The following is a 144,179-nucleotide window of genomic DNA, read 5'->3' on the forward strand; positions in this document are numbered from 1 at the left end:
ATAATTTTAACATGACTGCAATCGCCAGTTACTTGGTGGGTGTTTTTAAATGTTAAAGTACTACTGATAGTCACACACACTAGGTGTGGTGAAATTCCCCTCTGCATTTGACCCTTCCCCTTGTTCCACCCCCTGGGAGGTGAGGAAGGCAGTGAGCAGCAGCGGTGGCCGCGCTCGGGAATCATTTGGTGATTTAACCCCCAATTCCGACCCTTGATGCTGAGTGCCAAGCAGGGAGGTAATGGGTCCCATTTTTATGGTCTTTGGTATGACTCGGCCGGGGTTTGAACTCACGACCTACCGATCTCAGGGCGAACACTCTATCCACAAGACCACTGAGCAGGTTAAGGGTGGCAAATCGGACAATCCCTTTGTTGTGACTCAGATACAGAAGGGTGTCATTTTCAATGGACATGACTGCAAGACTATGAAGTATTTTCTGCCACATTGTTTGATATTTTTTCCGACAAAGCGGCTTATTTCGACAGAACACAGAATTTCGTAAATGAGCGAGGAAATCACTACTACACAAGAAAACATGGACACCACAGATCAGCGTGTTAGTGGGCTGTTGTGCGGAGGAAGTGGTCCATCCATCCATCCATTGCCTACCGCTTGTCCCTTTTGGGGTCCGATAATGGAAAACAACTGCAGGAGAGGGAAGAAGTACTTTCAAAAAGTGATCAAGGCTGTGTATACAAATGACCTAGCTCCAACCAAAGATGACGTAAAAGTCGCATTCAGGTCACATTGCCACTTGTTTTCATATTAGCATTTAGGCTAGCGAGCTGGTGCCAGCCAGTCTGTGAGTTTATCAAAGGGCAGTTATCAAACTTGTATTTTTGATCATTTTGAACGGTAATACCAACCATTGGGATTTTACCGTGGCTATCATTATATTATTGTTAGATATCTAGCGTGTAGATAGGATTGAAATATATATTATTATAATAACTACAAAATGTAATTTCTGTGTAAACTATGTGCAAATGCTGAAGAGATGATCCTGAGCTACAGTGGTCTCAAATTTTATTAAAGGAACAAAAGCAAAACGTGTAAATATTTGTCAAAAAATTACCAGTTATAGCTGGTTATGATGTATAAATATCTCAACATCTCATAAAATAAGTGTCCCTGTATTTGATTAGCATTAATTGTTGGTATTATTTAAAAAAATAATTATGTAGCTTATTTCAAAGTCATAAGTCGATGAAAATGATTATCATGTATATGCAGTCAGGAGAGGCAGGTGAGGTAGCCTCTCATTTGTCATAACGAAAAGTTTGAAAATAATAGTAAAAATCAAGTAAATATTAATATTCGTTCATTAAACTGTTTTAATAAATATATTTTCTGTACGATTACAATCCTTTTTTTGAACATGTTTTCCAGTGAAAATAACTAAGCTTTCTGATCAGCTACAGGGCAGAAACCTGATATGAGGCTTCCGCTACAGAATTTTCTGGCTACTTTGTGGACAAGCAAGCTTAACAGTTTTAGTGCATTATGTAGCACTCGCGATCATTACATCTGTGTGCGTAGGACAAAGTGCGCGTGGAAAATATTACACTTGCACCTGCATTGAAATTATTTGCTCGTAGATATATTTTTGTGCCTCTCAGCTTTTATAGTATTTCTGACGTCATGTAACTGTCTCCTATGATGCTGGATGTTCCCATTTGTTTAATTACAAGTCTGAACTACAGTGGTAAGAAGGTAGTCCACAGAGCTGAAGAAACATGAATATGATCATTTAAAATCAAAATCACATTTCACATCCAAACTTGCAACCGCCAAATTGCACACCTATACTTATGTAGTGCTTACACTGTTTACCAGGATGAAGAAAACAAGGACTTCCTGTGCATCAGTCGAGCAATGGAGGAGATCGTAGATGACCCTTTTGACTGCTATTGGCTTATAAAATATTTTATCAGCCAGTTCCAGACCAAGTTTGGAGACTCAATTCCACATCTTGTAAGTATCAGTCACAACCATTATACACAACTCTTTTCTGTATTGCTGCCATTCTGTCTTGTTGGCGCCAATGTAGCCAAAAAGCCTGGAGCACTACTTGAGTCAAGAAGAGCCTCGCCTGCTAAGCCATTTGAAGAACAGCGGCTCTTTGGCACAACTTCCATACAACCTCTGGTTCAAGCGCTGCTTTGCTGGCTGCCTGCCTGAGTCAAGCTTGCAGAGGTGAGTCCATAGCTGTCTCTGTTTGCCTTCTTGTCTGCACTTGAGGTATTGTGTACCCGTGCTGTAAAATGTCATTATTTACTATTGCATTTAAAAAATGTACATCTTGCCAAGAACTTTAAAAATGGGCAAATGCATTCTATCTCCGTTTTTGCATGGATTCACAAATGCAATTAATAGTCAAATAACTCATATCATAGCTCAATTTACATTTTTCAAAGGGTATTTTCTGGCTAGAAATGTTACAAATAAGTGACTGAATATTGCCAGAACTTGTATTTAGTTTTCATGCTGTAGATTGTCAAAATGTCATATCCCTGATGATTTTGAAGAAACAGAATAGTTTGCACTAATCTAATGGATTTTGGTAAATTTTTGCATAATCCTAAACAGTCATAGGCAAATTACGGCCTGTACGCGGCCTGTTAAGCTTTTCAACCCGGCCCACTGGACGTCTTCAAATAATTTTTTTTAAACCTTTACTATCGAAACTGAAGCCGCCAATACGATTTGCAGTGTATTTTTCAAATTATTGTAAGCCTTGAACTATCAGGCCTTTTTCCACCACAGGAACTTTGTCAGGAACTTCCCCGGGTAAATAAAATTGCTTGAACTTCATGAATTCATCATTTCCCGAGAGGATGACTTTCTGACTTTTGGATATTTCGGACAAAAGCGTGGCTTTTTTGTGAACATTTCGGTACACATTATTTTTTAAATCATACCGTTTTGTATATGATTGCTTTGTATTTAAATCACTTACTTTTTAGTAAAAGAACTGTGACCTAATGTCTGTTTATTTTCATGGTATCAGTATAGATATACAGTATACTAAACCATTCCTTCATACATCATCAGCCTGATTTGTATAAACTACCCTGAACTGTGAATGCGGTGGAAACACAAACCACACACTTCTACAGAAACCTATAGAACCAGGAATCAAAAAGAAAAGGGCCTATAGAGAGTATTCCAGTGGTTGGAATCTGCACTTTTGAGTGAGATACAGGTTATCACGGTAATCTACGTCACAGCAGCTCCAAGCAGACGAGGTAAAAAGTGGACGGGGTTTGTTTACAGGAGCCAGCCTGAGACGTTAGCGTCAGGGAGGGACACGAAAGCAGATTTCTACAACAAAGTTCTGTTTTACAGAAAAGTGATATTATATGGATTAATATGGTATGGATCTGTGGGTGCTTTTTTGTCCTTATCGTTCATGTTTCGCTATGTTTGTTGCATATTTGTTCCATTTTGCTTCATTGTAAAAAATCGAGCTCGAGACGGTTGTCTGGTAAGTCAAGAGGAGAGACGTTCATATGTTCTTAATCAATTAATTAATCAATCGAGGGTTTACTTATATAGCCCTTAATCACAAATATCACAAAAGGCTGCACAGCCACAACTGCTTAAATAAATCTATCGATAAAAAGCAGAGCCTGGCGACGTATGTGTATGTATGTATGTATGTGTATATATGTATATATATATATATATATATATATATATATATATATATATATATATATATTAGGGCTGCAACTAACTATTAATTTGATAATCGATTAATCTGTCGATTACTACTTCGATTAATAATCGGATAAAACAGACAAACTACATTTCTATCCTTTCCAGTATTTTATTGAAAAAAAACAGCATACTGGCGCCATGTTCTTTCAACTTGCCAAATAAAACAAGGAAAATATTACAAAAATGCACACTTTTGAAACCCCTGCTATAGATAATAAAAAATTAAATCTGATAAATCTATCGATGTAAAGCAGAGCCTGGCAACGCATGCGCGTTTATCATAACTCTCTCGCGCTCGCTCTCTGTCTCTGCCCCTCCCTCACGAATGCTGCTGCGCGCACAATTTGTTTAGTTTTTAACCCCTTCTTAACCCTGAACGTACATTGTTAATACACGCAACCATAACTCAAAATGCCGGACATCTGAGGCATTTAAGAAACACCGCCCGGACAGCCTCGCAAAACAGGACATGTCCGGTGAAAAGAGGATATATGGTCAGTCTATCCTATGCTAGCAGCGATCGGTTTCACCGGACATGTCCTCTTTTGCTAGCATGCTAGCAGCTAACAGGCTACAATAGACTGACCATACGTCCTCTTTTCACCAGACATGTCCTCTTTTGCTGAGCTGTCAGGGCGGAGTTTCTTAAATGCCTCAAATGTAATGTAAATTTTGAGTATTGTTTACACAAAGTGCAGTACGCTACTTAATATGTCCGTGTTGAAACTCGTTCGGTACACCTCCGCACCGAACCGAAACCCCCGTACCGAAACGGTTCGATACAAATACACGTACCGTTACACCCCTATTATTTTGATTATTGTTTCTCAGCTGTTTGTAAATGTTGCAGTTTATAAATAAAGGTTGAAAAAAAAAAACCTAGCCTCGGCGCATGCGCATAGCATTGATCCAACGAATCGATGACTAAATTAATCGCCAACTATATTTTATAATCTATTTTAATCGAATTTAATCGATTAGTTGTTGCAGCCCTAATATATATACGCATGCATACATACATATGTGCTTTAGGTGTCCATCGTGACCGATGATGACCTCTGCTACTCTTTGTGGGTTCGTTGATCACTGTGCAGCCCCGACGCACATTGCCCGCCATAGACGTGACAACTGCAGACCTGACCCGGTGGGGCAGGTGCAGACATGGCCGCCTTTCTCCTCTCTCTTTTCGCCAAATGGTGTTTCCGTCTGTTCTCCTCTGCCGCTTCTTCTCCTTGATGGCGTAGAGGCAGCTTCCATACCCGACTGGCAGACAAAGGGTAACTGAAGGAAGCGAAAAATCTTCTGATGTTCCCAGATTCCACGGCGTGGGTTTTGCTATTAAAAACGACCTTGTCAGCCACTTCTCTGAACTCCCTGTGGGGGATCTGTGAAAAACAAATGCCAGTCCGCCTGATGCTCTCAGGGGGCCAAAAGGTGATAGTTGTTAGTGCCTATGCCCCAACTCTTGACTCACAGGACAAAGTAAAAAAGGCCTATTATGACATGCGAAAGAAGGTACCCAAGGAGGACAAGCTAATCCTCTTTGGAGACTTTAATACCTGGGTGGAACAAAACCTAGATTTTTGGAGAGGCACAATTGGTAAGGAAGGAGTTGGCAACACCAACCATTACACCCTTGGATACAAGACTTGAAAACATCAAGATTGGTTTGATTAGAATGACAACGAGATTCTTCCGCTCATTGACACCAAGCGGGAAATATTGATTTGCTGGAAAAACAACATCAACTGTAAGACAAAAAGAGCAGCCAATGCCAAAGCAAAGGCAGCTGAAGAACGAGTGATTGACAGAAAGTCTCTGGAAATAGCGGAATGTTGCACTTCTTTAGGAAGACCTTGAGCTGGTCTTTTCGCCTCTTCTTCTGGCCCCCAGCAGAGCAGTGGCCCAGGTGGAGCTGGCCATAGAGAATTTTGTGTGATAGGCGGTTGGCTGGCAATTTGATGACCTGACCAAGCCATCTCAATTGGAGAAGCATGATAATGGCCTCTAAGTTCCTGCAGCTGACTCACCGAAGGATCACAGAGTGTGGGATACGATCCTGCCAAGTCATCTTCAGATGCGTTGTAGACGTCTTATATGAAATTCCTCCAGCATTTTAAGATGGTGAACATAGATTGTCTATGTCTCACAGCCATATAGAAGGGTTGTGATGCATATTACCTTGTAGACTGAGAATTTGGTGTGGAGGTGGAGGTTATTGTTGTTGAAGACTCTCTTCCTCAGCTGCCCAGAGGATGAGGCTTCTTTAACTCGGTGTTGTATGCAGAGCTTCTTCACAGAAGCGCTGTAGAGCATGATTTTTGCCAGGACTTTACCAGCAGCAGAGAGGAGTGCTGTTTCTACAGATTGATTTGTCTCTCTTGTTTTTAAAGATGGTGACAATGTTAGCATCCTTACATTGCTGGGGAATGCTCTCTTCCCTCCACACTTGGGAGATGTACTGGTGGATCGCTCTGGTACAGAGGTACTCCCCCTGTTTCAGGATCTCAGCAGGAATGGAGTCAGGCCCAGGTGATTTATTGTGTTTCATGCCCTTATGGCATGATGGACTTCGCAGTAGGAAGGTGGAAGGTCGAGACTCTGAATGGTGGGTAGGGTTGGAAGCTCCTCTAAAACTGAGGTGTCAGTTGAGGCTTGCTGGTTTAGCAAGGCCTCAAAATGGGGGACATACATATGTGTGTGTGTGTGTGTATGTATATATATATATATATATATATATATATATATATATATATATATATATATATATATATATATATACATACATACATACATACATACATACATACATACATACAGTCGTGGTCAAACGTTTACATACACTTGTAAAGAACAATGTCATGGCAGTCTTGAGTTTCCAATAATTTCTACAACTCTTGTTTTTTTGTGATAGAGTGATTGGAGCACATATATTTGTCAAAAAAAACATTAACGAAGTTTGGTTCTTTTATGAATTTATTTTGGGTCTGCTGAAAATGTGACCAAATCTGCTGGGTCAAAAGTATACATACAGCAATGTTAATATTTGGTTACATGTCCCTTGGCAAGTTTCACTGCAATAAGGCACTTTTGGTAGTCATCCACAAGCTTCTGGCAAGCTTCTGGTTGAATTGTTGACCAGTCCTTTAGACAAAATTGGTGCAGTTCAGCTAAATTTGTTGGTTTCCTGACATGGACTTGTTTCTTCAGCATTGTCCACATGTTCTAAATGGGGTTTAAGTCAGGACTTTGGGAAGGCCATTCTAAAACATTAATTCTAACCTGATTTAGCCACTCCTTTACCACTTTTGACATGTGTTTGGGGTCATTGTCCTGTTGGAACACCCAGGCTGATGATTGTAGGTTGTCCTGAAGAATTTGGAGGTATACCTCCTTTTTCATTGTCTCATTTACTCTCTGTAAAGCACCAGTTCAATTGGCAGCAAAACAGGACCAGAGCATAATACTACCACCTCATGCTTGATGGTAGGAATGGTGTTTCTGGGATTAAAGGCCTTTCCTTTTCTCCTCCAAATATATTGCTGGGTATTGTGGTCGAAAAGCTAAATTTTTGTTTCATCTGACCACAAAGCTTTCCTCCAGAAGGTCTTATCTTAGTCCATGTGATGATGCAAAACACGCTTGACTGTGGACACTGACACCTGTGTTCCAACAGCTTCCAATTAATTGCAGACCTGCTTTTTGGTGGTTCTCGGTTGACTCTTGATCATCCTGACCTATTTTCTCTAAGCGGCAGGTGATAGCTTGCGTTTTCTTCCTGATCGTGGCAGTGACAAAACTGTGCCATGCACTTTATACTTACGAACAATTGTCTGCACAGTTTCTCTTGGGACCTTAAACTGCTTTGAAATGGCTCCAAGTGACTTTCCTGACTTGTTCAAGTCAATGATTCATTTTTTCAGATCTGTGCTGAGTTCCTTTGACTTTCCCATTGTCTCGTTTGTAACCGAGTCTAATGACTGCATCACATGAGCCCTATTTAAATGGCCTCAGAGAAGTCAACAGGTGTCATCAATCATAATCACTCACATGAAGTTAAGAGAACATGCCATGAAGCTAATTTGATTTGATTGTAACTTTACTAAATCACCAACAGCTTTTGACCCAGCAGATTTGGTCACATTTTCAGTACACCCATAATAAATTAATAAAATATTTTGGAGTGCTGTGTGTAATGTTCTATATTCTCAATAAAACATAAACGTTTTGGGCTTGCTTGCTAACCTATACTTGCCAGTGTTGTTTATTGAACAGAGGGCGTCAACCTGTAGCCCACATGTATCTCCTATGTGTGCCATCTACTGGTCACACTTAACATTACACCTTGTACCAAATACAATTGCTTGGAGGTCGGTAAGCACAACCAGAACTAATCCCTACATTATGTGTGCACCAAAGGATTTTTAAAAAGTGTGCCTTTATAGTCATACTTTTGTTTTTTTTAAGAAAAACATATCAAAGCCTGATGCTGCAATCAATGAATCTCACATTTGACATATGATGCTGACAAATTTTTTTTATGCATGACTTCTTTGAAATGCATGGGTGTTAATGTTCTCAAACAAATAGCAGACAATCTATATTTTCAGAGTGTGGGACAAGGTGATCAGTGGCTCCTGTAGGATCTTGGTGTTTGTTGCCCTGGAGATCCTGCTCAGCTATAAAATTATTTTGCTGGGAATCAGCCGACCAGAGGGCGTGGTCAACTTTCTGTGCAATGTAAGTAAACAATTGTGTCTTCAAAAATGAACATTTCACGCATGTTAGCAACATACTGCAGGTCTTTTTGTCCTCACCGTGTGTTTCCGTTGCAGATACCACAGGAGAACACAGATGCCATCGTGACTAAAGCTATTGACCTATGGCACAAATATTGTGGCACTCCATTGCATTCCATGTAGCATGCGATGAACTACGGTTGGTGCCGTCCCGTAATTCACCAGCAATTCACTTGACTCATGAGACACTCCCAATTAGACAGTGCATGACTGAATAAAAAAAAAACTGTTGTTAAAGCAAGGTAGTATATTTTACGTACTTGAACACTGAAAGTACCTACAGAAACAGACATGTCTCAAAGAAGCGAAATGTGTTAGGAAGCGTTTGGAAAAAGACAAGCTGGCAAATCTTTCTTTCTTTAAGAAACTACACACATCATTGGAGATTCACAATAAAAAAACACCCACATACATGTTTTCTTAGCAAAAACATTTGAGATCTCACTTTCTTTATTTACAAGTAGAGTTACTTTCGATTGCGCATATACTCACACACACATAACACACATACTTCCATAGACCAAAACATCCAATCAGGTCTCAATGAAGTTACAAGTGATGAATGACTGGTAGTAGACTGTAAACAGTATACACGTAACACAAATATGAAGACAGCACATACATTTGGCAAACTGGTGATGTAAGAGCTTAAAACCTTGAAAACAGTTATTTTTGTCACATTTTAACGGGGCTTTTAAAATGCTATTGGAACCCACTAGGGCACTATTGAGGTTTTTTTTATATAAATACTCCATACATCTCAAGTTGTATTTAAGGTAAATCCTCTAGATCGACATACCGTACTCTGATTCCGCAGCCTCATCCCCCTGCACACTCTGATTTGACTGATCAAGGGTTAACTGGTCCACTCTAAGCCCTACCACTGTTCAAAACTGCATACACACTCCCCGCAACTAGTTGTGTGATAATAGCTAGTAAACCGTGAATAAGTATTGGATTTTGTTCGATAAATGTTTGTAAATTTTGCGTCAAACTACATTGTTTACATTTCTATGAATGTTCTCATTCATCCAGGTCATTCACATCTTGGCATTCAATTGGTCGCAACTGGACTGTTTGTTTTGTCTTAGAAGACGCTTCGCCCGATTGTGCTCAGATACTTAGATTGGTGAGATCTAGTCCAGACTAGATCTCACCAATCTAAGCCTACTCGGATGAGAGGCGAAACGTCTTCTAAGACAAACCAAACAGTTCAGTTGCAATCGATTGAATGCGCTGAGATACATTGTTTACAAAGTGGTGAGAGAAGAGGAACAGTGACTGTGAGGTAGGTCTTTAACTTCGCTGAAAACCAAAAAATCTTCCCATTGCTGCGTTAACTTTCGGTTAAGATAAACAATTTATACATCGGAAAAAACCTTTTTCGCTCACTTTTCCAAGAAAAAGCAACAGTACTGAGCGGCGGGCGCTGATTGCCACGGGACCCTGGAGAGAAATTTGAATGATCTCATGGAAACTGGGCATAGGCCTATCTACAAAACACACCAATGTCATGATAATGGCATTTCCACATCATGTAGAACAACAGTATAATGTTTTAATCATATACATACTGTACATCTGAAATGTACGATAGGCGCTCTTTGACATTTGTAACTTTTGTTCTTTAAATATTGAAAATATGTAGGTAAACCATAACATACTACATGAAAGACATGATTATTGCACATATATACTTTGGACTGCACACAGTACAAGGTCATTATAATTATAGATTTTCTCTCAGTTATTGGTTAATGGCCATGTTTGGTGGGAACTATTTCCAACATCCAAGTTTAGTGTAATGCAAAGGCAGCAGAACCTTAACGGGTTTAATTCGGCCCGCGAGTTGAGTTTGCTAAATGTAAAAATGAGCTGCATTTTTTAAATAAAAGAAACTGCGGTTCTAAATGTGGCCATTGGATGTCGCAATAGCAATTCTGTTAGGCAAGCAAATGGTTTATGCCAGGGCGGAGGGCGAGGTACACAGTAAAGTGGGCTGTGGCTCCTCCCCCTTGACCCAAATGGAACACAAAACCTGCCGTTTTTCGTCCTCTGCTTCGAACACACTGTGCTTTGGCACCCTCATTTCCACAAAATGTCTCGGTGAAAAAAGAGAAATGTGGACGCTGAATGCAGAGTGTTCCAAGAAAAATGATCCTATTTAGTCACGGAAGTCAATAAGAAAACACACATCTTTGTGAGCAAGTTTTCTCTGAGCGTCATCGCTGATCTATGCTCACGCACTGGCACTTAAAGAACATCCTGAAATTGTCTGCCACTCAAGATGTAAATGCTAAAAGATGCCAGGTTTCAGGAGTAAAATCAACAATTGGTAACCCTACCTAAAATGCTGCATTAGACAGTGCAGCATTTTAGTTCTGTGGAAATTATCACTTTTTTGTGAACTGTTACCTAGCATAACTTATATGTGTAGATAAAATATCCACTGCCTGTAGATTAGTGCTTACGCCAGCTATGAAATTGCCCTGAGCCATCGCACATATCCACGTCAACATCAGTTTCGATACATCTCACCTTTGCCGTGAAAAAGGGCATACGGCAGGTTTTTGTTTGTACGCAAGCTTTGTATACGATACCCTCACCACTACGACCACCTCTGCCTGTCTCGTCTGCCCATTAGTGTGTGAACTGATTTTGCGAAGAGAATGCTCTTTAGGCAACAGCTTAAAGGGTCCCTATCATGCAAAACCAACATTATTTTACATATTGGTACCTGCTTTTGTGCATTTGGGATCAGCATACCGTAAGTCCCAAAAATGTGTAATCAAAGCGTGGAGGCTTTCCGGAAATACAAAACCCAAAACCAGTGAACTTGGCACGTTGTGTAAATCGTGAATAAAAACAGAATACAATGATTTGCAAATCCTTTTCAATCTATATTCAATTGAATAGACTGCAAAGAGAAGATACTTTACGTTCGCACTGAGACACTATATTTTTTGCAAATATTAGCTAATTTGGAATTTGATGCCTGCAACACGTTTAAAAAATGCTGGCACGAGTGGCAAAAAAGACTGAGAAAGTTGAGGAATGCTCATCAAACACTTATTTGGAACATCCCACAGGTGAACAGGCTACCGGTAATTGGGAACTGGTGGGTGTCATGATTGGTTATAAAAGCAGCTTCCATGAAATGCTCAGTCATTCACAAACAAGGATGGGGCGAGGGTCACCACTTTGTGAACAAGTGCGTGAGCAAATTGTCCAACAGTTTAAGAACAACATTTCTCACAGAGCTGTTGCAAGGAATTTAGGGATTTCACCATCTACGGTCCGTAATGTCATCAAAAGTTCAGAGAATCTGGAGAAATAACTGCACGTAAGCGGCAAGCTCGTGACTTTTGACCCCTCAGGCGACACTGTATCAAAAACCGGCATCAGTGTGTAAAGGATATCACCACATGGGCTCAGGAACACTTCAGAAAACCACTGTCAGTAACTACAGTTTGTCGCTACATCTATAAGTGCAAGTTAAAATTCTACTATGCAAAGCCATTTATCAACAACACCCAGAAACGCCGCAGGTTCTCCTGGGCCCGAGCTCATCTAAGATGGACTGATGCAAAGTGGAAAAGTGTTCTGTGCTCTGAGGAGTCCACATTTGTTTTTGGAAACCGTGGACGTCGTGTCCTCCGGACCAAAGACGAAAGAAAACATCCGGACCGGTAAAGGCGCAAAGTTCAAAAGCCAGCATCTGTGATGGTATGGGAGTGTATTAGTGCCCAAGGCATGGGTAACTTACACATCTGTGAAGGCACCATTACTGCTGAAAGGTACATACAGGTTTTGACGCAACATACAGTATGTTGCCATCCAAGCAACATCTTTTTCATGGACGCCCATGCTTATTTCAGCAAGACAATGCCAAGCTACATTCTGCACGTGTTACAACAGCGTGGCTTCAAAAATTGGTCTCCTCAGTTCCAAAACGTTTACTGAGTGTTGTTAAAAGGAAAGGCCATGTAACACAATGGTAAAAATGCCCCTGTGCCAAGTTTTTTGTAATGTGCCATTAAATTCTAAGTTAATGATTATTCGCAAAAAAATTAATTAGTTTCTCATTTCGAACATTAAATTCTTGTATTTGCAGTCTATTCATTTGAATATAAATTGATTAACAATAAAACAATCTTGCCTTCCTATTGACTTCCTCCTGACGGTTCGTGTGGAATGCGTACAATCGGGAACATCGTCGGCGGATTAAATCTACCTGGACTGCCTTGTGGGCAATTTTAAATGATGTGCGCACATCTGTAGTTTAGATGACAAATTGCCCAAGATTTTGCTGTTATTGGTTGTATTACCCAACTCTGGACACTATTCAAACCTCCAGTCTCATCTGAAAAAGTGCCTGGCTAACTTTTTTGTTTTGCGACAATTTAATGTGCCTTCAACTGTGAAGAATTCGCTTTGAGCGTGTGCCAAGAAGAGTCCTATCTTACCCACAAACTCACAAAAAGATGGATTTTTCGAAAACTACTTTTGATGGCGGGTTTGGTGCCTGCTAATTATGGCAATGGAGGAGACATCCATCCATCCATCCATTTTCTACCGCTTATTCCCTTCGGGGTCGCGGGGGCGCTGGAGCCTATCTCAGCTACAATCGGGCGGAAGGCGGGGTACACCCTGGACAAGTCGCCACCTCATCGCAGGGCCAACACAGATAGACAGACAACATTCACACTCACATTCACACACTAGGGCCAATTTAGTGTTGCCAATCAACTTATCCCCAGGTGCATGTCTTTGGAGGTGGGAGGAAGCCGGAGTACCCGGAGGGAACCCACGCAGTCACGGGGAGAACATGCAAACTCCACACAGAAAGATCCCGAGCCTGGGATTGAACCCCAGACTACTCAGCACCTTCGTATTGTGAGGCAGACGCACTAACCCCTCTTCCACCGTGCTGCCCATGGAGGAGACAATGAAACAGTAAGTAATAACAGTAGGTTAGAAATGTGTGAATGATTTGTTAGCAATGTTAGCTCAAGTTGTTGTGTAGCTCGTTTAGCCTTCTACTGTAAGACAATAACATCACCGTCCTATGGCAAAATAAAGAATTATTTTCCTAAAAACATTTTGCTTTGGATCAGTGCCTACTGTTTTTGGCAATGGACAAGAACGTTTGTAATCTGTTAGCGAATTAGCTCGTAGCGTAGCTGATAGCCTTCAGCCTCTGTTGTTTACAACTCGAAGCAGCTGTGCTGCAGAGTTATTTACATGGTATAGATGATACATGTCTCACATAATAGATGATGGGTAAAATAAAATAAAAAAGTCCAGTTTCCCTTAAAGTGAATGTTCCTGATTTCAGTTACCCATCACCTTAACACCGGTGTAAGTCTGCTACATGAAAGAACTGCACATTTTAAGTTGTGGCATTTTATTGTGATCGGTTTAGGGCACTTTTGTGTTCATCTTACCTCTTAATTGGTTGGGGTATTTTACAAATGGGTAAGGTGCTCCAAGAGCAGATTTTTTTTTACACATTTTTGTGTAAAAAAAGTGATGACTTGTGTTTGTACTACTGACTGTGGTCTTGTACCTCAACTAAAAGGTTAAAGGGTTGAGCTACTATTGCGCATAACTAACTTTTCTTGCCTGTTAGTACCGTTTTTTGTACAATTTGGGATCTGTATGAGTCCCGAAAATTTGAAATCAATCCATAGAGTCATGGCGGAGATATTAATAAAACAATATTGCCTTCTTCCAAACCTGCTCCAAACAAGACATTTGGAATGTGAGACTCTAGAGTTGGGTAGGTAAGTCAGCGGATATCTCCAAGTATGGTAGAGGTTTACCCGTATAGCTTTGCGCAAGTCCGCTATTGTCATTCAGTTGTAGTTCGAAATTATAGTGAAGTGAATGAATTGACTCATATTATGTTCTACATATGGTGAATGTTTATATTCAACTTGGAGAAAGCGGTTTAAGTAAATAATGGTGGAGCCTAGAGATGTCCGATAATGGCTTTTTTGCCGATATCCGATATTCCGATATTGTCCAACTCTTAATTACCGATATCAACTGATACCGATACATGTGGTTGTGGAATAACACATTATTATGCCTAATTTTGTTGTGATGCCCCACTGGATGCATTAAACAATGTAGCCCAGGTTGCTCTGATAGTGGCCTTCAACTCTTCTGCGTTTTTGGGTCTGGCATTCTGCATCTTCCTTTTCACAATACCCCACAGATTTTCTATGGGGCTAAGGTCAGGGGAGTTGGCGGGCCAATTTAGAACAGAAATACCATGGTCCGTAAACCGGGCACGGGTAGATTTTGCGCTGTGTGCAGGCGCCAAGTCCTGTTGGAACTTGAAATCTCCATCTCCATAGAGCAGGTCAGCAGCAGAAAGCATGAAGTGCTCTAAAACTTGCTGGTAGACGGCTGCGTTGACCCTGGATCTCAGGAAACAGAGTGGACCGACACCAGCAGATGACATGGCACCCCAAACCATCACTGATGGTGGAAACTTTACACTAGACTTCAGGCAACGTGGATCCTGTGCCTCTTCTGTCTTCCTCCAGACTCTGGCACCTCGATTTCCAAAGGAAATGCAAAATTTGCATGGTTGGGTGATGGTTTGGGGTGCCATGTCATCTGCTGGTGTCGGTCCACTCTGTTTCCTGAGATCCAAGGTCAACGCAGTCGTCTACCAGCAAGTTTTAGAGCACTTCATGCTTCCTGCTGCTGACCTGCTCTATGGAGATTGAGATTTCAAGTTCCAACAGGACTTGGCGCCTGCACACAGCGCAAAATCTACCCGTGCCTGGTTTACGGACCATGGTATTTCTGTTCTAAATTGGCCCGCCAACTCCCCTGACCTTAGCCCCATAGAAAATCTGTGGGGTATTGTGAAAAGGAAGATGCAGAATGCCAGACCCAAAAACGCAGAAGAGTTGAAGGCCACTAACAGAGCAACCTGGGCTCTCATAACACCTGAGCAGTGCCAGAAACTCATCGACTCCATGCCACGCCGCATTAACGCAGTAATTGAGGCAAAAGGAGCTCCAACCAAGTATTGAGTATTGTACATGCTCATATTTTTCATTTTCATACTTTTCAGTTGGCCAACATTTCTAAAAATCCCTTTTTTGTATTAGCCTTAAGTAATATTCTAATTTTGTGACACACGGAATTTTGGATTTTCATTTGTTGCCACTTCAAATCATCAAAATTAAATGAAATAAACATTTGAATGCATCAGTCTGTGTGCAATGAATAAATATAATGTACAAGTTACACCTTTTGAATGCAATTACTGAAATAAATCAAGTTTTTCAAAATATTCTAATTTACTGGCTTTTACCTGTATGTGACTGGGCCGGCATGCAAAGGCAGTGGCTTTAAGGTTTATTGGCGCTTTGTACTTCTCCCTACGTCCGTGTACACAGCGGCGTTTTAAAAAGTCATAAATTTTACTTTTTGAAGCCGATACCGATCATTTCCGATATTACATTTTAAAGCATTTATCGGCCGATATTATCGGACGTCCCTAGTTGAGACCATAACAAATTAAGAAGCCTTAGTTGGACATTTGTATGTGGACTATCTCTCACGAGAAGAGGCAATAAATTCTGACTGCGGAATGCAAAAGTGATAGCTCTATCCTGGAGGAGAGACTCCATGTCTATCTTCACGTCAACATTTAAGTTACAACATACAGAGGATGTTTTCCAGTCACTTACACATGAACATCTCCTTACATGGTCAGGTTGTACTCTCCTGAATTAACACACACCCAGATAGAGAAAGAAGGAATACAAGACTGTGGTTTGGCTCCTCCAGGTTAGGAGGGCCTCATTTGTTTGACTTTACCTCCTCCAGGAACTGCAGTCCTGTATAATGACACTCGCTTGTAATAAAGCAACTTTTTGTTCAGCAAAGCGTCTCTGACGTCTCTTTTGATACAGCCGCACCGCCGTGTCGCCCTTCTGCCCGGGAGAGGGTGACAAGACTAAAAATACACATCAGTCAATAGCTGTGTCTCAATTGGGTGGCACATTTGTGGGAGGCTGACGGCATGAAGGCTGTCCCAATTCAAAAAAGCTCCAAGTGCTTTTCTAATCTGTGTCCTTTTCTCCCATTAGCAACACGTGTGCATCCGTGTACACTTCGCAGCCTTTAATACTACAATATCCTTTGCACACTCAACATCCATTTTCTACCGCTTATTCCCTTTTGGGGTCGCGGGGGGGCGTTGGAGCCTATCTCAGCTACAATCGGGCGGAATGGAACTCTGAAAATCCTTTTCAAGATGTCGCCGCTATGCGTAGCGGAAAGAGCGACTTTAAAATGTAAGTACGGTTTTATTTATTTACTTAAAACACCTAAAAGCAGACAAGGTAGGGTGACGTATATCTGTGTTAAAATGCAAAACCTCGACCTCGACCTCCAGGCCCTTTGCTCCTCTCTTTACCCCATAGAAGAGCCATATATCCGAGCATTACAGATGGCTCCATGCCCGGAGCTTTTTTCAACGTTTGGAAATAAAACGCTTTCCATCTTTTCATTAACTTTTTTAGACTGCAAGAAGTTGACGTATTATGTCATATTAATGTGTGGCCAGAACAGTGAAGTATTGTAAATGTGTGTATCAATGTACCGATATTAGTTATTGCAGTTTTTTGTGTACATTTGGATATTATTTTAAAATGTTTACTTCTATAAATTATTAATGTGATCTTGTGTTTAACTTTTCGGTTTTTAGTTTTGTTTGTTTTTGCTGCGCAGAATATTCAAGGAGGACATGGAGTTGGACAAGGCAATTTAAAGTACAACAGACCAAAGAAAGGACACAAAAAACGAATATATCAATTTATATGGTCATTTAAAAACAAAGTATTTTTATGACCTACCGTATTTTTCGGTCTATAAGGCGCACCTAAAATCCTTTCGTTTTCTCAAAAATCGACTGCATAATTCTGGTTCTGCTTACCGACCTCGAAGCTATTTTATTTGGTACATGGTGTAATGGTAAGTGTGACCAGTAGATGGCATTCACACATAAGAGATACGTGTAGACTGCAATATGACGCCAGTAAACAACAGTAAAACTTTAAATGTTCCATTGAGAATATAGAACATTACACACAGCGCTCAAAAATCTGTCAAAAATGTTTTTAGTACGACTTCAGTAAGCTATGAAGCCACACTGCTTGATTGATTGTAGGCACATTAATCATACAATTATTATTATGGTGTGTGTATAAGGGACCCCAAAACGGCACATATTAGCAGACATTACCTGGCATTTTGTTTTGCAATATTATGCAAAACCAACTTTTCTTACCTTCTGGTACCTGCTGATCTTTATTTGGGATGTGCATGAGTACTGAAAATGCGCGCGCGTCTGCCATTGTTGATAAGCTTCTTATTTTTTACTGTCTTCTTATATGGCATTCATCTTCCGCTGTTGCCATTTCTAATATAAAGTAGTGTAAAGTTTTTACTTATATCTGTCTGTAGACTAGATATTAAAGCGCTAAAAACTGGTATTTTTATTTTTCATATTTTGTCCTAAAGAAATACAATCATGTGTGCTTACGGACTGTGTCCCTGCAGACTGTATTGATCTATATTGATTTTTAATGTAGGAACCAGAAATATTAATAACAGAAAGAAGCAACCCTTTTGTGTGAATGAGTGTAAATGGGGGAGGGAGTTTTTTTTGGGTTAGTGCACTAATTGTAAGTGTATCTTGTGTTTTTTATGTTGATTTATCAAAAAAAAAAAAAAAGTTTTATTTCTTGTGCGGCCCGGTACCAATCGATCCACGGACCGGTACCGGTGGTTGGGGACCACTGATGTAGACCATGTTTTCAATTTAGAAAAAAATCATAATATGACCCCTTTAATGCGCCTTTTGTATGAAAATAGACCTGATTAGACCCGCTCATCGGCAGTGCGCCTATTATTTCGCCCTATTGTCCGAAAAATACGGTATATAAATTAATAGTCATGTGCTAAAACTGCAGTTGTTGTTATTAATTTCCTCTGCCTTCTTTGAAAACAATTATATAATAATAATATTATGATATCCCACCCAATATTTACTATTACTGGCTCTAATGCAACCAATTTGACAAGATTAGAAAAAACTACATCAATTGTGAATCACATATTAACAAAGTAACTGCTAAATAGGATTGCTCTATGGATAGACCGCAAGGACTCTTTCTGGAACCTCCTCTGGATGGTCTGCGTGTTTTTAAAGGAACATGTCCCACGACAACAACAACCATTCACAAGCATACAAATAAATTTATCATTAACTAATAATTAGAAATAACAGCTTTAAAATGCTTGTCAACACATGACACATCTTCATGACAACCATCTCTCATGATTGGTTGGCTCTCAACTGCAGGAAAATCAGACGCCGGCTCTCAGCGGTTTCTTCTAAAATAAGATACAAGACCAAAAGAACACAAAAAAAACAATTCAACATTATTCTCTAAAGTTCGCCATTATTCAACCTTGCCTGAGCAGCAGATATGTTATGTAAATGTAAAGGCGGGGACAACTGAGATAACCAGGAATTGTCCCGAAGGCTAGACCGTCCCAATTCATATCGTTCCAGCCACTGCTTGAGGACTCTCGCCATGACCCACACTTTGTCGACCACTTGGGCTGGGTCCATGGAAGGATGCAGCCCCCGAATTGAGACACAGGTAATGAGTTCTTTATTTTTCTCTATCCTGCTTGTACATGCACATGTATGCTAAATTCCTCAGCTGTTGTCATTTCTAATAAAAATGAGTGTACTTACAGTATATCTGTCAGTAGACTCTGTCAGGGGATTGTTTTGTGTATGCGCGCATTGATCTGAGGTCATGTGTACGAATCGAGAAAGGAGTTCCAGGGGTTGAGTGTAAAAACAACTGCAGGAGAAATAAAGAGCATCAGCAAGAAGCAACTGTGCAAGTTATTCTTCGGAGATAACTAACACATGGTGTCAGAAGCAAAGCGAGTCGAACCTGGATCATGGCAAAGTTTTATCATCCTGAGAAACTGGACTTTACTCGACTGGAGCATTGGCCGGAATGGCGGCAGTGGTTTCAAAGGTACCGCATAGCGACAAGGCTAAACCTGGAGGACGGGGACGTGCAGGTTAGCACACTGCTCTGTGCACTTGGCAAAGAGGCTGAGCAAGTGTTTAACACTTATGTGTTTGCGGAGGATGAAGATACTGACAACTATGAGACTGTGTTGGAAAAATTAATCACCTACTTTATTCCTAAAGTGAACGTTATTCACGAGAGCGCTCGTTTTTATCTCAGTGCAGAAGCACGGCGAATCTACAGGTCTTCCTTTTCATCCTTGGCACTTGGTGGAGGTGGTCACATTTTTGTTCTCCTGTTTTCTCCCTACTTGGTCTCTGTCTTGTCTTGTCTATACTTTTTGGACTCTCTTTCTCTGCACTGTCCTCCAAATCTAAACACCTAACATGGAATTGATTAGCTGGATTCTCAACTCAATTGACAAAATCTTTTCGACGTGGAAAAGAGCTTCTGGGAAACCTTGCTGCCCTGATGGAACAATTGCTGTGAGGTACGTGAGAGACTTCTGGGAGAAATGGAGAATTATGTGCATCTTAGTGCTTTCCGTCAAGGACGTGGAAGACATCTACCTATTTGGAACCGTGATTGCGGGGTATCTGCTGATTGGGCTGGGCATTGCCCTGGTGCATCGTCAAATTCGGAAGACCATGGAAGCCACTCAAGGAGCCCAAAGGCTGTTCGTCGCAATGGAAGGCATGGCTGTGGAATCACAGACTGTGGCGATTTCTGATCTGAATTGTAAGTTGGACCACATCATGGAGAGGCTTATTGAAATGAAAAAATTTAATATGAGAGCCGGCATTGACGATTAGAACAGACAAGCCACGGAAATGTCTGATCGCTTGGAAGAACAACAATCCTAATCTACGATTTGACTCCCTCGAATGGCCTTGACGCTGCTCAAAACAGACGAAGGCTGTTCTGAAAACATCCCCCGAGGACACCTCAGTGATGGACGCTCTGACCTCCCTCCCTCCTCAACAACTTGCACTGCCTGCAGAGCGACTCCAGGCCTATAAACACAACAACACTACACCCTGGACAATGGGCATATGCACACAAACACCCCCACCCCAACCCCACGCCTTCACCAGCTTGATTCCCCTTAGGGGCGATGATGGTTGACTAGCGCTTATACAGCAGCAGTCGGCTTCCGTAGCTTCCACTCCCTCCCTTCTGTTGCAAGTTGTGTTGATTAACGTGTTTATGTGTGCTGCGGCTATGAGTTTTCCCCCCCTCAGTCTGGACCCTCTCCCTGGAGTCCAGCCTTTAACTGAATTTTTTTTTTCAGGTGCGGCAAGGATCACCTCACACATGCAACCTGTGCAGCCAGAAATGCTAAGCGCAGAAACTGACACAAGATTGGACACTTCGCTGTTGTGTGTCGCTCCACCAGGGTGAACAAGGTAACCACAGTGGGGCAGGAGGCTGACTACAGTGGCAGCCATTTTTTTCTAGGTGAGATCAAAACAAAGTACACCTACATTGCAGACACTAATACACCATGGGCTGTTAAACTAACCATCAGAGACACTCCTGTGATCTTCAAAATAAATACAAAGGCCAGCAATACAAGTTCATCATACATGTGGTCAAAACAAACAGCTGCAGCAAACTCTTACCGAGCTGTCGCAGCGGCCAAAAGACTGTTGAAAAGAGTCGATGAAGTCCAAAGTACGTTTGATACAGATGTGGGCGTCTTGAAGATAAAGCCTGTTAAAATATGTCTGCGATATGATGCTGTACAGCACAGCGTGAGCACTGCCAGGAGAGTATCCGCAGCCATCCTCCCCAAAGTGAAAGGGGAACATTATCACCGTTTCAGAAGGGTTAAAACCATTAAAAATCAGTTCCCAGTGGCTTATTTTATTTTTCGAAGTTTTTTTCAAAATTTTACCCATCACGCAATATCCCTAAAAAAAGCTTCAAAGTGCCTGATTTTAACCATCGTTATATACACCCGTCCATTTTCCTGTGACGTCACATAGTGATGCCAATACAAACAAACATGGCGGATGGACAGCAAGGTATAGCGACATTAGCTCGGATTCAGACTCGGATTTCAGCGGCTTAAGCGAAATTGAAGAAGAAACTGAAGCTATTGAGCCATATCGGTTTGAACCGTATGCAAGCGAAACCGACGAAAACGACACGACAGCCAGCGACACGGGAGAAAGCGAGGACGAATTCGGCGATCGCCTTCTAACCAACGATTGGTATGTGTTTGTTTTTAAGTGTTGTAATGTTTTTAAGCTAAATTATTATACAGTTTATGTATAATAATTTACGTAAAACCGCGAGTAATGAATAAAGTTTTCATCAATTAATATATTCTGTAGACGTACCCTCATCCGCTCTCTTTTCCTGAAAGCTGATCTGTCCAGTTTTGGAGTTGATGTCAGCAGGCCAGGGAAGCTAGGGTCGATATTCTTCTCTTGATCATCTTCGGTGGCTTAAGGGACGGTAGAAGCGGTGTGAGCCAAGACATCCAGGGGGTTTAGCTCGCTCGTCTGCGGGAACAAACTGCCGCCATTGCTTGCCGTGCTACCGAGGTCCTATGTCCCTGAATAGCTCACACACTCCGGCAGATTCAATGGGGGTCTGGCGGAAGATTTCTTTGACTTTATCGTTGGAAATGCATCTGCTTTGAGTGTCGCAGGATATCCACACATTCTTGCCACCTCTGTCGTAGCATAGCTTTCGTCGGTAAAGTGTGCGGAACAAACGACACACCCTTGTATTTTGAACAACATCCGTCCAATTTCTTGCCACTTTCGCATCTTTGGGCCACTGGTGCAACTTGAATCCGTCCCTGTTCGTGTTGTTACACCCTCCGACAACACACCGACGAGGCATGATGTCTCCAAGGTACGGAAAACAGTCGAAAAAACGGAAAATAACAGAGCTGATTTGATTCGGTGTTTGTAATGTGTTTGAGAAAATGGCGGATTGCTTCCCGATGTGATGTCATCGCTCCGAGAGAGAATAATAGAAAGGCGTTTAATTCACCAAAATTCACCCAGTTAGAGTTCGGAAATCGGTTAAAAACATATATGGTCTTTTTTCTGCAACACCAAGGTATATATTGACGCTTACATAGGTCTGGTGATAATGTTCCCCTTTAAAGCTGAACTAGAGAGAATGGTGAAGTGTGGCGTCATTGAGGAAGTAACAGAACCAACGGAGTGGTGCGCCCCATTGGTCCCGGTCCCTAAACAAACAGCTGATATTAAAAGAAACTGAACATGACAGTTAAAAGGGAGAGGTACGTTTTACCCACCATAGATGACATACTGCCACGGCAGGCAAAATCCAGAGTATTCTCCCTGCTTGAAGCGGCTAGTGGCTTCTGGCAAAGGAAACGGCCAAGCTGACCACATTCATCACTCCCATGGGCAGGTACTTCTTCAAGCAGCTCCCGTTTGGGATTTCCAGTGCACCGGAGATTTTTCAGAGAGAGATGTCGGTACTGTTCAGAGCCCAGGAAGGGGTTGAGGTGTACATGGACGATATTCTCGTCCACGGTAGGAATGACAAAGAGCACGAAGAGAGATTCCAGAATGTCCAGCTGCTCCTGGAGAGTGCAGGCTTGAAGCTCAATGACAGAAAGTGCTGTCTGCGCCAAAAGCAGCTGAACTACCTGGGGCACCTCATCGATGAAGTAGGCATCCGTCCCGACCCCTCAAAAGAAAGTGCCATCACAGAGCTGCAGCCGCTAGATGACATGCCAGGCCTCCGTAGGTTCCTGGTTATGGTTCATTATTTGGGTAGATACCTCAGATGTGATAAAACCGCACAACGACCTGCTGAAAACTGACACGGTATGGACCTGGGACGGCGCTTTCAACAAGGTGAAACAACTAATCTCCACAGCATACACACTTGCATTCTATGATACAAACCCCGTTTCCATATGAGTTGGGGGAAATTGTGTTAGATGTAAATATAAACGGAATACAATGATTTGCAAATCCTTTTCAACCCATATTCAATTGAATGCACTACAAAGACAAGATATTTGATGTTCAAACTCATAAACTTTTTTTTTTTTTTTGCAAATAATAATTGACTTAGAATTTCATGGCTGCAACACGTGCCAAAGTAGTTGGGAAAGGGCATGTTCACCACTGTGTTACATCACCTTTTCTTTTAACAACACTCAATAAACGATTGGGAACTGAGGAAACTAATTGTTGAAGCTTTGAAAGTGGAATTCTTTCCCATTCTTGTTTTAAGTAGAGCTTCAGTCGTTCAACAGTCCGGGGTCTCCGCTGTCGTATTTTACGCTTCATAATGCGCCACACATTTTCGATGGGAGACAGGTCTGGACTGTAGGCGGGCCAGGAAAGTACCCGCACTCTTTTTTTACGAAGCCACGTTGTTGTAACACGTGCTGAATGTGGCTTGGCATTGTCTTGCTGAAATAAGCAAGGGCGTCCATGAAAAAGACGACGCTTAGATGGCAGCATATGTTGTTCCAAAACCTGTATGTACCTTTCAGCATTAATGGTGCATTCACAGATGTGTAAGTTACCCATGTCTTGGGCACTAATGCACCCCCATACCATCACAGATGCTGGCTTTTGAACTTTGCGTCGATAACAGTCTGGATGGTTCGCTTCCCCTTTGGTCCGGATGACACGATGCCGAATATTTCCAAGAACAATTTGAAATGTGGACTCGTCAGACCACAGAACACTTTTCCACTTTGCATCAGTCCATCTTAGATGATCTCGGGCCCAGAGAAGCTGGCGGCGTTTCTGGATGTTGTTGATAAATGGCTTTCGCTTTGCATAGTAGAGCTTTAACTTGCACTTACAGATGTAGCGACCAACTGTATTTAGTGACAGTAGTTTTCTGAAGTGTTCCTGAGCCCATGTGGTGATATCCTTTAGAGAATGATGTCGGTTTTTGATACAGTGCCGTCTGAGGGATCGAAGGTCACGGTCATTCAATGTTAGTTTCCGGTCATGCCGCTTACGTGGAGTGATTTCTCCAGATTCTCTGAACCTTTTGATGATATTATGGACCGTAGATGTTGAAATCCCTAAATTTCTTGCAATTGCACTTTGAGAAACGTTGTTCTTTAACTGTTTGACTATTTGCTCACGCAGTTGTGGACAAAGAGGTGTACCTCGCCCCATCCTTTCTTGTGAAAGACTGAGCATTTTTTGGGAAGCTATTTTTATACCCAATCATGGCACCCACCTGTTCCCAATTAGCCTGCACACCTGTGGGATGTTCCAAATAAGTGTTTGATGAGCATTCCTCAACTTTATCAGTATTTATTGCCACCTTTCCCAACTTCTTTGTCACGTGTTGCTGGCATCAAATTCTAAAGTTAATGATTATTTGCAAAAAAAAAAACGTTTATCAGTTTGAACATCAAATATGTTGTCTGTGTAGCATATTCAACTGAATATGGGTTGAAAATGATTTGCAAATCATTGAATTCCGTTTATATTTACATCTAACACAATTTCCCAATTCATATGGAAACGGGGTTTGTATAAACAAACCCACAATAGTGAACGCAGACGCAAGTAGCTTAGTGTCGTATTCAGGGGACTGTTTTGTGTATGCGCGCATTGATCCAAGTTCATGTGTACAAATCGAGAAAGAAGGTCCGGGGGGTGAAAGTGAAAAGTAACTGCTGGTGTGTGAGTTGCAGGAGAAATAAAGAGCGTCGACAATAAGCAACATAGCAAGTTATTCTTCGGAGCTAACTAACACAAACTCGATACGGAAGTGCTAGAAAACTACAACATTGCTGACGGGGTGGAGGCACAGTCAAAGGTGGCTTGTCCTGGGGGAGGGCTTTGGCACGTAAATAAGATCGCCCACAAAACGGCGCATTCTGAAGAGACGGTAAGCAAATGGCTTGAAGATGGTCTGTAAAACAAAATCCATGCACCACCACACATGTTATGTAGAGTAGACCACAAGGAAGTGTTAGAGAAAAATCATAATATGACCCCTTTAAGGCAAAATCATAAGCAAACATTTAGGTTTTCCATATTGACATAATTATGTGTCTATGAAGTGTGTCAAATGAAACATGGATTAAGTGTTATAATACCTGCATGTGAATATGGCTGTATAGGCACAGCGAGCCATAACAGCAGGCATTCTAGAATGCACTCAAACTCGACTTCTGCAGCAAGTCAAGTTGCTCTGGTAATTGGATAAGAAGGTGATTTTGAATAAATAAACAGATAAAGGAGAGTCTGAGATTATTGCTCTGTTCACTGATTCATTTGAAGACATTGATTTTGGGAGAACAGGGCAAGTGGTGAAAGTTGAAATTAATTGGAAGCAGTAATAGGCCCACTAACATTGACCTAATTAATAGTGTGTGTACTTAATAAAGGTAACAATAGTTAAGTGGAGTCTTACTATATTCAACCTTTTGTGTCCAACTACCGTGGGACAATTGCCAACATAGTGCAATTGTAACACTTGTTTTTTATTTTTTTATTTTTTTTTATAAAATACTTATCTGTCTTAGTTAAAATACTTAAGCTTGACCTTACAAATAATTGATACAGTGTATCAATATTCTAAAATCAGTTTTTAAGTCCAGTCTTCCTCCTCAAACTCGTCAGAATTGGCAGATTGACTTCAAATAACATGTTCATAAAGAAAAGTGCAAAGTTCACAATCATAAAAAAAATTTAGTTTTTTTTTTTTTTTCAAATATGAAGAAATTTAAAAACTCTACTGAAAAAAGATGCTAATCCAGAAGGGTATCGTCTTTCGGCAGCCTGCCAGTTGTCTGCGACCACCAGAGAGGTGTTCCGCAAAATAAGGGCAGCATGGAGCAGTCGACGGTGTTCACTCCTGTTCACTGGTGTGGGAGGAGAAATACCACCTAGCTCCCACTTCAGTTTATGGCCGATGGAACCTGCAGAAGAAATTAGAGACATATACAGTAACACAGTTGTAAAAATTAAATGAATAAAAAGTGCAACATAGAGACATATTGTCAAAGCCATCTCCATTCACATGAAACTATAAAAACGTGTGCCAGGACAGACCTGTCCTACATTTTAAATTAAATGTTAGTACACTTAAGTAGGTAGACTTTGACACTCACTACCACTACACCCTCCGAATTAAGTAAAAAGGGGTAGAGCTTTGTAATCTTCCCTAGGAATTGGGACACCACTTACTACGTCACTTCATAGTTTACGTTCGGGCATATAAGCGACTACATAGTTACGTTTGCACATACATCCCACCTAGAGTTGTACTATATTATAATGTTTTGGTACCAAAATGTATATTGTATATGTCAATACTTTTTGATACTTTTCAAAATAAAGGGGACCACAAAAAATGTCATTATTGGCTTCATTTTAACAGAACATTTATAATACAATGTATGATTCTTGTTGCACCCAAAGAACAATTTCTAAAGTTTGTAATTAAATCAAAAGGCACATTAAACACATTGCGCTCAAACAACAGTTTACAATTATTTTGCATATTAGATAAAGCCTGCCACAATCTAGAATTAGGTTAGAATAGAATAGAAAGCTTTATTGACATTGCATTAAATGTTTCATGATGTATGGTTGTCAATATTGAGCTGTGCTTTAAGACATTCACTAATTAGTAAACACAGAAAACAAGGCTAAAAGAACACAGACAAGACAAATATCAAGTAAAACAAACATTGTTACAAATAAAACACAAATGAAAAAGTGAGAATTTGTTATGAAATTCAGTCAATTCACATGCATTATTTTAACAATATGTGGGCGGTTTGGACTGCTCTAATAATTTTCAACAAATCAACACGAAAAATCTGTGTTTCGGGTATTCACATTAGGCAGGATACCGACAGACTGTATCTCTGGCATTCCCCTGCAACTCCAATCAGTGAAAGGTCGTCGTGATTACTTATGCCACTGGAAGAAGCTGGAGCCAAGACGGTGAGAGTAAGAACTACGCACCCCTACACTCACCCAAATCTACTCCAAGCACAGGCCCATACCCCCCCCCCCCCTGCTCCCCACCCCCTTTACAAAGCCCTGTGGCGATGGGGAAAAGCGGTGGGTGCAGGTCATAGATGTGACTGGAAGCACTTAGCTCAACCCTACAAACAGGCTGCATGGGCATGATGGTCGCTAAGATATGGGACGGAACAGCATGTCTCTTCGGTAGCTCCCCATGCGACTGAGCAGCCCCGCTCTGCTCACCCCGTAGAGGGAAAGGCCTAGAAAAGGTGGCCCAAAAATAGCCTGTTCCTCCTCAACTCGGGTCATCCCTCTCTGCGGTCGAAACAAAAACAAGAAGAAGATACCCCTTACAATCGCAACGTGGAATGTCCAAGTAAAACACCCGTCCCCGCAGGAGAGCAGCAATGGTTGCCCACGAGTTGAGGAAATACAACGTGGAGATAGCAGCACTCAGCGGAACCCGCTTTCATGGAGAGGACTCTCTAACAGAAGTTGGAGAAGGTTACACCTTTTTCTGGAAAGGGCTCCCCCCAGACTCTTGCCGCCTACATGGGATAGGCTTTGCTGTGAAGATCAGTCTGCTTAAAAAGTTCCCAGGAACTCCAACAGACATCAGCAAAAGGCTGATACTTGGCGGATTCCCCTCACGAAAGGTTAACAAGCAACTCTCATCAGTACATACGCACCAACCCTAGATGCTATGAGGACATGAAAGACAGCTTCAACAGTACACTACACTGCTTCATCCAGAAGACACCACCTCGTGACAAACCTCTACTAATGGGCGACTTCAATGCTCGTGTGGGATGTGACTACAGGCTCTGGGAAGGCGTACTTGACAAACATTGCATCAGCAAGCTGAATGACAATGTTCTCAGACTACTAACACTCTGCTCAGAGCACCAACTTGTCGTTACCAATACCATCTTTCAGCAAAAAAACAAACTGAAGACCTCCTGGCAGCATTCAAGATCCAAACACTGGCATTTGATAGATTATATAATCACCAGACAAGCGGACCAGAGATAGTTCCAGATCACCAGGGCTATGAGAGGGGCAGAATGCTTGATAGACCACCGGTTGATTCTATCAAAAGTCAATCTAAAAACCTGCAGCACCGCAAACAGGCTTCCAGTAAGAAGCTTGACTGTGGTACCCTTAAATTCCTCCCAGCCATTCACCATCTTAGAAGCCGACTTGCAACCAAACTGTACAGCATCCCGGAAATCCCTACCATCGAGGACACAAACGCTACCTGGAACATACTGCGTTCTTCTATCGACCGTGCTGCTGAAGAATCAATGGGATTCACCAAGCAACGTCACCAAGACTGGTTTGACGAAAACACACCTGGCATTCACAAACTTCTAAAGGAAAAACGCAAGGCACACTCAGTTGCTCTAGCCAACCCTCAATCAGCAGCCCTCAGGAATAAATTGTCCACTATCAAAGCAGAAGCACAAAAAGCTCTACGGCAGATGCAGAACGATTGGTGGGTCAAGAAAGCGGAAGAAATTCGACCTTTTGCAGATGCCAACAACACACACAGCATCTATGACACAATCAAAAAGATCCATGGGCCCCAGAGCAGAAACATCGCACCAGTCAGGTCTGCAGATGGCACCACCCTCATAAAGGAACAATAACAAATTCTAGAACGTTGGGCAGAGCACTTCAGCACCGTACTAAACCACAGCAACCCCACAGACCCGACCATCCTGGATGAACTCCCCAGCTTCCCCTCTGTCCCTCAACTTAATGAAGTTCCTGAATTTCATGAAGTTCTGAAAGCAATCAATTGCTTTAAAAACAATAAAAGTGCAGGTTCAGACTCCATCCCAGCTGAAGTATTCAAGTGTGGAGGTTACCCCCTCACTCACTGGCTACATCAGCTCATCTCTGCCATCTGGACAACTCACAATGTCCCGCAAGACTGGAAAGACGCCACCATTATCACTATATATAAAAAGAAAAGTGATAAATCGTCTTGTGACAACAACAGAGGTGTCTCACTCCTTTCAGTTGCAGGCAAAATCCTGACAAGAATCATGTTCTCCCGCCTGGCTGTGCACATTTCGGAGAACATCTAGGTAGAAACCCAGTGTGGATTCCGTAAGGACTGTAGCACAACGGACATGATTTTTACCGCCAGGCAAATACAGGAGAAAGCCAGAGAACACAAACAAGACCTATACATGGCTTTTATCGATCTGTTGAAGGCTTTCGACACAGTAGACCGGAAGCTTCTCTGGGGCATACTAAGCCAGTTTTGAGTCCCATCCAAATTCCTCACAATTCTCCAAGAGCTTCATGATGGCGTGCAAGCCAGGGTTCTAATTGGTGTACAACTGTCCGACCCCTTCGATGTCAAGATTGGAGTTATTTTCAAAATATTAATTACCGCAGTTACCATCATTTCCCATATGCATCTGAAGAACACGGATGGAGCCGGCATTAGTTTCCGCCTGGATGGCAACCTATTTAACATCCGGGGCTTCCAGGCAACCACCAAGACTAAGACAGGTTTGTGAAATGCAGTATGCTGATGACTGCACACTGATTGCTCTCACCCTGGACTCCCTTCAGAATGCCCTCAATATGGTAGATGCCACCTACAGAGCTATCAGTCTTTAGATCAACATCAAAAAGACAAATTGTCCACCAGCAAAGCTCTGCAAATACTCAAACACCGGTCTTCTACATTGACAATACCCCTCTGGAAACGGTACCACACTTCAAAATACCTCAGCAGTATCATCTCTGACAGCTGTAATGTTGAAGCAGACATCCAAGCCCGCAATCCAATCCAATCCAATCCACTTTATTTATATAGCACATTTAAACAACAAAAATGTTTCCAAAGTGCTGCACAACAATATTAAAAACAATATTCAAATATTATCCTTAGCTCCACCAATGACTGAATAAAACAAAAAATAAATAAATATAAAAACAATATAAAAATAAAAATGACTAAAAACGATTTTAAAGGGTAAAACCAATTAAAACAGTAAATAGAAATCAAACTTTTTTTTAAAAAACACAGAGGACAATAGAGGACAGAGGACCACACAACTCACGTAGTGTTAAAAGCCAAAGAATAAAAGTGGGTCTTAAGACGAGACTTAAAACACTCCACTGTGGGAGCAGTTTGAACATGGAGGGGCAGAGTGTTCCAAAGCTTAGGGCTGACCACAGAGAAGGCCCTGTCTCCCCTGGATTTAAGTCTGGTCTTGGGCACCACGAGCTGGAGCTGGCTCTCGGACCTCAGAGCGTCAACCTTGCCTCCGCCGCATTTGGTCACCTAAGACCGTGGGTCTTTATCAATAAAAACCTGAAGACAGCAACCAAGGTAGCAGTATACCAGGCAATGTGTGTTTTTTTAAATTCATCATGCTTCGGTTGATGAATAAACGAAGAACTACACGGAGAAGAAGCCGCCATGTACGACTGTTTTCTCTTGTGAATTTTTTGAAGGTATGTAACGTTAATGTTTTCACATTTGCAAAATTTTATGTTTTAGTATTTTAGTATTATTGTTTAGTATTTTAGCCTAACGTTAGCTAGTCTGGCTAGCTGGCGAACATTACAAACTAACGTTCCAAACTAAAATGTAATGTATTATATAACTTATGCAGAAATGTTGCATTTTTCTCTGGCCCTACCTGAGCGAGTCAGCATCTAAAATGCCTCACTCTAAAGGGCTAGATTCATTCACTCAACTCCTCGTAATGCCCACTACATGCAAAGAGTCGGTGGGACACCACTACCTTCGCCGGAACGTGCAAAATGTAAGGATAGGGCTAAAAGGTAAGGTGAGGGGGTGTATTGGGATTGGTCCAAAGTATTTTCTCAATACTTTGCTGATGCACCTTTGGCAGAAATTACAGCCTCAAGTCTTTTTGAATACAATGCCACAAGCTTTGCATAGGGACAGTTTTGCCCATTCCTCTTTGCAGCATCTCCTGAAGCCATTTCTTTGATATTTTGGCTTTGTGCTTAGGGTCCTTGTCCTGCTGAAAGATAAACCGTCAACCCAGTCTGAGTTCAAGAGCGCTCCGGAGCAGGCTTTCATCAATGATGTCTCTGGATTCATCTTTGCTGCCTTTATCTTTCCCTCTATCCCAGGGCCATATTAAGAGAATATATATATATATATATATATATATATATATATATATATATATATATATATATATCTATATACATAAACTCCGTTTCCATGAGTTGGGAAATTGTGTTAGATGTAAATATAAACGGAATACAATGATTTGCAAATCATTTTCAACCCATATTCAGTTGAATATGCTACAAAGACAACATATTTGATGTTAAAACTGATAAACATTTTTTATTTTGCAAATAATCATTAACTTTAGAATTTGACGCCAGCAACACGTGACAAAGGAGTTGGGAAAGGTGGCAATAAATACTGATAAAGTTGAGGAATGCTCATCAAACACTTATTTGGAACATCCCACAAGTGTGCAGGCTAATTGGGAACAGGTTTGGGTATAAAAACAGCTTCCCAAAAAATGCTCAGTCTTTCACAAGAAAGGATGGGGCGAGGTACACCCCTTTGTTCACAACTGCGTGAGCAAATAGTCAAACAGTTTAAGAACAACGTTTCTCAAAGTGCAATTGCAAGAAATTTAGGGATTTCAACATCTACAGTCCATAATATCATCGAAAGGTTCAGAGAATCTGGAGAAATCCCTCCACGTAAGTGGCATGGCCGGAAACCAACATTGAATGACCGTGACCTTCGATCCCTCAGACGGCACTGTATCAAAAACCGACATCAATCTCTAAAGGATATCACCACATGGGCTCAGGAACACCTCATAAAACCACTGTCACTAAATACAGTTCGTCGCTACATCTGTAAGTGCAAGTTAAAGCTCGACTATGCAAAGCGAAAGCCATTTATCAACAACATCCAGAAACTCCGCCGGCTTCTCTGGGCCCGAGATCATCTAAGATGGACTCATGCAAAGTAGAAAAGTGTTCTGTGGTCTGACGAGTCCACATTTCAAATTGTTTTTCATCCGGACCAAAGGGGAAGTGAACCATCCAGACTGTTATCGACGCAACGTTCGAAAGCCAGCATCTGTGATGGTATGGGGGTGCTTTAGTGCCCAAGGCATGGGTAACTTACACATCTGTGAAGGCACCATTAATGCTGAAAGGTACATACAGGTTTTGGAACAACATATGCTGCCATCTAAGCGCCGTCTTTTTCATGGACGCCCCTGCTTATTTCAGCAAGACAATGCCAAGCCACATTCAGCACGTGTTACAACAGTGTGGCTTCGTAAAAAAAAGAATGCGGGTACTTTCCTGGCCTGCCTGCAGTCCAGACCTGTCTCCCATCGGAAATGTGTGGCGCATTATGAAGCGTAAAATACCACAGGGGAGACCCTGGACTGTTGAATGACTGAAGCTCTACATAAAACAAGAATGGGAAAGAATTCCACTTTCAGAGCTTCAACCATTAGTTTCCTCAGTTCCCAATCGTTTATTGAGTGTTGTTAAAAGGAAAGGCCATGTAATACAGTGGTGAACATGCCCTTTCCCAACTGCTTTGGCACATGTTGCAGCCATGAAATTCTAAGTTAATTATTATTTGCAAAAAAAAAATAAAGTTTATGAGTTTGAACATCAACTATCTTGTCTTTGTAGTGCATTCAATTGAATATGGGTTGAAAAGGATTTGCAAATCATTGTATTCCGTTTATATTTACATCTAACACAATTTCCCAACTCATATGGAAACGGGGTTTGTGTACATATATATATATATATATATATATATATATATATATATATATATATATATATATATATATGTACTGTATATGTATACATACATGTATATGGATATGTATTTATATATCCGGGACGGCGTGGCACGGTTGGGAGAGTGGCCATGACAGCAAACTGAGGGTTCCTGGTTCGATCCCCACCTTCTACCAACCACGTCACGTCCGTTGTGTCCTTGAGCAAGACACTTCACCCTTGCTCTTGATGGGTCGTGATTAGGGCCTTGCATGGCAGCTCCCACCATCAGTGTGTGAATGTGTGTGTGAATGGGTGAATGTGGAAATAGTGTCAAAGCGCTTTGAGGACCTTGAAGGTAGAAAAGCGCTATACAAGTATAACCCATATGGATATATGTATATGTATCTATATATATATATGTATATCTGTATGTGTATATATATATATATATATATATATATATATATATATATATATATGTGTGTGTACCGTATTTTTCGGACTATAAGTCGCAGTTTTTTTTCATAGTTTGGCCGGGGGTGCGACTTATACTCAGGAGCGACTTATGTGTGAAATTATTAACACATTACCGTAAAATATCAAATAATATTATTTAGCTCATTCATGTAAGAGACTAGACGTAAAAGATTTCATCGGATTTAGCAATTAGGAGTGACAGATTGTTTGGTAAACGTATAGCATGTTCTATATGTTATAGTTATTTGAATGACTCTTACCATAATATGTTACGTTAACATAGCAGGCACGTTCTCAGTTGGTTATTTATGCGTCATATAACGTATACTTATTCAGCCTGTTGTTCACTATTCTTTATTTATTTTAAATTGCCTTTCAAATGTCTATTCTTGGTGTTGGGTTTTATCAAATAAATTTCCCCCAAAAATGCGACTCGTATGTTTTTTTCCTTATTTATTATGCATTTTCGGCCGGTGCGACTTATACTCCGAAAAATACGGTAGGTATGTATATATATATATATATATATATATATATATATATATATAAATGTATATATATATATATATATATATATATATATAATATATATATATATATATATATATATATATATATATACAAAACCAATGAAGTTGGCACGTTGTGTAAATCGTAAATAAAAACAGAATACAATGATTTGCAAAAAGGCAGTATGGCGTAGTGGGTAGAGCGGCCGTGCCAGAAACCTGAGGGTTGCAGGTTCGCTCCCCGCCTCTTGAAATCCAAATCGCTGCCGTTGTATCCTTGGGCAGGACACTTCACTCTTGCCCCTGGTGCCGCTCACACTGGTGAATGGATGATGAATGAATGATAGGTGGTAGTCGGAGGGGCCGTAGGCGCAAACTGGCAGCCTCGCTTCCGTCAGTCTACCCCAGGGCAGCTGTGGCTACAAATGTAACTTACCACCACCAGGTGTGAATGAATGATGGGTTCCCACTTCTCTGTGAGTGCTTTGAGTATCTAATAATAGAAAAGCGCGATATAAAATCTAATCCATTATTCATTAAATCCTTTTCGACTAATATTCAATTGAATAGACTGCAAAGGCAAGATATTTAATGTTGGAACTGAGAAACTTTGCAAAACATTTGGCACAGGGGCATTTTTACCACTGTGTTACATGGCCTTTTCTTTTAACAACACTCAGTAAACGTTTGGGAACTGAGGAGACCAATTTGTTAAGCTTTTCAGGTGGAATTATTTCCCATTCTTGCTTGATGTACAGCTTAAGTTGTTCAACAGTCCGGGGTCTCCGTTGTGGTATTTTAGGCTTCATAATGCGCCACACACGTTCAATGGGAGACAGGTCTGGACTACAGGCAGGCCAGACTAGTACCCGCACTCTTTTTCTACAAAGCCATGTTGTTGTAACACGTGCAGAATGTGGCTTGGCATTGTCTTGCTGAAATAAGCAGGGGCGCCCATGAAAAATACGTTACTTGGATGGCAACATATGTTGCTCCAAAACCTGTATTTACCTTTCAGCATTAATGGTGCCTTCACAGATGTGTAAGTTACCCATGCCTTGGGCACTAATACACACCCATACCATCACAGATGCTGGCTTTTGAATTTTGTGCCTATAATAATCCGGATGGTTCTTTACCTCTTTGTTCCGGAGGACACGACGTCCACAGTTTCCAAAAACAATTTGAAATGTGAACTCGTCAGACCACAGAACACTTTTCCACTTTGCATCAGTCCATCTTAGATGAGCTCTGGCCCAGCGAAGCCGGCGGCGTTTCTGGGTGTTGTTGATAAATAGCTTTGGCTTTGCATAGTAGAGTTTTAACTTGCACTTACAGATGCAGCGACAAACTGTAGTTACTGACAGGGGTTTTCTGAAGTGTTCCTGAGCCCATGTGGTGATATCCTTTACACACTGATGTCACTTTTTGATGCTTAAGGTTTCGAAGGTCACGGGCATTCAATGTTTGTTTTCGGCCTTGCCGCTTACATGCAATGATTTCTCCAGATTCTCTGAACCTTTTGATGATATTACGGACCGTAGATGGTGAAATCCCTAAATTCCTTGCAATAGCTCGTTGAGAAATGTTGTTCTTAAGCTTCTTCGAAGTTTGCTCACGCATTTGTTCACAAAGTGGTGACCCTCGCCCCATCCTTGTTTGTGAATGACTGAGCATTTCATGGAAGCTGCTTTTCTACACAATCATGGCATCCACCTGTTACCAATTAGCCTGGGACTGTTGAACAACTTAAGCTGTACATCAAGCAAGAATGACAAATAATTCCACCTGAAAAGCTTCAAAAATTGGTTTCCTCAGTCCTCATGTAACACAGTGGTAAAAATGCCCCTGTGCCAACTTTTTTGCAATGTGTTGCTGCCATTAAATTATAAGTTAATGATTACTTGCAAAAAAAAAAAATGTTTTTCAGTTGGAACATTACATATCTTGTCTTTGCAATCTATTCAATTGAATATAAGTTGAAAAGGATTTGCAAATCATTGTATTCTGTTTTTATTTATGATTTACACAACGTGCCAACTTCACTAGATTTGGGTTTTGTAACTAAAATAGACACACTGGAAAAAAAATTACTATTTTGCATGTTTTGTGGTTTTAATGCTTCACTGATAGTGTTTAAACATCTGTTTTAATGGCTAAGCTTTTATTTATTTTTAATATGAATGGTAATGTAGCAATTTAAGGTTTATTTAAATGAAAAGTGTGTAAGAAATACAATCTATTAAAGGCCTACTGAAACCCACTACTACCGACCACGCAGTCTGATAGTTTATATATCAATGATGAAATCTTAACATTGCAACACATGCCAATACGGCCGGGTTAGCTTACTAAAGTGCAATTTTAAATTTCGCGCGACATATCCTGCTGAAAACGTCTCGGTATGATGACGTCAGCGCGTGACGTCGCGGATTGTAGAGGACATTTGGGGACAGCATGGTGGCCAGCTATTAAGTCGTCTGTTTCATCGCAAAATTCCACAGTATTCTGGACATCTGTGTTGGTGAATCTTTTGCAATTTGTTCAATGAACAATGGAGACAGCAAAGAAGAAAGCTGTAGGTGGGAAGCGGTGTATTGCGGCCGACTTCAGCAACACAAACACGGCCGGTGTTTCATTGTTTACATTGCCGAAAGATGACAGTCAATCTTTACCATTGGCCTGTGGAGAACTGGGACAACAGAGACTCTTACCAGGAGGACTTTGAGTTGGATACGCAGACACGGTACCTTGAGTACGCTTCCAAACATTTGATTGCTTGCCCGTACGTGCGTGCCGCTTTGTTCATGTCACGTACGTAACTTTGGGGAAATATATGTGCTGTATGAACTTTGGGGAGGTGAACGGTACTTTGGGCTGTGGGATTGAGTGTGTTGTGCAGGTGTTTGAGTTGTATTGGCGGGTTATATGGATGGGAGGGGGGAGTTGTTTGTTATGCGGCATTAATTTGTGGCATATTAAATATAAGCCTGGTTGTGTTGTGGCTAATAGAGTATATATATGTCTTGTGTTTATTTACTGTTTTAGTCATTTCCAGCTAAATATCAGGTCCCACCCGCCTCTCACAGCATCTTCCCTATCTGAATCGCTCCCACTGCCCTCTAGTCCTTCACTCTCACTTTCCTCATCCACAAATCTTTCATCCTCGCTCAAATTAATGGGGAAATCGTCGCTTTCTTGGTCTGAATCGCTCTCACTGCTGGTGGCCATGATTGTAAACAATGTGCAGATGTGAGGAGCTCCACAACCTGTGACGTCACGCTACTCGTCTGCTACTTCCGGAACAGGCAAGGCTTTTTTATCAGCGACCAAAAGTTGCGAACTTTATCGTCGATGTTCTCTACTAAATCCTTTCAGCAGAAATATGGCAATATCGCGAAATGATCAAGTATGACACATAGAATGGACCTGCTATCCCCGGTTAAATAAGAAAATCGCATTTCAGTAGGCCTTTAATAGTATTTATTATTTCTGAGGGGCGTTGTGTGTTCAGTGGTCCTTGAACGCAACATAAAAACATCTTTGTCTCTTTTCATGTAAGTAAAGAACGATCACTCTGAGAGACAGAGAGCACAGCTTGTAGCTTTAACTGAATATCTTAGTAGCTTTAGTAGCTCAGATAGCAATGTGTTAATATAAGTTTGGATGGATTGGGGTATGTTGTTTCTTAACAGGGAAAGACATTAATGTCTCTTTGTTTCCATGTTGGCATTTAAGCTGGCAAGCTGGCGCCAGACAATCGGTGAGTTTATCAAAGTGCAGTTATCAATCTCAGCTTTTCAATAATTTCAATTTAAAATGGTAATACTGACTGTCGGGAGTTATCATTATTACGTTTATCGTTGCATCCCTAATATGGATAAATCCCTAAATTAACCAACCGGGGTTGCAGTAGATCCGTTAAATAAAACAGAAGCTCACCATAAAGTCTTGAAAAATGTTATATTTCCAACATATTTGTTCCTCACTGTACAACGCAAGGTTCTTAAAGGCATGTCTGGTGAGTTCCATGTGGTAGAACCGTGAATGTATGTGTATTTAATTTGCAAACATCATCATTTAGTTTGACTTTTACCTGGTGAAGTGTCGACTCGACTCATGCACTTCCATCTCTGTGCTTTTAAATTCATTCAACTCTTTCCTTATGGCAGCCTTGAATGACACACACATCACACATCAATATCAATCAAGTGTCGATATCAAGGAAATAATTTTCAAGTGATGCAGAACCTTGTCCACAGCTGTTAGTCTCGTCCAGGGCTTATCGGCTCTCCTGTCATAGTCCTGAGCCTCTGCGACCTCCACGTAGTCACTAAACCGAATGAGGATCTTTGCTTCTCTCAGCTCCTCCACTGTGGGCCTTTGGCTGAGCTGGAGGTGGGAGATAGAGTGGAGAGTGAGCCATTAACATTAACGATCTTTGTGTCTTCAAATCAAGACACAGAGATTGAGATCTGGGCTCTGACTCTGTCACTATTTAGTCTTTACACTGCACGATAGAGATGGGACCAAATGTGCCGAGTAATGTGACCTCATGACGTGGTTCAGATTTGCCGAGAGATTAGACAACTCATAAACTGCCCGGGCTCCATTGAAAATATGGGCTTTTGAGACTTGTGGCCACTTCGGAATCTGGACAGAAAATAAAAATAGTTTTTAAAATGCCCCGAGAATTAAAGAAGGACAACAAACTGAATCCAAACGACAAACCTAATATCCATGTAATGACTATTAAATAACCATTTCTATCAATGATGTCATTAGAACTTTGGTAGCACATCCATCTTTTATTCCACGTGGGTTCGATTCTCGACAACGTCAGTTCTCAAATGTGTATATCACTGTAAACATTACATTTATTACGCCTTCACCACAGATTGATTCCCCGTAAGGGCGATGGACGGCAGCAGCCGGCCTCCGTAGCTCCCGCTCCTTCCCCTGTGTTGCAAGTTTTGTTGATTCTATGTAACTTGTTTATGTGTGCTATGGCTATGAGGTTGTTTCTCTTGGCCTTAGTCTGGACCACCTACCTGGAGCCCAGCCTTTGACTGAATATTTTTTTATTCTCCCCCTCCCCAACGTTTACCTGCTTCTCACCTTTTTTTGTAAGGGGCGCCGCAAGTTGGCAGACCCATCAGCAATCTTTTTTCAGTCCCCTTGTAGAATGGCAGACTTGCGCAAAGTTCTTTGGGTAATACTTTACCATATAAGGAGATATCTGCTGATGTTACTAATGGAAAAAACTTCACAAATGGGGCACATTGGAAATGGCTCGTTTGGAGTAAGTATTGAGGAAGGCAAGATTGTTTTAAAAATATCCCCGCCATGCTTTCATGGATTGATTTCAGATTTTCGGGACGTTTACTGAGTGTTGTTTAAGGGAAAGGCCATGTAACACAGTGGTAAAAAATGCCCCTGTGCCAACTTTTTTGCAATGTGTTGCTGCCATTAAATTCTAAGTCAATGATTATTCACACACAAAAAAAAGTTTCTCAGTTCGGACATTAAATATCTTGTCTTTGCAGTCCATTCAATTGAATATAAGTTGAAAAGGATTTGCAAATCATTGTATTCCTTTTTTATTTACAATTTACACACGCTTTTTGAATGGTTATTTATTTGGATTTTATGGGCGGAATAGTGGAGCTCCCATTGGCTCCGCCGTAAGCGGACTTTTATTTACATTTATTTAATATTTGAAATGCATTTAAAAAAAAATATCTGTCGTCATGACTTTCATAATGATTGCGATTAATAGGCAAAATTCCCCAAAGAAGTGCAGTTCCCCTTTAACTTTAACTTAATCTTCTTCATTAATTTTCTATACCGCTTATCTTCATTCTTCTTCTTTGTTATTTTCTTTATTTCTGTGAATATGTTTTCCTGTGTCTTTACATGGTGCCTACAATTTATATCATTGAGCTAAGTGTTCTGCTTCCTCGCCATCCAAGAAAAAGAAATGATGTCTCATATGAGCAGAATGGGTCTGCGAAATGACCCGCCTGTACACAAAACATGACATCACATGCCCTGCAGTGTGTTTACGGCTAGAATTCGCTGAGGTCTGGTGCATTTGTGTCAGATTTAAGGATTTTGTGCAAAAAAGATTCAACAAATATGGCAAGTAATTGTGACAATTGTCTCTGTTCGATGACATACAGGTTGAATGAACGCTACCCGAGCATCCAGACTGCAGTGGTATAAGATGCATATTGGATTTATGACCAAATGCAAAAAAAGCTTTGGGGTATATTGGAAAAAAATAATATAACTGTTCACACTAACATGACAAAAATCCGATACATAAATACCTTTTTGGACAAATGTCTCTTGATCTCCCTCTTCTCCTCTTGTTCATCTGTATCATTCCGTGCTAAGGGACAAGGAAAAGACTGATCTCACTTTTTTGTTATTTTTGTCTTTTGCATTCTGTTTTTAGCATACAAAGTTACGTACGTTTCAGGATGTTCCTCTGTTCCAGTTCCTCTGCAGATGGACGTTGACTCAGCCGCCTGGAAAAAAGTACATTTGTATCCGAGTTCCACGGAAGACAGGGTTTTTCATAGTTCACCTGACTCACAATAAGGTGATTTAACCACCTTAACTTCTCCATCCACCCATTTTTTTTTATACAACTTGTCTTCATTAGGGTCACTAGTGAGCTGGAACCTTTTCCAGTTGACTTTGGGTGAAAGGCAGGAATCACCCTTGGTGCATGTAGACTAACAACTGTTCACACTTACATTCTCACTCATGGACAATTTGGAGTGTACAGTTAATCTGACAGTCAATTTTACACTGGCCAAACATATTTATTATACTTGTTAAATAAAACCTCTGCCTTGTTTTTAATGAATACTTAGCCTTACTACGCTACTGTATTTTAATGTTGGTCATTATTGTGGTACTTGGAGAGCCACGTTTTTTCTGAGGTGGTACTTGCTGATAAAAGTTGGAGAACCACTGATTAACTACATTTGGATCCCAACGTCTCCGCTGACCTACTTGCTAAGATAATTACCGTATTTTCCGGACTTTAAGGCGCACTTAAAAATAAAAATAAATTCTCAAAACGCGACAGTGCTTCTTATGTACGAAATAATTCTGGTTTTGCTTACCGACCTCGAAGCTATTTTATTTGGTACATGGTGAAATGATAAGTGTCACCAGTAGATGGCAGTCACACATAAGAGATACGTGTAGACTGCAATATGACTCAAGTAAACAACACCAACATGTTATATGTTCCATTGAAAATATAGAACATTACACACGGCGCACAAAAATCTTATCAAAATGTTTTAGTACGACTTTAGGAAGCTACGAAGCCGCACCGCTTGATGGATTGTACTGTGCTTCAACATACGAGTATTATTATGGTGTGTGTATAAGGTAAGACATATCTGACGTTTTGTTTCGCAACATTATGCAAAAGCAACTTTTGTTACCTTCTGATCTGTATTTTGGATCTGCATAAGTCCTGAAAATTTGCGCGCAGCCGATTTGTTGCCGTAGTTGATAAGCTTTTCTTTTTCTCTATCTTCTTGTTATGGGACATTCATCCTCCGCTGTTGCCATTTCTTAATATAAAGTAGTGAAAAGTTCTTACTTATATCTATCAGTAAACTCGCCATGAAAGCGCTAAAACATACCGGTATAGTGAGTTTACATTATTCACCCAAGGAACTTAAGTTATTAGAGAGTTCCGGTCGGACGGTTTTTCACGGGACACATTTCCGGTGTTGTTGTTGTTTCCGGATGAGAAGATGCTGCACCGTTATTGATTTAAGTAAAGTCTGAATGTCATTAAAACGGTTAGATCCATCTTTTGACACTACACCGCTACAACAAAGATTACAGAGAAAAGACGCTGCCGAAGGTGAGCCACGTAAATAAGACCGCCCACCAAACGGCGTATCCTGAAGCGACTGTCAGAAAGCGGCTTGAAGATGATCTGTAAAACATAATCTATGCAACATTTTGACCAAAGAACCACCATTACATGTTATGTAGACCACAAGGAAGTGTTTTCCATTTAGAAAAAATTCAATAAAAGAATATGGCTCCTTTTAATGCGCATTATATATGAAAGAAGATCGAAAATAGACCACTCATCGGCAGTGCGCCTTATGGTCCGGAAAATACTGTATATTGTAGCATCTATTAATTAATTAAATAGATTTTTGGGCCAGTTATTATCAAACTGTCGAACTCTTTCTTCCAAGCAAGCACACACACACACACACACGCACACACACACACATTCATACACATACACACACACACACACGCACACACACACTTATAACCTGATGTCAAGCCCCTCTAACTTCTAGGCTTTGCAAAAATGACTATTCATAACTCTTTGTATGACAAATAACATCAGGCTGGCTATAATAACAAGTGAAACAAAGATTCATCTACAGATTATTATTCACATCAGCCAGGAAAAGGACGCTGTTATAGTTATAGAACTTTTTCATGGATTTTAATTTACATTCACAAGTCTACGCTCAATAATGTTCACATGAACTAAAGGGATTACTGTATACTTTTTTTTATCATTGTTGATAGCGTCCCCACCTGGTGAGTTTGGTCGCAGTTTGCTGTCGGAACTCAAGCCTCTCCTGATGCGACTGCAGCGGTAGAATGTTCTTCTCTTCCAGCTCTCTTTTCGATGGACGATTACTCAGTTTTATTGCAAGAGAGTCTTTTCGTAACACCTTCAGGGCCAGTGTGCCTACATTGAAAATACAATTCATGGGAAATCTACATTTATGGATCACAGAGATGAGTTTCTATGCCAGAGGTCGTCAACGACAGTTGCCCATGCTGGGACACTGTGTCGGCCAGATGCAATCTTTAAGAATTATACAAACCACGTTTCCGTATGAGTTGGGAAATTGTGTTAGATGTAAATATAAACGGAATACAATGATTTGCAAATCATTTTCAACCCATATTCAGTTGAATATGCTACAAAGACAACATATTTGATGTTCAAACTGATGAACAATTTTTTTTTTGCAAATAATCATTAACTTTAGAATTTGATGCCAGCAACACGTGACACAGAATCTGGAGAAATCACTCCACGTAAGCGGCATGGCCGGAAACCAACATTGAATGACCGTGACCTTCGATCCCTCAGACCGCACAGTATCAAAAACCGACATCAATCTCTAAAGGATATCTCCACATGGGCTCAGGAACACTTCAGAAAACCACTGTCACTAAATACAGTTCGTCGCTACATCTGGAAGTGCAAGTTAAAGCTCGACTATGCAAAGCGAAAGCCATTTATCAACAACATCCAGAAACGCCGCCGGCTTCTCTGGGCCCGAGATCATCTAAGATGGACTCATGCAAAGTGGAAAAGTGTTCTGTGGTCTGACGAGTCCACATTTCAAATTGTTTTTGGAAATATTTGACATTGTGTCATCCGGACCAAAAGGGAAGCGAACCATCCAGACTGTTATCGACGCAAAGTTCAAAAGCCAGCATCTGTGATGGTATGGGGGTGCATTAGTGCCCAAGGCATGGGTAACTTACACATCTGTGAAGGCACCATTAATGCTGAAAGGTACATACAGGTTTTGGAACAACATATGCTGCCATCTAAGCGCCGTCTTTTTCATGAACGCCCCTGCTTATTTCAGCAAGACAATGCCAAGCCACATTCAGCACGTGCTACAACAGCGTGGCTTCGTAAAAAAAAGAGTGCGGGTACTTTTCTGGCCCGCCTGCAGTCCAGACCTGTCTCCCATCGAGAATGTGTGGCGCATTATGAAGCGTAAAATACGACAGCGGAGACCCCGGACTTCTTGAACGACTGAAGCTCTACATAAAACAAGAATGGGAAAGAATTCCACTTTCAAAGCTTCAACAATTCCTCAGTTCCCAATCGTTTATTGAGTGTTGTTAAAAGAAAAGGTGATGTAACACAGTGGTGAACATGCCCTTTCCCAACTACTTTGGCACGTGTTAAAGCCATGAAATTCTAAGTTAATTATTATTTGCAAAAAAAGTTTATGAGTTTGAACATCAAATATCTTGTCTTTGTAGTGCATTCAATTGAATATGGGTTGAAAATGATTTGCAAATCATCCGTTTATATTTACATCACACACACAATTTCCCAACTCATATGGAAACGGGGTTTGTATATATGTAATATATTATTATTTTAAATATACAGTACAAATGTGTTGTCTTTATTTTCATGACTATTTACATTGTAGATTGTCACTGAAGGCATCATCACAACTATGAATGAACACATGTGGAGTTATGTACTTAACAAAAAAAGGTGAAATAACTGAAAACATGTTTTATATTCTAGTTTCTTCAAAATAGCAACCCTTTGCTCCGTCTACGGCTTTGCAAACTCTTAGCATTCTTTCGATGAGGTGTGCTTGAAGCTCATCGACAGAATGCCAAGAGTGTGCAAAGCAGTAATCAAGCAGGTTAGTGTTGCCTGTATTGTAGTCACTAAAGTCTTTTACAAATCCAGAACCAACGCACCAGTCAATAATTAAGGGTTTCATTTGTAAAGGTTTAAAATAAGCCTAAAAGTAGCATCTATAACTTGTTACACCAATGTTATAATTCATAAAATCCCATTTTGTGAGCGAATATGCATAACTGCATGCACTTTTGAGCTGTTGTATGCACATTGTGTGCAATAGATGTAGTGCCAGGACTCAATCTGGATTCTTAACTATGCTGGGCAAGAGCATACATGTCTTTACAATGCACCAATGTATACAAAACCCAAAACCAGTGAAGTTGGCACGTTGTGTAAATTGTAAATAAAAACAGAATAGCATTGTTATCATGGACGGCCCTAGCTTATTTCGGCAAGACAATGCCAAGCCACGTGTTGCATCAACGTGGCTTCATAGTAAAAGAGTGCGGGTACTAGACTGGCCTGCCTGTAGTCCAGACCTGTCTCCCATTGAAAAAGTGTGGCGCAATTTGAAGCCTAAAATACGACAACAGAGACTGTTGAACAACTTAAGCTGTACATCAAGCAAGAATGGGAAATCATTTCACCTGAAAAGCTTCAAAAATTGGTCGACTCAGTTCCCAAACGTTTACTGAGTGTTGTTAAAAGGAAAGGCCATGTAACACAGTGGTAAAAATTCCCCTGTGCAAACTTTCTTGCAATGTGTTGCTGCCATTAAATTTTAAGTTAATGATTATTTGCAAAAAAAAAAAAAAAAAATCTCAGTTCAAACATTAAGTATCTTGTCTTTGCAGTCTATTCAATTGAATATAAGTTGAAAAGGATTTGCAAATTATTGTATTCTGTTTTTATTTACGAATGTGCCAACTTCACTGATTTTGGGTTCTGTAGGTAAAACATTTTTGTCTTGTTTAACTAAGAGTGTGTGTGTGTTTAGCAGGGAGCAGGTATAGACACCTTACAAACATAAGAGAAACACTTACTTATAAATAAAGTTTCATCATCATCATCATCGTCGTCTTCGTCCTCATCCTTCTCGTCGTCCACCTCTTCGTTCTCCTCTTCAAAGTCTTCTTCGTCGTCCTCGTACATAACAGGTAGATCCTCGCAATCTGCTTCATTCGGAAGATTCTCTTTGTTGTCGCAATCGATCATCAGTGTGGGAACAGCACGCAATACAGAACTGCAGTTGGGGGGGAAGAGCAGATTAAAAGAGTTGAACTGTAAGAAACGGTACATTGTTGTTTGTCTGGTGCAGGGGTCAGATACGGCCCGCCAGCGTCCAAAATCCAGCTCGAGGGTAGTCCCGAAAAAAATTATTATTATTTTATTTTTTCTAAATTATAATTTTTTTAAATCTATCCCAGAGGTCCCCAAACTACGACCCGCAGAACAGATGCGGCCTGTCAATGTCCAAAATCCGGCCTGCGGGTAGTCCCGATTAAAAAAAAAAAAAAAAAAAAAAAAAAAAAAAAGGTTTCACAATTTTTTTTCTAAATTAGAATTTCTTTAATCTATCCAAGTGGTCTCCAAACTACGGCCCATGGGTAGTCTCAAGTAAAAAATATAAAGTTTTTTAAATTTTTATTATTATTTTTTTTTTTATCCATCCCAGGCATCTCCAGACCACTGCCCACGAGCTAGATACGGCCCGGCAACATCCAAAATCCGGCCGCGGGTAGTGCCGAGTAAAAAAAAAAAAAAAAAGTTGTATTTTATTTTTTAATTATAATTTTTGTATCTATCCCAGGGGTCTCCAAACCACGGCCAGCGGTCCAGATACGGCCCGCCAACGACCAAAATCCGGCCCGCAGGTAGTGCCAAGTAAAAAAAAAGTAATAATTTTTTTAATCTAATCCATTTTCTACCGCTTGTTACTCTCGGGGTCTCCTAGCCGCTTATGCAAATCATATTGTCTAAAAATGCATTTTTCCATCGATAACGTGATATCATCACGCTTGCGCCGCAGTGTCGGCAAGTGTTTCAGTCAATTAGTGCAAAAGGACAAAAAATGGCGAAATCGTTAGGGAAACGTAAAATAGATTCTGAGTGTAGAGTTTTTTAAACAAGAGCAGCACGGTGGAAGAGGGGTTAGTGCGTCTGCCTCACAATACGAAGGTCCTGGGTTCAATCCTGCGCTCGGGATCTTTCTGTATGGAGTTTGCATGTTCTACCTGTGACTGCGTGGGTTCCCTCCGGGTACTCCGGCTTCCTCCCACCTCCAAAGACATGCACCTGGGGATAGACTGATAGGCAACACTAAATTGGCCCTAGTGTGTGAATGTGAGTGTGAATGTTGTCTGTCTATCTGTGTTGGCCCTGCGATGAGGTGGCGACTTGTCCAGGGTGTATCCCGCCTTCTGCCCGATGGTAGCTGAGATAAGCGCGACCCCGAAAGGGATAAGCAGTACAAAATGGATGGATGGAAGAAGTTTTTAAACATCAGTGGACTTATGACTTTTTTCAGTGTAAGGAAAAGACAGTTTGTCTACTCTGCAATGAGACATATATATATATATATATATATATATATATATATATATATATATATATATATATATATATATATATATAAAAATACACAGTATATATATATATATATATATATATATATACACACACACACACATATATATATATATATAAAAAAATACACAGTATATATATATATATATATATATATATATATATATATATATATATATATATATATATATATATATATATCTCAGTGACGTGCGGTGAGGTTGATGGCTGGTGAGGCACTGACTTCATCACAGTCAGATTTACAAACATATGAACCCTAAAGAGTATCTTATTCACCATTTGATTGGCAGCAGTTAACGGGTTATGTTTAAAAGCTCATACCAGCATTCTTCCCTGCTTGGCACTCAGCATCAAGGGTTGGAATTGGGGGTTAAATCACCAAAAATGATTCCCGGGCACGGCGCCGCTGCTGCCCACTGCTCCCCTCACCTCCCAGGGGGTGAACAAGGGGATGGGTCAAATGCAGAGGACAAATTTCACCACACCTAGTGTGTGTGTGACAATCATTGGTACTTTAACTTAACTTTAACTTTACACATACAAACTGTAGCACACAAAAAAGCACATTTAATAAAAAAACGTTATTATGGTCTTACCTTTACTTATAAATGCGGCGCTGTTGTGCTCCCTGACGGGAGTGTTATATCAACTAAAGCCCTCACTTCAACTTTCCACGTGCAAGATTGAATCTATTTTAAAAAGTGTAACCGAGGGTTTATAAATGTCGCCTATACTGTATGAAACTACAAAATAACAAACACGGAGGCTCCAGTTTACGCGAGGACCACTTTATTTACCTTCTTTCAAAAACTTCCGCTCCACTCCAACGTGTCAAAATTCCGCTCTTAGCGCCTTCAAAATAAGAGCTCAAGGCATATACTGTATAACAGCGCATAACAGGAACTTAACATCACAAAGAGGAAAGCCCATGAAAATAGGTTACAAAAGTTATTTAATAAGAAGCCAAAAAGTGCAAAAACAATAATGTTCGTGTTGGAGGAGTTGTGAATTAGATACACCTGCAGTCTGGAGGTGTACCTAATGTTGTGGCCCAGCAGTCATTCGCAACTCCTCCAACACGAACATTGTTGTTTTTGCACTTTTTGGCTTCTTATGAAATAACTTTTTTAAATAGATTCAATCTTGCACATGGAAAGTTTAAGTGTGGGCTTTAGTTGATATAACACTCCCGTTAGGGGTTGCCGTGCATTCTACGGCGGGGGTGCAGGAGGCGAGCCTCAGCCAGTGCGTCTTTTGCAGCCGTTTTATGATCGCTCAGCACAAGAAATACTTTACACACATACAGTTGTTGACAAAATACACTGTACATTATATACCTCAGCTAACTAAACTATGGAAATGTATAACATAGTTCATATAGCAATACAGTCTCACTGCACAGCAGACCAGCAGTTAGCCGAGTCCGTCTATGTTGAGGCACTGAGTGACGTGCCTCAACTGGCTGCTGTTCACCGCACCGTCTCTTCTCAGTATTTGAACGGCAAATGTGAAAATTCAGCAATTTTGAATAAAAATAATCTAAAACTGGTGAAGTTAAATGGAAAATAACTTTATAGTATAATCACTGGATACATTTAACAATTTAATATATATATTTTTCTTTTTAAATTTTTTTTCTTTCCATGATGGGGCCTCACCTGCCTCTAGTGACTGCACGTCACTGATATATATATATATATATATATACACACACACACACACACACACACACACACACACACACACACACACACATACATACATACATACATACATACATACATACATACATACATACATATGTCTTAATAAGGTTATCCAAAAAATAGTGCTCGATACAGTAGTAGAGCGCAATATATGTATGTGTGGGAAAAAAATCACAAGACTACTTCATCTCTACAGGCCTGTTTCATGAGGGGTTCCCTCAATCATCAGGAGATAAAATCTCCTGATGATTGAGGGAACCATCACATATTACATTACATATTTACACAACGTGCCATCATCACTGGTTTTGTGTTTTGTATTTCTGCATCCAAGTATACGTGATGTTGAAGTTAGTAGCAGAAAGTTACTAGCAGAAATGTAACTTAGGCGTATCGAAGACAATGTATTTGAAGATAAATGGTAAACTTGGGTTTCTTGCTTTGTTGATAAAGGTATTCCTCCTCAGTATGTGAAATCCATCCTCAATAAAGTTCCTTGAATCTTGGAATAAAACGATAATAGGTTATGAAGCAAACCTCTTGTTAGAGAGGGTCTTTTAAATTTTACATTTCATAGATTGCTTGTTTCACAGGTCTTTCAAACCAGCGATCTTTCATATCTGAGATTTGGACATCAATGCTTTCAAAGGAATGTGCCTTCTTTTTAGGAGAACTAATCAAACAACCCTAAAACAAAACCAAGGCACAAGATAGGGGAGCAGTTCCTTTGGGCGTCAATTCAGCCGTTAATTTGCATCTAAAATAAAAAGTAAGAATTATTGGACAGGAAGAAGCAGTGGTTTGAAAGAGACATAAAATAAGCCATTTATATATAAAAATAAATAAATAGGGATTCTACGGAGAACTGAGGCGCTTGCCGCCATTACAAAAATTGTTTACACTTTTGTTATTTATGTGAAGCTATTTTTATACTTGTTTAACCCTTAGCGTATATTGGGGATTTTTGGTCCTTTCAGGCTGATTGTTGTGTTACTCCATATGAAATATATTTTTTCCTAAGAGGGTTAATTGTTCATGTTCAATTTATTGTATTTTTATTTCTAATTTTTTAATATATCAATGTATACAGTTTTAGTCCAGTTTAATACAACCAGGATGAAAAGGTCCTCCGGGAGTTAAGTATTCATCGATCCATCTTCTTCCGCTTATCCGAGGTCGGGTCAAGGGGAAACACCCTAAGCAGAGAAGCCTAGACTTCCCTCTCCACAGCCGATTGGGCCAGCTTCTCCTGGGGGATCTTGAGGCGTTCCCAGGCCAGCTGGGAGACATAGTTCCCCCAACGAGTCCTGGGTCTTCCCTGTGGCTTCCTACTGGTCAGACGTGCCTTAAACACCTCCTCAGGGAGGAGTTCGGGGCACAGCCTGACCAGATGCCCGAACCACTTCATCTGGCTCCTCTCGATGTGGAGGACCAGTGGCTTTACTCTGAGCTCCTCTGAAATGATAGAGCTACTCACCCTATCTCTAAGGGAGAGTCCCGTCATCCGATGGAGGAAACTCATTTCGGCCGCTTTTACCCGTGAGCTTGTCCTTTCTATCACAACCCAAAGCTCATGACCATAGGTTAGGATAGGAACATAGATCGACCGGTAAATTGAGAGCTTTGCCCTCCGGCTCAGCTCCTTTTTCACCACAACGGATTGATACAGGGTCTGCATCACTGCAGACACCGCACAGATCCGCCTGTGGATCTCACGATCCACTCTTCACTCACTCGTGGGCAAGACTCCGAGGTATTTGAAGTCCTCCACTTGTGGTAAGATCTCCTCCCTAAACCGTAGAAGACACTCTACCCTTTTACGAGGGAGAACCATGGACTTGGACTTGAAAGTGCTGATTCTTATCCCAGTCGCTTCACACCCGGCTGAAAACTGATCCAGCGAGAGCTGAAGATCCTGGCCAGATGAAGCCATCTACATCATCTACAAAAATCAGAGACCTAATCCTGCAGCCACCAAACACTGACTGCGCCTAGAAATTCAGGTTCTGTTATAAACAGAACCTGTGACAAAGGGCAGCCCTGGCATAGTCCAACTCTCACTGGAAACAGATCCAAATTTGACATACCACTAGATGAAGCCCGCGTTTCAAGTTTGAGAATCACTGGCCTAATTGATTTGCTGTTGCTATGTTATTTTTTTACAAGTGCCAGACCAACATACGCTCTCACTTTCTGGGTGAATCCTCACCTCTCAAACCTCTGCATGGTCAGGGCAAGGGTCTTGTTGAGTTCTTCGATAATTCTGCTGGGCGGGTGGATAGGAAGTGTCCCATAGTGAAGGGAGTGCCCACCCACAGGAACATGGCTGGAAGGGGCAGAGCACTTCTGGAAGGCGAGTACAGAGGGTTCCATGCTCCCTGCAGGTACGGAGATCATGAGCTTCTTTGGAGGTAGAGGAGGAGATAACTTCACCGACATGCACGGCAACTTTACCGGGGTGCCATCTGTAAATTATAGGATATAAGCATCTTATAAACAGAACCAAAAACAGTGAAGTAATCCATTAAGAGTTTGCACGGACAACTATACCTGTGTTGTGATTAGTTATCCTGGTGAAAGGTTTGGGTGGTAGTGCAGGTGGTTGCTTGTGTAACATAGGAGATCTTTGGAGTGATGATTCAACATCATCCCCTGGATATAAAGAAGGCTTCTTTGTTGGAAAAGCCTGGTTTAAATTCTGGGTGTGGTCCTGCTGAGTTGTACCCTCACTGGTAATCTCAAAATCTTGAGAGCCTGTGAAGAAATCCCAGGAATTACACAAACACCTCAGTGGTGTTTGTGATTCGCACATTCGCCGTTCAGCAGGAAATATTACGGTTTGAATGTCGACATGTTCACTTTGGGTAGCGGCAATACTATCTACCCGATGCCAAGTAGACACAGGTCCAGTATTGCCAAATCCGATACTTTTTCACAAGATCATTGAATGATTGTTGATGTATGTTCTGGCAATTGAAGATTTTAGGTGGGTGCAATTTTAGTTGACTTTGTGACCAGTGTGTGTCCCTTGTGTGCCATTCTTGTGACTAACTGGTGAGAAGTCCAGAGTGTGTCCTGCATTTCAGCCTAAATCAGCTGGGATAGCATTGAGCTTCCCTGTGAACTCGATCAGGTTATGCAGAATAGGAAATGAAAGGATGGACAGTGAGCCTGACCTAACAGGCAAAGCCGCAGATTTTAGTTGCCTACCTCCTGTTGCTATTGCGCCTTCCATCGGCTCAGCGCCTTCTGACTCTGACGAGCTGCATCCAATCGCCGCAGATTGACCATTCTGCAGCTTCTCCTCCTCCCGTGTAGAAAAGGATGAGCTGTCTGCAAAAGCACAGCAAGACAGCACAAGACAAGGTTTAACACGGAAAGATGAGAATGAGTACCAAACATAAATAAAACAGGCAGTGAAAAAGGAATGATGTCAGTCACAAGTTGTAATTAATAAATGCTAGGTTGTCCCGATACAACTTTTTCCGTACTGATACAATACAGATATTGGAGCCTTGTGTTGGCCGATACCAATATTGATCTGATACGATATTAGCACTAATCATACATGCCTTTATTACTGTATTTTGTAGTGTGGAATTTTAGAAACGGCTTGATCATATGAAATGACTCTGAACAATATGTACAGTATGAGAAATTAACCTATTTATTATCAACCGTTTGTAATGGGCTTGCACAGTCTTTAAGTTGAAGTGGAGTGGGTTTAAAAAAAAGATATATATAATTTGTTAAATTAAGCGCATGATGCAGGAAGTTGAATGTTTCAGACATGTTTGTTGGTGGATACGTTCTAATAAGCTTATCCCATGGAGACCAATATCTGTAAATAATATGCAACTGTAATTATTTGACACGTGTTTATATTGACAGACATTGTGTATTAGACTGCAATATTATTCAATTAAGGACACTCGGTCTAGCCTGCGTGCTATTGTGTGCTTAGCTGTTATGTAGCTGTAGCTGTATAGGCTCCAGTTTACCCAGGACTCAAATAAGCACAAGCGAGATAGAAAATGGATGTATAGAATGTATTTTCAACCAGATAAGAGCAATTAACATCACATGCATTATTTTGAATATGTATGTCCAGTTTTCGTCGTAAGTGTCCCAATACTTTTGTCCAGTTTTAGTCCTAAGTATCCCAATACTTTTGTCCAGTGGTAATCCGAAGTGTCCCAATACGTATGTCAAGTTGTAGTCCTCAGTGTCCCAATACTTTTGTCAAGTTTTAGCCACAAGTGTCCCAATACTTTTGTCCAGTTTTAGTCCTAAGTGTCCCCATGCTTTTGTCAAGTTTTAGTCCAAAGTGTCCCAATACTTTTGTCAAGTGTAGGCGTAAGTGTCCCAATACTTTTATCCAGTATAAGTGTCCCAATACTTTTGTCCAGTGGTAGTCCTAAGTGTCCCAATACTTTTGTCAGGTTGTAGTCCTAAGTGTCCCAATACCTTTGTTCAGTGGTAGTCCTAAGTGTCCCAATACTTTTGTCCAGTGTAAGTGTCCCAATACGTTTGTTCAGTGTAGGTGTCCCAATACTTTTATCCAGTTTTTGTCCTAAGCGTCCCAATACTTTTGTCCAGTAGTAGTCCTAAGTGTCCCAAAACTTTTGTCAAGTTTTAGCCACAAGTGGCCCAATACTTTTGTCAAGTTCTGTCCTAAGTGTCCCAATACTTTTGTCCAGTTGTAGTCCTAAGTGTCCCAAAACTTTTGTCCAGTTTTAGTCCTAAGTGTCCCAATACTTTTGTCAAGTTGTAGTCCTAAGTGTCCCAATACTTTTGTCCAGACTACCAATACTTTTGTCAAGTTTTAGTCCCAAGTGGCCCAATACTTTTGTCAAGTTTTAGTCCTAAGTTTCCCAATACTTGTGTCCAGTGTAGGTGTCCCAATACTTTTGTCCAGTGGCAGTCCTAAGTGTCCCAATACTTTTGTCCAATTTTAGTCCCAAGTGTCCCAATACCTTTGTCTAGTGTTAGTCCGAAGTGTCCCAAAACTTTTGTGCAGTTTTAGTACTAAGTGTCCCAAAACTTTTGTCCAGTTTTCGTCATAAGTGTCCCAATACTTTTGTCAAGTGTTAGTCCCAAGTGTCCCAATATTTTTGTCCAGTTTACATCCCAAGTGTCCCAATACTTTTGTCCAGTTATAGTCCTAAGTGTCCCAAAACTTTTGTCCAGTATTAGTCCTAAGTGTCCCAATACTTTTGTCAAGTTGTAGTCCTAAGTGTCCCAATACTTTTGTCCAGTGTAAGTGTCCCAATACTTTTGTCCAGTTTTCGTCCTAAGTGTCCCAATACTTTTGTCCAGTGGTATTCCTAAGTGTCCCAATACTTTTGTGCAGTGTAAGTGTCCCAATACTTTTGTCCAGTTTTGGTCATAAGTGTCCCGATACTTTTGTCCAGTGGTAGTCATAAGTGTCCCAATACTTTTGTCAAGTTGTAGTCCCAAGTGTCCCAATACTTTTGTCCAGTGGTAGTCAGAATGTGTGTGTGAATGGGTGAATGTGGTAATACTGTCAAAGCGCTTTGAGTACCTTGAAGGTAGAAAAGCGCTATACAAGTATAACCCATTTATCATTTATCATTTATTTATGTCAACAACAAGAATGAAATGATGTTTTGATTGAGATTTTCGGTTCAACACTTAAAGTTTGGGAAAAATGTAATACATTTCAACATTTGAATGCTGTAAAATTACCCTAAACTGTTTTTAAGCCCTGGAATTTGATAACTTTTCCGAAATTGACAAATACACCAAAGTTAAATAAATAACGTTTGTACAGGTGCTCCAATCTTATGGAGACTGGGGCTATTTCGGGTGAAATGTATCTTGGATTGATGGAGATGGACAGATGGACAGATGAACAGTCTACAGCGGGGTCAGCAACCCGCGGCTCTCGAACTGCATTTTTAGCACCGCCCTCGTAGCTCTCTGGATCTCTTTCAGAAAATGGAAAAAGATGAAAAAAAAAAAAAAAGTTTTGTTGTAATATTGTTTCTGTAGGAGAACAAACATGACACAAACCTTTCTATTGTTAGAAATCCCACTGTTTATGATACACCTGCTTCACTAATGAGAGTAATTGGCAAGCACCGTTTTGTCCTACTAATTTCAGCGATCCTTGAACTCATCGTAGTTTGTTTACATGTACAACTTTCTCCAATGCTGCCACAGAACTTTCCTCCTTTGTCCATGTGATGTCAGATGAAACAAAAATTGAGCTGTTTGGCCACAATATCCACCATGCCCCTTGAAATGTTGCTCATATTTAACAAATAGACATACTTACTATATTTGTAATGGTAGAGGATTTTCTTCAAAAACAAGTGTTGGGTACTGTGCGGCTCTTTAAAACATTATGGACTAATCATGTATTCATAAATATGACATAGACTACTAAGAAATTCTAAATAGATTTAGATTCTAAATGCAAACCCCGTTTCCATATGAGTTGGGAAATTGTGTTAGATGTAAATATAAACGGAATACAATGATTTGCAAATCCTTTTCAACCCATATTCAATTGAATGCACTACAACGACAAGATATTTGATGTTCAAACTCATAAACTTTATTTTTTTTTGCAAATAATAATTAACTTAGAATTTCATGGCTGCAACACGTGCCAAAGTAGTTGGGAAAGGGCATGTTCACCACTGTGTTGCATGGCCTTTCCTTTTAACAACACTCAGCAAACATTTGGGAACTGAGGAGACACATTTTTTAAGCTTCTCAGGTGGAATTCTTTCCCATTCTTGCTTGATGTACAGCTTAAGTTGTTCAACAGTCCAGGGGTCTCCGTTGTGGTATTTTAGGCTTCATAATGCGCCACACATTTTCAATGGGAGACAGGTCTGGACTACAGGCAGGCCAGTCTCGTACCCGCACTCTTTTACTATGAAGCCATGTCGATGTAACACGTGGCTTGGCATTGTCTTGCTGAAATAAGCAGGGGCGTCCATGATAACATTGCTCGGATGGCAACATATGTTGCTCTAAAATCTGTATGTACCTTTCAGCATTAATGGCGCCTTCACAGATGTGTAAGTTACCCATGTCTTGGGCACTAATACACCCCTATACCATCACACATGCTGGCTTTTCAACTTTGCGCCTATAACAATCCGGTTGGTTCTTTTCCTCTTTGGTCCAGAGGACACAACGTTCACAGTTTCCAAAAACAATTTGAAATGTGGACTCGTCAGACCACAGAACACTTTTCCACTTTGTATCAGTCCATCTTAGATGAGCTCAGGCCCAGCGAAGCCGACGGCGTTTCTGGGTGTTGTTGATCAACGGTTTCCGCCTTGCATAGGAGAGTTTTAACTTGCACTTTACAGATGTAGCGACCAACTGTAGTTACTGACAGTGGGTTTCTGAAGTGTTCCTGAGCCCATGTGGTGATATCCTTTTCACACTGATGTCGCTTGTTGATGCAGTACAGCCTGAGGGATCGAAGGTCACGGGCTTAGCTGCTTACGTGCAGTGATTTCTCCAGATTCTCTGAACCTTTTGATGATATAACGGACCGTAGATGGTGAAATCCCTAAATTCCTTGCAATAGCTGGTTGAAAAAGGTTTTTCTTAAACTGTTCAACAATTTGCTCACGCATTTGTTGACAAAGTGGTGACCCTCGCCCCATCCTTGTTTGTGAATAACTGAGCATTTCATGGAATCTACTTTTATACCCAATCATGGCACCCACCTGTTCCCAATTTGACTGTTCACCTGTGGGATGTTCCAAATAAGTGTTTGATGAGCATTCCTCAACTTTATCAGTATTTATTGTAAATTCTAAAGTTAATGATTATTTGCACAAAAAAAATGTTTATCAGTTTGAACATCAAATATGTTGTCTTTGTAGCATATTCAACTGAATATGGGTTGGAAATGATTTGCAAAGCCATCCGTTTATATTTACACCTAACAATTTCCCAACTCATATGGAAACGGGGTTTGTAGTTTACTTGCACCATTTGTTGACTCTAACAGAATTGTTGGTGCAGCCATACTGTGAAAGTGTAAAATATGAACAGTGTGTAAAGGTTATCGCAGAAATATAACTGAACCCATGACATTTAATTATGCTAGTAAATTTGATGAAGACTCACCTTTATCGTAAACTTCCTTCAGCACTCCTTTCTTGATGAGCTCTTCTCTGCTTTGCCGTGTGGACATTTTCCTCTCTAGCACTGAGCAATAAGATGTGTTAGTGTAGTTTGTGCGTTGCGAGTTAAGGAATCAGATGGTTGTTCAAAATCCTTTGTCACAAATAATAATCACAGTACGTACTGTATGCATCTAAAAGAAATACACCTCACATTTCACATCCATTTTCATTGCTGTAGATCATTTCAGTGGATAATACTATGTAATTAAACTTAGTAAACAGTGTAAATCTTGTATAGCAGAAGGGAGGAACTATTCATTGAAAATTCCCAACACAGCCAATTTTCTAGATAGCTGTCATACTACTGTGATGTTCATTAGGGGCTACAGGCTACTGTCCCTTTAAGGTTGGGCCGTCAAGTGGGGTGGTGGTCGTAAAATGCGGAAGTTGAATAAAGGGTGTTAAAGAGTCAACACGTGTTGTTATTGTGCTAAACATACATAACATTTGGCGAACGAAGATGACATATTTGCCACCGGTATTTTTGCTTACACCAGGTGAGTCCGCAGTGCCGTGGTAGCTGTGGCTAAAATCGTTTGACGACTTTTTGTTCGCGTCGAGAGGGACACCTGATTTTAACCACCCTCACACTGACAGGCGACAGATATGACTCTGTTACAGTTGCATTGCAGGCACATTTCTCTGTGGGAAAGCGCCGTTTTGAATTCAGGCAGCGTGTGCAGGGTGCAGGTGAGCCATTGGCTCATTTCTTCTCAGCACTACGTGAGCGGGCGAGACACAGTGAATTGGGACAGTTGGAGGACTGTCTAATCGTCGATCAGATCATTGAAAAAGACATCCTACAGCCAGCTCAGGGAGAGACTGTTATTGGAGCCTGACTCATTGACGTCAGCAGATGCCCTCAACATAGGAACCCGCTGGAGGTGCCTAAATTCAGCCGTATGGCACTCGATCCCGGGACGTCACTGCCATCACCGCTGGTTCAGAATGTTGCCCAGGAAACCGTGGGGATTTACGTCGAAATGGATGCCAGCTTCAATGTTCACAGGGTGGGCTGACAGGGAAGGAAGACCAAGTGCAGCACAAATTACGGCTCCTCTGACCACGCCACAGGTTATCAGATGTGTCCTACTCTGGGAAAACGTTGCCGCAACTGCAATAAAATTGACCACTTTGCACGTGTGTGTTGTTGATCTAGACACCACTGCTGTCCTTGTCAACACAGTACACAGCACACATACATTGTTCAAGTACCTCACGTGCAGGGTCAATGGGCAGCCCATTCATCTTTTAGTGGAAATCTGGCGCAAAAGTGTTCCTTTTGAATAAGCCTACCTATGACAAGTTTTTCAGTCACATACCATTAAAAAGCAACAGCTGAGCCCCTAGCAGGTTATGTTCACACCCTCATCACAGTCCTGGGGCCAGTGTGCAAATGGGGTCTGCCCCTGTTACATGTGCTTTGCTTTGCCATGACAGACACATGTGGCCAGCACATTCTTCAGGTGGGCATCTCATAGCCTTACCGATACCCGGAGCTGTTCCAGGGACTTGGGTCAATAACGGTGTTCAAACACCAGCCGACAGTGGACTCAACAATGCGCCCTGTTATCCAGCCTCTACGACGCATACCTCTGGCACTTTGCGATGCAGTAGAGGTTTAACTGCAACATCTAGAAGAAGCAGGCGTCATCGAAACAGCCAGCGCTTCCCGTGGGTGTCCAAGATGGTCATCGCAAATAAACAAGGAGTAGGTCTCTACCTGACAGACGTTAACAAAGCAATCATTTCTGATAAGTACCACCTGCCCACGGTGGAGGAATTGGCAAGCCACTTTCATGGCTCTGCCATCTTCAACAAAATGGACTTACCATTAGGTCAGGTCCCTATGGCGCCAGAGAGCATGAACCTGACTGCTTTTGTGTCGCACATTGGGATCTTCTGATACAAACACATGGCTTTTGGACTGTCGTTGGCTCTAAATTGCTTTCAGAAAATCATGTCTTTTATCCTAGTGGGCATTTAAGGGGTCTCCATCTACCTCAATGACATGGTGGTGCACGCACCCTGGATTGCGCTGCATGATGTTTGCCTGGAGCAGGTGTTCCGGCGCTTCAGACAACATGGAGTTACGCTTAATGCAGATAAATGTGTGTGTGGGGCAGAGAATTTAGAGTTCCTAGGTTTCAAGCTCTCCAGGGATGGCATTACTCTAATCATGTCACACACTGAAGCTACCTTGGCACTGCCGGACCCCCAGTCCCTGTCTTTCCTGGGGATGGCCAACTACTACCTGTGTTTCCTGCCACAGTTCTCCGCTGTGACTGCGCCGCCTGCTCAAGAAGGATACAATGTGGGAGTGGGACCCGGCCTGCAGTGAAGCTGTACACATCATTAAACAGCAGCTCACGTCCCCGCTTACTTTGTCACACTTCAGCATGTCCGCACCCACCCTAGTCACCTGTGATGCTTTCGGGTTGGCTTTGGGTGTGGTTCTCTCAAACTTCTGACAGGGTGGAGCACCCGGTCGCTTTCGCCTCGAAAGCCCTTACCCAGGCAGAACAGAAGTACTCTGTGGGCGGGAGGCAAGCCTTTGCCTGCCTATGGGCGTACGAACGCTGGCATGTGTACATGTCTGGAAGGGCTTTCACCATCAGTACAGATCATCAAGCACTGGCGTCACTGCTAGCCACCCGAGGAGCAGGGCACAAGCCTATGAGGCTGTTGAGGTGGGCTGATTGCCTAAATCAGTACAACTTCAAACTCAAATTTCTGTCGGGACGTTCCAACCTGGTGGCTGACCTCCTGTCAAGGGCTGTTGCAATCACTAAGCAGCAAACACCAGGGGTCTTACCGGAACCAGAGAAAGAGAAGGACTGGGTCCAGGTCCTGCACAAACCTCTGAGTGCTGTGGTCAACTCGGCAGAGCTGCAGCTGGCATCAGCGAATAATGACATTCTCACAAACCTTCACACTTATATCCGGGAGAGCTGGCCAGGAAAGGTAGATAACAACCTACTACCGTATCAAAGAGTGCGTGATGAGCCATTCTGTTGGAGGTCGGTGTGCCTCATACCAGAGGTTTTGAGGGCCAGGGTACTTTGCATGGCACATGAGGGACACCTAGGGTTGGTGAAAAAGAAGCAGCGCTGCCGGGGTACTATGAGGTAGCCCCGGATCGACGTTGAAGTGGAAGAACTAGTACTTAACAGCGCCTGCTGCCTTTTGAGTGGTAAAACGGGGCAACCTGCCACCGTACCCTTCACACCAACTCCATGGCCTGCATCACCATTGGAGCACATTCAGGTGGACCTCTGTGGCAAACTTCATGGCGCACCAGCACACGCCCTGTTCTTGCTGGTCGTGCATGACTTGCAATCCAAGTGGCCGGAGGTGGCCGAGTTAAGCTCCACCACAACGCCCACATTACTGACCGCCTGGATAGGCTTTTTGGTTGCTGGGGCTTACCCAGGGCCATCACAACGGACAATACACACGCATATATACACCTTTATGTATATACTGTATATGTTTATGTTCTGGGGCAGCACGTTGGCAGAGGGGTTAGTGCGTCTGCCTCACAATACGAAGGTGCTGAGTAGTCTGGGGTTCAATCCCAGGCTCGGGATCTTTCTGTGTGGAGTTTGCATGTTCTCCCCGTGACTGCGTGGGTTCCCTCCGGGTACTCCGGCTTCCTCCCACCTCCAAAGACAAGCACCTGGGGATAGGTTGATTGGCAACACTAAATTGGCCCTAGTGTGTGAATGTGAGTGTGAATGTTGTCCGTCTATCTGTGTTGACCCTGCGATGAGGTGGCGACTTGTCCAGGGTGTACCCCGCCTTCTGCCCGATTGTAGCTGAGATAGGCTCCAGCGCCCCCCCGTGACCCCGAAGGGAATAAGCGGTAGAAAATGGATGGATGGATGTATATGTTTACGAGTGTGTGTGTGTGTGTGTATGTGTGTGTGTGTGGGAAGTATAAATATACACTATATATTCCAACGGAGAGTAAGTCAAGACTGCTTTTCAGGCTGTAATCTGGCATTTTTTTAAGTATTGTCCCTTGAGAATATATAACAACATAACAGAAATATGAGGGTTGTATACTCTCTTTTAGATACTGTACACATTTTTTTTCTCTTTGCATTATGAAATCATACATGAATGTGTTTGTGTTCTACTGCCTTTTGTTTGATATTCTCCTGAGAACCAGCGTCCTGGACATTTGGTTTTATTTATTCCTTTGTCAGAGTGAGACATTTTGGAAAAAAATAGCCCTGTTACTCAAAACAGAAAAGTCCTCTGCAGAGGACACTGGGTCTCAGGAGGATATACGTGTAGTGTACTGTGCATTGTGTCCCTACATTTTGTGACATTTTTTCTTCTACTGTATATTATTTAATATATATTTCTAATATTCACTATATGGCAGAGGCAAATGGAGAAGATGTGTGTATTTTGTCCTCACCAGCAGAGGTCTGCTTGAACTTTTCACTCTTCTTTTTTCTCCATTTCCAGGGTTTAAAGAGACGCCCTAAGGTGGCAAATTTACTTCGCCGCCTAATTGGAGGTGTGTGTGTGCCAGGTACCAGTGAGTCAGAGCGCATTGCTGCCAGCCTCTCCACTTCCTCAGCTGCAACACAAAATGAAAAGAGCATTGAAACAACAATAACTTGATAAGTTAAAAATAGTTTTTATATTTGAGGTAAAAATATACTGACAACTAAGTTCAGTCAGTATGTTTTGAAAAACATTAATAAGAATGTCATATTTTCACACTTTGCAGTTTAAAAGCACATGACCACGGCGAGTTTACTGACGGATATAAGTAAGAAATTTACACTACTTTATATTAGAAATGGCAACAGCGGAGGATGAATGTCCCATAACAAGAAGATAGAGAAAAAGAAGAAGCTTATCTACTACGGTGTCGGCACGGATTACACAGGCGGACGCGCACACATTTTCAGGACTTATGCAGAGCCCAAATACAGATCAGCAGGTACCATAAGGTAAGAAAAGTGGGTTTTGCATAATATTGCAAAACAAAACGCCAGATATTGTCCTAGCTTATACACACACCATAATCATGCTCATATGTTGAAGTGGAGACTTGTCCAGGGCGTACCCCGCCTACTGCCCGAATGCAGCTGAGATAGGCTCCAGCAGCCCCCGCGACCCCGAAGGGGACAAGCGGTAGAAAATGGATGGATGGATGGATGTTGAAGCACAGTACAATCCATCAAGCGGTGCGGCTTTATTGCTAACCAAAGTCATACTAAAACATTTTGATAGATTTTTGAGCGCCGTGTGTAATGTTCTGGGCAGCACGGTGGTACAGGGGTTAGTGCGTGTGCCTCACGATACGAAGGTCCCGAGTTCAATCCCGGGCGCGGGATCTTTCTGTGTGGAGTTTGCATGTTCTCCCCGGTTTCCTCCCACCTCGAAAGACATGCACCTGGGCATAGGTTGATTGGCAACATTATCCCTAGCCCTAGTGTGTGAATGTGAGTGTGAATGTTGTCTGTCTATTTGTGTTGGCCCTGCGATGATGTGGCGACTTGTTCAGGGTGTACCCCGCCTTCTGCCCGAATGCAGCTGAGATAGGCTCCAGCACCCCCCGCGACTCCAAAAGGGAAAAGCGGTAGAAAATGGATGGATGGATGGATGGATGGATGGCGTGTAATGTTCTATATTTTCAATGGAACATTTACAATTTTACTGTTGTTTACTTGAGTCATATTGCAGTCATACACGTATCTCTTGTGTGTGACTGCCATCATATTGCAGTCTACACGTATCTCTTGTGTGTGACTGCCATCATATTGCAGCCTACATGTATCTCTTATGTGTGACTGCCATCTACTGGTCACACTTATCATTTCACCATGTACCAAATAAAATAGCTTTGAGGTCTGTAAGCACAACCAAAATGATTCCGTACATTAGGTGCACCCGGTTATAAGGCGCACTGTCAAGTTTTGAGAAAATGAAAGGATTTCAAGTGCGCCTTATAGTCCGAAAAATACGGTAATTTTTTTTTACATCAAATTATGCAAACAATTTCATTGAATGGAATGTGTGTGTTTAAAATTTCAGTTACTTAAAATGTGGTGTTTTACTTCTTTTTTTCAATTAAATTAATGAAAATTCAATGCAAAAATATTTTTTGCTTCAAAACTCAAGACCCACTTCCGGTAATTTAAGACCGAAACAATTGATCAGCCATCTTCGGGTTGGGGAGGAGACCCTGCCCTGGTGTTTAGGGCACGTCCGACCGGTAGGAGGCCACGGGGAAGACCCAGGACACGTTGGGAAGACTATCTCTCCCGGCTGGCCTGGGAACGCCTCGGGATCCCCTGGGAGGAGCTGGACGAAGTGGCTGGGGAGAGGGAAGTCTGGGCTTCCCTGCTTAGGCTGCTGCCCCCGCGACCCGACCTCGGATAAGCGGAAGAAGATGGATGGATGGATGGACAATTGATCATGTCCCAGAACCTGCCAATGAGATGTCAAGTTTGCAAACACGTGACATGAAAGGGATCTTCAGTTGCCTGTAATGATAAGACCGCTCTAGATGGCTTTGCACTCATCCGCAACAGCAGAGTTAGAAGTCTTGGTAGTATATTTGATTAGGATCTATCCTTTAAGTACCAAATATAACAAGTGACAAGAACAGCAGTTTTTTTTACTTGCAAAATACATAGAAATTAGAAATACAGAAACTAGGGATCTGCCGATTGATTGGCCATCAATCAGAATCAGACAATTTACGTGCAAAAGTACGAAAATGTAAATGCCATTTAATGCCGATCGCTAACCCCAATCCCCCTGGTTGACAAGCGACTCGCAGTTAATTATGTGTTTTTTTTTATATACACAGTGTGGAGTCGTTCCCCTAGGATATTAATAAATTACCTCCAGTGTGGTAAATAAACTATCAGTATCTAATTTTTTTTAAGTATCATTATCAAGTACAATTATCAAAGGACGACGATTCTAATCATGCAGCCAAGCCAGGAACAGGCATAACCGTTAAGATACCTTTTAACAACAGAAGAAATAAGTCCTTAATAAACTTTAAGAAGTGTAGATGTAAGTGTGTTGATAGACTGCAAAGACAAGCAATTTAATGTTCAAACTGAGAAACTTAATCTTTTTTTGCAAATAATCATTAAGTTAGAATTTAATGTCAGCAACACATTGCAAAAAAGTTGGCACAAGATGTACGCTGTACATCTTGCTTGATGTACAGCGTAAGTTGTTCAACAGTCCGGGGTCTCCGTTGTGGTATTTTAGGCTTCATAATGCGCCACACATTTTCAATGGGAGACAGGTCTGGACTACAGGCAGGCCAGTCTAGTACCCGCACTCTTTAACTACAAAGCCACGCTGTTGTAACAAATGGCTTGGCATTGTCTTGCTGAAATAAGCAGGGGCGTCCATGATAACGTTGCTTGGATGGCAACATATGTTGCTCCAAAACCTGTATGTACCTTTCAGCATTAATGGTGCCTTCACAGATGTGTAAGTTACCCATGCCTTGGGCACTAATACACGCCCATGCTATCACAGATGCTGGCTTTTGAACTTTACACCTAGAATAATTCGGATGGTTCTTTTCCTCTTTGTTCCGGAGGACACGACGTCCACACTTTCCCAAAAAATTTGAAATGTGGACTCGTCAGACCACAGAACAATTTGACAATTTGCTCACGCATTTGTTCACAAAGTCCTTGTTTGTGAATGACTGAGCATTTCATGGAACCTGCTTTTATACCCAATCATGGCACCCACCTGTTACCAATGAGCCCGTTCACCTGTAGGATGTTCCAAATAAGTTTTTGATGAGCATTCCTCAACTTTCTCAGTTTTTTTTTGCCACTTGTGCCAGTTTTTATAAAACATGTTGCAGGCATCAAATTCCAAATGAGCTAATATTTGCAAAAAATAACAAAGTTTTCCAGTTCGAACATTAAATATCTTGTCTTTGCAGTCCATTCAATTGAATACATGTTGAAAAGGATTTGCAAATAATTGTATTGTGTTTTTATTTACGATTTACACAACGTGCCAACTTCACTGGTTTTGGGTTTTGTAGAACCACAACCGTTCACTTTTGTCCCTTTTTCATATAACTTTGATAAATATTATTTTGACCTTACACAGCTCTTTCTTAGAAGTGAATGAGCTGTTTTCTTTGAATTAGTAAATAATTGTTAGCTTTTTTTCACTTTTAATTCGTCAAGAGATGCATCAGCATCAATTGGCTGTAGGTTAAGAGGCAACACGAAGTTCAGTGTTTTTTTGTTCTTTCAGCAGTTTATTTCCATCACTCTCATATCCATTCAGTTTTTTACAAGTGGTAGAAAATGGATGGATGGATGGACTTCATCATCCTCCTTCGTCTGACTGGACTCGGCATGTGTTGCAAAAATACAATGTGACACAACAGCAGCGCCTGTGGGCGCGTGTTTGTGTGTGTGTTTACATCTCTGGAAATGTGTAAACGAACGCTGACCTATTGCAAGAGTATGAGTCACCCAACTTTTTCTCCTTGCTGTCTCCATCACTTCTGTTTTGATACACCTAAACAAAAACTTTATGGGAGAAATGCATCAGAACATCAGCCTTTTTCCTGTTCTAGTTTGGTGATTGAGTGCAGGTCTCGAGCCATGGTTAATGTGTCTAACATCAAATGGGTTCAAATGTGAAATTATACAGTACATACAGTAGGATATTGAAGATTTTAGATTGGTGTAAAAGTTAAAGTTAGGACTAATCTAGAGGAACAAGCTGGAACTATTAATGCTGTTTTTCAGGTAATAAACTTATTCAAACTGAATTACTAATTCTGACTGAGTTACTATTGCACTCGCAGCTTGTTTTTATTAGCCCTTGGCATACAGTATACTATTATATATACTTCTATACAAGTCTTTATAATTACAGTATTTTTAAGACTACAAGGCGCTCTTAAAATCCTTTAATTTTCTCAAAAATCGACAGTGCGCCTTACAATCCGGTGTGCCTAATGTACGGCATATTTCTGGTTGTGCTTACCGACCTCGAAGCAATTTTATTAGGTACATTATCTGGTCAGGATGCCACCCGAGCGCCTCCCTAAGGAGGTGTTTAGGGCATGTCCGACCGGTAGGAGGCCACGAGGAAGACCCAGGACACGTTGGGAAGACTATGTCTCCCGGCTGGCCTGGGAACGCCTCGGGATCCCCCGGGAGGAGCTGGAGAGAGGGAAGTCTGGGCTTCCCTGCTTAGGCTGCTGCCCCCGCGACCCGACCTCGGATAAGCGGAAGAAGATGGATGGATGGATGGACATTGTGTAATGATGTGACCAGTAGATGGCAGTCATACATAAGAGATACGTGTAGACTGCAATATGAAGGCATTGAACAACACCAAAACTTTAAATGTTCCATTGAGAATATAGAACATTACACACGGCACTCAAAAATCTGTCAAAATGTTTTTAGTATGACTTAGGTAAGCTATGAAGCCGCACCGCTTGATGGATTGTCAGCGCATTAAACATACAAGTATTATTATGGTGCATGTATAAGGACCGCACAATGGCACCTATTAGACATATTACCTGGTGTTTTGTTTCAAAATATTATGCAAAACCAACTTTTCTTACCTTCTGGTACCTGCTGATCTGTATTTGGGATCTGCATCAGTCCTGAAAATTTGCACACGTCCGCAATTGTAGTCCGTGTTGACACCGTAGTCATAAGCTTCTTCTTTTTCTCTACCTTCTTATGTGACATTTGTCTTCCGTTGTTGCCGTTTCTAATATAAAGTAGCGTACAGTTCTTACTTATATCTGTCAGTAGACTAGCTATCAAAGCGCTAAAAACTGGAGTGGGTTTACATAATTCACCCACGGAACTTTAGTTATTAGAGGATTCCGGTCGACAGGTTTTTCACGGGACACATTTCCGGCATTAAAGTTGCATTATTGAGCCACGAATGAGAAGATGCTGTTCCGTTATTGATTTATGTAAAGTCTGAATGTCATTAAAACAGTTAGATCCATCTTTTGACACTTCTTCCACTCCCGTCCTTGCACGCTACACCGCTATAACAAAGATGACGGGGAGAAGACGCTGTCGAAGGTGAGCCACGTAGGTAAGACAGCCCACAAAATGGCGCATCCAGAAGAGACGCTCAAAAAGCTACCTGAAAATGGTCTGTAAAACATAATCTATGCAACACTTTCACCAAAGAACCACCATTACATGCTATGTAGACCACAAGACAGTGTTTTCAATTTTGAAAAAAATCCTAATATGACCCCTTTAATGCGCCTTTTAGTTCGGTGCGCCTTATGGTCCGAAAAATACAGTAGATATCCACCCATCTATCCATTTTCTACCGGGGTGTGCTGGAGCCTATCTCAGCTGCATTCGGGCGGAAGGCGGGGTCACCCTGGACAAGTCGCCACCTCATCGCATATATCTTGTCATATACTGTGACAGACTCTAGTTTACCAAACCTAATACTGTATTTTCCGGATAATAGGGCGCACAGGATTATAAAGCGCACTGCCGATGAATGGTCTATTTTTTATATTTTATCATATATTAGGCGCATTATAAAGGAGTCATATTATTATAATTTTTTTCTGAATGTAAAACACTTCCTTGTTGTCTACATAACATGTGATGGTGGTTCTTTGGTCAAAATGTTGCATAGATTATGTTTTACAGATTATCTTCAAGCCCCTTTCTGACAGTCGCTTCAGGGTGCGCCGTTTTGTGGGCGGTCTTATTTACGTGGCTCACCTTTGGCAGCGTCTTTTCTCCATCATCTTTGATGTAGCGGTGTAGCGTGCAAGGACGGGAAGAAGTGTCAAAAGATGGAGCTAACTGTTTTAATGACATTCAGACTTTACTTAAATCAATAACGGAGTAGCATCTCCTCGTCCGCAAACAACAAAATAGGAAATGTGTCCCGTGAAAAACCGTCCGACCGGAACTCCAATAAGTAAAGTTCCTTGGGTGAATAATAAAACTCACTACACCGGTATGTTTTAGCGCTTTCATGGAGAGTTTACTGACAGATATAAGTAAGAACTTTACACTACTTTATATTACAAATGGCAACAGCCGAGGATGAATGTCACATAACAAGAAGATAGAGAAAAAGAAGAAGCTTATCGACTACGGCATCTGCGTGTAGGCGCGCAATTTTTCAGGACTTATACCGATCTCAAATACAGATCAGCAGGTACCAGAAGGTAAGAAAAGTTGCTTTTGCATAATATTGCGAAACAAAACGCCAGATAATATGTCTTACCTTATACACACACCATAATAATACTTGTATGTGTAATTCGCCGACAATCCTTCAAGTGGTGCGGCTTCATAGCTTACCAAAGTCGTACTAAAACATTTTAATAGATTTTTGAGCGCCGTGTGTAATGTTCTATGTTTTCAATGGAACATTTAAAATGTTGGTGTTGTTTACTTGAGACATATTGCCATCATGTTGCAGCCTACACGTTAAGTTAAGTTAAAGTTAAAGTGTCAATGTTTGTCACACACACACCAGGTGTGACAAAATTATTCTCTGCATTTGACCCATCACCCTTGATCACCCCCTGGGAGGTGAGGGGAGCAGTGGGCAGCAGCGGTGGCCGCGCCTGGAAATCATTTTGGTGATTTAACCCCCAATTCCAACCCTTGATGCTGAGTGCCAAGCAGGGAGGTAATAGGTCCCATTTTTATAGTCTTTGGTATGACTCGGCCGGGGTTTGAACTCACAACCTTCCAATCTCAGGGCGGACACTCTAAGCCTACACGTATCTCTTATGTTTGACTGCCATCTACTGGTCATACTTATCATTACACCATGTACCAAATAAAATAGCTTCGAGGTGGGTAAGCTCAACCACACGTATTCCTTACATTAGGCTTATAAGGCGCATTGTCGAGTTTTGAGAAAGAAAGAAAAAAGATTTTAAGTACGCCTTATAGTCCGGAAAATACGGTACTTACATCCACACACACAGTGTTACAAGGGACACAATTGCACACATTTATACGCATTAGAAAATGCATGGACATTTGGGATGGATTTATTAAAAACATCAGCAAGAAAAAAAGTTCAGATAAGCAAAAAAATAATAATTATTGCTTCATTTATCGAAAAGAATACAAAGCTGCCTACTCTGTGTCAGTTATAAGTCAGGGGTGGCACGGTTTAGCCCAGTGTTTTTCAACCAAAGTGCCGCGGCACACTAGTGTGCCGTGAGATACAGTCTGGTGTGCCGTGGGAGATTATGTAGTTTTACCTATTTGGGTTAAAAATATTTTTTGCAAACCAGTAATTATAGTCTGCAAATGATGTGTTGTTGTTGAGTGTCGGTGCTGTCTAGAGCAGTGGTTCTTAACCTGGGTTCGATCCCTAGGGGTTCGGTGAGTCGGCCTCAGGGGTTCGGCGGAGGTCAAAACACACCCGACTCATCGTGTAAATACAAACTTCTCCCTATCGGCGTATTAGGGATACGGCAACAGCTGACTGGTGTGCAGGTGTGTAATTTGTTGTGAGTTTATGCACTGTGTTGGTTTTGTTGTTTGAACAAGGTGATGTTCATGCACGGTTCATTTTATGCACCATTAAAAAAACATGGTAACACTTTAGTATGGGGAACATATTCACCATTAATTAGTTGCTTATTAACATGCAAATTAGTGACATATTGGCTCTTGACTAGTCATTAAGTACTTATTAATGCCTTATTCGGCATGGCCTTATTATAACCCTAACCCTCTAACCCTGACCCTAACCCCAACCAAATAACTCTAAATTAAGTCTTTGTTACTTAGAATATGTTCACCATACTAAAGTGTTACCAAAAACATATAACTTTGTCTTGAATTTGAAAAAAAAAAATATTTTTCACTAAAGAAAGGTTCAGTGAATGCGCATATGAAACTGGTGGGGTTCGATACCTCCAACAAGGTTAAGAACCACTGGTCGAGAGCTTGGCAGTGTAACCATTTAATACTCTTCCATATCAGTAGGTGGCAGCAGGTAGCTAATTGCTTTGTAGATGTCGGATACAGCAGGAGGCAGTGTGAAGGTAAAAAGGTGTCTAATGCTTAAACCAAAAATAAACACGATGTAAATGCCCCTAAGAAAAGGCATTGAAGCTTAGGGAAGGCTATGCAGGACAAAACTAAAACTGAACTGGCTACAAAGTAAACAAAAACAGAATGCTGGACGACAGCAAAGACTTACTGTGGAGCCAAGATGGCGTCCACAATGTACATCCAAACATGACATGACAATCAACAATGTCCCTACGAAGAAGGATAAAAACAAAGTAGATGCGGGAAATATCGCTCAAAGGAAGACATGAAACTGCGACAGGAAAACACCAAAAAAAGAGAAAAAGCCACCAAAATAGGAGCGCGAGACAAGAACTAAAACACTACACACAGGAAAACAGCAAAAAAGTCAAAATAAGTCAGGATGTGATGTGACAGGTCATGACAGTACACCTACTTTGAGACAAGAGCTATACTGATGCATGCTTGGTTATGGTTTAAAGTCACATCCAACAATTGCGACAACGACTTTATACTGTCAACTGAGTTTTGTTTTTTAATTATTTCTGCTGGTGGTGTGCCTCTGCATTTTTTCAACGCAAAAAATGTGCCTTGGCTCAAAAAAGGTTGAAAAACACTGGTTTAGCCTTCCTTTTGAGAATCTCTGAGCCGGTGTGAATGCACGGAATCATAAACGTCCACAGGCAAAAGAGCTATGGGGGCTTTCAAGTGGTGACAGTTGCAGAACAGATGTGCAATAACATTCAGCTTGTATACCATTAATGTCACATTATTGATTCAGATATAGACTATGCGTCTCTATGCACACCGTGGGAAGGGTCCACGCTGCATTAGTTGGGGTTCAGCACCAATGAACAAGTGGACGCGTCATTAAAGGAGCCTTCCTCGGGCGAAAACGATTCTGATAATTGAAGTGTTGGACAAGATCAAGTCGTTTGCACAAAATAGACTTGCAGCCTTTGTTAGTGTTCCATCGTGGCCATAGCAACGCTGAATTAACACGATTTGTAATCTATACGCCTCACTTTTCTCCCACTGCAGCAATTAGTTCACATTCATACAAAACACGTCAGGCATAGAACCTGCATATGGTTCATTATCAGATGCTACATTTTAATGAAATATGTGGCGAATTGTCTCTCGCTGATTTTTACGGTGCAATGAGTCATAGTGAGCATTATGGATACCGTCAGACCCGCAACGTAAAACCCCCACAGTCACGCTCATGTCTCAGGCCTGCCGTTATCGATTACTTCCACGACACGGCGTACCCAAGAAACTGTGGGTGCACGCCGCCATATCGAGGTGTGCTAGCTAGCATGGCGTGTCGTGTCCGGCTGCCCCTACCTGTCTCCAGGTGCAAAGAGATCCTCGCTTCATTGATGTAAGGCGTGTCACTCTTGGATCGGACCCTCCGGATGGGTCGGCGGTCCTCATCTTCCGGGGCCGCTGCCGCCATGTCCAGAGCCGGCCAGGCAGGCAGCGTCCACAGACGACCCGCGTGTGTGAGAGTCAGCGCCGCCGCAGCTACTCGGCTGATGATGCGGGAGGGGGCGGGCTATTGTACGGGGAGACGGCAGGGGAGGAGAGGATGCTCGAAGGTCTGTACAATTCACACTCATTTTCAATGTAATCAGGGCTTTTTGTGGCTCGAAACAAGATTACGTTTGTGGCCCAATTCCAAAGCACAGTAGCTGGCACACCCTGTGACCAGAAAGCCCAGGAAGTCTTTGTTTCATCAATCATGTTTTTCATCAAGTGTTTGAACCAGGGGTCCCCAAACTACGGATCCGGCCCGGCAGCATCCAAAATCCGGCCCGCGGGAAGTCCTAAGTTTTGTTTTGTTTTTATTAGAGATGCGTTAATGGCTTTTTTGCCGATATCCAATATTCCGATATTGTCCAACTCTTAATTACCGATTCCGATATCAACCGATACCGATATATACAGTCGTGAAATTAACACATTCCATCCATCCATCTTCTTCCGCTTATCCGAGGTCGGGTCGCGGGGGCAGCAGCCTAAGCAGGGAAGCCCAGACTTCCCTCTCCCCAGCCACTTCGTCCAGCTCTTCCTGTGGGACCCCGAGGTCATGAGCTTTGGGTTATGACCGAAAGGACAAGATCACGGGTACTAGCGGCCGAAATGAGTTTCCTCCGCCGGAAGGCGGGGCTCTCCCTTAGAGATAGGGTGAGAAGCTCTGCCATCCGGGGGGAGCTCAAAGTAAAGCCGCTGCTCCTCCACATCGAGAAGAGCCAGATGAGGTGGTTCGGGCATCTGGTCAGGATGCCACCCGAACGCCTCCCTAGGGAGGTGTTTAGGGCACGTCCGACCGGTAGGAGGCCGCGGGGAAGATCCAGGACACGTTGGGATGACTATGTCTCCCGGCTGGCCTGGGAACGCCTCGGGGTCCCACAGGAAGAGCTGAGAGGAATTAACACATTATTATGCCTAATTTAGTTGTGATGCCCCGCTGGATGCATTAAACAACGTAACAAGGTTTTCCAAAATAAATCAACTCAAGTTATGGAAAAAAATGCCAACATGGCACTGCCATATTTATTATTGAAGTCATAAAGTGCATTCTTTTTTTTAACATGCCTCAAAACAGCAGCCTGGAATTTGGGCCATGCTCTCCCTGAGAGAGCATGAGGAGGTTGAGGTGGGCGGGGTGGGGGTGGGGGGGGGGGGTGTATGTAGCGGGAGGTGTATATTGTAGCGTCCCGGAAGAGTTAGTGCTGCAAGGGGTTCTGGGTATTTGTTGTGTTGTGTTTATGTTGTGTTACGGTGCGGATGTTCTCGCGAAATGTGTTTGTCATTCTTGTTTGGTGTGGGTTCACAGTGTGGCGCATATTTGTAACAGTGTTAAAGTTGTTTATACGGCCACCCTCAGTGTGGCCTGTATGGCTGTTGATCAAGTATGCCTTGTGTGTGTGAAAAGCCGTAGACATTATGTGACTGGGCCGGCAAGCAAAGGAAGTGCCTTTAAGGTTTATTGACGCTCTGTACTTCTCCCTACGTCCGTGTACACAGCAACGTTTTAAAAAGTCGTAAATTTTACTTATTGAAACCGATACCGATAATTTTGAAACCGATACCGATAATTTCCGATATTACATTTTAAAGCATTTATCGGCCGATAATATCGGCAGTCCGATATTATCGGACATCCCTAGTTTTTATTATTTTGTACTTTCTAATCCATTTTCTAACGCTTGTTACTCTTGGTGTCTCCTAGTCGCTCAGGCAAATCATATTGTCTGAAAATGCATTCTCCCATCGATAATGTGACATCATCACCCCATGATCAGAAAGCCCAGGAAGTCTTTGTTTCATCAATAATGTTTTTCATCAAGTGTTTGCACCAGGGGTCCCCAAACTACGGATTCGGCCCGCCAGCGTCCAACATCCGGCCAGCGGGAAGTCCTAAGTGTTGTTTTGTTTTTAATATTATTTTGTCCTTTCTAATCCATTTTCTAACGCTTGTTACTCTTGGTGTCTCCCAGCCGCTCAGGCAAATCATGTTGTCTGAAAATGCATTCTCCCATCAATAACGTGACACAATCCCACTTGGAATATGTACATATATATATATATATATATATATATATATATATATATATATATATATATATATATATACAGTGTTTCCCACACATTCATTTATTTGTGGCGGCCCGCCACGAAAGAATTACGTCCGCCACAAATGGATTTTTCGACTTTTGACTCGCTCGACCGCTCATAAAAGCAATGGGACTGTCTGTGAATGTTGCTTGTAGTTACACCTCCGGTGCAGTAGGAGGCGGTAGCCTACTATGCATTGTAACTCCGCCAATATATATATATATATATATATATATATATATATATATATATATATATATATATATATATGTATATATATATATATATATATACAGCCCGGCCCCTGGCCCAATCTTTTTAACCCAATTCGGCCCCTGAGTCAAAAAGTTTGAGGACCCCTGGTTTGAACCAATGGCATCATTAGGTCTTTTTGGGATGGCTGAAGGCTCCCTAAAATATACTTTAAACCCTACTATAATCTTTTGTCATGTTTTTTGTTTTTCTCTAAAAGTTTACAATGACAAAGAAAAAAGTCATATAAATTAGCCATATGTGACTTTTAATAATTATGCAATCTGCCATTATACATGTCAAGTTCACTTGACTGCATAGTAGAGATCAGCTGAGTCAAGTAAGATTATCATGCGGGAGGGGGCGGGCTATTGTACGGGGAGACGGCAGGGGAGGAGAGGATGCTCGAAGGTCTGTACAATTCACACTCATTTTCAATGTAATCAGGGATTTTTGTGGCCCGAAACAAGATTGTGTTTGTGGCCCAATTCCAAAGCACAGTAGCTGGCACGCCCCGTGATCAGAAAGCCCAGGAAGTCTTTGTTTCATCAATAATGTTTTTCATCAAGTGTTTGCACCAGGGGTCCCCAAACTACGGATCCGACCCGCTGGCGTCCAAAATCGGGCCCGCGGGAAGTCCCAAGTAAAAAAAAAAAAAAAAGTTTTAAAAAAATTATTATTTTGTCCTTTCTTATCCATTTTCTACCGCTTGTTACTCTCGGTGTCTCCTAGCCGCTCAGGCAAATCATATTGTCTAAAATGTTAGGAACTCGCATGGCTTCAGTTTTTGTGACCCCAAGATGCAAGAACCAGGAGGACGATGAGCAGGTAAGATGAGTTTTATTACTGCAAACAGACAGGAGAGCAGTCTTGCATGTAATAGTTACCAACATAAAGCTATCTTCGAGCACTGATGAGTGCTCGAGACAAGTAGGACACATGTTGATTGGCAGCAGGTGTGGACTCGCTGCCAATCAATGGCAGGTGAGGAAAAAACAGTGCTCAGCGTGACAAGCAGGAAGTGGAAACCAAAATAAGAGCACTGGTGGGAAGTAAATACAAAAACAAGGAAACAAAGGAAGTGACAGATCGTCACATAAAAATGCATTTTCCCATCGATAACGTGACATCATCGCGCTCTGAATATACACTATATTGAATATACACTATAGTATTTGGCCACCTGCCATGACTCACATATGAACTTGAAGTGCCATCCCATTCCTAACCCATAGGGTTCAATATGATGTCGGTCCACCTTTTGCAGCTATTACAGCTTCAACTCTTCTGGGAAGGCTGTCCACAAGGTTGCTGAGTGTTTTTATAGGAATTTTCAACCATTCTTCCAAAAGCGCATTGGTGAGGACAAAGACTGATGTTGGTGGAGAAGGCCTGGCTCTCAGTCTCCGTTCTAATTCATCCCAAAGGTGTTCTAACGAGTTCAGGTCAAGACTCTGTGCAGGCCAGTCAAGTTCATCCACACCAGACTCTGTCATCCATGTCTTTATGGACCTTGCTTTGTGCACTGGTGCACAGTCATGTTGGAAGAGGAAGGGGCCCGCTCCAAACTGTTCCCACAAGGTTGGGAGCATGGAATTGTCCAAAATGTGTTGGTATCCTGGAGCATTCAAAGATCCTTTCACTGGAACTAAGGGCCCAAGCCCAACTCTTGAAAAACAACCCCATACTATAATTCCTACCACTTCGTGGCTGACTTGCTGTTGTTCCCAAACTCTTCCATTTTGTTATAATAAAGCCGACAGTTGACTTTGGAATATTTTGTAGCGAGGAAAATTCACGACTGGATTTGTTGCACTGTCCTATGACAGTTCCACGCTGGAAATCACTGAGCTCCTGAGAGCGACCCATTCTTTCACAAATGTTTGTGGAAACAGTCTCCATGCCTAAGTGCTTGATTTTATATACCTGTGGCCGGGCCAAGTGATTAGAACACCTGATTCTGATCATTTGGATGGGTGGCCAAATACTTTTGGCAATGTAGTGTATGTATATATATATATATATATATATATATATATATATATATATATGTATATATATATATATATTAGTGTATATATATATATATATATATATATATATATATATATATATATATATATATATATATATATATATATATAGCCCGGCCCCCGACCCAATGCGGTCCCCGAGTCAAAAAGTTTGGGTACCCTGGTTTGATCCAATGACATCATTAGGCCTTTTTAGGGTGGCTGAAGGCTCCCTAAAATATACTTAAACCCGACTATATTATTTTGTCATGCTTTTTGTTTTTCTTTAAAAGTTTACAATGACAAAGAAAAAAGTCATATAAAGTAGCTATATTTGACTTTTAATAACTATGCAATCTGCCATTATATATATATCCATCCATCCATCCATCTTCTTCCGCTTATCCGAGGTCGTGTCGCGGGGGCAGCAGCCTAAGCAGGAAAGCCCAGACTTTCCTCTCCCCAGCCACTTCGTCCAGCTCCTCCCGGGGGATCCCGAGGTGTTCCCAGGCCAGCCGGGAGAGATAATCTTACCAGTCCTGAATCTTCCCCGTGGCCTCCTACCGGTCGGACGTGCCCGAAACACCTCCCTAGGTAGGCGAACCACCTCATCTGGCTCCTCTCGATGTGGAGGAGCAGCGGCTTTACTTTGAGCTCCTCCCGGATGACAGAGCTTCTCACCCTATCCCTAAGGGAGAGCCCCGCCACCCGGCGAAGGAAGCTCATTTCAGCCGCTTGTCCCCGTGATCTTGTCCTTTCGGTCATAACCCAAAGCTCATGACCATAGTTGAGGATGGGAACGTAGATCGACCGGTAAATTGAGAGTTTTGCCTTCCGGCTCAGCTCCTTCTTCACCACAACAGATCGATACAGCGTCCGCATTAACTTGACTGCATAGTAGAGATCAGCTGAGTCATGTAAGATTATCACTAGTGGATAATAATAATAATCAATACATCCTAGTGAATATTATTATATTATTATTTGTGCGTCCGGGACCAAGCATCACCTGTCTCGGGGGTCGGCAACGCGTGGCTTTCGAGCCAGAAGCGGCTCTATAGCGCCGCCCTAGTGTCTTTTTTTAAAATGTTTGAAAATGGAAAAATAAATCTCACTGTTTACATTAAACATGCTTCACTGATGAGAGTATTTGGCGAGCGCCGTTTTGTCCTAATTTCTGAAGTCTTTGAACGCACCGTAATTTGTTTACATGTACAACTTTCCCTGATGCTGCCACAGAAAGACGTGTTTTATGCCACTCCTTCTTTGTCTCTATGAATCCATCAAACGTTTTATGCTGTGCGTGAATCCACAAAGGTGAGCTTTGTTGATGTTATTGACTTGTTGGAGTGCTAATCTGACATATTTTGTCACTGCATGACTGCAAGCTAATCGATGGTAACATGCTATTTATGCTAGCTGTATGTACATAATGCATCATTAGGCCTCATATTTTAGGTATATCGGGGGTCATTTTATTTGTAGTTTCTGTTTCCTTAAACTTGAACACACACATCTTAGTCATTTCCAGGAGTTATCTCACCCTCTGAAAAGCCTCAGTTTTAGTAATGTTTTCAAATGTTGTAAAAATGTGTAGAATAAATATTACATTTCAACATTTCTGTCAACGAAGATTTGCATCAGCCTGCGACACATAGTCATTTTGATAGTAGTCTAATATATCTAACATAGACACTTACATCACGTGTTGCCTTCATTATAACACTTATATACGGCTTTACATTTACAGATTTTATTTATTTATTTTTGGTCCACTATGGCTCTTCCAACATTTTGGGTTGCCGACCCCTGCTCTATCTTTAGAAACTAGTGATATCTCTATTTCAAACTTTAATTAAGGGTCCTTCAATGCACCACAGTCGTGTGCTATAAAATGCAAAATAACTTGGTATGTGACACTTGTTAACTGTGAGCATGCAAACAATAGCATGCTAGCAAGCTAATTTAAAGAATGCTAACTTTTTCATCTAATTTTACACTTTTTTTTTTCCTATTTCCGCAGCCATGCACCTTTGAGTCATATAACTTGGTATATGAAACATGCTGACGGTTATCATGCTGTTGTTAGCACACATGCTAAGTGTTAGCATTTTTATGTCAACATGCTACTGTTTTAGGCTAGCTCTGTGGCTCTTTTTGTGCCGTTACACCTAAAACTCACGGATTCAGACACTCGGCACCATCTAATAAGTATGCCGGCCAGAGGTCCAGGGCATTTTTTTCATGATGTTGTTTGCTATAAAAAAAAATTAAAAATCTTTAAATATTTACAGAAGCCCAGGGCACATCATCATGTGCCCCTTAGTTGTTGTGGCCTTATAGTTTATGCAGGAATATCATGTAATCGTTGTTTGTTAATTATTATTTGGTAAAGTGTTTTAAAATCTAAGATGACATTTTCATGTAAGTCTTTGTGCTAGATTTTTGCTTTAAATTGCCTACCGGTACTTTGTCGACCTTTTGCGTTAATTGCAGGCTACAAATTCAGCCTTTATTGCGCAGCACTTTTTGCATTGGAAATATTTTCCCAGAGATTCATATTGTGGCTTTTAATACATTTGGATATACCTATACTGAAAAAAGTTAATGTGTACAACGGTCCTATATGTTAAAAAGTTAAGACTGTCCTTCTTTTACATAATGAATTCTTTCTTGTTAAACCAAATTGCTTCGATCCTGTTTAGGTGTTTAAAAGAATCAAGTTGACTCAACTTTTTTTTAAAGCTTTGATCATTGTTCATTGTTCTATTATAACCTGCTTCCCAAGAATGTACAAGAATCTTCTCAACAAAAGAGGAGAAATATAAGTTTAGAGAAAAATCTAACTTAAAACACTTGTATGCACGTACAACACTTAAAATATTTAGTATATCATTGCGTGGAATTAAATTATGGAATGGATTGAGCAAATACATAAAAAAATTTACAAAATACAAAACCGGTGAAGTTGGCACGTTGTGTAATTCGTAAATAAAAACAGAATACAATGATTTGCAAATCCTTTTCAACTTCTGTTTGATTGAATAGACTGCAAAGACAATATATTTAATGTTCGAACTGAGAAACTTTGTTATTTTTTGCAAATATTCAACCATTTGCTAAAAAGTTGGCACAGGGGCATTTTTACCACTGTGTTAAAAGGCCTTTCGTTTTAACAACACTCAGTAAACGTTTGGGAACTGAGGAGACCAATTTTTGAAGCTTTTCAGGTGCTTGATGTACAGCTTTAGTTGTTCAACAGTCCGGGGTCTCCGTTGTGGTATTTTAGGCTTCATATTGCGCCACACATTTTCAATGGGAGACAGGTCTGGACGACAGGCAGGCCAGTCTAGTACCCGCAGTCTTTTACTATAACGCCACGCTGTAGCTTGGCATTGTCTTGCTGAAATAAGCATGGGCGTCCATGATAACGTTGCTTGGATGGCAACATATGCTGCTCCAAAACCTGTATGTACCTTTCAGCATTAATGGTGCCTTCACAGATGTGTAAGTTACCCAATGCCTTGGGCACTAATACACCCCCATACCATCACAATCCGGATGGTTCTTTTCCTCGTCCACAGTTTCCAAAAACAATTTGAAATGTGGACTCGTCAGACCACAGAACACTTTTCCACTTTGCATCAGTCCATCTTAGATGAGCTCGGGCCCAGCGAAGCCGGCGGCGTTTCTCGGTGTTGTTGATAAATGGCTTTCGCTTTGCATAGTAGAGTTTTAACTTGTACTTACAAATGCGACAAACTGTAGTTACTGACAGTGGTTTTCTGAAGTGTTCCTGAGCCCATGTGACGATATCCTTTACACACTGATGTCGGTTTTTGATGCAGTACCGCCTGAGGGATCCAAGGTCACGGGCATTCAATGTTAGGTGCAGTGATTTCTACAGATTCTCTGAACCTTTTGATGATATTATGGACCATAGATGGTGAAATCCCTAAATTCCTTGCAATAGCTCGTTGAGAAATGTTGTTCTTAAACTGTTGGACAATTTGCTCACGCATTTGTTCAAAAATTAGTGACCTTCGCCCCATCCTTGTTTGTGAATGACCTAGCATTTCATGGAAGCTGCTTTTATGCCCAATCACGGCACCCACCTGTTCCCAATTCGCCTGTTCACATGTGGGATGTTCCAAATACGTGTTTGATAAGCATTCCTCAACTTTCTTAGTCTTTTTTTGCCACTTGTGCCAGCTTTTTTAAAACATGTTGCAGGCATCAAATTCCAAATGAGCTAATATTTGCAAAAAATAACAACGTTTTCCAGTTTGAACGTTAAGTATCTTGTCTTTGTAGCCTATTCAATTGAATATAAGTTGAAAAGGATTTGCAAATCATTGTATTCTGTTTTTATTTACGATGTACACAATGTGCCAACTTCACTGGTTTTGGGGTTTATACTATTATGATCCAATTTAAGAGGTTATTCAAACTACAATTGTTTCCAAAGTACAAGGAAGAATACATTTGATAAACATCTTGATCTTTATTTAAATGAGTTATTAATCTCATTTGTGAATCGTGGTACTTAGAATGCATTTATTGAAACTGTGTTACAATTTGAGAATAAGGAATGATTACACGTATTAGAAGTTGTTATGAAGTGGAAAAGGAATTAGGATTAAATACGCTTTGCTCCTTCCTACTCCTTTTCGGACATGTTGTAATGAAAAATTAAAATGTGTAATATGTGATGTAACATGCTGACATTGTATACATGTTTGAAATAAACAGAAACAGGATTATTGGCTTTTAAATATGGCTAACTTGAATTGTTATTGTGACCCAGGACCCACTATTTAACTTCATAGTTAATAGGCGGCCTACGCACACTCGGCGGCCAATAGTTATATTCATTATGGCAATCTTGAAATCTCGACAATAACTACAATAACGGTACTCACACTAAAATCACACATTGGGCAACACAAAGAGCACCTTCATTTAAGCAAGTGGAACTCAACAGTGGTTTTTTTTACATTTAAAATGACTGATTGCCTACTGAAGCTCAGGGTAAGTATGGCTGCTGGTAGAAGTCGTTAAAGGGGAACTGCACTTTTTTTGGAATTTTGCCAATCGTTTACAATCATTATGAAAGACATTACATTGCATTGCATTCTAAATATTAAATAAATACAATCAAAAGTCTGCTTACAATAGAGCTTGCTTTTTTTTTCTTCATCATTGATTGTTACTCATTGCAGACTTTATGAGAGCCAACAAGCATAATAAAACATCACTGTATAAAGTCTGCTGTCATTAGGATGCCGACTGCTGGGATGTTCATGTATTCTCATTTAGGTGAAAAATGACTAACAATCCTCAAGAAGAAAAGGGATGGGGGCCAGTTTCGGGTCCTAAATAGCTGTCAAAGTGTACCAACTCAGACTTCTTCTGTGCAGATGAGATGCATGATTTATGATCTAGAACAGGGGTCACCAACGCGGTGCCCGCGGGCACCAGGTAGCCCGTAAGGACCAGACGAGTAGCCCTATGGGCTGTTCTAAAAATAGCTCAAATAGCAGCACTTATCAGTGAGCTGCCTCTATTTTTTTAAATTTTATTTATTTAGTAGCAAGCTGGTCTCGCTTTGCTCGACATTTTTAATTCTAAGAGAGACAAAACTCAAATAGAATTTGAAAATCCAAGAAAATATTTTAAAGACTTGGTCTTCACTAACTGACAAAGAAACAGATAACAGATTTGGTGTCCAGTTCAAAGTGTGACATGATTGATTTAAAAATTTGAGAGTTTACTTTTGTATTTTACATGAGTTATTATTTGTACAAACATGGTGCAAAGTAATTCATGATTTGATTTTGATTTTTTTTTTTACGTTGATGTTCCAGGAAATCTTATTTTCAGTGAAGGTTTAGGACAGGCAAATATAAGCTTTGGCTTCAGCCTACTCCTTTTTCGGTCATTCTTTTTCTTTTCTTTTCTTTTTCTTTTGTGTGTAAATGTGTATGATTGTTAAATATGTATAGGCTGTACTCTTAAACTGGTCACACAAAATGGTTAATGGTTGATGGTTGATTATATGACCGAAATAAACTCATTTCATTCAATTTCATTCAAAAATCAACGTCACAACCTGACATTTTAATTCATTTGTTAAAAAATGTTAGTGGCTAGCTAGTTAAAATGGGATACTGTGATTTCACAAGACTGTCTTAGAAGTGATCATTTGAAAATGTTCAATTTGAAAAATGTGCACTTAGAGAAAATATAAAAATAAAGTGTTGCATATTGATATTTATCTGTTTCTATATATATTTATTGTGAGAAATCATTAAGATGATCAATGTTTCCACAAAGATAAACATCATTATTTATTAATAATAACAGAGTTAAAGGTAAATTGAGCAAATTGGCTATTTCTGGCAATTTATTTAAGTGTGTATCAAATTGGTAGCCCCTGCGATGAGGTGGCGACTTGTCCAGGGTGTACCCCGCCTTCCGCCCGATTGTAGCTGAGATAGGCTCCAGCGCCTCCCGCGACCCCAAAGGGAATAAGCGGTAGAAAATGGATGGATGGAAACTGGTAGCCCTTCGCATTAATCAGTACCCAAGAAGTAGCTCTTGGTTTCAAAAAGGTTGGTGACCCTTGATCTAGAAGAATGCAGCTGAGATAGGCTCCAGCACCCTCCGCGACCCCAAAAAGGGACAAGCGGTAGAAAATGGATGGATGGAATAAACTTACAGGGTGCAAGGAAGTGAGGAAGCAGCAGACCACTGGATGATGTAAACATAGGCACACAAGCTTGTGATCACGGCAACGCTATAAATAGTTTGTCTGTGTTAGCGCTTATAATATTAATATCACGAATACTTGGTTAATATTCAATTACATTTTTGAATGGTTATTTATTGGATTTTATCTGCGAAATAGTGGAGCTGCCATTGGCTCCGCTTTTATTTAGAATGCATTAAAAAAAAAATGTATCCGTCGTCATGTCTTTCATAATGATTGTGAACGAAAAAAAGTGCAGTTCCCCTTTAACAAATTTAGTCACATGGTTTTAACGTGAATAGGAAGTGAATACAAGACGAGGGCCTCTATAGCGGCCTCTAGGTAAATAGAGTTTGGAACTACTTAATTAAAATAGACTGTGTAAATTAAAATACATTTCATTATGTCCCCACAACCAAAATGTTGTCTCCTAATGCGATTTGTTAAAGGGAAACTATTTAAAAAACATTTTAATCATTCACAATTTCTATGTGAGACAAGAACACATGTTGTCTTTATCTTTATTAGGTATTCTAAATCGCAAAAAACACTCGCAAGGAGTGGCTAACAATGTAGGTAATGTGATTAATCTATTCTGCATATTTAAAGTCCTAAAAACAATACCGCCAACAATACTCCATTTACATGCCGTGACGTGCATATTAACCAAGTATAAGCAACTTTGGAACTTTTTTTAGCAACATGACGTTTGATCTCATAGAGGTCAATAGCTTATGCAGCTATTGACCTACTGAGCTGCTGCTGCATTGTCCCTGAATTGGTAAAAGTTTGTGCTGAGTTTTAAATCCTGCCTCACACTTGTATACAGTATTTTCCGGACCATAGGGCGCACCAGATTATAAGGCGCACTGCCGATGAGTGGTTCTAGTCAGGTCTATTTTCATACAAAAGGCGCATCGGTTTATAGGGCGCATTAAAGGGGTCATTTATTTATTTATTTTTTTTCTAAATTGAAAACACTTCCTTGTGGTCTACATCAGTGTTTTTCAACCTTTTTTGAGCCAAGGCACATTTTTTGCGTTGAAAAAATCCGGAGGCACACCACCAGCAGAAATCATAAACTCAGTTGACAGTTAAAAGTCATTGTCACAATTGTTGGATATGACTTTAAAGCATAACCAAGCATGCATCACTACAGCTCTTGTCTCAAAGTAGGTGTACTGTCACCACCTGTCACATCACACCCTGACTTATTGAGTTTTTTGCTGTTTTCCTGTGTGTAGTGTTTTAGTTCTTGTCTTGCGCTCCTATTTTGGTGGCTTCTTCTCTTTTGTTGGTATTTTCCTGTAGCAGTTTCATATCTTATATTTCCCACATCTACTTTGTTATAGCAATCAAGAATATTTCAGTTGTTTTTATCCTTCTTTGTGGGGACATTGTTGATTGTCATGTCATGTTCGGATGTACATTGTGGACGCCGTCTTTGCTCCACAGTAAGTCTTTGCTGTCGTCCAGCATTCTTTTTTTGTTTACTTTGTAGCCAGTTCAGTTTTACTTTCGTTCTGCATAGCCTTCCCTAAGCTTCAATGCCCTTCTTAGGGGCACTCACCTTTTGTTTATTTTTGGTTTAAGCATAAGACACCTTTTTACCTGCATTTACAAAGCAATTAGCCACCTACTGATATGGAAGAGTATTACTCGATTACACTGTCGAGCTCTAGACACTCAACAACAACACATCATTTGTAGACTATAATTACTGGTTTGCAAAAAAATGTTTTAACCCAAATATGTCAAACTAGATCATCTCCCACGGCACACCAGACTGTATCTCACGGCACACTAGTGTGCCGCGGCACAGTGGTTGAAAAACACTGGTCTACATAACATGTAATGGTGGTTCTTTGGTCGCTTCAGAATGCGCCGTTTTGTGGGCGGTCTTATTTACGTGGCATCTTTTCCCCGTCATCTTTGTTGTAGCAGGTGTAGCTTGCAAGGACGGGAGTGGAACAAGTGTCAAAAGATGGAGCTAACTATTTTATGCACAATGATTTAATATTGCAAAACAAAATGCCAGATAATATGTCTTACCTTTTACACACACACCATAATAATACATGTATGTTGAAGCACAGTACAATCCATCAAGAGGTGCGGCTTCATAGTTTACCGAAGTCATACTAAAACATTTTGATAGATTTTTGAGCGCTGTGTGTAATATTCTATATTTTCAATGGAACATATAACATTTTAGTGTTGTTTACTTGAGTCATATTGCAGTCTACACGTATCTCTTATGTGTGACTGCCATCTACTGGTCACACTTATTATTTCACCATGTACCAAATAAAATAGCTTCGAGGTTGGTAAGCACAACCAAAATTATTCCGTACATTAGGCGCACCGGGTTATAAGGCGCACTCTCGAGTTTTGAGAAAATGAAAGGATTTTAAGTGCGCCTTATAGTCCGGAAAATACGGTAGTATAAGTTTGTGTATATAAGCCGAGAGGTTGGTCAATTTTGAAATCCAATTTTGACCTAAAGATATTGCTAAGAATATGCGGCAATATGCTTTATTTTTACTTAAGGAGTGAGGATTTTATGATTATATCATAATCTAAACGGAAAATACAAGTCTTACGCTGAAAGCTATAAGCATCCCGACAGTTGTCATCCCAATGAGAGTGGACATTTTAACAGTAAGTGATGGTTTTCTTATGTTGTAGTTTGGATTTCTTGTTTAGCACTTAGAAATAGTGCTACATGATGCTTAGCCTTTCTGGATCTGCCTATCACCCAGCATTTAAAACTTGTAGCTCACCCTCCTTATATTCAAGCTAAAAAAAATAAGATTTTGGATCGTTATTTGTCCCAAAGTAGTCATTGTTGACTCTCACAAAGTCTGCCATGATTATTATTAGTTTTTCTTGTTAATGGAAATAGCAAACTTTGCAAAACCAATGTGTTACCAGAATTTTCCAGGAATGCTTAAAATTTACAAAATATGGTAAATATCACATGTTATTATGATTATGCCTGTTACCACATTAGATATCTACTTACAGCATATGACTAAATGTTTGTTGGAGGCTTTTGGAGGTTTTTTCGAGGCCTTTATAGGCGGAATAGATCAAATCTTATTATTGTTAGCCACGTCTTGCTAGAGTTTATTTACGATGTATATCATCCATTCATCCATCCATTTTCTACCGCTTATTCCCTTTGGGGTCACGGGGGGCGCTGGAGCCTATCTCAGCTACAATCGGGCGGAAGGCGGGGTACACCCTGGACAAGTCGCCACCTCATTGCAGGGCCAACACAGATAGACAGACAACATTCACACTCACATTCACACACTAGGGCCAATTTAGTGTTGCCAATCAACTTATCCCCAGGTGCATGTCTTTGGAGGTGGGAGGAAGCCGGAGTACCCGGAGGGAACCCACGCAGTCACGGGGAGGACATGCAAACTCCACACAGAAAGATCCCGAGCCCGGGATTGAACCCAAGACTACTCAGGACCTTCGTAAAATGAAACAGAAATGCGTGTTTATTAAACACAAGGAAGTGGAGTGTGTAACTGAACCAAAGGAAGTATTGTGTGACTTTGTGTTGCGTCTAACTGAGTATTACCTGGAGTTGTTGAAGGTGCGTGTTGAGTGAGAGGCGGAAGGGCAAGGCAAGCTCGGATATCCGTGGGCAGGCGTGAGGTCAAGGGCAGGAGCGAGGCATCAGAGTCCGTGTCCAGGCAAGAGGTCGTGATCCAGGAAAACAGCAAGAAGACCAGAGGGAATCCAGGGAGACAAGACACAGCTTGTAAGTGGGGAAACACGGAACCGTCCTTCTTTCCCGCAAAGAAAAATCCTGTTGCCACCGGGAACTTTGGTGGGGTGATGATACCGGATGCGAGAGAGTCTGTAATGTAGTCCTTCATGGCTTGCTTCTCAGGAAGGGAAAGGTTGTACAGAGGGCTAGAAGGAAGGATAGTATTGGGGCAGTCTTTTGGTCTGTGTGGGGGAAGGGAGAGTGCATGTTCCTTGTCGAAGACTGCGGCGAGATCATGGTGAACAGAAGGAATATTGGACAGATCCGCGGGAGGTGACGCAGGTCTGGGACTTTCCAACAGGGGTAATGCAAACTTCAGACAATGCTTATGACAAGCTTTACTCCAAGCCAAGACTTTTCCCGAGGACCAGGAAATATGAGGGTCGTGTTTCCGGAGCCAGGATCGGCCAAGGACAAGTGGAGCGATCGGTGTATCAAGGATCCAAAAGCTGTGGGTCTCGGGGTGGTTGCCCGAGAGGGTCAGGGATAAGAAGTCTGTGTGATAGGTCCAAGGAGGTGTCCATCCAGGGCTTGAGGAACACCATCTTTGTTTTCTACCTGTCAACTGTCAGTTTAGGCTGCTCGCCGGCTCCTCATCACCACTTCACGATGGCGGCCGAATTTCTCGCGTCACAGCAGCCAATGCTGCGTCTACTTTTAAGATGTGTAAGTTCTAGATGGCCTAAGGCAGATATATAGTGATGTACGAGCCAGTTAACATAACAACTCCATTACCCAGCATGCCACAGTAGTTGAGAGCATGCACAGTAGCCCCGTTTAGGTTGTTGAATGTAGACATGCCGGTGTGGAGTACACTTGAAGAAGTCAGCCAACACGCCTCGTCTGCATCTTTTATGATTAGACAAGAAAACACATATAATTCGCAAGGCCATTTTCAAGAAGGATATTTAAAAAGAAACTACATCTTGTGAGACCATCTCGGCCAACAGCGGAAGCTAGCTCACCTGTCGATGAAATGTGAGTTCAGATATATGTTGGGTTTTTTTCACGTTTAAATGTTTTTTTCAATTTAAATTTTGACAGGACTACATAAAATATGTTTTAGTTGCTAATGCGGGTTTATTGATATTAAAATGCGCCAGATAATAACCCGTTTTGTACAATGCGCAGTAGTGCTTAAATGTGTTTCTGTATAGTATTTATCCAGCAATGGTCATGTGGTGACATCAATGATGGTATTTTGAGAGGTAATCATTGAAGTCGGACATCACTGAATGCCTAGGTGGGAAACGCACAGCCCGCCACTGGTTTCTACAGCAGTCAGACCTGTACACGTCTGAGAGAGTATGTTTGTGTGAGATAGTGTATGTGTGACTAAGTTGTGTGGAGCTGTTATAATAAAAGAGCACAATGTTTAATAGACAAACATTGCACAGAGCAAACATATTGTTTAGTTCCAGGTTGATAGTATTAAAAATTAGAAAATGACCTGCTTTAGGCGCATTCAAAGATTAAAAAAAAAAAAAAAAATATATATATATATATATATATATATATATATATATATATATATATATATATATATACATCTGCGATTAATTGGGATTAATCATGAGTTGACTATAGACACCATGTCATTGCTGGAATCTTTATTAAATATTTTATTTGTTTGACAGCTCAATTTTTAACATCTGTATTTTATTTTTCAATGTAATATTTTTCAGTGCTGGTACTTGTTTTAAACTCAAAAATGATGTTTGCCGATACCAAAAAGTATATTAAAGTGTCGGGTTGCATCTTGATGATTTTTTTCCCTGCTAAATCAAGTTTGAAACTGAAACTGAATTGAATTGAATTGAATTGAATTGAATTGAATTGAACTGAACTGAACTGAACTGAACTGACACGTTCAAACTTGATTTAGCGGGGAAAAAAACCCATCAAGATGCAACCGGAGACTTTAATATACATTTTGGCATTGGCAAAAATAATGTTTGACATTAAAACAACTACCAGCACTGAAAAATATTAAATTGAATAATAAAAAAAATAATAATAATTTGTTTCCATAAAAAGAACATCCTATTTATGTCAATGTGTCCTGTCAAGACAAACATTATTATTATTATTTTTTTTTTAATATGTTCGTTTTTTTAGACCCCACTTAGTAAAACAAATATGTGCATCTCAATAAATTAAAATATGTTTGAAAACTAATTCATACCAGTAGGTCAATTTAAAAAGGGAGTGTATTATATTTTTAATACAGTGAGATTATACCAGAGTAAAAATTTTTAAGGTTTACATTCCTACATTTTTTTTTGCTGTTGATGATTATACTTTACAATTTATAATAACCCCATATTCAGCATCTTATAAAAGTTGAAAACAATGTCACTTTAATATTGTCAAATTAAAAAAAAACAAAGTAACTACAAAAAAAAGCCTTTAGTTGGTCTCTTTGTCTGAATTGATCTCCTAGAATCAAACGGGCTACATATTGCACAATATTGTAATATATTATGAATTATGAAAGCGCCAACGTACATTGTATAATCACCTTCTTTTACAATTCCACTTTGTCTATATATATTTACGCGCAAAGCTAACACAATTTGACTAGGCATGGGTACCTTTTCACATTTAAATCGATTCGGACAAAAAATTATAATTATTAACAGTAACGTTAATAATTAAGGTTGGTACGGTATAGATACACTAGATGGCAATAAACACCTTCCAAGCTATGGCTGTAACCCGCCTAAAAACGAAGAAGCAAAAGAAGACGAAGAAGAAATAAAGTACTGACGCACTTCCTCATCCCTGCAGCGGGAGTCTTCCGACTGAGTCTTGGTTGTGTGACAGGTAGTGAAACAAATCTAATCAAAGTTGACTGCAAAGCAGTATTATCTCTGGAAACCTTCACGTCAGCGTCACCATTTTTATGCTGTAAACGCCGAGCTCCAGCTCCAGCTGTTGTGTTTATTAACGTTAGCTTGCTTGCGACACTGCTCGTAGCTGCGATGCAGAATCACAATACTTGGTCCACGACGTCAAATTGTTTCACTTTCACTATTGCTGTGACTCAGTTAGCGCACTTCCCTACTCGCCATCTGAATGTGGTCACACTGAACAGACTAGTGTAGACAGTAGATACAGTACATATGTACATATAATACTTATATTTGACACACAGCCAGTAATCGATTAGGGTCATCAGGACGCATATAAACTCCATTTGAGGAAATGGGTAATTTTATTATAAGTAATTATACATATGTATCCTGTAATTATATACAAAATATTGTTATATACAGTACAGGCCAAAGGTTTGGACACACCGTCTCATTCAATGTGTTTTCTTTGTTTTCATGACTATTTACATTGTAGATTGTCACTGAAGGCATCAAAACTATAAATGAACACATGTGGAGTTATGTATATGTTATGATGAGCTTCAAAGGGTAGTCACCTGAAATGGTTTTCACTTCACACGTGTGCTTGAAGCAAACTTGCCAACCCTCCCTAATCTTCCGGGAGACTCCCGAGATTCAGCGCCTCTCCCGAAAACCTCCCGGGACAATTATTTTCCCGAAAATCTGCCGATTTTCAGCCGGAGTTTGAGGCCACGCCCCCTCCAGCTCCATGTGGACCTGAGTGAGGACAGCCTTTTTTCACAACGAGAGGACAACAGGGTGACAAGAAATACATCATCCAGACGAGAGATAAATTGTATGATTATGTTTATCTTACCTAAAAATAAATATATTTATTAATTAAAAAAAAAAAACGAAATACATTTTTACTATATTTTGCTAAAAACATCAAAATTAATTGTATTTTTATTTGTATTTTTTCTGACTCCTTATTACATCCAGGCATTAGAATTATACATTAAAATAAACATATTTGAAATAATTCATTTTGAATTATCATAATAATTCATTTATAATGACCATATGTAATTATTAAAATAATTGCTTGTTTATCAACAACTTTAGCATTTTATTAATTACATTTTGAAGCTCTCAGAAGCCAAGTTATGTTATATTCCTTAAGATTTATGTATGCAAGTTTGAAGTATCAATTATCTAAACACAGTTTTGTTTGCATATTTTCAGGATGTAGATATATATATATATATATATATATATATATATATATATATATATATATATATATATGAAATACTTGACTTGTTGAATTCTAGCTGTCAATATACTCCTCCCCTCTTAACCACGCCCCCAACCACGCCCTGCCCCACCCCCGACCACGCCCCCACCCCCCACCTCCCGAAATCGGAGGTCTCAAGGTTGGCAAGTATGGCTTGAAGAGAATGGCAAGAGTGTGCAAAGCAGTAATCAGAGCAAAGGGTGGCTATTTTGAAGAAACTAGAATATAAAACATGTTTTCAGTTATTTCACTTGTTTTTGTTAAGTACATAACTCCACATGTGTTCGTTCTAGGGCTGGGTGATATATCGACTATACTCGATATATAGTGGGTTAGGGCTGGGCGATATGGCCTTTTTTTAATATCTCGGTATTTTTTGGCCATGGTCACGATACACCAGATCTGGGCAAATTAAGTCCCGGGGGCTACATGTGGCCCGTTGAGTTTTTCAATCTGGCCCGCCGGACATTCCCAAATAATAGTTTAAGATGGAAAGTGTAGCTGCCATTCTGATGTGCACTCATGTTTTCTAATGAACGGCAGTCTTCAACTATACTAAGTCTTTCAATGCTTGGAATCTGCATCATATACTAGTTACTATGGTCATCTAATTAGTTACTATGGTCATCTAATTACTTACTTTGGTCACTATGAGATATCTCAGATTGTAGGTGGGTTTTTTTTCACTATGTTTGTTGCATTTTGGTTGCGTTTCGGTTGATTGTAAAATATGTTGTCAATATTCAGTGTTTTATCATTCATAGTTATTTTGTAATCCCACATTCTTTATTTTCATGCACATTGTGGGTGCCTCATTCAGTAAAAAAATAAATAAAATTCCATTACGTTTTTTAAGGCGGTCTGTCATAACGTTTTTAGCTTTCAATCATTATTGTGAGGTTTTGTATTAGTGTTCCTAAAAATAGATATACCAGCCCCCAGACACACTTTTTTATCTAAATCTGGCCCCCCGAGTAAAATAATTGCCCAGGCCTGTGATACACGATATATCTCGATATTTTGCCTTAGCCTTGATTGAACATTGGATGAATATAAGCACAGCAGTATGATGATTCTATGTGTCTACATTAAAACATTCTTGTTCATACTTCATTAAGATATGCTTATTTTAAACTTTCACGCAGAGAGGGAAATCACAACTAAGTCAATTGACCAAAACTGTATTTATTAAACAGTTATTAAGCAGTGGCACAAACATTCATGTCATTTCAAAACAGAAAGTGCAAGATTGTCAGAGACATTTTAGAACAAGCTATGAGTGCACTTTTGTGCATGATGTCACTAAGATGACTTATCAAAACAACACTAAATTAAAGTGCACATTTTGTACAGAACGCCACTACAATTAAAGTTAAAGTTAAAGTCCCAATGATTGTCACACACACACTAGGTGTGGTGAAATTTGTCCTCTGCATTTGACCCATCCCCTTGATCACCGCCTGGGAGGTGAGGGGAGCAGTGGGCAGCAGCGGTGCTGCGCCCGGGAATCATTTTTGGTGATTTAACCCCCAATTCCAACCCTTGATGCTGAGTGCCAAGCAGGGACGTAATGGGTCCCATTTTTATAGTCTTTGGTATGACTCGGCCGGGGTTTGAACTCACAACCTACCGATCTCAGGGCGGACACTCTAACCACTAGGCCACTGAGTAGGTCCACTAGGCCACTGAGTAATAGTTTAAAACAAATAAAGTGCACTTTTGTGCATGATGTCACACAAGATATTTCAATAACTGTCAAATAAAAATGAGCTGCATAATAGGAAATCAAATAGTGTATGTCCTTTGCTATGTGGTAGGTTCCTGCTGACGTTATCTCCTTCTGTTGTTGACTATTTTTTTCATACGGTGTTGATGTAGAAATGGTTGCTTGGGCATTGTGTGGGTATGACACCGAACGTAGATGTTGACATGCGGAGTTTCAAGCACTCTTCATTCTCTAGCGGGTGACTTTTCAAATGATGCTACATATTAGCAGTAATGCTACTTTTTGTAGCAACGCTTTTGCCCCACACTTGACATATTACGGTTGTCTGTTCGACATATTCCCGCTTGAAGCCAGACCATGGACCCCCTGCTGTTTTTCTTGGGAATTAATTCTTCCTTCATTTGTTACCAGATTTGCACCTTCTCTCTCTCGTATTACCACTTGCACCACAGCTAACGTTACCCATGCCGCTACCTCTCTGCTCCGCGAGGGCGTATACGTATGTGACGTATGTAAGAAGGTGTGCTTGCTGTCTGTGAGAAGGAGAGACAACAAAGAGTGGGAAGAGCCTAAAGTGTAATGCCCGCAGCTAAAAGCAACTGCGTGAGAACGGATACTGAATATCACGATATAGTCATTTTCTATATCGCACAGAGACAAACCCGCGATATATCGAGTATATCGATATATCGCCCAGCCCTATTGTGGGTTGAAATTGTAGAAAATGACTATATTGTGAGTATTCGAGTATATACGTTCTCAGTTGCTTTAAGCTGCAGGCATTACACTACAGGCATTTCTCACTCTTTCTTGTCTCTCCTTCTCACAGAGAGATAAAACAAGCGCACCTTGTTACATACGTCACATACTGTCGCGCGTGCAACGTCATATGCTCTCGCGGAGCAGAGAGGTAGCGACATGGGTAACGTTAACTGTGGTGCAAGCAAAGTGGTGAGAGTGGTAATACAAGAGAAAGAAGGTGCGAATCTGGTAACAATTGAAGGAAGAAGAATACAAAAAAACCAGCACGGGGTTCATCGTCTGCCGGTGGTTTGGCTTCAAGCGGGAAGATGTTGAACAGACAACCGTAATATGTCAAGTATGCGGCAAAAGCCTTGCTACAAAAAGTAACGGCACTACTAATTTGTAGCATCATTTGAAAAGGCACCCGCTAGAGAATGAAGAGTGCTTAAATCTCCACGTCAACATCTTCGCCCGGTGCCACACCAACAAAATGCCGAAGCACTGACCCAATTGAGCCTGGCGTCTTCCATTTCAACACCGTATGAAAAAAAAATCAACAACAGAAGGAGATAACGTCTGCAGTAACCTACCACATAGCGAAGGACATACACAATTTGATTTCGTATTATGCAGCTACATTTTATTTGACAGTTATTGAAATATCTTGTGTGACATCAATCACAAAAGTGCACTTTATTTGTTTTAAATTATTGCAGTGGCGTTCTGTACAAAAAGTGCACTTTAATTTAGTGTTGTTTTGATATGTCATATTAGTGACATCATGCACAAAAGTGCACTAATAGCTTGTTTTAAAATGTCTCTGACAATCTTGCACTTTCTGTTTTGAAATGACATGAATGTTTGTGCCACTGCTTAATAACTGTTTAATAAATACAGTTTTGCTAAATTGACCTAGTTGTGATTTCCCTCTCTGCATGAAAGTGTATAATGAGCATATACTAATGCAGTATGAACAAGAATGTTTTAATGTAGACACATAGAATCATACTGTTGTGATTATATGCATCAAGTGTTAATTCAAGGCTAAGGCAAAATATTGAGATATATATCGTGTATCGTGGCCTAAAAATATTGAGATATTAATAAAAGGCTATATCGCCCATCCCAGTTCATTCATAGTTTTGATGCCTTCATTGACAAATAGTCATGAATAGAGATGTTCGATAATATCGGCCTGCCGATATTATCGGCCAATAAATGCGTTAAAATGTAATATCAAAAATTATCGGTATGTTTTTTTTTATTATCGGTATCGATTTTTTAATTTAATTTTTTTTGGGACGTCGTGGCGCAGTGGAAGAATGGCCGTGCGCGACCCGAGGGTCCCTGGTTCAATCCCCACCTAGTACCAACCTCGTCATGTCCGTTGTGTCCTGAGCAAGACACTTCACCCTTGCTCCTGATGGGTGCTGGTTAGCGCCTTGCATGGCAGCTCCCTCCATCAGTGTGTGAATCTGTGTGTGAATGGGTAAATGTGGAAGTAGTGTCAAAGCGCTTTGAGTACCTTGAAGGTAGAAAAGCGCTATACAAGTACAACCCATTTATCATTTATTTATTTATTTTTTATTATTATTAAATCAACATAAAAAACACAAGATACACACTTCTTTCTGTTATTAATATTCTGGTTCCTACATTATATATCAATATATATCAATACAGTCTGCAAGGAATACAGTCCGTAAGCACACATGATAGTGCGTGCTGCTGGTCCACTAATAGTACTAACCTTTAACAGTTGATTTTACTAATTTTCATTAATTACTAGTTTCTATGTAACTGTTTTTATATTGTTTTACTTTCTTTTTTATTCTATGTAACTGTTTTTATATTGTTTTACGTTCTTTTTATTCAAGAAAATGTTTTTTATTTATTTATCTTATTTTATTAATATTTTAAAAAGTACCTTATCTTCACCATATCTGGTTGTCCAAATTAGGCATAATAATGTGTTAATTCCACGACTGCATACATTGGTTGATATCGGTATCGGTTGATATCAGTATCGGTAATTAAAGAGTTGGACAATATCGGGATATCGGCAAAAAGCCATTATTGGACATCCCTAGTCATGAAAATAAAGAAAATGCATTGAATGAGGAGAAGGTGTGTCCAAACTTTTGGCCTGTTCTGTATATTGTTGAGAAAGAATTAGAGTGTTATATCTGAGTGATGGGGCAGGACATTTTAAGCTTTTGATTCTTTCCGCTCCTTTTTCGGTCACACCGTGTTTTTTTATTTTTTTATTTTGTTAAATTGTGTGAATGGAAAGTATATTTAGTTGTTGCGGTCAAAATAGGCAACACAGTGGTTAGCGCTTGTGCCTTACGGCAAGGAGCTCCTGGGTTAGATTTCCTGAGGCTTGGGGTCTTTCTGTGTGGAGTTTGCATGTTCTCCCTGTGGGTTCTTTCCAGGTACTGCGCCTTCTTCCCCCCTCCAATGACATGCACCTGCAGATAGGCTGATTGGCAAAACTAAATTGGTCCTAGTGTCTGAATGTTATTGTGAATGTTGTCTGTCTGTGTTGGCCCTGGGATGAGGAGGCGACTTGTCCAGGGTGTACTCCGCCTTCCGCCCGAGTGCAGCTCGCACAACCTTGAAAGGGGCCAGCGGTAGAAAATGAATGGTAGAAATAAACTACCGCTGGTCCCTTTTGAGATCGTGGTTGAAGCCTATCCCAGCTGCACTCTGACGATTGACAGGGTGCACCCTGGGCAAGTCGAGGATAAGACCTAACTATACTTATTATTGAAGTGATGGAAGTAGGATTCAATTTGAGAGACCGCTATCGTCTTAAGTATGAGCAATGCTGGAATTGAAATATTACCGTTAACTGTAATACTACGTTTAAGGTTCTGTTTGCAAGATTTACACAGATGCCTTGAGGGCGCTAACTTTCCAAAGTGTTTTACACAGTATATCCCGCCCTCCTTTAGACTTCTGGGACGTAATGACGTAACTACGTACGTATGTAACACGTGCACACACATTAGCTTTGACTGTTGTTAGCTATTGATAATGTTTATAATCATTGAATGTATATTCTATTATATCAACATGACTGCAAATTGTTTGTTGCTTCTCTTTGACCGCTTTTGTATGTGTGCACGCGCTCCCTGCGAGACCGGGTGAGTGACAACCGGTGGTGTTCTCGTTATATTTTTTGCTTAAAAAAATGTTACTGTGAGGAAGTTGCAAACAGCACCTTTAACTTCGGTCCTAAACAAAAATAATGTTTTTTTTTAAATTTTGAACATTGGAAAGCCTTTTGATGAAATGATGTCACTGTTTTATTTATTTATTTATTTATTTACAGACAGACATGGTTTTGTATTTCAATATTGTTTTTGTTTTGTTAATAACAGAGTCTGTTCTGCAAAAGGTCATCCCTAGAAGCACAGAGCTTATGGTCAGCGACCCACAGTTAAAATATACATCATCATACAATATACAAAATATAGTCCATACAATAGATTTCAAAATCTACCTACCAAATACCATCCATCTTCTTCCGCTTATCCGAGGTCGGGTCGCAGGGGCAACAGCCTAAGCAGGGAAGCCCAGACTTCCCTCTCCCCAGCCACTTCGTCCAGCTCTTCCCGGGGGATCCCGAGGCGTTCCTAGGCCAGCCGGGAGACATAGTCTTCCCAACGTGTCCTGGGTCTTCCCCGTGGCCTCCTACCGGTCGGACGTGCCCTAAACACCTCCCTAGGGAGGCGATCGGGTGGCATCCTGACCAGATGCCCGAACGACCTCATTTGGCTCCTTTCGATGTGGAGGAGCAGCGGCTTTACTTTGAGCTCCCCTCGGATGACAGAGCTTCTCACCCTATCTCTAAGGGAGAGCCCCGCCACCCGGCGGAGGAAACTCATTTCGGCCGCTTGTACCCGTGATCTTGTCCTTTCGGTCATAACCCAAAGCTCATGACCATAGGTGAGGATGGGAACGTAGATCAACCGGTAAATTGAGAGCTTTGCCTTCCGGTTCAGCTCCTTCTTCACCACAACGGATCGATACAGTATCCGCATTACTGAAGACGCCGCACCGATCCGCCTGTCAATCTCACGACCCACTCTTCCCTCACTCGTGAACAAGACTCCGAGATACTTGAACTCCTCCACTTGGGGCAGGGTCTCCTCCACAACCCGGAGATGGCACTCCACCCTTTTCCGGGCGAGAACCATGGACTCGGACTTGAAGGTGCTGATTCTCATCCCAGTCGCTTCACACTCAGCTGCGAACCGATCCAGTGAGAGCTGAAGATCCTGGCCAGATGAAGCCATCAGGACCACATCATCTGCAAAAAGCAGAGACCTAATCCTGCAGCCACCAAACCGGATCCCCTCAACGCCTTGACTGCGCCTAGAAATTCTGTCCATAAAAGTTATGAACAGAATCGGTGACAAAGGGCAGCCTTGGCGGAGTCCAACCCTCACCGGAAACGTGTCCGACCTACTGCCGGCAATGCGGACCAAGCTCTGACACTGATCATACAGGGAGCGGACCGCCAAAATCAGACAGTCCGATACCCCATACTCTCTGAGCACTCCCCACAGGACTTCCCGAGGGACACGGTCGTATGCCTTCTCCAAGTCCACAAAGCACATGTAGACTGGTTGGGCAAACTCCCATGCACCCTCAAGGACCCTGCCGAGAGTATAGAGCTGGTCCACAGTTCCACGACCAGGACGAAAACCACACTGTTCTTCCTGAATCCGAGGTTCGACTATCCGGTGTAGCCTCCTCTCCAGTACACCTGAATAGACCTTACCGGGAAGGCTGAGGAGTGTGATCCCACGATAGTTAGAACACACCCTACGGTTCCCCTTCTTAAAGAGAGGAACCACCACCCCGGTCTGCCAATCCAGAGGTACCTCCCCCGATGTCCACGCGATGACCAAATACCCATTTACAATTTCATTTATAAATAAAAAAGGAATCTTTAAATCCACCAAATCAGTCTCAATATGATATTATACAAATTTGATTAAAAGATTGCATCTTGAAGATCTGCGATAATCTCATCATACATACTGAGGTCAAGACCAAAATTATGCGACTAATGTGAATCTCCACCATAAGGGGTGTGCTAAATGTACTAAGCATAACGTCGAAATAAATTTGGCTTAAAACGTTTTTTAAAAATGTTTAAAGAATGTGATTCTTTTATAGAGCTATCAATCTCATTCCAGATCATCGGGCCTCTACAAGTTATACTCAACCTTGTACACTTTGGATGACGATGTTTCCCTCTCAGTAAAGGTTTACTTCTAGTGTTATGTCTATGAGAAGTAGTGGTCACTGGAATGAGCTGGCAGAGTCTAAAATTTAATCCATATACTACATTATACATAATACAATCACAGTGGAATCTGTTGCACTCCGTAGGCTTCAGAAGATTGTACCCATAAAAAAGAAGATTTGAGGGAGCATTAAAGTTTGCCCATGATGTAACACGTATGACTTTCTTCTGAAGAATCTCGAGTTTTTTAAGGTAACTGGGATACGTGTTACACCATACGACATTGCAATAGTTTCTATGTGGTTCAAATAGAGCCCGATACTCTGCTATATATTTGCATATCGTGAGTCATTTGCCAATTTTTAAACCTGTGACATCTTACCAAAAGGCTTTTTAAATGGTCAGAATATAAATAAATTAAGAAATGTAAGCAAAAAAAAGTCAAACAAAATATATATAATAATCAAAAATGTTTTTACCCCCTTCAAAAACGTAAGGACTTTGTCCTGTTTGGCATTTAAGATAATTAAAATCAAATGTCCACAGGGGTTTAAAACATACGTTTACATGTTTCCTTGACACATCACCGGCCACGATTTGATCGCAGGGGACAATGACAATAGCTCGTGAAATATGCCAATATATTCGATCAGTAACGTAGCAGGACGGGGCTACAAATTTAGAAATTGTTCGTGGTAAAATTTCCTATGAAGCGCCCTGTCATTCATTAATTGACGATTTACATGCGCTTATTCATGCAAAACTTGGCCTCCTACGCATCGTGGAACCCTACCCACAGCGTAGGTAGGGAGTTATATCCAAGTGGCTTTATGAAATATGAGTCTCCAGAGATAATAATGGTCAATTTTGTATAACAAGGACTAATGCGATAACTGGCAGATTTTACAACAAAAAAATAAATAAAGCTGTGATGTCATTTTCTCCCTAGCCATTGATCCCTGATGATTGTGAGCCGGCTCACCGTAAGAGGCATTATAAAGTCACAACTCTATGCTTCTCTAAGGAAAGATTGGAACAGTCACACAATGGCTAGGCCCAGTTCAGGTATGTTACCATTGTTTTATACAGATGAAAAAGGTGTTTTAAGTCTATTAGACAGGGGTCTCCAGTTAAATTTGGCCAAATCATTTCCAAACCCACTGTTCATGACAGGCCAGAAGAAACTGAAAGTGAATAAAGTTTCAACTCTGCAACTGACCTTCTTTTAAGGCACACGTGTCAAACTCATGGCCCGGGGGCCAGATGTGGTCCGCCAATTCAATTTCATGTGGTCCTCGAAAGCCTGGAAATAATATGTCTCTCAATAAAGTACTGTAACTTTTCTTACTAAATGTATTATTTATTTCTATTTTGGGAGAAAAACAATATATGTACTCCATGTAACCGCAAATTATGTTAACTTAAATATTGTCTAATTATGCAAAAATATATTATCAAACATTCCAACCATTTTTTAAATAGAAATAAATACTAAATAATAATGATTTCAAAGCAAGTTATCCATCAAATTGTGCAATGTAAAAGTAACAATAGATTTAATGGTAAAATTGTGAAATGTACTATGGTTTTTACAGCATTTTTCTCTAAATGAAAAAAACTGTACTTTTTTACTGTAATAAACTGTGGTGCCGTTTTGTACCGAAAAATCTACAGTTGTTGATTTGCGGTAAAAAAAACAAACAAACTGGCAGCTCAGGTGCCAAAATGTTACTGTAAAATTGCATTTTTTTTAATTTACAGTAAAAAAAACAAATGTAAATTTTACAGTAAAATTCTAGCAACTGAGCTGCCTTTTTACCATAAAAACAGCAGTACTGTTTTTCCATTTACAGTAATATATATTACATTTTGAGGTGAAATTGACTTCGACACCTCTGTTTTAAGGCGTACATTTGATGTGTGTAAGTCCCAAAGACATGAATTGTTCCAAATTAATGACCTAACATAAACTGTAAATGAGCTGGTTTTCCTGTTCCACTATTGTGAGCAATAAAAAGAATGTGTATCTTGCAACAACTCATGATTCGAATCAGAATTGATTTTTGATTCTCGATTCAAACAGATTCACGCAATACATTATTTGGTAAAAAAAATTATAACACCTTTTAAAACAGGTTAAAGCGGGGGTGTCAAACTCAAATACAGAGTGGGCCAAAATTTAAAACTGAACAAAGCCACGGGCCAAGGTTGAACAAATTAACCTTTTAATAGGGACCCAAACAAGTTTTGCATTGAATATTGAACAAGCAAGGCTTATATAACTTTTATAGTGACATGCAAAGTCGAGTTTCAAATAATAATAATAATAATTAAAAAATATCAATGGCATATCAAATAAAATGTAAATAAAAATTGAATGCCTCTTTTCTATGTGCAGCCTTCTGAGGTAAATATCAAAATAAACTTTTTCCACAGGCTAATACATTTGAAAATAAAATAACAATTATGAGTGAAAGCTCCGCCCCTCTCTTCACCCGAGTGTCCAAAACATGAGACCGCAAATCCGATTACACAACTACAAAATCGATCATGGAACTGCGGCCTAGGGTGTCCTGGTGCCATGCGCATATATGGACACCCTTATGTTTGAACATGGTGTTTGTTATGGACAATCTGTGACGAGCACAGAAGTCCAATAACAAAACACCACTCGGGTTCAGATCCGGGAGACCCTACCAGGGGGCATAAAGCCCCCGGACAACATAGCTCCGAGGATCATTGGGACACGCAAACTCCTCTACCATGATAAGGTGGCAGCTCAGAGAGGAGCTGCCATGTGTATATATATGTATGTATATATATATATATATATATATATATATATATATATATATATATATTTATTTATTTATTTATTTATTTATTTATTTATATATATATATATATATATATATATATATATATAACTATATATATATATATATATATATACATATATATATATATATATATATATATATATAGTTATATATATATACATTTAATCAGGATGTACTGAATGTGAAGCGACTTTTTCTTAATCTTTGAGCTAATATTTTGCAGATAATTTTAATTTTATTTTTTTAATATTAATCAAAAAGATTGGCTGGTAACAGGATGGAAGTGTTAGGTCTTTATCGGGTTTTAGCAAACGACTGATTTTTAGCAGAATTCATGTTTGGAGGAAGGTTTTCTTTAACCTCTGATGTAATTTTTGTAAATATTGGAGCGAGCTTGACCAGAATGTTTTGTAGAACTCCACAGGGAACCCATCAAACCGTCCTGGTGCGTTATTTGTTGGCATGTGTTGAAGAGCATCATGAATTTCAGTTACTGAATTAGGTAGATATAAATTTGATACCTAGCTGTATTTAATTTGGGTAAGTCTATATTGTTAAGAAATGTTTCAATATCTGAAAGAGATGGGTCATTTGGTGTGTACAGTATATACAGGTAAAAGCCAGTAAATTAGAATATTTTGAAAAACTTGATTTATTTCAGTAATTGCATTCAAAAGGTGTAACTTGTACATTATATTTATTCATTGCACACAGACTGATGCATTCAAATGTTTATTTCATTTAATTTTGATGATTTGAAGTGGCAACAAATGAAAATCCAAAATTCCGTGTGTCACAAAATTAGAATATTACTTAAGGCTAATACAAAAAAGGGATTTTTAGAAATGTTGGCCAACTGAAAAGTATGAAAATGAAAAATATGAGCATGTACAATACTCAATACTTGGTTGGAGCTCCTTTTGCCTCAATTACTGCGTTAATGCGGCGGAAACAGAGTGGACCGACACCAGCAGATGACATGGCACCCCAAACCATCACTGATGGTGGAAACTTTACACTAGACTTCAGGCAACGTGGATCCTGTGCCTCTCCTGTCTTCCTCCAGACTCTGGGACCTCGATTTCCAAAGGAAATGCAAAATTTGCATGGTTGGGTGATGGTTTGGGGTGCCATGTCATCTGCTGGTGTCGGTCCACTCTGTTTCCTGAGATCCAGGGTCAACGCAGCCGTCTACCAGCAAGTTTTAGAGCACTTCATGCTTCCTGCTGCTGACCTGCTCTATGGAGATGGAGATTTCAAGTTCCAACAGGACTTGGCGCCTGCACACAGCGCAAAATCTACCCGTGCCTGGTTTACGGGCCATGGTATTTCTGTTCTAAATTGGCCCGCCAACTCCCCTGACCTTAGCCCCATAGAAAATCTGTGGGGTATTGTGAAAAGGAAGATGCAGAATGCCAGACCCAAAAACGCAGAAGAGTTGAAGGCCACTATCAGAGCAACCTGGGCTCTCATAACACCTGAGCAGTGCCAGAAACTCATCGACTCCATGCCACGCCGCATTAACGCAGTAATTGAGGCAAAAGGAGCTCCAACCAAGTATTGAGTATTGTACATGCTCATATTTTTCATTTTCATACTTTTCAGTTGGCCAACATTTCTAAAAATCCCTTTTTTGTATTAGCCTTAAGTAATATTCTAATTTTGTGACACACAGAATTTTGGATTTTCATTTGTTGCCACTTCAAATCATCAAAATTAAATGAAATAAACATTTGAATGCATCAGTCTGTGTGCAATGAATAAATATAATGTACAAGTTACACCTTTTGAATGCAATTACTGAAATAAATCAAGTTTTTCAAAATATTCTAATTTACTGGCTTTTACCTGTACATGTTTGTAGGTCTCTAGAGATAGAGTTAATTTCTTCAGGAACATGTGTAATGTTCCCAGCTGAATCCTTAATGGATAGTACAGAGTTTTTTAAAATTTAGTTTAAGTTGGTTAGCCAAATATTTCCTTGGTTTATTGCCATGCTCAAACTTCTCCAAGCGTACCCTCTGCAGCTGGAATTAATTATTTCTCTTAAGTCTAATTTGAGTTCTCAATTTGCTAAAAGTTTGTTCGTTTTTGTGAGTTAGCATAACCTATTTCTAATAGTTTGATTTCATTTTCAAGTTCCTGCTCTAATAAACGTTCTTTCTTTTTCTTGGATGATGAATAGGAAATATTTTTTCCTTGCGTAACTACTTTCATGGTCTCCCGAACACACGCCATGGTGTCTGGTTGGTTATTAAAATCTAAAAAAATCTGTCCATTCTTTGTCAAAATACTTTAGAAAGTCTGGGTCCTTTAGTAATTATGTATTATGTTTCCAGTGTTTTGTAGGTGCAGTGATAGTTGTGTTAGGGAGGGGAGAGTAAGACAGATGCATGGTCAGTGATAATGATAGGGGATGTGAATATTTGAGATATAAGATCAAACTGAGCTAATTGTTAAAAAGTAGTCTATGCAAGAAGATGAGTGGTGAACTGCATAAAAATAAGTGTATTCTCTAAGAGTGGGGTGATAAGAACGCCTGGCATCAGAAAGACCGTAATCGTTCATATATTGCTTAAGTATTCCCGCTGACTGAGACTCACGGTGACTCCCAGTCACGCTGGACCGTTATATATTTGGATTACATATTAAATTGAGGTCCCCTTCTAAAATCAAGGACGAGTTTGAGTGAGTGGAGAGTGAAGAGAAGAAAGTGTGGAAAAAGGAGGGGTCGTCAACTTTTAGACCATAAATGTTGGCGATATAAAAGTTTATCCCGTCAACAGATGTATTAATAATTATGTATCTGCTCTTTTTGTCAGTAATGGAGTTATGGAGTGTAAAATTAATCCTTTGACTATTGAAAACAGCTATGCTTTTCTGTTCGGAGTTGTAACTGGCTAAGTATGTGTGAGGTGATTGCAATTGTGAGGTATCGAACTTGGTTAGGTCTCTTTTAATAAAGCAATATCTGCTTGCATGTTCTTCAAATGATAGCGAAATGTTTAGTTTTTCCATGGACCCGACCCCACGCACTTTCCATGTAACAAGTGGACATACTAAACTAGACTGTAACTAAGTGTATGGATGTATACTTTATGTGTAAGTAATGCTTATCTGAATCTAAATGTGAGCCTATCATGCATATATTCATGTGTGCAAAGTGGGTAGATGTGTATAGTTGAAGTGTATTTATTAGAGAATTGTGAGAGTGTAAGCTAAGTGTGATGAATGCTGACGACGACAAGGGGACCCCTTACAGGTAGAAATGTAGAAAGGGAAAATAAGATAACATAAGATAAATAGCAAATAAAAAAGAAGGGTGTGCAGCACGCGACAGGAAGTGGAAAAAGGAAAAAGAATTATAGAAAACACAGTTTGTTGATTCTCCGAAAGAGTGGTTGGTGTTTTTACGTGAAATACTCATTATTTCAAATGAATTAATAAACTTGTTTTTTAATCGTAATTTCAATATCAATCAAAAAAATTGTGATTATTATTTTTGCCATAATCGTCCAGCCCTACAATCTAATTCAATATAATAATCATCCCAATCCCACATGCGCACAATTTACTGGACGACCTATGTCCCTATCTTCACCTATGGTCGTGAACTTTGGGTTCTGACCGAAAGGACAAGATCACAGGTACAAGCGGACAAAATTAGTTTCCTCCATCGGGTGGCGGGGCACACCCTTAGAGATAGGGTGAGGAGCTCAGAGTAAAGCCACTGCTCCTCCACATCGAGAGGAGCCACATGAGGTTGTCCGGACATCTGGTCAGAATGACCCCTGGACGCTTCCCTGTGGCAGTGTTTAGAGCACGAACGACCGGTAGTAGACCACAGGAAAGACCTAGGACACGCTGGAGAGACCGTCTCCTAACTGGCCTTGGAAGGGCTCGGGATCCCTGCACAAAGTGTCTGGGTAGAGGGAGGTTGGGGCTTCTCTTGATAAGCGGAAGTGGATGGATGGATCCAATCTCACATGACCACCGTCATTGGCTTTTACATTATACAAAAAGTATTCTGACAGGCTGTGGACCAATTCTCCTAAATCAATCAATCAATCAATCAATGTTTATTTATATAGCCCTAAATCACAAGTGTCTCAAAAGGCTGCACAAGCCACAACGACATCCGCGGTACAGAGCCCACATAAGGGCAAGAAAAAACTCACCCCAGTGGGACGTCGATGTGAATGACTATGAGAAACCTTGGAGAGGATCGCATATGTGGGTAACGCCCCGCCTCTAGGGGAGACCGAAAGCAATGGATGTCAAGTGGATCTGACATAATATTGTGAAAGTCCAGTCCATAGTGGATCTAACATATTAGTGAGAGTCCAGTCCATAGTGGATCTAACATAATAGTGACTATATAACTAAATAGTTTCATGCATCATTGTCTTGTTTTCAGACCTGGCAGCGTTCAGAGAAATCTTCTTAAAGGCCTCCAATATAGCCATCATCACTGGCGCAGGTGTGAGTGCCGAGAGTGGAGTCCCCACCTTCAGAGGTGCGGGAGGCTACTGGAGAAAATGGCAAGCTCAGGTATGTTTCCGCTTGTTTTATTAAAACCAATAAATGTAAAGCTATCATATGTCATTGTTTGACTTTGGCATAAAGCATTAGTTGCTGTTATACCCATGGATGGGTACCTTTCACATTTGAACCAATACCGTACCAATTTTCGGTACCTAGGAATAATCATCATCGTCATCGGCAGTCACTCGAAGTGAGTATGGAGATCCTCCTGGTAGGAAAGTATCCCTTTATGGAGGATGCCTGTGCGTGACTTTGTTTAACATGGGGAGACTGGTGCACAGACAGTCACCACACGATCCTTGACAGATCCGGGTCAGGGTCCAGTGGCATGGAGTCCAAGACGACCCAGGACCCTTTTCTGCTGCAGCCTTCATCTGCCATCCCAGCCGTTGTGACGCTCAATAGGGTTAGCAATCATCCTCCGCCTGTTCCACCGTTGAGGTCTCGGGTTGTTATTTCTCCAAAACTGGGCCCACATGGATGTGGGGGTACCTTCTTCCGCCATCGCAGCCGTTGTGGTAGTTCTTACATCTACCGTCTTCCGCCTGCTCCGCCATTGAGATCTTCACCGTATCCCTGGCTAGGGGCCAGTCAGGTACTAGGCCTTTGCCAAGGGCCACCTGGGGTAACAGTAGTAAAGGGGTTAACCTCCTAGTGCCCCAAGACCCCATAGAGGAGCCTCCACTGCCGGATGCACTTTAACATCATGCCCAGGGCACACCTAGGGATAAATATTGGTACTCAATGGTAACAATTTTTCAGTACTTTTTTCCGGTACTTTATCGATACGTTATTGCGTAATAATAAAATTAAATTTTTTAATGAAACATTTAAAAATGAGCTGATTTTAATTGCTCTCCAGTTCTTATATCTTGTTTCTTATGGCATTTCTGGGTCTCATTTGCAAGTATTATATAGTAGATTTTGCGCGCATTTGCAATTCCAACACATTAGATAGCTGGCGCTAGTGTACCGGCTAAGGTGTGTTGCTTAGCTAGGAAATAGTCTAAGCTAAATGTACCATTCTGGTTTTATGTTGTGCCCTACAAAGTCTTTATACTGTGAGTTTTGTACTTATTACACAGTTGCATCTTAGTTGTAGTTTTCATTACAAAATTAGGAGGTGTTGAAATCACCATGTAAAATAGCTATTGCTCATCAGTAGCATGTTGTGGAGGTCTTGCTACTCCGGGTTCTCTGGGCCACCAATGACGGACATGACAGCCGTGTTCATCTCTGCGAACAATGATTTATTTTGCAATAAGTTGTGCTTTTCAGCAATGTTAAAGTTTCTCTCGCTCGTTCTCCACCATCAACCGCCTCCTCTCCTTCCCGACTGCTGCCTTTAACAGAGCGACAGGTGATCAGACAAACACTCACAGCTGTGTCATCTACGCACCTGTCAATAATCTCGAAGCCGATCCTGACACCCCCCGCTTCGCTGCAGGTCCGCAGGCCACGCCCCCCCCACACATGTATATGGCAAAGCTAGTGCAGTTTGGAAAAGTGGAGGCTTACTCTATGTTCAAGCGTCTTCCGTCAGGCATACTTGCTTTGTTGGCATGGAAAATTGTAGCTAAATGTACTTTGGCTGAGTCTGCTCTGAGTACTGCTTGAGTGATTGTTTCCAAGTTTTTGAGCTGTGTTTAGTCTGCAAACAGAGGTGACGTCACGGGCAGCAAAGTTTTCAAATTATGTTGCCAATTGATTTTATGTGTTTCGATACCCGATAGTACCGACAAAATTTGCTCGGTGCCGATAAATGTATCAAATTCGGTGCTCATCCCTAGTTATACCTTTTATTTTTCTGTTGTACATTTTTAGGAACTTGCCACTCCTGAGGCCTTCTCCAGGAACCCCTCACGCGTATGGGAGTTTTACCACTACCGTCGAGAAGTCATGGTCACGAAAAATCCTAATCCCGCTCACCTGGCCATTGCAGAGTGTGAGGAGCAACTGGGCAGACAGGGCCGGAAGGTCACTGTCATCACTCAGAACATTGATGAACTTCATCGTCGGGCTGGATCCAAAAACATCCTCGAAATTCACGGTAAATTAATAATTTTATGTAATATAAATGCTCTCAATTGGAAGAGAGAGAGACAAGTGTGTGGATGGATGGATGGAAAAGAAAAAAAAATGTGTGCATCATCATTGAAGTCGTGATGCCACAGCCCATTTTGGGATGTATATTCAGTTATTATTAATGTCAACCGAGAACATTTTTTCCACTGGCTTAGGTTTACTCACCTCAGTCTGTGGCGGTCAGGTTTTTTTTTATATCAGTGTGGAACTGCATTAACCAATTGAACACATCAGTAGCACTGTTGTTTTGGGGAATGGAAGAGGATGTTAAATGTTTGTTCAGCCATATTGTGCTGAGCAATGTTAAGAGTGTGGTGCAGCAGACAAGCGTTTGCTGAACAACCCACCAAGCAGTTAAAGGGGAACATTATCACCAGACCTATGTAAGCGTCAATATATACCTTGATGTTGCAGAAAAAAGAACATATATTTTTTTAACCGATTTCCGAACTCTAAATGGGTGAATTCTATTATTCGCTCTCGGAGCGATGACACATCGGGAAGCAATCCACCATTTTCTCACTTTCCTCGGTGTGTTGTCGGAGGGTGTAACAACACGAACAGGGACGGATTCAAGTTGCACCAGTGGCCCAAAGCAAAGATGCGAAAGTGGCAAGAAATTGGACGAAATTTGTTCAAAATACGAGGGTGTGGGGAAAGCCAACGAAATGGTCAGTCGTTTGTTCCGCACACTTTACCGACGAAAGCTATGCTACGACAGAGATGGCAACCGTCCCTTATGCCACCGAAGATGATCAAGAGAAGAATATCAACCCTAGCTGCCTGCTGACATCAACTCCAAAACTGGACAGATCAGCTTTCAGGAAAAGAGAGAAGATAAGGGTATGTCTACAGAATATATTAATTGATGAAAACTTTATTCATTACTTGCGGTTTTACGTAAATTATTATACATAAACTGTGTTTACCAATAATTTAGCTTAAAAACATTTATTTTTTTCAATCATTCGAGTACATTCGGGTAGTCTTGTGTAATGCAGTATTTTGTGTCTATTTAGGTATGGTTAACCTGAGTGCTAAAATCGTGGAAAAATATATGTTCTTAGCGCGCCTGAAATGGGCTGTCTGCACTCTCAAAGTGCATGTTGTTGCCAAATGTATTTCATATGCTGTAAACCTAGTTCATAGTTGTTAGTTTCCTTTAATGCCAAACAAACACATACCAATCGTTGGTTAGAAGGCGATCGCCGAATTCGTCCTCGCTTTCTCCCGTGTCGCTGGCTGTCGTGTCGTTTTCGTCGGTTTCGCTTGCATACGGTTCAAACCGATATGACTCAATAGCTTCAGTTTCTTCTTCAATTTCGTTTTCGCTACCTGCCTCCACACTACAACCATCCGTTTCAATACATGCGTAATCTGTTGAATCGCTTAAGCCGCTGAAATCCGAGTCTGAATCCGAGCTAATGTCGCTATACCTTGCTGTTCTACCCGCCATGTTTGTTTGTATTGGCATCACTGTGTGACGTCAAAGGAAAATGGACGGGTGTATATAACGATGGTTAAAATCAGGCACTTTGAAGCTTTTTTTAGGGATATTGCGTGATGGGTAAAATTTTGAAAAAAACTTCGAAAAATAAAATAAGCCACTGGGAACTGATTTTTAATGGTTTTAACCCTTTTGAAATTGTGATAATGTTCCCCTTTAATTTGCTAAGACCTACTACCAAGGCAAATGTAGCTATTTGATTACACGGTACAGTATTTGCCATTTTTGACTAAGCAGCAGACCGTTTCATATCTTGTTTTTTTCTTGAAAACTTTGGTTGAATATACACACTTTAAAGTCTCTTCTGTAGTTTTACACCTGTAATGTATATATCATCTGACTCCTGTTTCTGCTCTTATCATTTTTGACTCTCTCATACTAACATCTAGGAAGTCTTTTTAAAACTCGATGTATAAGTTGTGGCCACGAGGCATCGAATTACAACAGCCCCATTTGTGCTGCTCTGGAGGGCAAAGGGTAAGTAGGTCACGTGGTATACCGTATTTTCCGCACTATAAGGCGCACCGGATTATAAGGCGCACCTTCAATGAATGGCCTATTTTAAAACTTTGTTCATATATAAGGCGCACCGCATTATAAGGCGCACCACATTATAAGGTGCGTAGAATAGACGCTACAGTAGAGGCTGGGGTTGCGAGACCTGTTGTGGCTCAATATTGGTCCATATATAAGACGCACCGGATTATAAGGCGCACTGTCAGCTTTTGAGAAAATTTGAGGTTTTTAGGTGCGCCTTATAGTGCGGAAAATACGGTAGATTAGAGGTTTTCCTTTTTTTTAGTAATGTCAACTTTTTCAATGAAAGATACTGTGTGTCTATTTTTATATACATATTCTAGTGTATACATATGAGAGAAAGCAGGCAGATTTTAAATGTTAATCACACTTGAAATTGACTAATAATGATTAATCACACTAAATTACTTGCTTACATATTTTAAATTCACCTAAAAAGACCCCAATATTTTGAAACAAATGCAATGTTATGGTCAGAATGACATACAGACATATTTTAAAATGTTTTACTTCAATGTATGTCATTTATTTGCTCAAAACCCGGTAATAGTTTTATCATAAGTCCTGTCAGGGTGTATTTTGAAGCGAAATTTGCTAGCGAACACACCAGTCGATGACGTATGTACTGATCACTTACTGTATAACAACCCATGCCACCTTTCAGGTAACCATCCACAGTTAATATGAAGGAGCATGTGCACGCAAAATAAATTGTGTGATAAATCTGCAACTAAAACTGATTAATGCAATACTTTTTGTAATTAATCGCATGAGATAAATTGTTAATTTTGAAAGCCCTTATAATAATATTTATCAGACCAGAATGGAATAAAAATTATAAACTCAGTATCTGTTTTTGCAAACAAAAGCAGAGGTCCAGTGCAATATAAGTGTTGTGTATTCACATGTTTGTAAATGTCAGTCTTTTACATTTGTGTATTATATGTAAATTGCAGGATACATGCACATGTGTTCAATACAAAGATACCTGTCAATAAATAGTATACATCATCTTAATTGCACATTTCAAACCCCGCTCATTTATGCTTTGAGTATCAAAAACATATCCATATGACTTCATTTTATTTATTATTTTTGTACTATTCTTAATTTTTATTCTTGTCTTTATTGTTGTTCATAAATGTAGCTGCTGCAACAAAGAAATTTCACGCAAAAGGTCAATGATGTACCTTACTTTTAAATGTAAGTGAAGTGTCACATTATTTATTCAGGACACTGAACGTTAATGTACAATCTTCTGTACAGACTGTGAATGAGCCAGATTATAGCATATGTAGTCCTCCATGCCAGTATGGTTGGCAATGAGAGCAAGATGCGTGATGTGTCTTCTTGACCAAGGACACAACAACAGTGACTAAGATGGTAGAAGCTGGTTTCGTACCAGAAACCTTAAAGTTTCTGTACGATCGCTCTACCATCTGAGCCACGCCGCCGAAAACATGTGTACTTATAATTGCTCAACTTGATCAATTTCTCCCTCAGCGCTCCAGACCCAGACACACTTGATGTTCAAATCCCTGTCCAGGACCTGCCCAGGTAGGTATGTAGGGCTACCATGTATTTGTGGTCATCTTCAGATCAAGCTATGGTAAATATTTGTTTACGTGTGTGTGTGTGTTTTAGGTGTAATCAAGCAGGATGCTCTGGTCTTCTGCGGCCAGCTGTTGTATGGTTTGGGGAGGCCCTTGATTCGGACATCCTCAGTCAAGCAGAGAAAGTGCTGGATGGCTGTGACCTCTGCTTAGTGGTAATGTGAAAGTTATAACCATAAAACATTTATCTTTGATTGGCAAATGTAGTGATGCTTGTTAGCAGCAAAGATATGCAGTGCTATAATCACAACCACAATGCCTGGACACCGGCGTCTCTTCAGACATTTACTTCAGCTCCAGCATTATAGTAGTAGAGTATTTTTCGTTTTCCCTTTGCCCGTTCACTCTAAGTTGAAGCCAGATCAATCCGTCTTATTAAATGAGTGTATGGTGGGTGACAAGGGAAAGCACATACCGTATTTTTCGGAGTATAAGTCGCACCGGAGTATAAGTCGCACCGGCCGAAAATGCATAATAAAGAAGGAAAAAACATATATAAGTTGCACTGGAGTATAAGTCGCATTATTGGTGGAAACTTATTAAAACCCAACACCAAAAATAGACATTTGAAAGGCAATTTAAAATAAATACAGAATAGTGAACAACAGGCTGAATAAGTATACGTTATATGACGCATAAATAACCAACTGAGAACGTGCCTGGTATGTTAACGTAACATATTATGGTAAGAGTCATTCAAATAACTATAACATATAGAACATGCTATACGTTTACCAAACAATCTGTCACTCCTAATTGCTAAATCCCATGAAATCTTATACGCCTAGTCTCTTACGTGAATGAGCTAAATAATATTATTTGATATTTTATGGTAATGTGTTAATAATTTCACACATAAGTCGCTCCTGAGTATAAGTCTATGAAAAAAACTGCGACTTATAGTCAATCTCAAGCTCAATCACAAATGATGCCCGGAAGAAAGTTGGCGTAATGAAAAAGGTCCTTTTTTTTCTTATGGGTTGTTTTATAATACTTTAAAATATTAACTAAGTCTTAAAGATCGTCAGGTCTAGCACCCCCTGAAGTCTGGCTAACTTCTGTGTAGTTCCATAACGTTGCAGCATTCCTGGTATGCTTGTGTAATTGGGGGTTTGTGTGTGTTTTTTGGCATTTGCAGGATTTTCTTTTATAATTATTTTAGTGTTTTACGATTTTGATTTTGGATGATTTCCCTGTTGGCCACAGTATAAATGTTGCAAAAAATGTCTGACCATAGTTGGACCTTGATGTTTTTGTGCAACTTTCGAGGCATATTTCTTTCTGAGATTTCTTGTACAACCGTTAAGAAACTTTACATTTTAATGACCTACATTTGGTGTAAGATGTGTGTCTACCTCTTTTCACAGTTTTTAATCTGGCCCAACCACCAAACTTTTGCTCATGATTTTATTAAAACCCTGTAAAACTAAAACTGTAGCCGGCAAGAGGTTTTGCAGCGCTATTTCTGACCTACCATAAGTCTTGAACTATTAGTGCAATCAACATAAATCCAAGGGTTTCTAAAACTATATGCTTTGTGCTTTCCAGTGATCTATCATTACATTTGGCTTACTGTATTGGTGGGTTTTTGTGCTCAGCCGTATGGCCTTTTTGGTGTATTTTCTTATGATTGTACACATGTCGAATAGGTTTATCTGACACTAATTCAAGGAGGGAGGGGGGTGGTCATCTGAATCCCAGTAAGTGGTAAAGACAGCTCCAAAATGAAAATACTTTGTTGTTTAATATTTTATAGTTCATATTTCAAAGTTGCTTGTAGTCGGACCCCCTGCCTGGCCATATTTTTTTAGAAACCATTCTGGCCCGGGAGTCAAAATGTTAGCCTACCTGTCCTAATTCTACATGAGGTAAAAGTGTGTTCCTTCACTTTAATGCAGACAAGGTCAAATCTGTGTTAATGGCTTTGCTTTTTTACTTTTTCCTAATTATATACTGTACCCGTTTTCACATTTAGTTCCAGGACTGTTTCCCAATGAGCCTGAGAATAACTATATTTCTTCGTCGATGTATCCTCCCATAACTTGATATTCTCCGACCACTTAGGTTGGCACTTCGTCTGTGGTGTATCCTGCAGCAATGTTTGCTCCTCAGGTGGCTGCAAGAGGTGTACCTGTGGCTGAGTTCAACATGGAAAACACACCTGCCACAATGCGTTTCAGGTGGGTTTTATTTTTCTTCAAGCAATCAGACACAAACTGCATTTTAGGGTTTTGATTAACACTTTATAATAAGTACACACTATTAAGCATTAATAAAACATTAGTAAATACTTAATTCATCATTTGTAAAGCATATTTCCGACATTAACACTCATTAGCAAACAGTTAACTTAATAATAAGATCATTTATAAAATGCTTACTGGTTGCATTTTTTATTTTATAAAAATAAGTCAGCATTTTTACCGTAAGTATTATATTATTTACAAACCAGCTATTTGGGTATGGTTAATGGTTTGTTAGATCATATAGAAAGAGTATGTAAATAATTATTCTCTTCAGATGGCCTAGTGGTTAGAGTGTCCGCCCTGAGATTAGTAGGTTGTGAGTTCAAACCCCGGCCGAGTCATACCAAAGACTATAAAAATGGGACCCATTACCTCCCTGCTTGGCACTCAACATCAAGGGTTGGAATTGGGGGTTAAATCACCAAAAATGATTCCCGGGTGCGGCACCGTTGCTGCCCACTGCTCTCCTCACCTCCCAGGGGGTGAACAAGGGGATGGGTCGAATGCAGAGGACAAATTTCACCATACCTAGTGTGTGTGAGACAATTATTGGTACTTTAACTTTAACTGAACTTATTTATACATGCATTTACACATACAGTATTCAGTAGTGATTGTGTGGTACCACTAATTTTCATTTCCGATCTGATACAGAGTAAAATTCCATCTGGTATCAGCAATACCGATCAGATACCGATACTTTTTGCAAATTTACCAAATGTGTCGGGTAAAATTAAAAAGTAGTGTATTACAAGTGTTGCTGCTCTTGGGGGAAACATCTTCAAAAGATGACGTTATTTAGCACTAAATGCGTTATCTACAGTGCATCTGGTAAGCATTCACAGTGCTTCACTTTCTCCACATTTTGTTATGTTACAGCCTTACTTCAAAATGGAATTAATATATTTTTGTTCTCACACAATACCCCATCATGACAATGTGAAAAGTATATACATGTTTTTGTTTTGAAATTTATAAAAAAAAAAACGACTAAGAAATTGAATGTACATAAGTATTCACAGCCTTTGCTGATTCACTTTTGGCAGCAATTACAGCTGGAGGTCTTTTTGACTACGATGCCACAACCTAACACACACAAAATGTTTGGAAACTGCTGCCTGAGCTTTTGAATGAGTAAAACATTTATAACTGTGTTTGTGTAACTGCATATTAATGAATATTCATGTCAAAAATATGCTTTATAAATGATGGATTCAGTGTTTACTAATACTTTATTAATGCTTAATAGTGTGTACTGATGTACTGGCAACACTAAATTGGCCCTAGTGTGTGAATGTGAGTGTGAATGTTGTCTGTCTATCTGTGTTGGCCCTGCGATGAGGTGGCGACTTGTCCAGGGTGTACCCCGCCTTCTGCCCGATTGTAGCTGGGATAGGCTCCAGCACCCCCCGCGACCCCAAAAGGGATAAGCGGTAGAAAATGCATGGATGGAGTGTGTACTGATTATAAAGTGTTAACCAAAACCAGCTTTTGTTTACATGTTTCGACCATTTATTGTGGTTTGTTGTTTGGTAGGTTTCACTTTCATGGACCCTGTGGGACCACCTTGCCCCCTGCACTAAGTCTCCCAAAACAACATTGAAATCCAGATCACTAAACACAGAAAAGACTGGCAAATAATTATTAAACATATTTATTTAACCAGAGCCCAGTATGAGTAATGATGATGGAGAGGTTATTCTGTATTATACAGGACCTTTGTAATGCAATTTAATATATTTTTTAATACAGGTATGTACATTTGTCAGACACAAAATTAGATTTGACTGCATAATCTACTTTACACACACAGCTCTTTAGTCACATTACAGTGGTAAATATTAAGTAGGATGTACTATTACTACTGCACTACTACAAACAACTGCAATAATAAACATTTTGTTAAACAAATGCACAGTAAAAAATTCAAGCAATGTTGTCATTGTTAAAGGTTGAATTTGTCACATAATCTTTAGTATGAAGGTGTGAGGTGTGTGTATATTGCAGTACTGTTCAGTCAAATTTTATTGAATGTGTTCCAGCAGGGGGCAGTGTTAAGCCACTGCCTCTGTTTAAAGTCCAACTCTTACATGTGAGGGAATAACTTGTTTTCCTTCTGGTAGAAATTCAAGCTCCAGCTTGTAAATATGGTGTCTGGTATATGTACCGTAAGGGAGAAAGACATGTTCTGTTTGACCTAGGAAGGGATTTTTAAATAACGAAAACATTTACAATGAAAACCCAATATAAAATGATCACAGATTTTTGACTCTAATTATTAGTACAGTGGTACCTCAGCTTACATGCTTAATTGATTGTGTGACGGACTTTGATTTGAGAATACTTTATTCTCAAATCAGTCTTTTCCTATTGAAACAGGAATTTGCAAAATTCAACAAATCCCAGTGAATTATGTGCAGCATCGCAACTTTGTCTAAGGCCTGCAACTTCTAAATGTGTTGTAACATAAATGAATGCTTAAGGTGGACAAACACTTTTCAAGCGTAAAAGAAACATGGAGAATGTCTGCAACTTGTGAACTACTAAGCAGACAGCAGACAATAAGGAAGCCTTTGGTGCAGTCTTGGCGTCATTGGCGGACGCCCACAGAGGCAGCCGTGCCTGCTCTGGGCTGGAAGCTGTTTATTTTATTTGGGTTTTGTGTTTTACATTGGTAGAGGTAAAAATATGACAATAACTAATCAAAACAAAGGCACGTTGACTTAAGACAATAACACAATTAACTGACATTTTAGTTAACGAATAAAAACAGGACCAAAATGTTTAACAAAATCCATTCATATTTAATATCGTCTTGTAGATGGAGTTTGGAATATATGCAATCACAACTCTTAACAGCGTACATGTGTGAGAGGGCCGGGGAGTCTGTTACAAAAAAGACCTTGTGAGATAAGGAAGAGTGTATGGATTTACATGTTCTACATCGTAATATGTATACACCTGGGAGAAAGTAAAGAGGACATTTTTAATTTTTACTGCTATAATACTTTAAGCAGGCGAATAATCGATCGTGACGAATTCACAACTATAAGTTAAAGCTAATTCTACCGTATTACTGCCTTACAAAAGGTACGTTTCTCTGCCTCAAATATATACGTTTATTTAATGGTAAATCTATGGCATGACAACTTTTAATGTGGCGCTTATGTCACACGGGCAACAAAAAGAGGAAGTTGATGCAATGTTTCCATTTTATTTATTTGAGGCGGACAGAGAGGGACACACGGTAAAAAATGGATGGATGGATTTATTGACAATGAATGGCTCCAGCCCCCCATCTGCGACCTTGAAGGACAAGTGGCAGAAAAAGGAGGGATGGATGGATGGTTGAAATTTGTCCCGCCACATGTGTATTTGTTGCATCCAGTTCTCCTGCACTCAAACATAAATTGTGATGAAAGAATCTATCGTAACTAATTTTATAACACACATACATACTGTAACTGCTTTGCCAGAGACGTAGCATACAAATATACAAAAGTGTCTGAAAGATATGCAACGACTTGTGGAGCAAAACATTACTACCGTATTTTTCGGACTATAAGTCGCAGTTTTTTTCATAGTTTGGCCGGGGGTGCGACTTGTACTCTGGAGCGACTTATGTGTGAATTTTTAACACATTACCGTAAAATATCAAATAATATTATTTAGCTCATTCACGTAAGAGACTAGACGTATAAGATTTCATGGGATTTAGCGATTAGTAGTGACAGATTGTTTGGTAAAGGTATAGCATGTTCTATATGTTATAGTTATTTGAATGACTCTTACCATAATATGTTACATTAACATACCAGGCACGTTCTCAGTTGGTTATTTATGCCTCATATAACGTACACTTATTCAGCCTGTTGTTCACTATTCTTTATTTACTTTAAATTGCCTTTCAAATGTCTATTCTTGGTGTTGGGTTTTATCAAATAAATTTCCCCAAAAAATGCGACTTATACTCCAGTGTGACTTATGTATGTTTTTTTCCTTCTTTATTATGCATTTTCGGCCGGTGTGACTTATACTCCGAAAAATATGGTAACTACATTTTCCTGACCATGACATCATGTTATATTTGTGTACAACAAATCTTTGCAGATTGTCTAAATTCAGGGTCCCCAAACTTTTTGACCCGGGGGGGCCGCATTGGGTTAAAAAATTTTGGACTGAAAGGCAGCAAGCGCGATGTCACGCTATCGATGGGAAAATGCATTTTAAAGAGGCCTTTTATACTTGATATTTCAGTCCACTAAATTTACTTTAATTTTAGCTGACTGAAATGTAATGTCATTTTGTTAACTAAAACTAAATCATATATAGAGCTAACTAAAATTTGACTAAAACTAAAATACATTTTTGCCAAAAGACAGAATCATTTCCATAAAAACTGCTGTCAAAATGAACACTGCATAAGAGTGGCCAACACTATTATTCCTCTTTCGATCATACAATTCATCTAATCCAACCGACGAACGAAGGAAATGTGCTTGCATACCTGCCAACTACTCCAGTTTTCCCGTAATTAGTACGGTTTTCATCAACCTATTCCGGGTTACGGTTGCAGTGATAAAAAATACGGTTTTTCATTAATTAAAAAAAATATATTTTTTTTAAGTTTTATTCACGAAATCGCGTAACAAAAATGACAATCGACACTGCTTCCCGTAACTTCCTATCGAGCCATTCCGAATGCCATGCGCGAGGCTATTTATAGCACCGCTGCCAAGCACGAGGCATCAGTTGCCATTGTTTCCAAACGAGCGAACGATCATGGAATCAGCCGGAGAAGAGTCGCAAACGAGTCTTAAACCGAAAAGAAAACTGCAGTCATTCCGTGAAGAATATTCAAAAGCCTATCCGGGAATAATTATCCGTTCCAAAAAGGGTGAAAACTACGCAAATTGCACCTTGTGCAGACAAGATTTTTCGATCGGACACGGAGGAATTAGCGATGTAAAAGACCACGTTGGGACAAAAAAACACAAGTCTAATGCCGTTGCTAGCGATACAAGTGGAAAACTTTCAACGTTTTTCGTCGCCCAAACAGATTCTTTGGATGTGATAAATGCCGAAGAAAAGCCACAAAAAGGTAATGACACCAATGTTATCTATTGGAATTGTTTAGTACTGTTATACTGTTAAAAGTGTTTATACTATTTATGCTTTCAAGTCCAAGTTGAAGAAATCTTGTTAAATGTTGACAGCATAACTACCAAAATACAGAAGTATGTCCTTAATATTTTTGCAGTGCTATTTCTGTTGAAAAGTTAAAATGATTACATTAGAGATGTGATGTGCCACTTTTCAAGTGTCTGATGGCTTAAATTAATTTTCATAAATTTTTCATATTTTGAATTCTTTTGAAAGGCTACAAAAAAACTACATTTGAATTGTAATTCCATGATATTGACAGGACTATTAATTTTAATGAAGTTAGCTTATCATGTTTACAGTATGATAATTGTGATAGAAATGTGAATTTTGGGCACAGAATATTTTTTACAATTGAACAAGGCAGTAGATTATACAAGCTTGGACAGAAAGTTAATAATGACACCAATTATTTTTTAAATGGAATTGTTTAGTACTGTTTTACCATTTGTTTACTGTAAAAAGTGTTTATACTGTTTATACTTTCAATTAACAGATTGAAGTCTTGTGAAAGGTTGACAGGATAACTGGCATTAACTGTCAAAATAATTTCAAACTATTGAAGTTAGCTTACAGAATAAACATGTCAATCAACCCATATGATTTTTGCTGTAATATTTTTGTTTTGAAAAGTCACTGTGACTGATAGAAAAGTGATGGTTTTAGCAACATTTTAACCTGTCTGAATGCTAATAATCATTTTGCGTCGCCTGAACCCCCCACCAGGACTTTGTCCTGGACCTACCGGGGCCTGCGGCCCCTGGACCCTGGCTACTAGGTTTTTCTGATTTCAAAAGTTGGCAGGTATGTGCTTGCCATTTACAGGCAGTGGGGGTGGGTCACAGAGTCCTACTCATGAGAGGGTATGCTCTTAGTACTTGACTTTCATATTCGCAGTTGCTCATATAGTCATCCGTTAGCTGTAGTGTACGGTATGCCTATCCGTTATTATTTCCAAAAGAGAATGCGCACAAGAAGTGACAACGCAAATGGGAGCAACTCGAAAGCAGCGCCTGTAAGCACTGAAGTCAACAGTAACACTGGCATAAACATTCATGCTAGGAGAGGTAGATACACCAGCTGGGGATCACACACACACAAACACACACACAAACTTAGGTTAAGTGGGTCATGCTGCTGATTTGTGAGCCCTGCAAGGATCTTTGCACTTTACCCATAGTCGCTGGCTGCCTCAGAAACTGATCTTATTGTCTGTCACAGAGTGTGTCCATGGATGCTGAGATCTTTCAACAGCCTGATGGTTGAAGATCCCAAAACCTCCACACCCCACTTCAGCCGGATACACTTTGGCCTTTCATCCCCACTGCTGTGCATTTGCTGCCAGGTCTGTGTAGCGCAGTCTCTTGCATTCATAGACCGTTTTGGTTGAGTCCTTCCATAGAGCTGTGAGCTCTATGATGTTGACCATCTTCACTGAAGGGGACATGTGGAAAGGTTAGTTGCTAGCCAATATCAGCTAGAGTTTTCCAGTCATGGCCATGGTTAGCTGTCAAGTTTGTGGTTTGGTACGAGGGTGGTTGGGCTTTTCCTACCAAACCCCAGAGGAATGCTGGCGCTCCGTGGCATTGGTTGCTCTTAGGGGCAAGGAGCAGGTGAGTTTGTTCTTCTCCAAGCCTTCCCACCTCATCCATTGTCCCTGCTTGGGACACCCTTAGCGCTTCTTTCAGCCTCCTCCTGCCGGGACACCTCCTCTACCACCATTTTCCTCATCTGAAGTAAAAGCTTGGTGTACTTCCTGCAAGGCCAATGCCACCACTTCCCAGTTGGACATGCACCACGATGTCGTTGTGCATATGTGCTGATGTGTGCTGCACTGAGTCGGAAGGTGTACATTTCCGTCCTTAACGGGTGGTGCCTCATTTCTGATGGTCTGGTCTTTGGAGTCCTTCAACGTCATCTGGAGTCTCACTTTCGATCACTTGTACTCTTCATTGAGGCTCATGATAGGCAGATTAAGGGCCTCTTTGCAATTGAGGCTGATATTAATTTGACAGTGTGGGACCCCCAGCCATTTCTTTACATACAAAGTCATGGTTCGCGCCATTGTCTCCAGAGTTGTTATTGGGACCTCGTAGATCGTGAATGGCCACATTACCCGAGGGAGAAGTCAAAATTGCAGGTACCAGAGTTGGAATTTGCCTGGCAGCAGGGTCTTGATACTTTTCAGACTGTTGGTGAGGTCCTGCCTTAGTAGCTGCTCTTGATCTTTGTCCCTGAGTTTTGCATTGTACCATCTGCCCAGGCTTTTGACTGGTTGCCCTGCCAACGTCATCTCCAATGCAGAACCTCACGTTTTTAAGCTCTACCTTGATTATTGAGATGCTTTGTGACGTGTTCGGCTTGATTTTTATTCGGGCCCAACTGTTTTCCAAGTAGCTTCCTGGGGCGTGCTGTAGTAGTGGTCAGCGTGGTCATCCTCCTGGTAGGGGGGTATCCCTTTATGGAGGATGCCTGTGCGTGACTTTGTTTAACGTGGGGAGACGGGTGCACAGACAGTCACCACACGATCCTTGACAGACCCGGGTCAGGGTACAGTGGCATTGAGTCCAAGACGACTGGGGACCCTTTTCTGCTGCAGCCTTCAACCGCCATCCCAGCCGTTGTGACGCTCCATAGGGTTAGCAATCATCCTCCGCCTGTTCCACCGTTGAGGTCTTGGGTTGTTATTTCCCCATAACTGGGCCCACATGGATGTGGGGGTGCCTTCTTCCGCCATCGCAGCCGTTGTGGTAGTTCTTACATCTACCGTCTTCCGCCTGCTCCGCCGTTGAGGTCTTCACTGTATCCCTGGCTCGGGGGCATTCAGGTACTAGGCCTTTGCCAAGGGCCACCTGGGGTAACAGTAGTAAAGGGGTTAACCTCCTAGTGCCCCAAAACCCCATAGAGAAGCCTCCACTGCCGGATGCACTTAACGTCATGCCCAGGACATAATCAGACAATAATCTCACCCCAGTGTACGGGAGCATGTGATCAATATAAGGGTTTCTCTTTGTTTGCGTATATTCACTCGAAGCTATCTGCTTCGGTCCGAAACTTATTTGCGGGCGTGGAGGATGTCAGCACACTTATTAGCTGATAGGATTAATCATCTCAATCTCTGCATGTCAGCCTATTTTTGCTCTTTCTGAGGCTATGTTCACACTGCAGGTTATGATGCCCAATTCCAATTTTTTGTTAACTCTAATCTTTTAATGTAGTCATTCACATTACCAAAAATCATGCGACTTCTATATATGTCTAATGTGAATGGAATGTGTCCATGAGCTGACTTGCATGCACAAATGATGTCATGACGTTACACACGTTGCATTGTTTAGGTTAGGTCTTACTCCTAGAGCATTTGTGGATATTTCAAGGATTTTGTTCAACCGGAGTCAATATTTTCTCAAACAAATTGTTTGGCGTAGGAGATTATGAAGGAAGATGATTTTGTCTCTCGCAGTTTATGGAGCATTTGTTAATTTGACGTGTGTTCTGGGTAGCGCGTGGGTGAGCAGTCGAAGCCAAGAGTGGTGGGACTTTGACGAGAGTTCTAAAACATCTTATTTTTGCTTGTTTTCTGTTCGTTCGTCCACTATTTCTTTTTACCACCGTCTATTTTTGTGAAGAATTATGACATTTATCACGTTTTGATGATGTATAGGTTGGATTAATGCAACACAGTCATTCAGACTGCAAACATAACAGATTTGAAGAATTTTGATTATTATTATTTTTTTTTTCATATCAATGTGAACAGCACAGATACATGTCACATATGGACTTAAAACATTGGAATTGACCTGCAGTGTTAACATAGCCTATGCCTCATTCATAACAGATTCTCTTCATTTAACTGTATATCTACCATGTGTTTGAGACACCATGATATTCCCTACTTACCTCTCTAAATTTGCCTCCATCACTTGCTTATTAGAGAGCAGATGATGGTCCAGTGTCCCTTGTGACTGAGCTCCAAAAATAACAGCCCATTTCCCACCTGTTAGGCAGTGATTTCACGCCAATCAGAATTGTATTGCCCAGATAGCTAGCGCTGTCAAAGTGAGACAGGAAGGGTAGAACAGAGAAGAATAGCAAGGGCAGGTAAAATGTTCGGTCAGAGCATGTGTCAGAAAATACTAGTGACCTTCTACATATGAGCAGGTTGTAAGAATAAATTATATATTACTTACAAAACCCAAAACCAGTGAAGTTGGCACATTGTGTAATTCGTAAATAAAAGCAGAATACAATGATTTGCAAATCCTTTTCAACTTGGGGACGGCGTGGCGCAGTGGAAGAGTGGCCGTGCGCGACCCGAGGGTCCCTGGTTCAATCCCCACCTAGTACCAACCTCGTCATGTCCGTTGTGTCCTGAGCAAGACACTTCACCCTTGCTCCTGATGGGTGCTGGTAGCGCCTTGCATGGCAGCTCCCTCCATCAGTGTGTGAATGTGTGTGTGAATGGGTAAATGTGGAAGTAGTGTCAAAGCGCTTTGAGTACCTTGAAGGTAGAAAAGCGCTATACAAGTACAACCCATTTATCATTTATCATTTAACTTATATTCAATTGAATAGACTGCAAAGACAATATATTTAAGGTTCGAACTGAGAAACTTATTTTTTTTTGCAAATGATCATTTACTTAAAATTTAATGGCAGCATCACATTGCAAAAAAGTTGGCACAGGGGCATTTTTACCACTGTGTTACATGGCCTTTCCTTTTAACAACACTCAGTAAACATTTGGGAGCTGAGGAGACCAATTTTTGAAGCTTTTCAGGTGGAATTATTTCCCATTCTTGCTTGATGTACAGCTTAAGTTGTTCAACAGTCTGGGGTCTCCGTTGGGGTATTTTAGGCTTCACATTTTCAATAGGAGACAGATCTGGACTACAGGCAGGCCAGTCTAGTACCCGCACTCTTTTACTATGAAGCCACGCTGTTGTAACACGTGGCTTGGCATTGTCTTTCTGAAATAAGCAGGGGCGTCCATGATAACGTTGCTTGGATGGCAACATGTGTTGCTCTAAAACCTGTATGTACCTTTCAGCATTAATGGTGCCTTCACATATGTGTAAGTTACCCATGCCTTGGGCACTAATACACCCCCATACCATCACAGATGCTGGCTTTTGAACTTTGCGCCTATAATAATCAGGATGGTTCTTTTCCTCTTTGGTCCGGAGGACACGACGTCCACAGTTTTCAAAAACAATTTGAAATGTGGACTCGTCAGACCACAGAACACTTTTCCACTTTGCATCAGTCCATCTTAGATGAGCTCGGGCCCAGCAAAGCCGGCTTTAGTAGAGTTTTAACTTGCGCTTACAGATGTAGCGTCCAACTGTAGTTACTGACGGTGGTTTTCTGACGTGTTCCTGAGCCCATGTGGTGATATCCTTTACACACTGATGGCACTTTTTGATGCAGTACCGCCTGAGGGATCAAAGGTCTGTTATATCATCGCTTAGGTGCAGTGATTTCTCCAGATTCTCTGAACCTTTTGATGATATGACAGACGGTAGATGGTGACATTCCTAAATTCCTTGCAATTGCTCGTTGAGAAATGTTGTTCCTAAACTATTCGTCAATTTGCTCACGCATTTGTTCACAAAGTGGTGACCCTCACCCCATCCTTGTTTGTGAATGACTGAGCATTTCATGGAAGCTGCTTTTATACCCAATCATGGCACCCACCTGTTCCTAATTAGCCTGTTCACGTGTGTTCCAAATAAGTGTTTGATGAACATTCCTCAACTTTCTCAGTCTTTTTTTGCCACTTGTGCCAGCTTTTTTGAAGCATGTTGCAGGCATCAAATTCCAAATGAGCTAATATTTGCAAAAAATAACAACGTTCTCCAGTTGGAACGTTAAGTATCTTGTCTTTGCAGTCTATTTCAATTGAGTATAAGTTGATAAGGATTTGCACATTTTTACTTACGATTTACACAACGTGCCAACTTCACTGGTTTTGGGTTTTGTATTTACCTACTTATGGTATTTTGCACGGTACTTTTGTTTGACCATTACTAAACAAAATTGTGGATACGCCAAAGCAGGAAAACATTTCTATTAACTGGGCTTGTATAGTCAAGTGTAAGTGTTTTCCTAATAAATGCAACCGAAAACCGTGTTTCTTGTTCTGAACAAACTGCTGAAAAATTCTAACGCATAAAACAATTCATTTTGTATAGCAAGCATTATCTCAGTTTCCTATTTTTCAGCTATGCTCAGTGGATCCGAAATCACTTAACACACAAGAACCCAGAACCCTAGCGATTTAGTTTGACACCCCTCATTTAGGGGAAGGAAGTACAATAATCTTCGGGCTATAGAGCACACCTAAATACAAGCCGCACCCACCTAAATTTTTGGACAAATGTAATTTAGCCAAAGTCGTCTTTTTCAGCGCACACCTTTTTAAAGCCTGTTAGTGCTGGTGAATTTCCGTTGCATGCAATGCCTGTTTCCTTTTTCGATGGCTGGCTTGATTGTCTTCGGCTTTGGTCCTTTCATCGTTTTTTTCCCCTCCATGACTAGTCCATAATAAATTATCCGCAACATTGTATAAAGTGCAGATTTCAATGCATGGGGGTAAAAAGGCTTATAGTCCAGAAATTACGGTTACATTTCCAAACCTTTACTACCTTTTGTTGTTGTTGGTGACCCTTTGGAGCCACTGTTTTGTTTTGTTATTACATAAAATGGTGTATGCAAGTGATTGGCCACCTTGTTGGCTCTGGGTCTCACTGTGGGCATAGTGTTTTATTTATAGTAGGCACATTCACCTGTGGCCTCAAACATGGTGGTGGGGTGAAGTTGTAGAAATGTTTTTGTTGATCGTCATTTTGGCACTTTTGTCATTTACAGGCACGTCATATTTGTCAATGTATCAATATCCTTATTCTCATTGTGTTAAACATAACCAAGCTTAAGTCTCCTCAATGTTTCACATAGAGATGTCCGATAATATCGGCCTGCCGATATAATCAACCGATAAATGTGTTCAAATTTAATATCGGAAATTATCGGTATCGTATTTTTTATTATTGGTATCGGTTTTTTTATTATTATTTTTTTATTATTATTAAATCAACATAAAAAACACAAGATACACATTTCTTTCTGTTATTAATATTCTGGTTCCTACATTATATATCAATATATATCAATACAGTCTGCAAGGGATACAGTCCGTAAGCACACATGATTGTGCATGCTGCTGGTCCACTAATAGTACTAACCTTTAACAGTTAATTTTACAAATTTTCATTAATTACTAGTTTCTATGTAACTATTTTTATATTGTTTTACTTTCTTTTTTATTTAAGAAAATGTTTTTAATTGATTTATCTTATTTTACAAAATTTTTTAAAAAGTACCTTATCTTCACCATACCTGGTTGTCCAAATTAGGCATAATAATGTGTTAATTCCACGACTGCATATATCGGTTGATATCGGTATCGGTTGGTATCGGTATCTGTAATTAAAGAGTTGGACAATATCGGATATCGGCAAAAAGCCATTATCGGACATCCCTAGTTTCACAGTTAGTATATGCATCATATTTGTTTTTGTAAACATAGACCTGCAAAAGCACCAGATTTGTTTCACAACATTTATGTAGTTTTTTTTTTTTTTTTGTAACTAAAGCATTTCTTTCGAACGTTTTTAGTTATTTCAATGATCATTGTGTTTTTATTTCTATTACCCTAAATATATCATAAACAATTATGACAAAGTGCCCCAAGTATTGAACACTACAACAGTCTCAGGAAAGCCTGTGAAATCCTTTGGGGACTGATTAATGACATGCAGCTATCGGAAAATCAACAATGAAATAATAAAATGTCCAAAATATTTAGTGGAGGCAGAACATTTTCTGCCTCAATTTTTAAACTCAATTATTTATTAAAGAAAAAAAACCTTGATTTATTTTTTTTTCTCATCTACAAATGATTCTTTTTGTTTGTTTTGCTGTGAAATGGCCTCACCTAAAACGTCATTGTGCAGAACACTTAAATAAAACAGGTTCAAACCAGAGTGTGCACACAAGGACAAACAGACATTGTTTATTGGCAAGGCAGAGTACTAATGTGTTGCTGAGATGTGTGGCGGGCTTAAGCAGAAGGAAGCCTGCAGCACTGCTACTATGTGCACATTTCCTACATCATTTTTCATACACCGTTGCACAGCAAACTAGTACCCCAAAACCAGAAAAGTTGGCACTATATGTAAATCGTAAATAAAAACAAAATACAATGATTTGCAAATCATTTTCCACCTATGTTCAATTGAATAGACTGCAAAGACAAGATATGTAACATTCGAACTGGAAAACTTGGTTATTTTTTGCAAATATTGGCTCATTTGAAATTTGATGTCTGCAACATGTTTTAAAAAAGCTGGCACACGTGGCAAAAAAGACTGAGAAAGTTGAGGAATGCTCATCAAACACTTATTTGGAACATCCCACCGGTGAACAGGCTAATTGGGAACAGGCGGGTGCCATGATTGGGTATAAAAGTAGATTCCATGAAATGCTCAGTCATTCACAAACAAGGATGGGTCGAGGGTCACCACTTTGTGAACAAATGCGTGAGCAAATTGTTGAACAGTTTAGGAACAACATTTCTCAACAAGCTATTGCTGTTCTACTGCTTGTCCCGGGGTCGCGGGGGGTGCTGGAGCCTATCTAGGCTGCATTGGGGTGGAAGGTGGGATACACCCTGGATAACCTACTCAGTGGCCTAGTGGTTAGAGTGTCCGTCCTGAGATCGGTAGGTTGGGAGTTCAAACCCCGGCCGAGTCATACCAAAGACTATAAAAATGGGACCCATTACCTCCCTGCTTGGCACTCAGCATCAAGGGTTGGAATTGGGGGTTAAATCACCAAAATGATTCCCGGGCGCAGCCACCGCTGCTGCCCACTGCTCCCCTCACCTCCCAGGGGGTGATCAAGGGTGATGGGTCAAATGCAGAGAATAATTTCGCCACACCTAGTGTGTGTGTGTGACAATCATTGGTACTTTAACTTTAACTTTAAGTCGCAACCTCATCGCAGGGGCAACACAGATAGACAGACAACATTCACACTCACATTCACAATATGAAGCCTAAAATACCACAACGGATACTCCGGACTAGGGCTGGGCGATATATCGGGGGTTTGTCTCAGCGATATAGAAAATGACTATATCGTGATATTCGAGTATACGTTCTCACACAGTTGCTTTTAGCTTCTGGCATTACACTACAGGCTCTCCTCGCTCTTTCCTGTGTCTCCTTCTCACAGACAGACAAGCACACCTACTTACACGCGTCACATACTGTCACGACATACGTCACATACGTATACGCCCCCGCGCAGCAAAGAGGTAGCAGCATGGGTAACGTTAGCTGTGATGCTAGTGCAGCCGTGCGAGTGGTAATACGAGAGAGAGAAGGTGTGAATCTGGTAACAAATGAAGGAATAATTAATTCCCCCAAAAAACAGCAGGGGTTCCATCGTCTGGCGGTGGTTTGGCTTCAAGTGAGAACATGTCAAATAGACAACCGTAATTTGTCCAGTGTGGGGCAAAAGCATTGCTATAAAAAGTAGCATCATTGCTAATATGTAGCATCATTTGAAAAGTCACCTGTTAGAGAATGAAGAGTGCTTTAAACTCTGCATGTCAACATCTCCGTTTGGTACCACACACCCACACCATCAAAATGCTGAGGCAAACATTTCCAGATCAACACCGTATGAAAAAAATAGTAATATTTTAGTTGTGAGTTCCTTCTCTGTATGAAAGTTTTAAAGTAGCATACAGTATATTAATGCAGTATAAAGAAGAATGTTTTAATGTAGACACATAGAATCATCATACTGCTGTGATTATATGCATCAAGTGTTCATTCAAGGCTAAGGCAAAATATCGAGATATATATCGTGTATCGCGATATGGCCTTAAAATATCGCGATATTAAAAAAAGGCCATATCGCCCAGCCCTACTCCGGACTGTTGAACAACTTAAGCTGTACATCGAGCAAGAATGGGAAAGAATTCCACCTGAAAACCTTCAAAAATTGGTCTCTTCAGTTCCCAAACGTTTACTGATGTAACACGTAACACAGTGGTAAACATTTTGGTAACATCAAACATTAAATATCTTGTCTTTGCAGTCTATTCAATTGAATATAAGTTGAAAAGGATTTGCAAATCATTGTATTCTGTTTTTATTTACGAATTACACAACGTGCCAACTTCACCGCTTTTGGGTTTTGTACATGTGACTTGCTCTTGTGTTTGGTAATTATTTTCTAAAAATGTCCTTTATTATAATAATACTAATGGATTAGATTTATATAGCGCTTTTCTATCAACTATATACTCAAAGCGCTCACAGAGAAGTGAGAACCCATCATTCATTCACTCCACATTCACACATAGGTGGTGGTAAGCTACATTTGTAACCACAGCTGCTCTGGGGTAGACTGACGGAAGCGTGGCTGCCAACCTGCGCCTACGGCCCCTCCGACCACCACCAATCATTCATTCACCAGTATGAGCGGCACTGGGGTCAAGGGTGAAGAGTCTTTTGCCAAAGGAGACAACGGCAGTGATTTGGATGGCAAGAACCTGGAACACTCAGGTTTCTGACAAAATAATGTATGTTGCACAGTGTAACCGCAAAAAGTAAACAATTTATTGTGAAACCACAAGGTGTTTATTTTTGTAAGCTATTTTAAATACAAAGTGTATGTTTTATTAGGTACAACATAGGGGAGGAATGGCTCACAAAATCCACGGTTCAGATCTTATTACGGTTTTGTGACGCGGTTATCTGTTTGGTTTGGTGTTTATTGATGTTCTTTCTAACCACCAATAATCAATTGCGGTTCTTGCCAAAATATCTTAGAATGACTCCCAAATCTCTGACCGTAAACTGAATGTAAAAAAAATAAAATAAATAACTGTACTGTCTTTATAACCACATTGTATAACATACCAAGTTGAGATGGTTGTCCAGAATCTGTTCAAAGCCATCCGGAAGTCGTTCTTTACGGCTTCTCAGAACTTCTCCCATGTCCGAGTTTTTGCCTCGGCGACCGCCACAGCCAGACACTACTTGGCCTGTCTATAACTTTCAGCTGCCGCTGGAATCCCATGAGCCAAAAAGGCTTAATAAGATTCCTTCAGTTTGATGGCATCCCTTACTGCTGGCGTCCACCAACGACTTCTGGGATTACTGCCACATCAGGCACCAACCACCTTGCGGCCACAACTCCCAATTGGCCTCCTCAACAATAGAGGCAAAGAATGTGGCCCAATAGAACGTCCCCCGCCTCCCTCTGAACATGTTCTCTGACGGAAAACTCTGACAGACATTCCCAGCAAACCCTCCCAATGCGTTTGGGCCTACTTGTGTTGATCAGTTGAAGGTTCTGCCCCCTCTTCACCAAAGTGTCTAAAATATGGGACAGCAATTTCTACGACACAACTACAAAATCGGTCGCCAAACTGTGCAAGGTGCGTATATGGACAACTTTATGCTTGAACATGGTGTTTGTTATGCATAATCTCCAAAGAGCACAGAAATTCAGTAACAAAACACCACTCTGGTTTAGACCCAGGCCATACTTGCCAACCTTGAGACCTCCGAATTCGTGAGATTGGGGGGGTTGCGGTGTATTGGGGGGGCGGGGGGGTGTTGAGGTGGTCGGGGGCACGGTTAAGGGGGAGGAGTATATTTATAGCTAGAACTCACTGAAATTCAAGTATTTCTTATATATATATATAAATACAATAAATACTTGCCTTGAATTTCAATATTCATTTATTTACACATATACACACACATTACACTCCTCTACTCATTGTTGTATTTGAAAGTGCAATGCTTTGCAGCCAGTAGCACAGCCTTTGAAGGAGCATAGGTATGGGCAGCATCTGTGAAATTTAGGGTTGGAGGAGTGAGTTTAGGGTTGAATTGTCCATCCACATTCTATTCTCTGTCACTCGTCGCCGCCATGACTGTCTCTTCTTCGTTCTTCTGCTTCGTCTCCTTGTTGTTGTGCGCGCAGGCGTGCACTCTCCAAAAGCCATACATTTTATGACGTGACTGGGCCGGCACGCTGTTTATATGGAGAAAAAGCGGACGTGATGACAGGCTGTCCTCACTCAGGTCCGCATGGACCTGGAGGTGCGTGCCTGTTGTCCGGCTGGAAATCGGGAGAAATTCTGGAGAATGGTTGTCCCGGGAGATTTTCGGGAGAGGCACTGAAATTCGGGAGTCTCCCGGAAAATTCGGGAGGGTTGGCAAGTATGACCCAGGCGGCCGTTCCTCCCAATATTGCGTCTCCAAGTCTTACTGTCGTTGCTAACCTGAGCGTTGAATTCCACCGGCAGAAGAATGGAGTGAGCACTCACCGGTACTCCAGTACGGAATAAGTATTTCCACCCATGCCTGTCGCCTCTTACTGCTTGCAATGCCATAGTGGAAAAGTGTCCAGCCCCACCTGAGAGGACTGGTTCCAGAGCCCTCGTTCCCTCAAACAAGTGATGTTTCACGTCCCAAGAGCTTGCTTCTGCAGCAGAGGGTCAGACCGCTTGGTTCTCTGCATTTGGCTGCCGCCAAGCTCACAGAGCAACCAACCTATTTGGCCCCTCCTCATTCTATTCTCTGTCACTCGTCGCCGCCATGACTGTCTCCTCTTCGTTCTTCTGCTTTGTCTCCTTCTTGTTGTGCGCGCAGTTGTGCACTCTCCATAAGCCATAGATTTTATGACGTGACTGGGCCGGCACGCTGTTTATATGGAGAAAAAGCGGACGTGACGATAGGCTGTCCTCACTCAGGTCCGCATGGAGCTGGAGGGGGCGTGCCTGTTGTCCAGCTGGAAATCGGGAGAAATTCTGGAGAATGGTTGTCCCGGGAGATTTTCGGGAGAGGCACTGAAATTCGGGAGTCTCACGGAAAATTCGGGAGGGTTGGCAAGTATGACCCAGGTGGCCGTTCCTCCCAATATTGCGTCTCCAAGTCTTACTGTTGTTGCTAACCTGAGCGTTGAATTCCACCGGCAGAAGAATAGAGGGAGCACTCACCGGTACTCCAGTACGGAATAAGTATTTCCACCCATGCCTGTCGCCTCTTACTGCTTGCAATGCCATAGTGGAAAAGAGTCCAGCCCCACCTGAGAGGACTGGTTCCAGAGCCCTCGTTCCCTCAAACAAGTGATGTTTCACGTCCCAAGAGCTTGCTTCTGCAGCAGAGGGTCAGACCGCTTGGTTCCCTGCATTTGGCTGCCGCCAAGCTCACAGAGCAACCGACCTATTTGGCCCCTCCCATGAGTGCTGAGCCCAGCCGGGTCACATGGGGGCAGGCCAACTTCCAGGCTTGGCTAAGGAGGGGGAGGTCCCGGTGATCCACGTCTGGATGAGGGAAACTTGCCTGTGTGTCTTTATAGGGGTCTTTTGAGCTGCTCTTTGTCTGACCCCTCACCTCTTTTTTAGATTGTGTGGTAGGTACTGAGCAACAAGACACAACTATGGCCTCATTTATAAAAATTTACACGGATTTTAATGTAAAACATTGAGCAAGCACAAACATTAGAATAATACAGAAAATTCTGATTTGTATAACTACGCTGCTCACAAAGTACGCACTTTTCTTTTTATAAATCACAGAGAAGAGCTCCACCGTAGTTTCTTCCCACTACTCTTCCTACAAGTATCAATAAATGGTCCTGCTAATTAACTTATAAATAGGGTGATGATTTAAAGCAGGGGTGTCAAACTCAAATACAGAGAGGGCCAAAATTTAAAACTGAACAAAGCCGCGGGCCAAGGTTGAACAAAATTAACCTTTTAATAGGGACCCAAACAAGTTTTGCATTGAATATTGAACAAGCAAGACTTATATAACTTTATAGTGACATGCAAAATCCAGTTTCAAATAATAATATTAATAATTTAAAAATATCAATGGCATATCAAATACAATTTAAATAAAAATGTAATGCCTCTTTTCTATTTGCAGCCTTCTGAGGTTAATATCAACATTAACTTTTTCCACAGGCTAATAAATGTGACAATAAAATAACAATGAATAAACCAACATTCAGGACTTTAAACTGTTCAGTTTGCAACACACTGATCTAATCTGATGTGCCCGAGCCAGATACCTGCCATCTTTTCTTGGATGCTAGTTCATTAATGTCGGGGCTCAGGCTTTGAGCTGAGGCAACCTTCATTATCAAACGAAGGTGTTCATCAGACTTTATATCTCGTAGTCCATCCGGACCACAGTCTTGGGGGCGTGCCTTAAAGGCGAGCTGTCGTCACATCCGCTTTTCATCCATTCTAACAACGTGCCGGCCCAGTCACAAGATATGTGCGGCTGCTGTACGCACACACACGGGAATGCCATGCATACTTGATCAAAAGCGATACAGGTTACATTGAGTGTGGCCGAATTAACACTGTTAGAAATATACGCCACACAGTGAATCCACACCACACAAGAATGACAAACACATTTCGGGAGAACATCTGTACCGTAACACAACATAAACACAACAGAACAAATACCCAGAACCCTTTGCAGCACTAACTCTTCCGGGACGCTACAAAATACACCCCCGCTCCCACACACACACACACCCACGCACCTTGTAGCGTCCCGGAAGAGTCAGTGCTGCAAAGGGTTCTGGGTATTTGTTCTGGTGTGTTTATGTTGTGTTACGGTGCGGATGTTCTCCCGAAATGTGTTTGTCATTCTTGTTTAGTGTGGATTCACAGTGTGGCGTATATTTCTAACAGTGTTAAAGTTGTTTTTTACGGGCACCCTCAGTGTAACCTGTATCGCTGTTGATAAAGTATGCGTTCACTTGTGTGTGCGTGCATCAGCCGCACATATTATGTGACTGGGCCAGTGCTTGTTGGACTGGATGAAAAGCAGACTTGATGGTTTTCGGGAGTGGCACTGAAAGTTGGTAGTCTCCCGGGAGGGTTGGCAATAGTGGTGAATGCGGTGTTACCGCGGCACCGCCGCTGTATATAATCGGCAGGCCAGTTCTAGTGTTAATTTGATATCGCCTCAAGGGCCAAGCGAAATTACACGGCCAAATTTGGCCCGCGGGTCAGAGTTTGACACCCATGATTTAAAGGATCATGTATTTGACTATTAATGATTGAGGATAAAGACGGTGACTCCCAAGAAGAATGCAATATTTTCAGATTGGTGCTTATTACATCGAGCACAGTAACAAGATCATTTTGAAAGGCTAAGTAACTTCATATCTAACAAAAATAATTGGAATTTAAATGTCAGTATTTGACCAATCAGTTTTGTTCTTCATTTGTTTATGTGATATTTCGGACTGACAACTGTTGAGATTAAAAAAACATGTTCACATTTTAGCCTTCAGTTTGCGGTGCTGGTTGGATTGAAAAACTTTTAAGGAAGATTGGCTGACGATTCAGGAGGTAGCCGACCAGGGTCAGATAGGACATCAAAGAAAGCACTGACCAAAAGAATGGGGAAAGCGGGAAAGAAGACAACGGCGGGTAGGCACGGCTGCGTAGCGAATGGACTAGAGTTGGGAGATGAAGGTTAAAGTGGGAGTGAAAAAAGAATGGATGTAAATCAGGATGCTGGGAGATTGAAAGAGAAGAGGGAGGCCGAGGAGTGTAAAGAAGGTCAAGGCTAGCGAGCCACATAATACGGAAAGGTAGGAGAATGAGATTGATGAAGCAAAGTGTAAAGATTTGCAGACTAGGGAGCCATCTTGGTACTAAGCACAGTTAGGCTATTAAAGGTGTTGAAAAATCAGTTGGTAGATGAAACTTGCTTGCAATGTGCAAAGACAAAGAGCAGGGGGAGTGAGCGTACAGACTTAAAGCAATTGAGCAGCGCAGGGTAGTGAGCGCCAGCTGTGTGGGGCAGAAGAGCAAGTGGAGAAAAGGAGTTATCTGGAATGTACCAGCGGACATGACAATGAAAGAGCTTTAGGCAAATCTAAAAGGGGATAAACTGAAAGGAGCAAGGATATTGGACATAACCCAGTATGGAGAGAGGAAAGACAGTGAGCGTGTGCTGTAGGGGTTTGGAGGTAAAGGGTAAACGTGGTCAATATTACAAGCATTGCCATCATCTCCTGGTAAGGACAATGTGTGTTGCAGCAAGTTCAAGCGCATGGGTCCTAAAGCTAATCTGAATGTTCTAGGCCAGTGGTTCTCAAATGGGAGTACTTGAAGGTATGCCAAGGGGTACGTGAGATTTTTTTTAAATATTCTAAAAATAGCAAAAATCCTTTATAAATATATTTATTGAATAATACTTCAACAAAATATGAATGTAAGTTCATAAACTCAGTGAAGCACAAGGTCAGGGTTCTCACTATAATGTCTGTCAAAAAGAACTGTGAAAAGAAATGCAACAATGCAATATTCAGTGTTGACAGCTAGATTTTTTGTGGACATGTTCCATAAATATTGATGTTAAAGATTTATTTTTTTGTGAAGAAATGTTTAGAATTAAGTTCATGAATCCAGATGGATCTCTATTACAATCCCCAAAGAGGGCACTTTAAGTTGATGATTACTTCTTTGTGTAGAAATCTTTATTTATAATTGAATCACTTGTTTATTTTTCAACAAGTTTTTAGTTATTTTTATATCTTTTTTTTCCAAATAGTTCAAGAAAGACCACAACAAATGAGCAATATTTTGCACTGTTATACAATATAATAAATCAGAAACTGATGACATAGTGCTGTATTTTACTTCTTTATCTCTTTTTTTCAACCAAAAATGCTTTGCTCTGATTAGGGGGTACTTGAATTAAAAAAATGTTCACAGGGGTTACATCACTGAAAAAAGGTTGAGAACCACTGTTCTAGGCTAATATGCCCTATTTTTTGGACTATAAGGCGCAATTAAAATCCTTTAATTTTCTCAAAAATGGACAGTGCGCCTTACAACCCGGTGCGCCTAATTTACGGCATAATTCTGGTTGTGCTTACCCACTTCGAAGCTATTATATTTGGTACATGGTGTAATGATAAGTGTGACCAATAGATGGCGGTCACACATAAGAGATACGCCAGTAAACAACAACAAAACTTTAAATGTTCCATTGAGAATATAGAACATTACATATGGCGTTCAAAAATCTGTCAACATGTTTTTAGTATGACTTCGGTAAGCTATGAAGCCGCACCACTTGATGGATTGTCGGCGCATTAAACATACGAGTATTATTATGGTGTGTGTATAAGGACTGCAAAATGGCACCTATGTGCAGACGTTATCTGGCGTTTTGTTTCGCAATATTATGCAAAACCAACTTTTCTTACCTTCTGGTACCTGCTGACGTGTATTTGGGATCTGCATAAGTACTGAAAATGTGCTCGCGTCCATCATTGTAGTCCGTGTCGACCCGTAGTCGATAAACTTCTTCTTTTGCTCTACCTTCTTATGTGGCATTCACCTTCAGCTGTTGCCATTTCTAATATAAAGTAGCTTAAAGTTCTTACTCATATCTGTCAGTAGACTAGCTATCAAAGCGCTAAAAACTGTAGTGGGTTTATGTAATTCACGCACGGAACTTTAGTTATTAGAGGGTTTCAGTCGGACGGTTTTTCACAAGACACATTTCTGGCGTTGATGTTGCATTATTGAGCAACGGATGAGAAGATGCTGCTTCGCTATTGATTTAAGATTCAGATTCAGATTCAGATAGGTCTTTATTGTCATTACACAAGTACAACGAAATTTTGTTTTCAGCACAAACCCGTTCAAGATTAGACAAAACAAACAGTGTACAGGGTTACAGAACAGGAACGCTGATGGGTAGCCATTTTAAGGCGCCCCGTAAAAGATGGGAAAAAGGTGAAACGCTGGGGAAAAAGATGACTAAAAAAATACAATCTAGACTGGGCTCCTAAGGGGGCCTAGTCTGGAGTGGGAAAAAACCTCCATGCAATGCACACATAGACATGTTACATTTAATCACGACAAACTCGCCAGAGGGGCGGGGATTTGGGGCCCTGGAAGGCGACTGCTGCTATGAAGCGCTGCCACCCGACCATCACCCCGAGGGGAAAGAAGCGGTGGTGAAGGCGTGGGGTAGCGGAGGGGGAGTGTGTGCGTGTATGCCCAATTGTCTTAGGTGTGATGATGTAATGTTTTTTATAGACTGAGGCCGATCTGCAAAAGTTCGACTCCAGGTGTCGTTGAGGAGGGAGGGAGGTCAAAAGCGTCCATCGTTGAGGTGTCCTAGGAGGTGTTTTTTAAACCAACCTTGTCTTGCGTCAAGGCCATTCGAGGGAGTCAAATCGTAGATTAGAATGTTTGTTTTCCGCGAGCAGACAAATACAATGACTTGTCTGTTCTGTTTGTCCATGCTGGCTTCTCTCAAATTCAAATTCAATTCAATTTTCCTTTTCAGCAAGCTTCTCCATGATGTGATCCATCTTGCGATTCAGTTCAGAAATCGCCGCAGTCTGTGTTCCCACAGCCCTGCCCAAACCTTCCATTGCGATGAACAGCCTTTGGGCTCCTTGAGTGGCTGCCATTGTCTTAGGAATTTGACAATACACCAGAGCAATGCCCAGCCCAATCAGCAGATGCCCTGCGATCACTGTTCCAAATAGGTAGATATGTCTTCTACGTCCTCGATGGAAAGGACTGAGAGGCACATGATTCTCCATTCATCCCAGGAATCTCTCACGTACCCCGCAGCAATGGTTCCATCAAGGCAGCCAGGCTCCCCCGAACCTCTTTTCCTCGTCGAAAAGACTTTGTCAATTGCGTCGAGAGTCCAGCTGATCATATCCATGTCTGATGTTTAGATTTGAGGACAGCGCAAAGAAAGAGGCTTCAAAAAAGTTCAGACAAGACAAAAACGAAGAGAGCAAGCTGGGAAAGGAAGGAGCGTGGAAAAATGCGACCGCCCTCACCAGAGGCAAGATAGAAAGCAAGTCAAGTCTGAATGTCATTAAAACAGTTGGCTCCATCTTTTGACACTTCTTCCACACCCGTCCTTGCACGCTACACCGCTACAACAAAGATGTCGAAGGTGAGCCACGTAGGTAAGACCGCCCACAAAACGGTCTGTAAAAGCGCCTTGAAGATGGTCTGTAAAACATAATCTATGCAACACTTTCACCAAAGAATCACAATCGCATGTTATGTAAACCACAAGATAGTGTTTTAAATATGGGAAAAAAATCATAATGTGACTCCTTTAATGCGCCTTATAATCCGGTGCGCCTTTTGTATGAAAAAAGACCTGAATAGACCCGCTCATCGGCAGTGTGCCTTTTAATCCGGTGCGCCCTATGATCCAAAAAATACGGTAATAAAGTATGGTAGGTTGGCACTTTACTGAGTCCGACTATATCTAGCCGGAACTTCTCGACCTCGCGCACTAGCTCAGGCTCCTTCCCCCCCAGCGAAGTGACGTTCCACGTCCCAAGAGCTAGCTTCTGTAGCCGAGGATCGGACCGCCAAGTGCCCTGCCTTCGGCTGCCGCCCAGCTCACACTGCACCCGACCTCTATGGCCCCTGCTATGGGTGGTGAGCCCATTGGAGGGGCGACCCACGTTGCCTCTTCAGGCTGTGCCCGGCCGGGCCCCATGGGGAAAGGCCCGGCCACCAGGCGCTCGCCATCGTGCCCCGCCTCCGGGCCTGGCTCCGGAGGGGGGCCCCGGTGACCCGCGTCCGGGCGAGGGAAATCTGGGTCCTTTATTTTTATTCTTCATGGAGGTCTTCGAGCTGCTCTTTGTCTGATCCCTCACCTAGGACCAGTTTGTCTTGGGAGACCCTACCAGGGGGCATAAAGCCCCCGGACAACATAGCTCCAAGGATCATTGGGACACGCAAACTCCTCTACCACGGTAAGGTGGCAGCTCAGAGAGGAGGTAAAGTGGCACTTTACCTCAAAGTTGGAAAGAGGCGGTGATTGTCCCGATTAGAAAGCCAGGAAAGGATCCAACTAACTCGATCAATTATAGGCATATAGCTCTGACCTCACACTTGAGGAAAGTTATGGAAAGGATGGTAACGGAGAGGCTGGTGTATTTTGGGGAGAGTGAAAAGAATCTTTCAGCATACCAAAGTGGGTTTAGGAGAGGAAGGGTAACTATGGATCCTGTAACATGTTTGGAAGCGGAAGGAAAGCTCAGGTTAATAGAGATTCAGTGTTGGCAGTATTTTTTGTTGTAGAAAAACTTACGACGTGGTTTAAAAGGAGGGACTATTAATTAAGTTAGGATTGATGGTGTGAGGAGGTGTGGCCGGCAGACCTGCAGCGAGGCGGTGCGCACCGGGACCGGCTCCGAGATGGACGTCATGCGCGTGGATTACCCACCTGGGTGCAATTCTATAATCACCTGGCAGTGTGTAAAAGGGCAGCAGCCGAGAACGACGGGGCAGAAGGAGTTGGAGAGCCAGCAGTACATGCAGCGCGGAAGCGACTGAGAGCGACGCGTGAAACTGAAAAGCGAACCGCAGTCCGAACAGTTTGAAAAGGAGCTGAAAAGCGACCCGAAGACACAGAGGTTTATTGAAAAATAAACAAAGTCACAAAACTGCTCGAAGTCATGTCTATCATTGGTGGTCCGTGGAACCCGGAGGGAGGAAGACCTCCACAGATGTGTATCTCGGTTTGAACTTGGAGATGGACTCAAGTTTTTTAACTAAATAGGTATATACAAGTTAGAGTTGTGTCAGAGCTGTCGAGTATGTACAAAGTGGGGAATGGTACTCCTCAAAGGAGTGTGATTAGCCCCATCTTATTTTCTTTTATGATCAATGACATCTTTGGACAAGCTGAAGGCAGTATTGGGCGATCATTATTACAGATGATGGAGTTTTATTGAAACGTGGCGAAAACATTGGTCACATAACAAAGACAATTCAATGGGCAGTAAATGTGGTGGAAGAATGGTTTTATCGTTGGGGTTTTACATTTTCAGTGGGGAAGACGAAAACAATAGTGGAGAGCCCTTGCTCCCGTTACGTTGTATGGCTAGGTAATAGAACAAGTAAACGAGTTAAAGTTTTTGGGAATGTGGATGGATGCTAGGCTTACATGGAATGCACATGTTACCAGCATCGTTACAAGGTGTAAAACAATATTGAACGTGATGAGATGTCTGGCAGGAGTAGAGTAGGACGCCAGCAGGACAGCCCTTAAAACGTTTCATTTGGCTATGGTAAGGGCGATTGTACATTATGGGTGGATTGTATATGGGTCAGCAGCAAAAAGTGTGTTAAATTAATTGGAACCAGTTCAGACACAAGCACTGAGATTGTGTTGTGGAGCTTTCAGGACAACTCCTCTTTCTGCACTACAGGTAGAGATGGGGGAGATGCCATTGCAGATGAGAAATAAGCAAATGACAATGCACCACTGGGTTAGTCTCAGAGGTCACTCTGAAATGCAGCATCCAACAAGAAGGACAAAGAGTAGGAGAGTTATTAATGAATGTTTTGAATAGAGGGGCAGGAGAATAGCAGAAGACATGAGCTTAACACAATGTAATTTTCTTTATCAAGACCTCCATGGTTGTTCCTTGCGGTTTCGGTCGAAGGTCAAGGGCTGAGTGGAAGTGTGGCAGGGATGGTTGAAGACCGTTTGAATACTAAATAAAGTTTGTTTACCCCAATATTTACCAGAGGTGGGACAAAGTCATAGTTTTGCAAGTCACAAGTAAGTCTCAAGTCTTTGCCCTCAAGTCTCGAGTCAAGTCCCGAGTCAAGACAGGCAAATCCCGAGTCAAGTCCAAAGTCAAGACTGGAAAGTCTCAAGTCAAGTCCCAAGTCCTGCATTTTGAGTTTCGACTCCTTTCAAGTCCTTTTAACCACAGATTGTGTATGCTTTTAAAACGCTGTATTTATTTATTAAAACAAGTGTATTTGAAATTGCAGGAAAAAAAAAATAGTGTTGACATTGCACTTCATAATAGCACTATTAACCAGTCATTTTAAACATTTGACTCATTCCTTTACAGAATAAACACATTTGAAAAAACAAGTGCAACTGTACTTATTTGCACAAAAGTGTTAACATTGTATTTCCATGGCATATTGCATTGTAACTAGTTCCACAGCAGTTTCTATCCTGTTCTTACCTTATCTCATTGATCTCATCTCATACTGTATGTGTGTTTATGTGTGCGTACACATGAAAAACATAAATACATGAACATAACAATGAACAGAGTTGGTACTTTTTAGATGTCAGGGCACTATGCAATATGTACACATATTCTTAATATAGTACACATTTTAACTGACCTTTATTTGACTATGTTTGTCTTTTTGTAGGTGGCAAAAATACGCGGTGCTGCTGACCGCTGTCTAACGTTACGTTACTGTGTGTGATACAATCACTAACGTAACGTTATGTGTAGGTACCTCATGCAACCCTGCTTAAAAAAAAATCACTTGACAAAAAGTATGAATAAGGTAACAAACTGCAGTGGACGAAATAGATTGCCGTGTTTGCAATGACGTTTTAACCATAGACATCTTATAAGTAGACGCAGCATTGGCTGCTGTGACGCGAGCAATCTGGCCGCCATCTTGAAGTGGTGATGAGGAGCCGGCGAGCAGCCTAAACTGACAGTTGACAGGTAGAAAACAAAGATGTGTTCAGCGTTTTCCTGCTCAAATGAGCGGACTGTTGAAAATAGGAATCGGGGGATTACTTTTCACAAGTAAGATTTAACATTAACGTACTATTGGTTGTATTTTGTGAAAATAATATTAGCACAGAGTTGAGAAGGAGCAAAGATCTTCAATATTTGTATGTGAAAATGACAAAGAAATCTTCTGGGGGAGGAAGACCCCCCTACAGGGGTTTGGTTTACAAACTTTCAGCCCCACCTAAAACAAAATTCACTAGCCGCCACTGATTATCATGCATTGTCATTTTAGGCCAAATATAAGACAATACTTTCTTAACAGTATAATAGTAACCAGGAATAAGTCTTCAAATAACAATATTCAAATACTAACATTGTTGGGTAAGACAGAATTTGGTTTTATTCTGAATCCAGTGAAACAGATTGGTGGTTTTATCTATATAGGGACGGCGTGGCGCAGTGGTAGAGTGGCCGTGCGCGACCCGAGGGTCCCTGGTTCAATCCCCACCTAGTACCAACCTCGTCATGTCCGTTGTGTCCTGAGCAAGACACTTCACCCTTGCTCCTGATGGGTGCTGGTTAGCGCCTTGCATGGCAGCTCCCTCCATCAGTGTGTGAATGTGTGTGTGAATGGGTAAATGTGGAAGTAGTGTCAAAGCGCTTTGAGTACATTGAAGGTAGAAAAGCGCTATACAAGTACAACCCATTTATCATTATCATTTATCTGATATAAAGATTTTCAGGTGTTTATATATGTTGAAGTATTTGGCAGACGCTTTTATCCAAAGCGACATACATATAATATACATATAAAACAATCAGTGTAAACTATCATTTAAGGGAAGAATGTAATACAAAATATCAATACAAAGTGTCAAAACAGAATAAACTCTGCTGCTGCAACAACAGAGATACAGTCTATAGGCCCCTAAGATATATAGATATCTAATGTACTAATACATTGTTTATGTAGAATATACGCATGTATATATAACCAAATCATATTGTTTCTTCAACTTTAAAATAACTGACCGTTTTTTTCCCCTTTCTCTGGGATTATATTCCCAGTTTTGATCTCGGACGTCTGGTCACTTATAGCATATAAGAATATTCTATTACTGTTAAGCAAACTATGAATAATAAAACACGCCAAAACATGTGTCCTTTATCATAGCTACACATATGACAAAAAAACGCGTGAAAATCAGTGGTATTCAGTGAGGTAAAATGAATTAAATGCGCTGACAGTTCATTGCTCCTGCCTAATGAATTGCACTGAGTGGAGCGGATCACCACTCCAAGATGGCGGCCCCGCGTCTCGTAAGCGGCAGTAGGCAGTAGCGCTCAATACTGCGTATTCTTATAAGATGTCTATGGTTATAACGTTAGCAGTGAGTTTGCAGCCTCACTGATTTAACTACACAGCAAATAAAAGTCACGTTACTTAGCCAATAAACGTTAGCTTACATTCAAAACTTACCCTTCTTTGTGCATCTTCAAATGTCGAACGAAGTTGGAAGTTGTTGCGTCTCCATCTGTAATATTCGAACTGCGTGATTTGCATACTGCAATTCGTTTTTTGTTGACCAAGTCGTAGTTTTTATACCCGAACAAAACCAACTTTGGTATAAATCTTTCTCACTGGCACATTGTTTGACAGCTCTTGTTCGGTGGTTGTCCTGCAATTTGATTGGATGAATGCTGTGGGATGAAAACAACGTAGATCTAATTTGATTGGCTGTTGTACTGAGAGCACACAGGCTGACACGCAGCACACACGCTGATAGATAGACAGACACGTACAAAATAGAAGATACGGAACGCTCCTGAATAACTTTTTAATCTTTGGGTTTTGGGGAAAGTAGCAAGTCATGTCAAGTCAAAAGGCTCAAGTCCAAGTGAAGTCACAAGTCATTGATGTTAAAGGCCTACTGAAACCCACTACTACCGACCACAAAGTCTGATAGTTTATATATCAATGATGAAATCTTAACATTGCAACACATGCCAATACAGCCGGGTTAGCTTACTAAAGTGCAATTTTAAATTTCGCGCGAAATATCCTGCTGAAAACGTCTCGGTATGATGACGCCTGCGCATGACGTCACGGATTGTAGAGGATATTTTGGCACAGCATGGTGGCCAGCTATTAAGTCATCTGTTATCATCGCAAAATTCCACAGTATTCTGGACATCTGTGTTGGTGAATTTTTTGCAATTTGTTCAATGAACAATGGAGACAGCAAAGAAGAAAGCTGTAGGTGGGAAGCGGTGTATTGCGGCAGGTGTTGTGCCGGATAACGCACCCCCGCCGTAGAATGCACCCCTTGACTTGTGCCGGATAACACAGCCGGTGTTTCATTGTTTACATTCCCGGAAG

The 144,179-nt window shown here is 40.9% G+C and overlaps 3 protein-coding genes across 6 annotated transcripts in view; 2 read left to right on the plus strand and 1 right to left on the minus strand.

The window, feature by feature from the left end:
• tbc1d7 (TBC1 domain family, member 7) overlaps nt 1-8,762 on the plus strand; it is a 23,739-nt gene extending 14,977 nt beyond the window's left edge. For both annotated transcript variants that reach the window (XM_061975594.2, XM_061975593.2), the window contains 4 exons: nt 1,840-1,977; nt 2,054-2,199; nt 8,337-8,466; nt 8,562-8,762. In XM_061975594.2, the coding sequence (XP_061831578.2) occupies nt 1,840-1,977; nt 2,054-2,199; nt 8,337-8,466; nt 8,562-8,648 (501 nt within the window). In that variant the 3' untranslated portion in view covers nt 8,649-8,762. The remainder of the gene's footprint in view (nt 1-1,839; nt 1,978-2,053; nt 2,200-8,336; nt 8,467-8,561) is intronic.
• A 16,413-nt stretch (nt 8,763-25,175) lies between these two features.
• On the minus strand, nt 25,176-71,814 carry phactr1 (phosphatase and actin regulator 1). Of its 2 annotated transcripts, none has more exons than XM_061975603.2 (13): nt 71,674-71,814; nt 61,704-61,868; nt 57,216-57,290; nt 52,302-52,424; nt 51,642-51,845; nt 51,301-51,556; nt 45,822-46,021; nt 42,954-43,110; nt 40,827-40,882; nt 40,682-40,743; nt 38,601-38,741; nt 38,446-38,522; nt 25,176-26,522 (listed from the first exon to the last, which is right to left on the minus strand). In XM_061975603.2, exons 1-13 carry the CDS (start codon nt 71,783-71,785, stop codon nt 26,507-26,509), a joined length of 1,644 nt encoding a protein of 547 aa, XP_061831587.2. In that variant the 5' UTR covers nt 71,786-71,814; the 3' UTR covers nt 25,176-26,506. The 2 variants fall into 2 exon arrangements, with proteins under 2 accessions (XP_061831587.2, XP_061831586.2); XM_061975602.2 differs by having other exon boundaries at nt 57,216-57,296.
• A 17,649-nt stretch (nt 71,815-89,463) lies between these two features.
• sirt5 (sirtuin 5) lies at nt 89,464-115,733 on the plus strand. 2 transcript variants are annotated; one of them, XM_061975591.2, is made up of 9 exons: nt 89,464-89,578; nt 99,569-99,684; nt 105,877-106,010; nt 107,829-108,054; nt 109,986-110,073; nt 111,637-111,690; nt 111,778-111,901; nt 113,811-113,926; nt 115,529-115,733. In XM_061975591.2, exons 2-9 carry the CDS (start codon nt 99,582-99,584, stop codon nt 115,593-115,595), a joined length of 912 nt encoding a protein of 303 aa, XP_061831575.1. In that variant the 5' UTR covers nt 89,464-89,578; nt 99,569-99,581; the 3' UTR covers nt 115,596-115,733. The 2 variants fall into 2 exon arrangements, with proteins under 2 accessions (XP_061831575.1, XP_061831576.1); XM_061975592.2 differs by lacking the exon at nt 99,569-99,684 and having other exon boundaries at nt 89,465-89,578.
• Nucleotides 115,734-144,179: the final 28,446 nt, after the last annotated feature.

This window comes from Nerophis lumbriciformis, linkage group LG14 (genome assembly GCF_033978685.3).
Source record: "Nerophis lumbriciformis linkage group LG14, RoL_Nlum_v2.1, whole genome shotgun sequence".
NCBI lineage: Eukaryota > Metazoa > Chordata > Actinopteri > Syngnathiformes > Syngnathidae > Nerophis > Nerophis lumbriciformis.

What these genes read in the sequence shown, in the direction of transcription:
- phactr1 (XM_061975602.2), bottom strand. Translation starts at nt 71,785, where the DNA reads ATGGCGGCAGCGGCCCCGGAAGATGAGGACCGCCGACCCATCCGGAGG. An exon ending in GTTCAAGCAGACCTCTGCTG is followed by an intron (nt 57,297 to 61,703) that starts GTGAGGACAAAA and finishes CTTATTGCTCAG; the next exon opens with TGCTAGAGAGGAAAATGTCC. An exon ending in AGGCGCAATAGCAACAGGAG is followed by an intron (nt 51,846 to 52,301) that starts GTAGGCAACTAA and finishes ATTTCTTCACAG; the next exon opens with GCTCTCAAGATTTTGAGATT.
- sirt5 (XM_061975591.2), top strand. Translation starts at nt 99,582, where the DNA reads ATGATTGTGAGCCGGCTCACCGTAAGAGGCATTATAAAGTCACAACTC. An exon ending in GCTGCTCTGGAGGGCAAAGG is followed by an intron (nt 110,074 to 111,636) that starts GTAAGTAGGTCA and finishes TTTCTCCCTCAG; the next exon opens with CGCTCCAGACCCAGACACAC. An exon ending in CCTGTCCAGGACCTGCCCAG is followed by an intron (nt 111,691 to 111,777) that starts GTAGGTATGTAG and finishes TGTGTGTTTTAG; the next exon opens with GTGTAATCAAGCAGGATGCT.